Here is a 143,161-nt window from a genome sequence, read left to right as displayed (position 1 = left end):
GAAGGCTCGCCAGCGTCGACCGGCGCTCTTGCCGTTTGTTTTTAAAGTTGAAGACGTTGGAGTCAAAACCTTGCTAGAATCGGGTTTTATATGTTCCAATATGGCCAACTTTACGTCCTCTAACGAATCTATGCTGAAATTATCGCTATCAATCCATTTTTCATTTAAGATCCCTTTAGTAGCTGTTCATCCAAGAAAACAAATACGAAAACAATATGATCATGTTTAGGCTTGGTCACTGAAGATGTTAGACATTTCTAAAAAAATTGGGACACATGGTCAGGGGTGAAGTTAATTGGGACTTGACTAAACAAACACTCCATTGCAAAAACGTAGACACTTGAAAAGCATGATCCATGAACGATGAAACCCAACGGCCTCATGGGAAAGGATCGCAAACTTACATAATCAAAGCTTTAAACTTTTATCAGGAACAATTGAGTAAGATAAAAAATCTAAAAATTTAAGAAATAATTGAGAAAAATATATTTTATAATAAATAATATCCTTTCTGGAAAGAGCGGACAGCTTCGGTCATTCACCACTTGCAACTATGTATAATAAGCAATTATTCGATGAGGTTGAGCATAATATCATAAATTATCAATGTCGAGGTCTTAGTTATCTGCCAAAGCCGAAGGCTGAGATAGATAATACAGTTACTAGGTTTGATAATTCATGATATCATGAAAAAACCAAATTCAACAACTGTTTTATTTCACAGTTTTGACCTTCTAAAAAAATTTAAGAACGCTACAAACTCTCTGAGTTTGCAAAAGTTTGAGAACACTACACGGACGAGGGACTTGGAGACTATGCAGACTTTGAACTCGACATGATAACCCAGTATCTGCAGCAGATATTGGGTTATAACGACAGTATGCTCTCGAACAATCCAAGTTTTCACAGTAAGTTATACATATAATAAATTTGGTTACCATGTACATATGTATCCTTAAACCCATTGGATCTCATCGCTCACTTTTTTGCGATCGAGTGTATAAACTAATGAATGATAATACGATCATCTGATGCTACAGGTATGCAATTGTTATAAAAATGAATATCCTGATGTAAAGATACCTACAATTTGGTAAACATGAGACGTTATAGAATGCATAACAGCTTGGTCCATTTAATACCAACATAAACACCACCTGAAAACAAATATAATTTTCTTTTGACTCTGTTGAATTTTAGCACAAATCCACCAGCGGTCTATCATAAATGCTATAATCTGATCGACAAACAAAATTGAACAATTTAGTAGTATCAACTGAGTCGATAACGTGAATTAGCCATCGTGAAGAGTTTCAAAGCTTACGCTTCGAGCCTTAGAAACATCGGCTTTGAAACTCTTTACGGTGTCAACTCGTTAATGATACTAAATTACCCTGTTATACTTTCCCACCGACGCAGCACCACAGTTTTTTAAGAAACTTACTCCTTTAAACGAAATTGAGCCTGTCTTGTTACTAAGGTTTATACAACTAGACAGTAGATTGATATAAAAATGATCAGATTATTCGCTCTCGATTTCCTTCCGTGATAGTTTATTCGAGCTTGGCCTTTATTAGCTATTCAGCGATCGAAATCTCGAGCATATAATCTAATTGTTAAACAATCATTCTAATATCAATAGAAAGTCAATTTTTAAACTAACACCCAGCAGAAATATTACTTGTTAAATTACTTATAATATCATTGGAAAGGCGAATCACAGCTGCTCGTTGCTTAGTGATGTCTTTCCGATTTTTTGCATAATCATTGTACATATTTTCTCGAAGCTTTTGTAAACAAAGAATTAAAACCGCTGGGATGAAAAACTCTGAAATGTGGTGTGACTTAGAAAATTAAAACTTTTTCAACACCGTCATACTCTATAAAACTGAGATTCATTTTGACTTCCTATCCACCGACTTGTATAAAACTAATACACAAGGTTTGTGTTTCTGCTACGTGGAAGTTTCCTTTTCAGGTATTTAAGAAACGCAAAAAAAGAAAACTTACCAGAATCGCAAGGTCTTTCATGGCATTCCCCCTTCAACACTTTTCAGCTTTTAGATATTAGCGTCCAGCGACTTTTTTTACAAGTCTTGACATATATATTACTACGCTGATACGACGAAGAAAGGAGTTAAAAATTCCAGAATTTGGTTTTTGATTCAAAATATTTAACTGCGCTTGAATTAGAATAATTTGTCCCCTTTCAACTTACTTGTTTTGCTGGCCTAGAACTCAAATGATATTGTTTCAAATCAAATATTGACATCTAGATAATAGGATATCCTCATTGCAACTTCATTTGTCATCCGACTTCACTTAAATATTTATGATTCTGTTATTCCCGCTCTTTGAAAGCACTGTTATGAAAATAGTTTGTTGTTATAGAAAAATTGAGAACAATACAACTTCAACTGTGAAGAAAATTAAAATTTTACAGTCTTCATTGTTTTTCAGTTTTCTTTTAGTACTTTTGTTTGGATCAACAAATTTCTTCAGGGTGTAGCTGACAAATCTTTTTATTTCCTTTTAGTTTTTGCGAAAAAAATTGTTTCAGTTCTAAAACTTATAGAAGCAGAAAGAAACCTAACTTTACTAAACCTGCTGTTAGCCGAAGAAAGATCTTCACGACCCGTGCCAGACCTTTCTGGTGCACTTTCGTCATCTTCGGCTCCAGACTTCCAATGCCCGCATGTTTTAAAATTCAAGATGGCCGCTAAAGAATACATTTCTTTTGTGACAATAATTTCAAGGTAAAATTATATTTCAGACTCCATCTGTCTCTAATTTAATATGTATCTCTTTCGGTGCGGCTTGCCTCGAGTCTCACTTAATTTGTAATTTTATCTTAAGTAAATAAATGCTTGCAGCGGTTGTAAAATCCCACCCGGCGTAATTTGAAATTCTAATTTTACCAGAGGAATCAAGTATTATTTATTTAGTTGTCTCTTTTAATCCTGTCGCCAAATAGAACCTTGACACTTCGTCAAGGTGAAGGTTTCAATAGCTTTAAAACTCGTGTAGTGATAATTACCAACGAAATATTCATCAAGAAGGTTCTGAAAAGGACGAATGCGTATTTTATCTCCCAGTCAGATGTGCATTGTAGCTCATCAGGAGCCTTTTGAGTTCGATAATTAGTTTCTGAATTTTTATCAGTGTGGGTTGTACCATTTCTAGGCAACTGAAATTAATGGATGGCATAAAGCTATATCATATGTAAATACAGTTAATGACTAACACCTCACATTTTGGCGACTTTTTTGGCATTTTTTAAGTGCGCCAAGTTTTAAAAGCTCCTCTCACGTTTCTCGGAAAATATCAATAAAATTAAGAATTTTAAAAAAAGTGGAAAAGTATTTTCAAACCCGAACATGCACCGATAAAATTTTTAAAATGGAGATAAACTACCATTTATTATGAAAGATTGATGGACTCAAATGTCTTATTTCTATTATTCCTCTTTGAACTTCGTGTGGCAAATACTAGGAAAAGAAACAGGAAACATCATACTAATCTTGAATAAAACTACCATCATGGTTTTCATTATGATTAGCGGAAAACACAGGGAAGGTAAATTCATCCAGCAGAAAGCCGAATCCGCTTTTCCAGAGGCGCATACAGAAGTAATTAACACAAAATAAATTTGAACCAATCGTAGCTTCTACAATTGAACAAACAGATTACAGATAGAACTGAAAAACATATATAGCGTTAGTCAATATCTTTGACAAATGAGCTTTTCCTGGGCAGCTTAAAAGGGTTGTCAGCTTTCATTGAAAAAACATCTGCTTCACGTTAATGGGTGTTTTGAACATTTAAAATTCATCCGACAATAACACTTGGCCAGTTTACCGTCGGTTACCATGATGAGAAATCATTGAAAACACTGGGAGCGGTTCTTTTGTAATGGATGATTACATTGCCACAAAAGTTAGCGTTTCTGTAAGAAATGCTATCAGCGTTAATTCTACCAAAAGCCATCAGCTTGAAAAGCAGGTCAGAAACTTAGAGGCCGAAAGAAATATGCGTCTGTTAAATTTGCAAATGAAGAAAGACGAAATGTTTCTTAGCTCCCCGACTTCTCAGCGGAGGAAGATTCTGGTCAAGTCTCCAAGTACTACTGACGGCATAAGGGCTGGAACACCATCTTCACAACAAGAGATTTTAGATCTAAACACAGGTTTAAGCAAAGAAGACGAAGTTACTAGGCTTCAAAAAGCCCACAGTCTTCCACCACTGTATTTAGATCGAGCTGGGATTGTGGCGACGCCACCGCGGATTAGGAAAGCTAGAAATCTTCACCCTGGATCTTCCCTGATCCCTGCTTCTCCCTCCCGTCTCATGGAATCATCGAAACCGGAACACAAACTTTTAACAAGACAGTCGAGTTCTCCGCAAATGCTGTCAGGCTCTAATTCAACAACAAACGTGAACGAAGCACGGCGTGAAGAAAATTTGGAAAGTAAACAACAGTTTTCACCCGGGTTACAGCGAACAAATCTTGTCGATTCATCTGTCCCGTTGAATTCACCTACCAGCCCGAAAGCTTTTAACTTTGATCTACCGAATAATCTTTCTCAGATCCCTCGACGACCTGCTACGGCTGCTTCTGTCAGAGATAGCGCTAGCAACAGCGGCGAAGTTCATCGAGGGTTGATATTGCTGCCTGTTTCTTCATCGAAAGAGCAAACAAAGAATAGAGAACAGAAAAAGGCCAGCGTTTTTCATCGGCTTTATTCCAGCACTAAGAAACGGGATCGAAAACGGATAGGCTCGGATGATACAGCGCCTCAAGCACTCCATCTTCCGAACGGGAAATTGAATGCGAAGTTAGAAACGAGGCGACGGTCGGTATCGCTGTCAGATTTATCCGAAATCTGCGACAAACTGAAAACGTGTCGTTATTTGAGATCGAATAGTCAAAATGAAGACTTCTAATACGTCTGAACTTTCAATATAAGCAATTCATTTCATTAATGCCTGTACCATAATTTCGCTTTCGCAACCCAAGTAGAAGTCACACCTCAAGTTATGTTTTTAAAGAATACAAATTTTTTTAAAACCAAAACGAACTTTTTCAAATATAAAAATCGATTTTGCTATAATTTCGCTTTTTCGGACAAATTGTATAGAACTTGATGAGACAAACACTGGAGTAAAATTTCACCCCTTTGACCTTAGTCCTGTCTTAATCACTACCAGCAAACAAGCCCGTCAAGCTTTGTGTTTTGTTAATTAAACCTTCGAGCACTTCATTTTAATCTATTGTTTATAGATTGTTATCCTTCTATCGAATTCTCTAATTATAAACACTATAATTGAAATGATAGACTATTCATGTAAAAGACAATGAAATATTAAATTCAGTGATAAATACATTGTTAACTTCGAGGAGGTCCGGTTTAAAATCAGCGGCAGAAGGTTTTCCAATTACATTCAGTACCTGTTCTGTATAATTTTTTTTTTCGCGCTTTTCGAGAAATGAGCAGATATGATTGACAGATTACACTCCATATGATTGGTTTCAAAGTGTTTGCATATCAAAGGCATGTTTACACAAGCGGATGCAAGTAGAATCCTTTTGTAATAATATTTGAACAAAATGACCTTTACATCAAAAACATGAAAAGGAAGAAGTTTGTTGGAGTAGATAACTTGACAGGCTCGTGTCGAATAAAATTAGTGAGCACCTATTTCTTAAGAAATTTATATTTACAACTAAAGTTTTGCCGTAAGACTCAATCAACCATGAGCCGAGGTGCGACTCAATCAACCATGATGAAAACCAATTTGAAATACTCCGCTGTAAAGGAGAGAAAAATAAACAATTAGAAATGGAGAACAAAGGAAGTTTAGTGAAACTAGAGCAGTGAGAATTTATTTTGTCTTACCATTGCTGTTCAATACGCCTGAGTTTGCAACCTCGATGTCGCACGGAGAGGGTTGGTGTATTTATTGAGATCACAAGTCAGCCATTCTTCCCTTTTGTGAAATCGTGAATGTTTTCACACGGCAGGCTAATTTAAAATCCTTGTTGAAAATTCAAACTGATCATGTCTGAATCTTCACATGAAAATTTCATCTTTGACGGGGCTTATCAAGTATCCCATATCTTATCTCGAGCCCAGATCCTTCCGTGTAACTGTAACTAAAATCGCTTGGTCGTGATGGACTAAGTCGATAGCTGACACATTGACAAGCTGACTAACTGATTTGCTGACAAGTGGACTTGTGGAATAGTGGACCAGCAGACTTGCAATAATTGTCTTAATGAGTAGACAATCAAAACATCGCTGCTTTTAAACTTTTAACGCGCTCTCATTGATATTTCATGAAAGTTTCCAACACTTATTGGTGAGATTCACTTGTTATTTATCAAACTTCCTATTACAGACCAGGTTAATCATATAACAGTTTGTGCAGTTTCTTAGAAATTAGGGCGTAAAACAACTTCCAGACCTCAAATCGTTCCGCAAACTTCTGCACGATTTACTTATTTATCGGTTTATTCATTTGTTTATTTGCAAGTTATAGATATTCTAGATTGTCCAAAGCTTTCTTTAACAATCGTTTAAGTGTAACCGACTGAATTGCATCGAAGTACAGGTATTACTGAAAATTTTTGTCTATATCTTTATGCAAATTTTGAATTTATGGAATTACAATCGTTTTCTTTACGCTTCATTTCCAGCTTGATCAACAAAACAAACGAACAAAAAGATAATTAACAAGTAGCATTCACATAGTTTTCTTATCACGTAGGGAAGTCCAAAAGGTATTCTATGTAAACAAGGGCTAACTTTGATTATTTTTGTTATTCTGCCGGGGTCTGAGTTTAAAGTCACTACAGCAAAGACGTCATGAAGAATCGACACTAGTTTTATAGCTGCACCCTCGTTCCTTCCGGGCAAGTGGCGCTCGGTATGCTCTTTCCATTTTTCTTGCGGATAGCTTTTATTTTTTCTTTCTGATACATATTTTTACTTAAGTATTATTTTATCTGTTAATATTCTTTCCTTGTCCCCCAATCCCTCAGATTGCTATGGATTCTGGCATGAGTGGCCACTTACCTCAAGAGAGATCTGGTGATGAAGAAGTACCTTTAATATCTTTGAGTCCAGACCTTGATCGCCGCCAGCGAGCCAAAGCACTGAGTCAGCTGTCTCTCCAGTGGCAAGGCAGTAATGTCTATGACATAGGACATGATGAGGTATCCGTAACTATGACAACGACGTCTAAACAGAAGATGTACTTTTCTTTTCTACTTTCGTGTGCATGCACTAAAATGGGAAATAAGATAAATAATTTAAAGTCATGAAGGAGTCATCTCCACGGATCTATTCTACAACCTGAACGAATCTTAAATTAGGGACATCTTGCAGTCAGGACGTCAACGCCAAGGGAGACATTGAATAAATAAATGAATTGATATTTTTAGAATTTCGCGAATGGCTGGACTTGTTAATTTTCTCGAGAGGGAGCAGAGTTGAGTTTCAAATAAAAACTTTCGCTATCATGCTCAGAATACGCAAATTTTGGTGATTTCACATCACCTGGGTTAGCAGATGCCTTCTTTGCAAGTCTTTCCTCGACAATTCTCCAACTTTAAGAACTGCTGTCCGTTTCTGTAAATAAGCCTTGGGAACAGGTCGAGATCAAATTTTTTAACGGAAAGGCCTTTAGCATAAAGCAGCCATAGAATTTCGCGTCCATTTCTTTGTACTAAAGCCTTGGTTTTATTGTTTTTGCTTTGTTTTGTTATTTGTTTATTTATTTGTTTATCTGCTGTGTTGTTCTGAAGATATTAATCTGTTGGATAAGTTAGGAAGAAGTCCACCTCACAATGCCATATTGGGACGTCACGTGAAGATCATGGAGATGCTCTTTGGGGCTGGGGCCAAAATATATCTTCTGGATGAGAGCCAAGATTCACCGCTTCACACCGCAGTTCGAACTGGAGACGAGAACTTTGTCAGAGTACGTCTTGTCACTTTATAAGTCGATCAGTCAAACAAAGCACAATCAAATCAAATCAGTTAATTAAACACAAGGCAGATGGGTTAATTTTAAATTGCTTAATCAGTAAAGCCTACCTCGATTTACGATTAAAATTTCAGACTTTACTCCGAGTTGGTCGATGTGATGCAAACATCAGAGGACATAGTTCAGGAACCGCTCTTCACATCGCTGCTGATATGGACAAAGTGGCCATATGCAGGATATTGGTTAGTATTATTAATTATCTCACACATATCGAACGAACGACTGTGAAAATACATCGTTTGTCCAATCAGAAACACGAGCCATAGTACTTCATAAAAGAGGGCAACAAATGGCCTCCAATCTTTGAAATGTGTCGGTCAGCAGCACGAATGAAATAAAAGCATCATACTATGGAAAGAACATGGACGATTTTTAAATTTTTTTTCATGCGCTGCACTCGTTTGTTTTTAGGTGTATCGCAACTCGTGAATAAAAATCGCTCGGGTGCATTTTTCATGGAATAATCACTATTTCTCCCTTACATTTTTCTTTCATGAAAGCCCTTCTACAATGACGCACACCTTGCGGACCTCAATATCTAAACGTTTTATCCTCTCTGCTTGAGAGGGACTTTAAAGAATCGGTGGCAATGTTTGAGAAGAAGTCAGTCTCCCTGATCTGTTTGTCCAGGCAAGTCAACTTCTCGAAGCGAATAAGATTTTTTTAATATTCGACGAGCTATCTCAAAAAAAACTCACCATCTTTCTTATTGTGCGTATAAAGTTGATGAGGGTATTTTGGACGTCTCGAGCCTGACCCTGACAGTACAAAGTCTTCAATTATGTCCTAAAGTTTAGGTTTTAAAAATTTTAAATCGTCATGCTTCAGGTTGTACAACTTTGTCTGGACAGCGGGGCCATCATTCGGCAACCAAAGGTAGAGTATATGTTATCCCACAATTAGCCATGAAAATCTGAAAAACACTTAGGAACAGGCAGAATCTAGATACTGTTGAAGAAGAGCGAACCGTTGATGTACATCCTAATATGCAGTATAATTTTACTAAAACATGTTTAAACGTAATTAATTGATGCGAATGTGTACTAAAACAACGTCGGGTCGACGGACCGGGCGAACTTATTACGCATTACGCTGACGTCACGGTAAAAGATGTAGATCTACGACCATGTGTAAGAGTGGCTGTTGGACATACATCTACTACGGAGCTGTTACTACAGGTAGCTGAGTCACTATCAGTATGAAAGAATCTTTTCCCGACAGTATATAATTGAAAAAACATGATTTTGACAAAACGACAGGAAACGCGCAGAAGGTTCTCCTTGGAGGGGAACTGTTTAAAAATTGTTCTTAAAACATGCATACTGTTTAAGGTATTTAATGACTATGAAAGACCATATATTAGCCTCCCTCTCAGGCCTATTAGAAACCTAACGTCTCAATGAGAAGGAGGCAAATTAATGGATTTGTGGTAGCATCACAAAGTGGGTGTTCTCAGTGGCAAATCATAAAAATGAAAAAAAATCAACCTGATCCAATCAAACTGAATAAGATGATCAAACATGATGCCTTCAAGTTTGAGAAAACCCGCTGTAGATTCTATTCTATAGAATTCTCAACGGTGGAAACCTACTTATGATCTGCTTGATTCTAAGATGATGTCTCCGTCGTTTTGAGAATTCAACAATATTTTGAAAAGCATGCATAGCGAGTCTTGTTCTTCTTTCAATATAGAAACGAGAGGCTTACCCGCTAGTAACTGAGAAGGACATCGCAGGCTTCACGCCTGTCTATTATGCCGCCAAGTATGGTCACTTTCGGGTAAAGGATATAAATATATAAAATATTACAATAATATGACAGGTAAATTCGAGCGATCAGAGACCTCATGCACATCTCTATTGTACATGCTGATATGTGTGTATTCGCATTGAAGTATCGCGAACAAACTCCTTCTTTTAAAACATCTCAACTACCATAGTGAAATAGAATTAAAACAATTGGTTCTTAAGTTAGCTTGCACTTTGCTTTTTGCAATTGGGAACTTAGTGAAAGTTCTCTCTACTGCGCCTCCAGCAACTTTTAAGCATGTTCATGGTTTCCTTAGAGGTAACGTCAGTCACTATTAATTCGAATGTTTTGAATTCAATAGAACATTTTATTGTTCATGGAACGAAACAAGGCAGCTACTAGTGTGACATCAGATGAAATGGATACAGCTCTCCATGGCGCTGCCAGGCAAAATATCAAATGGGATGCTTGTATCTCAGGTAACTTTCACCCCCAACCCCCCGCCCACGCCCTCCCTCCCTGCTGTATTTCTTCAAGTCAGGTAATTTAGTGTTAACAACTGAGTTGAAAACGTAAATTAGCCACCGCAAAGGGTAAAAAAGCTGACTTTTCGAGCGTTAGTCCTTCGTCAGAGCGTCATTCGTCTATCGCTGTGACGAAGGGCTAACGCTCGAAACGTCAGCTTTTTTACCCTTTACGGTGGCTAATTTACGTTTTCAACTCAGTTGTTAACGCTAAATTACCTGCTATACTCTCCCACCGACGCAGCACCACAGTTTCTTTAGAAACTTACCCCTTTCTTCAAGTCAGCCAGACAGTTTGCTGGTACCCGTTAAAATCCCCAGGTGGAGAGATTCACAGTCAGATTGAATGTTTGATCCAAGTTTGTTTTCATCTTCAGATACGGCTGGAAAGAAATTGTCGAGGTAGTGCTGACAGGTCGCAAAACTCGCTCCACAAACTTGAAAGACAACCAAGGAAAAACATCTCTACAGTTCGCATGCGCAGAAGGCCATGATAGAGTGGTCGAGCTTTTGATTAAGCTTGGCGCTTGTGTGGAAAAAGTAAGGTTTCAGTTCGTCTTTAGAAAAAGCAGAAAGACGGAGGCAGAGAGAGTACAGTTGGCGAAAGACGAGGGTATACTTATGTTTATATATTTGGTAATTTCATGTGATGCATTAACTGGCACAGGAGCGCTGCATCAACAAAAATGGAGCTTTAATTTTAACCCTGCAAAATTCTAGGTTTATCTGTGATACACTTTTAGGGATCACACTGACAGAACAGCTCTACATATTGCAGCCATGAGGGGCTCCAAGCGTTGTGTGCAGTGCATTTTACAAAATCATCCTCAGTGCATTAATCTCTTCGACAAGAATCAGGTACGGTACGTAGCTCTTAGAAGTAACAAAAATTTAACATCCTGAAAGTTTCAACCGATAAAAGGAGCCGAAAAGGTCTTTGCTGCTGGAGCGTAACATCTCTGAAGTCTTGCGCTTGTTCATCCCCGGAAACCATCACACCCTTCCCCCCACCACCACCCTCCACCTAAATGGACATTAAAGAGTTTTTGCCGCAGTGAATGTCTAGTGAGTCCAAGGGAATCTCTATAGTTTTATATTATTCTTAATGCCATCCCCACAGAATGTTACCCTTTCATATTTCTTTCTTATTTCACTTTCCGTGGCAATCCATATAATCTTCTAAATTATATCCTTTCAAAGCGAGTAAGAGATGGGGTAAGTTTTGAGCTCTCTATTTTGAAATAGAGAAAGATGTTTTTTTCTTAGTCCCACATACGTGAAAAGACGAAAAAACATATTTCTCTATATTCTTTAGTTTGTTGTTGACAGAAGAAAGTCTAGATATTCTCATCTTACACAATGGAAAAATAAAACAACGCAAGAATAAACCAAGGAAACTTATTTCCTGTCCATGCCAGACGTGAAGTAGCAGATGTTTTACTCAGGGACTCCGGATCCCATATTATTTCCCCCCACAGAGGCGTCTGAGCTCAATCCTGAAGATAAGAAAAACAAAACGAAAAAGCAAAAATGATGTATTGAAGGAGTATGTTTGTCCTCTATTTAATTCACAGCTCATATTTTGATAGCTTTGCCTCTCTCACAGTACTGTGCTAAAGTATTATAAACAGAAATCGTCAAGTTTCCCATTTTGATCTCTTCCGATCGGTTTACTGATATATTTCAGAGTTTTCCTGCGATATCTCGCTATCTAGTGCCCTCAACAAAAAATTCCACTGCGATTTGTGGTAGATCAAGAAATATGTCATCGTGATATATCGTCCTTAGTAAATATCGCGTCAGTAGTTTATCATCTAATCAAAGATTCATCACTGATCCCCGTCATCAATGAATCATTTAACATAACAGGTGCAAGTGTTACTTGCCATGGCAGTTTTATGGTAAATCTGCACATGTCTAAAAGAACAAAGAGACACATACCATGAAATGGAGCTTTGGCGGATGTCTTTAGATAAAATTTGCCGGTTGGCTTCGTTTTGTCGGCGCCATATCCCATAGACGGGCACTCACCAACGCAAGCCGTGGTCTTTCCGTTCTCACAGTTTTTGTAATCATTGCAAGGATATGCTTCCCAGCTGAGGGGATTTTCCACTGATGTAGTGTAGTATCTCCAAGCCCTCTGATGGTCACACTTCACTGTCTTAGTGAATGCTAAAGATATAAAGCCATTTTCGAATAAGCTCCGAAAAATTTCAGTGGTTTAATCTACCATGTTCTGAGGTTGTCTCAAACAATACGTTCGTCGCCTAAATCTTTCTGACCCTGATGAAATATGCTCATGTTTCCAACTTCGAACAACGTAGTCCAAAGCATTTATATTCCATGTACATATTGCTGCAAGGCTAAGTGTTTCGATTTTAATCACCCTTGTAGTTAAACCTACCTAACATAGCCATATGTCGTAGACAACCAGGCTGATCAATGCCTCCGTTCGGAAAAAAGTCCGCGTGACCGGCCTCATCGCGCATACCAAAACCGACAAAACCGCTGCTCGTGTGCATGTCGGTGTGTATAACGTCAACGTATTCAGCATCACTTGGGTCCAGGCGGAAGCGAGGGTCAGCAATGCCGTCAAAAGCAGGACCAGCTGGGTCCAGTCCTTGAGAGGAAACAATGGTTAAATCTGTACTGGGCCACATCAGCCGGATCTCATTCTAGTTTCTTTTTTTAAGAATGGAGCTAATTCCGCAGCTCGCCCTGGATGGAATGCTGCTAGGCGATTGCTAGGCACTAAGGTGGCAGAAACTCGCTCATCAAAGATCAGAAAAAAAATCTTTCATGATGTGGAAAGCCTTACACCGGATGGCACTAAAATATTTAGGATCGAAATTTGTTCGTCTCCATAACCTGATTGCTTATCATTTAGGAACAAACTAGCTCTTTCTCAACCGAGCACTGCATTTCACAAGCTTCTATGTCTCCTCCATTGTACCCCTTTATACTCCTGGTTGAAGAAAGACTCTGAGAGAAAATTGTCTTTTCCAAAAACACATTCAGAATGGCTAACCCAGGTCTCCAACCCCGGACCTCCAATCTATACTTTATAATTGTGTTTCTTTACCTGTAATACGACCAAGTGTCATTCGAGCTTTCTCCTTTAAATACTTCCCGGCAAACCCTGCGGTTTGTCCACCAAGGCTAAATCCCACAATATAGAACATTTTAGCCGAGTCAGGTGACCCTGAAGCGCTCTTAATCAAGAACCTTATCAGCTCTGCTACCTGAGCCCCAACGAGCTGGGTATTGCCTACAGATTGTCCATAAAGTGTTTTTGCTCCTCCAGACCAGTCCACCAAAATCACATTGCAGTCTTCTCGTCGTAAAAGGGCATCTTTCATTTCAATGACCCAGTCCTTGGTTGATTTTCCTAGATTTTATAAAAAATGTTGAAAAATTTGGTAGTTAAAATCTCATCTGTACATATACTTTATTTTCTCCGTAAAACGCATCAAGGGCCTGTAAACACCCTGTTTCGGACATAAGAGATTTTAAAAAGAGCGTAAGCCAATCATGGCCCCCCTCCTCGGTGCTTGAGCCGCAAACAGGCACTCACCTCTCCAGCCGTGAATCACGAAGATTGTTCGCCGCGCGATATCAAATTTTGGGGCCTTCAATTTATCTGCATCGTAATCATTTACTCTTCCACGCCCGTTCCTGGTGTACATGTCAAATGTTGTGCCAACAACACTTGGCTCTTGTGGCAGACTAGGTTTAATCGGAATCAGGCCCCACCGAACATTGGGTTGTTTATTGAAGCAGCCGTACTTTTCGTAGCAGATTTTCGAAGGGCTATTAAACAGGAAACCTTTAAATCGGAAAAATTTTAAAAGAATTACCTGTAAGTTGTCAATTCATTCCTCTCATTATTTGCTCCAATCTACGAGAGGAAAAAACGATAAAGAAAGAGAACTCTTACGTCTGACTGGGGTTTCCGTCTGATTCTTTGCAGCCCAGGAAAAAACTCTAAACTCGACCACTGTCAGTAAGCCAGCGAAGACACGCAAACTAAGTGCATTCATCCTCACTGGATCTCCCACAAAAAGGAATAATCGTTCTTGGCTTCTACGTCTTCTTAGCCTTAAAACAGTTTTGCGCTGGAAGTTCTTTTATTCACGTCTGATTTGTATGAGCTCATTTATTAGCCGCAGGTGTTGTCTGAACCATTACCTGGTTTTCATTATGATAACACAATACTTTACCAGGGGCGGTCAACAACCTGCAACCCTTCTTTTCTTCTGTTCCAGAACACTGCGCTGCATCTGGCCGCCATTCATGGTCACACACACGTTGTGTTATGTTTGTTGTCGCATTCTGAACAGCAAATCCTCATGAACAAGAAGAATCACAATGTATTGGATTCCACCATAAATGCTGAGAGGAAGAATGTTGCACTTGCGATAGCGAGTCACAACAGGTCAGGATGAAATTAAGAAATTAAGAATTTGCGCCTCGAGCTACCCTTACGCATTTTTCGTGCTCTCCAAACTTCCCGCGTGCATCCATAACTCGATATAAGCACAGCTAAAAGCATGAGCAAGTTCTTTTACAACAGAACGACAACAAGGATCTGCCCGAAGAAGCCTTTAATTGTGCCGGATAGAGTGCAAAATTCTCACAACGCGCAAAAAAAAAGGAAACAAACGTCCCTGTTGGTTGGTCAAAAACACGCCACATTTTATACTTTAAGTTTGCGCAAGAACATTTGATCCAGTTAACCGATAACTGTGAATGAAAAGCTCAAACTTTACGGGGAAAATGGAGAAAATTAAAGCCAAGTGAACTCAAGTTTCACTTAAAAATGTTGTAAAAGTCAAAGACCCGAAGTTATCAAGGGTTTTGATTGTTCAAAATAATGTTTACGCTGCCATGCACGGTGCAATTGGAGAAGACAGACTGCAGGAAACTTGCCAAAAAGTGCTCACGTCATCTTGTTTACGCACGGGCGTGCGTAAATAAAGATTTTGTTGATAGCGGCTCAATAGGACTTATATAGGGCAAGCACGCGCGCTATGTTGTAAGGATATGTTTTTTCTATTTTTTTAATTATTTATTGGAAAGCGTTCTAAAAACAACGAAAATATTAAGCTAAAAGGATTTTCATCTTTCATGTCCCTTGTCATGTAATTCAGTAGGAAACAAAGTAACTGCAACCAAAAATAATACTATCTTTTTCATAGATGGCGTGAAGTGCTCACCTCTTCAGGTCATATCGCACAGATGCAGGAGCTCGTGATAAAAAATGCCAGAGGTCGCAACAGTAAGGAACTCAAATTCGTGTGTCTTTATTTCATATAACTACGTAGTAATCTCAGTGCATCTCTGCTGTAAATATGATCCTTGGGTAACTGAATTGTGTCGGTAATATTGACTCATCAGCTTACCTGTTTATCAACTGAATCACGCCGCCTGAATTGTCTTAAGAATTTTTTTCTATCCCCAATGACGGAAGTTTCAATGCGATCATGGTCCTCATACAATACGTCGCGAAATGCTGCCCTCTGTGTGTCACTACATACCAGATAACTGGCCACCGTGCGGGAAAGAAGCACGCGATCCTCCCGGAAAGGTACAACGACTAGACGCGGAAGAACGGCAAAATCAATCCTCTGTCAAGTCAATAAAATGAAACTCGTTTACTCGTTAATGAGTTTTAAGGCAAAATATTTCAGCAGTTTGCATTAGAGAAATAACTTGCCGAGTTTCACTTAACACGGACTTATAGAAAAAAAAACTTGTTTGTGCTGCATAAGTTGTATTTTCAAAAATTCCATTTCTAGCTCCATGAGAAGCTTTTGGGTTTCAGCTGGCCGGAAGGAGATGATGATGAAGAAAACACACCCCCAGACCTCCCCCCTGCATTTCATCCATTACTGAAGAGAATGGAGGAGCAGAAGAATAGGTACTATATTTAAGTCAGAGATTTTCTCTTAAAATGTAGAAATGAAAAAAGTGTGGATTGAAAGAACTGGGGAACGGGGGAACCTACTTGATTGCATAGTTACAACATTCCTCTTGCTATTTTACAAATTTTAACCACCGAGTTGGAAACAAAATTAGGGAATAGAATGATAGAATATTTGCAACCTCTCCCTTTTCCGGTGTCGTGGAAGTTTTCAGGGATGGAATGAACAGAAAGAAAGATTTTTATTGATACATCTATGAAATAATGTTATGGTGCGTATGATGCGCAATGTGACACAAAACATTTTGATAATGAGCAACCTCTTCTAATATTAAAACTACACAAAAAAATATCACATGTCATAAATACAGCGAATGTAAATCAAGGTGTGAAAGCTTTCTTCCAAAAGTAATGAAAAAAGCCACAACAAGGGCGTGTTTGTGCTTGTGATCCCTTCTTGTACAAAAAAATAAAATGCATAACGAGAAAAAAAATGAAGAAATATGGTGCACTCTTAAATTTCAAAAGAACACCAGTGTAGAACCCACCTGTCCTTTGCCTCTAAAAGACATTGCTGAAAATTATAACACGATTCTCTAACCCTGTGTTCGTCTCACACACTAGGATATGTGGAATCTACGAGCTGTTGCAGGAACAATCAAAGCTTCTCAAATCAATCAATCAACAGAAATAAACGGAGGAGTGGGGAAAAGGAAAATTAGTTTTCTAAAGATAAAGTGTGACCATGTGCGAAGTGTTTTTTTTTCTGACGGGTTATTTTTCTCCTACAACTTGACCAGGTGCCAGTAGTCACATTAAACGCTTCATTATTTCGTTCTAGGATATAACAGGGTAACAAAGCATCTTCGTACACCCTGATTGGTTGACAACCTATCATTTGCATCATTGTTCCATTAAAATCGCAGAAATTGACTCCCTATGGAGTGAATTAAATAGACCACAAGTCTCCCTGTTCACAAGCGTCTTTACGATTCACGCTGAACGACGTGTGGATTCGGCAGTTGGCTTTTAAAAGACATTTAGAATTTATCTGGAAACAAACGTAAACAACAATAAACGCAACATTTTATTTTTAATCTCTGTATCATCACGGTCAGTAATGGGATCCTGATCAAGTACTGAATGGATTGAACAGTCATCTTTATATCTTTTTCTTTTCATCTTTTAACATGTAATAATACATGCGTTTACTTACACAAACAGTTCTTGAAAGTCATTATCCATAACAACGAAGCAGTTTTTTTCTAAACCGAATTTTACTTGCCAGCTTTTAGATGTTAGTAGGGTGGTGTAAAAATGCCCATTTTAAAGAATTTTTTGTTGTCATGGTGACGCGACACGGAGGAAGAAAGAAGTAACATTCTTCTTTAATTTTTTTTTTCATGATAAAGTTAATTTGGTTTTGTGTCAATAAATGAGAGTTTTTTTGAAAGAACTAGTTTCAGGCTTTGAACCAATCTCGACTGGTTCATTCATGTTTGCTCGCGCTTGAATGAATTTATGTTTTAAAAGATCTTTCAGGTCTCATCGGCTGATCGATATTGTTTCTTTACTTTCACAACCTTACTCTCACACCATTTTGCTTTATATGGTATAGAACTGTTCCAGGTCTTTTCACTTAATTTCCAAAAGCTCCATCGGTGCACAGAAGCTCGCATATTTTCCCAATGACTTGAAACGCAACGCAGTCGAAGTATTTAGCGCAATGACGAAAACATTCCAGGGGATCCTGGACGTTCACAAACTGAATTGCATGATTTTCAAAGGTAAAGTTGTCCATTAAAATGCTGTTGATGTAGATCAGCGGTATTTCCATTTGATTGCTCGCCATATTATTTAAAGCCATAAGCAGGAAAGCTGTCGCACAGCTGAGCCATGACAAGGCGAAAAATGAATTCATTTTACTCTGAAAAAGGTATCTTTTTTTCGATGTAGAATCAAGAAGGGTTTCTCTAAACCCACAATTGGCTTTTTTTTATCCCCCGCTTTGAATGACTCAGAAGATTTATAAAAAACAAGAATAAGGCTCACTTTAAGGACGTAAAAAGACGAAAAAACATATTTCTCTGTATTCTTTCATTTGTTATTGACAGAAGAAAGTCTCGATATTCTCATCTTACTCAATGGAAAAATAAAACAACGCAAGAATAAACCAAGGAAACGTATTTCCTATCCATGCCAGACGTGAAGTAGCAGATGTTTTACTCAGGGACTCCGGATCCCATATTATTTCCCTCCACAGAGGCGTCTGAGCTCAATCCTAAAGATAACAAAAACAAAACGAAGAAGCAAAAATGGTGTATTGAAGGAGTATGTTTGTCCTCTATTTAATTCACAGCTCATATTTTGATAGCTTTGCCTCTCTCACAGTACTGTGCTAAAGTATTATAAACGGAAATCGTCAAGTTTCCCATTTTGATCTTCCGATCGGTTTACTGATATATTTCAGAGTTTTCCTGCGATATCTTGCTATATAATGCCCTCAACAAAAACATTCCACAGCGATATGTGGTAGATCAAGAAATATGTCATCGTGATATATCGTCCTTAGTAAATAACGCGTCAGTAGTTTATCATCTAATCAAAGATTCATCACTGATCCCCGTCATTATTGAATCGTTTAATGATAAATCTGCACATGTCTAAAAGAACAAAGAGACACACATACCATGAAATGGAGCTTGGGCGGATGTCCCTAGATAAAATTTGCCGGTTGGTTTTGTTTTGTCGGCGCCATATCCCATAGACGGGCATTCACCAACGCAAGCCGTGGTCTTTCCGTTTTCACAGTTTTTGTAATCCTTGCAAGGACGTGCTTTCCAGCTGCGGGGGTTGTTCACTGATGCAATGTAGTACCTCCAAGCCCTCTGATGGTCACACTTCACTGTCTGAATGAACTCTAAAGAATATAAAGTCGTTTTCAAATGAGCTCTGAAAAAACTTTAATGGTTTCACCTGCCATGTTCTGAGGTTGTCTCATACGATACGTTTGTCGCCTCAATCTTTCTAACCCTGATGAAATATACCCAAGTTTCCAAGTTCGAACAACGTATTCCAAAGCATTTGTATTCCATGTATATGTTACTGCAAGGTTAAGTATTTTGATTTTAATTACCCTTGTAGTTTAACCTACCCAGCTTAACCAAATGTCGTAGACAACCACGCTGATCAATGCCTCCGTTCGGAAAAAAGTCTGCGTGACCGGCCTCATCGCGCATACCGAAACCGACCAAACCGACTCTCTTGTGCATGTCGGTGTGTATAACGTCAACGTATTCAGCATCACTTGGGTCCAACCGGAAGCGAGGGTCAGTATTGCCGTCAAAATATGGACCAGCTGGGTCCAGTCCTTGAGAGGAAAGAATGGTTAAATCTGCATAGCCGGATCTCATTCTAGTTTCTTTTTAAAAATAGAGCTAATGCTGCAGCTCGCCCTCTGATGGAATGCTGCGATTGCTAGGCATTAGGGTGGCAGTAACTCGCTCATCAAAGATAAAGAAAAATCTTTCATGATGCGGAAAGCCTTACACGGGATGGCACTAAAATATTTAAGATCGAAATTTGTTCGTTTCCTAACCTGATTGCTTATCGTTTAGGAACACAGAGAGCAAACTAGCTCTTTCTCAACCGTGCACTGCATTTCACAAGCTTCTCTGTCTCCTCCATTGTACCCCTTTAAACTCCTGGGTGGAGAAAGACTCTTAGAGAAAAATGTCTTTTCCAAAAACACATTAGAATGGCTCAGCCAGGTTCTCTAATTGTGTTCAGTTTCTTTACCTGTAATGCGACCAAGTGTCATTCGGGCTTTCTCCTTTAAATAACTCCCAGCATACCCTGCAGTCTGCCCACCAAGGCTAAATCCCACAATATAGAACATTTTAGCTGAGTCAGGTGATCCTGAAGCACTCTTAATCAAGAACCTTATCAGCTCCGCTGTCTGAGCCCCAACGAGCCGGGTATTGCCCACAGATTGTCCATAAAGTGTTTTCGCTCCTCCAGACCAGTCCACCAAAATCACATTGCAGTCTTCTCGCTGTAAAAGGGCATCTTTCAATTCAATGGTCCAGCCCTTGGTTGCCTTTTCTAGATTTTATGAAAATGTTGGAAAATTTGGTAGTTAAAATCTCATCTGTACATATGCTTTAGTTTCTCCGTAAAAACACCCTGTTTCGGACGAAAAAGATTTTAAAAAGAGCGTAGGCCTATTATGATCTCCCTTCCTCGGTGCTCGAGCCACAAACAGGCACTCACCTCTCCAGCCGTGAATCACAAAGATTGTTCGCCGCGCGATATCAAACTTTGGGGCCTTCAATTTATCTGCATCATAATCATTTACTCTTCCATGCCCGTTCCTAGTGTACATGTCAAATGTTGTGCCAACAACATTTGGATTTTGCGGCAGACTTGGTTGAATCCAAATCAAGCCCCACTGAACTTTAGGTTGTTTATTAAAGCAGCCGTACTTTTCATAGCAGACCTTCGGAGGGCCATTAAAAAGTAAACCTGTAGATAGGAAAAATGTAAGAAGAATTACTTGTAATTTTTCAATTCATTCCTCTCACTATTTGCTCCAATCTACGAGAGGAAAAAACGATAAAGAAAGAGAACTCTTACGTCTGACTGGGGTTTCCGTCTGATTCTTTGCGGCCCAGGAAAAAACTCTAAACTCGACCACTGTTAGCAAGCCAGTGAAGACACGCAAACTAAGTGCATTCATCTTTACTTGATCTCCCACAAAAAGGATTAATCGTTCTTGGATATTTTACTTCTACGTCTTCTTAGCCTTAAAGCAGTTTGCGCTGGAAGTTCTTTTATTCACGTCTGATTTGTATGAGCTCATTTATTAGCCGCAGGTGTTGTCTGAACCATTACGTGGTTTTCATTATAATAATAAAATATTTCACCAGGGGCGGTCAACAACCTGTAACCCTTCTTCTCCTCTGTTCCAGAACACTGCGCTGCATCTGACCGTCATTCATGGTCACACAGACATTGTGTCATGTTTGCTGTCGTATTCTGAACAGCAAATCCTCATGAACAAGAAGAATCACAATGTATTGGATTCCACCATAGATGCTGAGAGGAAGAATGTTGCACTTGCGATAGCGAGTCACAACAGGTCAGGAAGAAAGGAAATGTTTTTTCCTTTTTTAATTATGTATTTGAAAGCGCTCTAAAAACAACGAAAATATTAAACTAAAAGGATTTTCATCTTTCCTGTCCCTTGCCATATAACTCAGTAGGAAACAAAGTAACTGCAACTTCATGGAAATAGCTGCAGGTTTAGAAATAATATTATCTTTTTCATAAATGGCGTGAAGTGCTCACCTCGTCTTCTTCAGGCCATATTGCGCAGATGCAGAAGCCCGTGATAAAACTGCCAGAGGTTGCAACAGTAAGGAAATTTAAATTCTTGTGTCTTTGTTTCATATAACTACGTGGTAACCTCAGTGTAACTCTGCTGTAAATATGATCCTTGGGTGACTGAATGGTGTAGGTAATATTGGGTATCACTGGAGTTATTAACTTCGCAAGTAAGTTACAATGAGTAACCTCAGTGTAACTCTGCTGTAAATATTATCTTTGGGTAACTGAATGGTGTAGGCAATGTTGGGTATCACTGGAGTTATTAACTTCGCCTTAATTGTGATTACTTGTAAAACTTCTTTCTTTCTTCTTAACAAATCACTCACAGAACAAAAATCAGTACCTACTTCATCATTTCCATTTCCCATGCTTCGGACAATTTGACTGTTTTTGACTCTGAAGTCTCAATGGCTATTAAGAAAATTTTCTTGTTTTTTGGTTGGCTGTTTTGTTTCTGTGTTTTGGGTTTATGATATTCAAGTGTTTTTACCCCTTAAATCTTTATTTTCAAAAAAATGTTTAAATTTGCTACGTATAACGTTTTTGTTCCAATTTACAGCGCTTTATGGATCAGTGTATGACAAGGGAAGGAAACCCAGGTACTTTGCACAAGTGTGTACAATGGAAACATCTGAGATCCTCCTGTGGAAACAAACCGCATCCATTTCAGACTATGCAGTCAGATTTATTAGATTACGAGTTACTGCAGGAACAATCAAAGCTTCTCAAATAGATCAATCAACAGAAATAAACAGAGGAGTAGGGAAAGGGAAATGTAGTTTTCTAGAGACGAACTGTGGTAAACCACAGAAGAAAAACGGGCACAAGAATTGTTTTACTTTTTTCTTCTGTTGGGTTATTTTTCTCCAACAACTCGACTAGTTGTCAGTAGTCACATTAAACGCTTCATTGTTTCGTTTTCTGGTATTACAGGATAACAACAAATCTTCGTACGCGTACGCCTGATTGGTCGACAACCTATCATTTGCATTGTTGTTCCAATAAAATTGTAGAAATTGACTCCATATGGAGTGAATTATATAGACCACAAGCCTTCCTGTTCAGGAACGTCACTACGATTCACGCAGATCGGCGTGTGGGCTTAGCAGTTGGCTTTAAGGTATTTAGAATTTATCTGGAAAAAGACGTAAACAAAAAACGTTTACTTTTAATCTCTGAATCATTACGGTCAGTAATGGTCTCTTGATCAAGCGCTGAATGGATTGAAGAACCATTGTTATATCTTTTTCTTCTCATTTTTAACATGAAGTAATGCATGCGTTTATTTACACAAAAAGTTCTTGTCATTATCCATAAGAACGAAGCAGTTTTTTTAAACCGAATTTTAATTGCCAGCTTTTAGATGTTAGAGGGGTGGTGCAAATACCAATGTTAAAGATGACTCCTATTTTGTTGTTGACAAGAGGACGCGACACAGAGGAAGAAAGAAATAACATTCCTCTTTAATTTTTTGTTTACACGATAAAGTTAATGTGGTTTCGTGTCAATTAGTTTTTGAAAGAATTTGTTTCAGGCTTTAATTTGAAGCAATCTCGAATGTTCATTCATGTTTTCTAGCCCTTGAGTGAAGTTTTGTTTTAAAAGATCTTTGAATTCTCATTGGTTCTCTGTAATGATAACCTGACTGATCCATGTGGTTTCTCTGTTTTCATCATTCTTAGTCAAAAACTGCTCAACAAGAACACAACCTTACTCTCACACCACTTTTCTTTATGTGATATAAAACTGTTCCAGATCTTTTCATTTGATTTCTAGTGACTCCATCGGTGTTCAGAACCTCACATATTTTCCTAATGACTTAAACGCAACGTAGTCGAAGTGTTTAGCGCAATGACGAAAACACTCCTCGGAATCCTGTACGTTCACAAACTGAATTGTATGATTTTCTATGATGAAGTTGTCCATAAAAATGTTGATGTAGATCAGCGGTATTTCCATTTGGTTGTTCGCTAGAGTAATTAGAGCGGTTAGCAATAAAGCTGTCGCACAGCTGAGTCACGACAAGGCGAAATATGAATTCATTTTACTCTGAAAGGAAGTAGAGGTATCTTTTTTTTTAATGTAGTATCAAAGACGGTCTCTCTAAACCCATGTTCAGCTTATAAAATCCGCCGTTAATTTTTAAAAAATTCAGAGGATTTGTAAAGCAAGAATATAGTTCACATTAAATATACAATTATACTGACCAATTTCTCTAAGGCGAGTGCGTTTCTCAACAGAGAAAAAACCTTGTATACATGAGAAAAGCAAATCACTAATGACACTTCTTCGTATGTGCACTTTTTTAAAATTTTTGACGAGAAAGAAAAAACTTGCCATTTGCGAAATTATTAGTGTTGTTTTTACCGTCATGAACGAGAAAAAATTTAATGAAAGAGGAAACGAAACCTTAAATGAATTGACTGTTGGCAAATTTAATTCATTTCAAGTGGAATGAAAGCCTATTTAAGGTTCAAAAATCCAAAATTTTGTAGCTTCCGAAATCGACGCCAGAGAAACCATAGACTGAATTTTTAGGGAGCGCGCGAGAAGACACGCGTGTCCCTTGCAACTAACTCTTCCCTTACTCAAAGGTTATGTATTTTGAATAATGATTGTACTTGTGGAGAATTCTTTAATAAAAAATAATTCTGCCCTGGACTGTTTGGGGTAAGTTGTTGCATTCCGGCCGTGTTAACTACAATACTAATCGTCTTTTCCTGATTTCCTATTTCGCTTTTTAATTTTTTCGTTAGGCTTGTTGTTCTAAGAACTTAAAAAAAAAGAAAACATTGAAAAAAAAAGGTTTCCCTTCATTTCTTGAAAAATGTAGTTTAAACTCATCTGCATTATTCGACTGTCAAAGCAAGACAATTACACCTCTCCTTTAAGTCTCACATTTGCGTCAAAATCTATTAAAGGAGTCCTCCTTCAACCCCCGTTCGCCGCTGAGAGCAACGAAACTTTCATTTTAAACAAGCAAATACAATTTAAATGTTCTTGTTCATCTCTAAGATGAACATGAAGCCGCCAACTGATATTAACTTAAACGAATGTGAATATATGAAAGTCATACATTTGAACTGCGGATAAAGACGTGAATATGAAAGCGATCTTCGCAGTAATAAACACTACTTGAGCAGTAGTGCGAAGATCGCTTTCACATTCGAGCTATTAACTTCCTCACCAACTTATTTCTGATGAAGAAGTGTTGTTATTGTTCCTACACTGACATTCAATCGTTTTTCAAACTCCTGACGCAGGTGTACTTAGGATAAAAATGCTATTTGGAAATTATATTATTGAAAGGAAATAAAATTCCACGAATAAGGATATGGAAAATAATCATGATAGATGTGAACGCTTAAACAATTTTGATTTATGTATGGTTCACTCCCGTAGGCTTAAGCATGCTATGATCTTGAGAGCGTGAGAAACCTCCGTATTCGTTACGGAAAAAATATAACAATTAATTGCCTGCAGTTGACAGCGTTTGCTCATGAAGGCAAGCGGAAACCCTATGATTTTCAATAATTAGCAATGTCTTATAATAAGCAGAGCTGAAATTTGAAGGGAAAGAAAACACAACAAACTGGTCTAATTATTGCATACTAGAAATTAGCGTATGATCGACCAGGAGGAAAACTGACAAAGATCCAGATATGGTTTTGCAACATCTTCATTATAATGTGAATATCATGGTGACGATATTAAAAACTTTTACATTTTTACAATTACAGAGAGCATCAAATTGACTCTACTTTGTTCTTAGAAAACACACTGGGAACTCCTTCCTACCATCTTATTCTCTTGACAGCGTTACCGAAGGCATTTTCATCCTCAGGAATACATTAGAGAGTTTATGTACACAAAAGTGGATCTAGAAAAAGGGCCAGCGGCCTCTCTTTGTTAGGTTTTTCTGACGGAAAATCTTTTTTTTCTTTTTTTTCTTTTTTTGTGGAATTTTGCATGACTGATAAATGGTGGAGTAAACCGTGAAAAGTTGTGTCAATCTTATTGGACGTAAAGTCGATTAAGACAATTAAGAACAAAATAATGCTATTGAGAACAAAGGATTGGAGGCGGTAGAGAGCCAACCCCATCAGATGACGGGGTGTGCCTTAAGTTACACCCTTTTTCAATTTAGTAGCAAGGCACGCGCGAATATATGAATTATAAATTCAGTGCGGAAGATATAAAGTTATCGTTTACTTTTACGGCCACCTCGAAAACAGGTGTAAAATCTGAGTGTGCTTAACTTGGAAAATAAGGAAATTCTACTCTTATCGTGAACTAGGGAAAGGAATAACTCAACTTGTGAACTGGAATAATAATAAAAAATTATTAAAAAAACAATTAACTAAGTAAAATGAGATGCATACTCCATGGATAAGCAGATTCACAGGTTTTTAGAACAACTTGCTCGAAAAGGCAATAGTCAAGGCAAAACAACATGTTCCACTCTGAATTCTCAATAAGTGAACGCCTGGCTTATTTTTCATTGTGCGAGGAGGCTTAAAGCGCTCGCATCAGTTTCCGTCGCGCGCGGGCACTAAATAGGCATACTAATGAGCAATTATTACACGAGGCTGAGGCATGATATCAGGAATTATCAAAACAGAAGTCTGAGAAGTTATCTGCCGAGGCCGAGGCTGAGGCGGATAACACAAACACGAGGTTTGATAATCATGACATCATGCGAAAAGTGAATTTTCTCAAGCAATCTGAGACTTTGAACTCAAACTGATAACTGCAATATCTGCTACAGATATTGGGTTATCATGTCAACTTCAAACACTATTGTATTATTGAATGCTCTCGACAAATCATTTTTAATTTTTTATATAGTAAGTCTAACGTATTGGGGTTACCCGCTTGCTCCATTTTTGGTTTAAAGGCCCCAGTAAACGCACGCAAAATTTCAATGCAACATTTTGCAACTTTGTTGCGCGCAACGTGTTGCATACGTTTGGCCACCCTGTAGCACAACGTGCAACATGTCGTATGATTTTGGATCAAGTTTGAAAATTATCAAATTTTTGTTGCAACATTTTGGGATTTCACAAGATATTGCGCGCTGGCTAGCTCCTTCACAAATCTCATCACACTATCCCATAATGTTGCAAGATATTGCGTTGAAATGTTGCATGCGTTTGACTGGACTTTCACACATGAGCGGACCAGTTGGGGCTCAAGTGTGTGGTTTCGGTTGGCAAATTAAACTAGTAACACCGCCATATTTATCAAAATTCAAGATGTTACGACCTTACGCTGGAAGTTAATGTGTACAAAGCTTTACAATGACACAATTACTGAAAACGTTTATCTCCCTCTTTGGGAGATGACTTCAATAACCCTTGAATTAGAGTGGGAATGAAATATTTTCGGAGACACCATAGATTTAAACAAAGCCGTTACCGCGTGTGAGAAGTGCAATGGGGGTTTAACCGTACACCTTCCCCCTGGCCTCATTCACTAACAAACATGTGATCTCCATCGGGTTGGTTGTACATTTGTATCCAAAACTTTTATTAAGTCAACACTCAATAGACCTCAACTCGCGTTAAATCGACAGAAATCTTACAAAAAAGATATTTTATATCCTTATGATTTAAAGTGATACATGTAACAAGGAACTGGAAAGTGAAGCATTGTCGTAACACGCACTAACTAGTAAGCGATTGTTCTTGCCATCAAAAAATTCTAATCTTCTGTGTAAAACTCGGACTGAAATATTTCCTTCTTAAAATTACATTTGGATATTTAAAAATTGATTTTCCTGGAAAGTAAGCCCTTCCCTTTCCTGTTAACCTCTTACTTTCCCTCGTAGTTCCTCCTTATCACCGCCACGGTCTAGAATAAAAAAATTGTCAATAGTCTTTAATCCTCGTTAACAATGATTATTGAAAGGTATTATTTCTTAGTTAAACTGCTTTTATCCCGACACTTCTGCGTATTATCGATGAACTAGTTCGAGAGTGATCTCGTTATTACACTAAGAAAAAAATTAGTACTTTGCAATAGTGCGTAAAAAAACCGTGAACATCAGAGTTAAAATTATAATTATCAACAATGACACTGAAGTTGAAGAAGTCAGAGGGAAGTTTCAAGGCTTGGTATTCCAGTGCTGCAATAACGTTGTAAAACAACTCCTACGGGCTCAATAAATACTTACGGAGCATTTCTGGCAGGAGGTATACGATTCTAGGGAAAAAGATCTTCCGCACAAGGAATAATATGTTTCCGAGGAATTATCAGGCTGTCTTCTCTTGTTTTCTTCAGAGCATTCCCAGAAGGAGGTATGCAATTCAGAGGAAATATCGGGCTGTCTCCTTTTGTTTTCTTCTCTGTTTTCTTCTTCAGCTCAGCTTCAACTAAAAAATCACAGACAGCTTCGACTGAAAAACGCAGTTACGCAGAAGTCACAAGGACACGCTACATAAATTCTCAAACCGAATTCCAAATAATGCATAATATTTATTTATGCTTGACTGAATGTTAAATTTTCCCATAACTGACGGCCGGGTCTACTTGCTGTCATCCTCTCAAAAGTCTTCTATGGTCAGTAGATAATGTCACTAACATCCCATGTTTTGACATGAATATAAATTTGTCTGTTTACTTAAACAATCCATTAATCTGTCTTGAAAGTTAATATTAACAGATGTAAATGCGGTAAAAAAGGCGTACCTGATTGAGGGAGGGGCTGCCCTCAGGTTATTATGGAAGGTAAGAATTTACAAAAATAAAACAAATTCACATACCTCCAACTGTCAGTAAGAGGCTAAGTTAGGACTCTCCCCACCCACTTCTGTTAAAATCACTTGCCTTTACCCGTGACATTAAAACAAAACACATGATAATATACGAGACTAAAAGCTCTTGCAATGTATGAAATGATTTAAAGCTACAAAAATCAATGCTTTCCATCAAACTTACTAAATAAACGGAACATTACGGCAATGCATAATACTTGCATTACTCCAACAACGGTACAGTAGATAATTAACATCCGATGTTCCTCAACAACTGTGAATGACTGAGGACCTTGAAAGCACAAGATGTTAATGTCATTTACCTCAAAGAAGCAGTTACTGATCAAGTCAGCTAAAAACACATTCCATCATGCAAATCAGTTGATTTACCTCTTTGTATTAGATTAAGTGCCATAGCTAGAGCCAGCAACTAAATCTTCGGCTTTCTCTGCCTTAATATATCGCTCTATGAAAATTTGGTGCTGAATTTACACGTGTGTTTATTGACACTAATCGTGTTCCGTGACGTCACTCTTTTGCAGGAAAATATAATGACTTTTTATTTGTTATCCCCTCTTGTCGATTCTTTTGTCGATTCTTTCGTCAATTCTGATTGACGAAAGAATCGTCAAGTTAGTAATTTATTTTCATACCAACGAGCAAGATGGTGAACAAAATAATTACATGGTAAACTTTTCTAAACAAAAGCGATCTACGATGAAGTTTTAGGCAAGTCTACGTGACTTTTAGGATAGAGACATTTCAAAAAGATCAACAGAAAGCCAAAAATATGTTTTTCGAAGGTAACGATGTCTCCGTCTCGTTGCCAACTGGCTACGGAAAATCCATAATATATCAAGCAGCACCCGTGATCGATCGCCTCTCTCTTCTAAAAGAAACCGGTCACTATATTTATTGTGCCGCCAGTTAAAGCTCTCAAAGAAGACCAGGTTCCTCATAGATCTTAATGTATTTGGGCCAAGAGGATTGTCCGCCGTCAACTTTCGGTCTCTTAGCGAACGATGGTGCGAAGCTATTAAGTAAAAGCTTCTTGTTTCTTGCCGCGATTCTTTCGACTGAGGAAAGAGTCGCTCTTACTTCACGCTTACAGCGTAACTATCTCTTAAAGAAACCTGTAAAAACCATGATATTCTGCGGTAAATGATCCAACTTTTTCCGACGACCGTGGCACTGTATACAAATGCAACCAGAAACCGCGTAACGTAAAAATCTAGTTTCGTAAGCGCGATACTAATCGAATATCGTCATCATCTTACTCTATACTAAAGATCGCTCATAACCTTTTCCTATATCCTTAAAGCAAAGTATATATTTGAACTCGGACGCTGAATTGCAAATTTACCCGAAAAAATGGAAAAAGAATTCACTTCAATGTTGTTGTTGATCTCGATAACATTCACGCTAACATATGCCACTTCGCAAAAAATATTATGAAGTGACATTATCTTGCATAAATTAGAGTGACGTCACGAAACAAGATAAGTGTCAGGTTTGCGTAGACGTTCCCTCGCTTCCGTTTTCGCTTCGGGAGGGAGGGTTCGGCTACACGTAGGCTATGCATGGTACCTATTTTAGCTCGACTGGATGTTTAAATTTTCCTTTAACTCCACAGACGGCCGGTTCTACTCGTTCTTGGCCTCTCAGTGGTCTTCTACGGTCTGTTGATGATGTCACTCACTTCTAATGTTTTAACGCAGGAGCCACGTAAATATAAAATAAGTTCGTTTACTTTAACAGTCTAGTAACCCGTCCTGACAGTTCATATTAACAAATGTAAATACCACAGGCGTCCCAAGCTCACGTTTCGACAAAAAGAAAACAATTAATTCATATATGCGTCACGCTTTGTGTGACTCGGTGTTCAGTTGAGAATTTGGTTTTGAATTTGGTCGATTTACAACGATAAATGTATCGAAATATGACCATTTTACACTTTAAATCAATAGCATTTACTAACATCTTCTGTGTACGTTGTGGTTTCCGGCGTTCTCTGACGTTTTAAGCTTGCTTTGCCATCACTATTATTCCATTTATAAGACGAAGTCAAGGCTGCACTCTAAGATTTCGACCTTTGTCCACGCGGAGGCGATTTGCGCCCCGAAAATACTTCCGATCGGCATTTTTCTTCAACAAAGTTAACGATCTAAGAATACTGCAAAATTCATACTTTCAGGTGCCAACAAGAGACTAAGTGAGGATTCTCCCCACCCACTTCTATTAAAATCACTTGCTTTTACCCGTGACATTAAAACAAACACAAAAATGTATAAAATGGTCTTAAGCTACAAAATAAACACTTTCAATTAAACTCACCAGTTAAAATGAATCCCGCAGTTATCATTAAGCACACTAGGAGAATTCCCACGAAAACGAGACAATTAGTATACACCATCAGATATCGCTTACGCTCAATGGATGACGGAAAACCTAGGAAACACAAGATGCTCACGTTATTTACCTCAAAGCAGTTACTGATCAAGTCTGCTACAAAACGCATTCAATGATGCAAATCAATTGATTTACCTCCTTGGATTGGATTAAGTGCCATAGCTAGAGCCAGTAACTAAATCTTCGGCTTTTTTTGCCTTAATACATCGCTGCATCAAAATTTGGTGTTGAATTTACACGTCATTACAACAATGCTGAAAAGAAGCCGCTGTGAGCCTCCTTTTAAAATCATTTTAATTCTTGTGTATTTATTGACGCCTTTTTTACACTGTTACACAGAGGCAATTGTTAGAAAATTGCGATGGAGGGAAATTCGTGATGCAGCAGAGGCCGAAAATTTTTACTAAGTGATAAACTATCGAATATCCCACAAGTAACTTGCATAACTCATTGTGTAACGCTTTCCATTTGCATACCGAGGGAAACCGACATAACGCTCAAATAAAGCCGTACGACGTTTTTCGGCAAGAAGTGAATACGCTAATGAATAAAATCATAGAGGTGAAAAAATTCCTCATCAGTTGGTTTAACATACTGTGACAATAAGAGGAGATATGTTACTCACTGCCCGTACATTGAAAAGCTACGCAAAATAAAAATTGAATACTTCAAAACACAAATTACCCGAGCTTTTTATATGTTACACGTATTTTGTGATATAAACTACGGTCTTATACATTGATTTTTAGCCCTGAGAAAAGCTGTAACAACACACGTCAAAAAATAAGATGTTCTTTTACGTGTGTTTGATATCGCCAATGAGCTGCTGACACTTCATTAGCCATTGGCGCCACTCGGTCTGGTTGTAACTGAACGGCCAGCATTCTCAATCCATGGTTGTTTTCTCGGGATTTTCTCGGATTATTGCTGGTAAAACACTGAATAATCCGTATCGTTTACAGACAGTGACGTTCAAGTCACTAAACAACGCTAGTTGAATTCTCAAGCCTAATTTCAAATAATGCATGATATTTATATGCGCTCGATTGAATGTTTAAATTTTCTCGTAACTGACGGCCGGGTCTACTTGCTGTTGTCCTCTCAAAAGTCTTCTATGGTCTGTAGATAATGTCACTAACTTCCCATTTCTGACATAAATATAAATTCAGAGAGGAACCGTTGAGAATTTGGTCGATTTACAACGATAAATGGCACGAAATACGAACATTTTACACGTAAAATCAATAGAATTTACTGATATCTTGTGTGTACGTTGTGGTTTCCGGCGTTCTCTGCCGTTTTAAGCTTGCTTTGCCACCACTATTATTCCAGTTATAAGACGAAGTCAGGGCTGCACTCTACGATTTCGACCTTTGTCCACGCGGAGGTAGTTTGCGCCTCGAAAATCCTCCCGATCGGAATTTTTCTTAGCCAAAGTTGACGATCTAAAAATACTGCAAAGTTTATCGTGGGAAATTGACCATATTTCGTTCCTCATACTATTCCTATAACGTGTTCAAATTCTCAACGGTTCCTCTCGTTACTTAACGCCAAGTCAAACAACACGTGACATTTTCATGAATTGATCGTTTGCTTTTTCTCGAGACGTGAGCTTAGGACACCTGTGGTAAATACGGTAAACAAGGCGCACCTGATTTGGGAAAGAGCTTCCCTGAGTTTCCAGTGAAAGGTATTGATTAACAAAAATGAAACAAATTGACATACTTCCAGGCGCCAATGAGAGGCTAAGTGAGGATTCTCCTCACCCACTTCTATTAAAATCACTTGCCTTTACCCGTGACATTAAAACAAACACAAAAATGATATATGAGACTAAAAACTATTGCGATGCATGAAATTATCTTAAACTATAAACATTAATGCTTTCTATTAAACTCACCAGATATGATAGATCTCAAGGAATTTGTTGAGTATATTAGCGTTCCTCCAACAGCGAGGCAAAATTGAGCACACACCAACCGAGATTTTTTAAGCAATCCCATGACTACCCCGATGAAAAACAGAAAACCTAGGAAGCACAAGATATTGACGTCTTTTACCTCAAAGAAAAAGTTACTGATCACGTCAGCTACAAAACGCATTCCATCATACAAATTAATTTATTTACTCCCTAGGATTTGATTAAGTGCCATAGCTAGAGCCAGGAACTAAATCTTCGGCTTTTTCTGCCCAAATATATCGCTGCATGAAAATTTAGTGTTGCATTTACGCGTCATTACAACAATGATGAAAAAAAGCCGTTGTGAACCTCCTTTAAAATCATTTCAATTCTCGTGTTTTTATTGACGCCTTTTTACACTGTTACACAGAGGCCTCGCGATGTGTAACAATTATATGGGTATACATACAGTTTTCCACAAAACACTAACCTTTCACAATGAATCCTGCTAATAACCTTGGCAAAATGACAGCACACATCAAGAATGTACCCCAGCTTAGTACACAGTGATGTGTATCATTGCTACCTGGGCCTCTTACTCGGCGATCTGTATTTCAAATGAAATGTTGCAGTAAGTAATTAGACTAGAACAGCAATCAACAGGCCGATTTTAAATACGATACGAGAATAAAAACTTACTTATCAGATGCTTTAACATAATATCACAATAGGAGCGGACATTTTACTTACTGCCCGCATGTTGAAATCAATACGCACAATAGAAATAAAATACCTCGAAACTTACAAAATATCTGAGCTTATTATATGTTACACGTGTTATTTTTTAAGCCTTGGGTGTATGAATACCACTGAATTTGTGCATTTGCTATTTATACCGTGCAATAGAAAACACAGTAGTCAACACAATCGATGCCACCACAGAACATCAATCTCATTAGGAGTGGACCTCCTCATACGGTTCGTACCATCGATAAAACCACAGCCCAAGGACAAAAAGCTCATGCTATTTCGGCAAAGTCTTGTAAAGCCTTTTCAAAGTGTTAACTAAAACAAAGCATGCTTGTCACATGGGGTTATTTTATCATAAAACACTAGAAAGAAACCGGAAATAGAGACGATTACAAAATCTTCCTTTCCGGCGAAATATACAGCTCTTTATGTAGTCCGTTCTCGTTCAGTTTAAAACCGCGTCCCTTCTTCAAAATTCTTGTTCCTCATTGGGACATAAGTGAGTTAGTAAGTAAGTAGGTAATGTTTTATGAGAATCAACTATTAGATTGAAATTCTAAAAATAACAAATATCATACATTCACACTCGACTACAATAAATAATGAATAATTTGTAAATTTTGAGACAGACTTCAAACTTTAATATGATTTAATTTCTTCTGATTTTTTAGTCTGGTTTTTTTAAGAGTATTCCAAGTGGTACTTAGTTTACGAGTCTTTAAAGCAATGCAATTCCATGGTTGTGACTTGAACAGGTTACACTAAAGGTTTTGCTACCTTCCGTCTTCCGTTTGTATGGCGAGCACATGAGGTTTATGCTTGAATATCTTGAATTTTTCTATGAATTCAGAGCTACATTTCTCAAGCCTCAGCTTTAAAAAGGGCTGTGTTCTGTAGCATACAGCAAGTTTAAGCTCTTACATTTATGCATACCCCAACACAGAACACACTTCCCCAACATGCATCGCAAGCATAATATCGTTTCACTCCCCTCAAACGATACAAAAATTGCAGTATACTCACTCAAAGGATTAAACATGTGAAAGCGAGAAAACCCAAAACTCGTCTTTTCCTCGTCCTCTGCTTGGTCAAATTGGGTTGTTTTCTTAGAAGATAGTTCAACTGGGGGATTTAAGGACGGGGATTCCTTTTCTGTTGGCTTTATATCTTTAGTAAAACTTCATGCGTCGAAAAAATTATCGTATCCTTTATGTAGTATACAACAATGCCTGAGATCTTTTGATTTTAGCAGGAAATCAGTGATAGGAAAATGATGACTCTGGGACAGCCTGAAAGACGGCTCGAGACAATTTTAGGGTTCTACCAGTTTTGACGGGATCTGACCAGTACTAAGACAGCGCTACAGCAATCTGCAATCTAGGTGTGTCAAGCTGTCTGTCATGCTGTCCCTGGCGGACTCAAAAATTGTCTCAAGTGTTTCTCTGAATTGCCATTTACTACACCTAGGAACAGTGCCACACACAGCTCGGCACAAAGAGTGCTCATCAGCTAAGGCAGCTTCACACAACCTCAGCAAAGCAATAAAACAGCCCGACAGTCAACTTGAACCACCTTGATTGCGTTTGACAACATCAGTTGTCAATCACTCTCAAGGCATCTCATTTGACCCTGAACCTGGTAATCTGAATTATCAATCTGTTAAAGTGACACTTCTCTGTCAGTGAACCTCTTCTGGTGGTAGCTCAGTTCCAGAAGGAAATAACTTGAGCTCTTCTCGGACGAATCCATGCTTTAGGCCGTCGTTCAGATAGTACTTACTGCGTCATCCTTACAGCATAGATCTGAAAACCTTGTCCTCAGCCATATAAAATAGAAGTTATTGAACAAGAAACACAACTTAAACCCTTGAGTGATTCAGATCACCGAAAGCAGCTCGCTGTTCTCACTCGTTACACGTGGGAAGGCAAAGGAGATAATTGGGCAAGACCTTACTCAACATCAAGTCAAGAGGCAGTCTGAGAAGTAGGTTGAGATGTGTTAGGAGAGGTATGAGGCTTCACTGTCTTCAAATACCTGCAGTGACATTGTCAACACCTTTCTTCAGCTATCTTGCAGAGCACTGTCTGACTTCCTTCCCTTTGATGAGGGCAAGCTCCTGAAGGAGCTGAACGACAAATTCTCGGTCAGGAGAGAGCTGGAGATGGCTGCCAGTCAACTGAATCTTAAGTATAGAGAGTACATGGCAATAGCAAGTGCTGCTTTTATCACAGCGAGGAACATCAACTTTGACCAGACTGTTGTGGAGGAGCCAGATACCTTTGTGCGGAAGCAGACCGAATGGCCGACTGAGTAGCTTGGCGGTTGTCAAGAGGGCGGCAGGCTGAGAGGCTTGGACGTTGTTTCGTTAAAAAGCTGTCAACTTTTTTCTCTCTAAAATGACAGTATGAAAGGACCTGAATTGCTTGCATATGAAAGATGACTCAGACTCAAAGGCTACTTGAGACTCAGGAAGTGGGAGCACCTTGAGTTGATACAAAGAACCCCTATCCTTGACCTTTCAGTTCCAGATATCAACACACCAATACTAAGAATGAGCAGGTATATCAGGCCGTGGATTGAAAGAGGGGAGGGAGATGCGCGAAGGAGAGAGATCAGAGCTATCGAAGAGATTCTTAGTCTGCAAAAGCCTCCCCTGACAGAATCAGAAGCGAAAGACAAGTGGAAGGGCTTCGTAGAGAAGTACAAACCACCTCCTTCTAATCGGGGGCAATCGAGGTACAGCCCCAATGAGTTCAAGGAAGAGGTGAGGCCTGAAGTCTCGAGATCATGAGAGACAACTGTCAGACGAAGGTCAAGATGATACTCTCTTGAATTACGGTAAAAGACAATGAAGACGGATCAACCCAGCTCATAGATTCCCACTTTCATACTGAGGTGGCCAGAAACCTCGAACGACTGACGAAGAGGAAGTCTTCTGTGAACACGATTCTGGAACGACTTCAAACTTATAATAGGGAAGGGAGCAACAGGAGGTTTCAAAGAGTAACTTCACTCAAAATTCATCTCAACAGGTACAAACCACTGGGTGGATTGTCTTACATAAAATTCCTAGTTAGATTGCGAAGGAGAAGGCAGTCCTGAACGTCAAGAACAAGGATGAAGAGTGCTTTCGATGGTAAGTTCTCAGGCATCTCAACCCAGTCAAGTCGCACCCTAAGAGGGTCTAAGGCTTGAGAGAAAAGGCTGTCACTGATAGAGAAGTGTTACTCTCACTCTAACAGATTGAAAATTCAGATCATTAGGTTCGGGTCAAATGAGATGCCTCGAGAGACAGACAACTGCAGCTTTCAAACGCAATCAAGGTGGTTTAAGTTGGCTGTCGGGCTGTTCATAGCTGTGCTGAGGTTGTGTTGAGCTACCCCACCTGATGACCACTCTTTTTGTCAAGCTGTCTGTGGAAATGTTCCCAAGTGTAGTCAATGGCAATTCAGAGACAGTGCTAAAGCCAACTTAAGACAAATTTTGAGTCTGACTGGAACTGTCAGTTAGCATGTTGAAAGGGTTTGCTAGGCAACTTCGCTTCGAGGGCGTTGAGGGGTACAGCCCCAAAGAGTTCATAGAAGAGGTGAGACCTGGAGTCTTAAGGATCATGAGAGACAACCATCAGATGACGATCAAGACAATCCTCTCTTATAAGACGGTGAGCTATTCATTGCTGTGCTGAGGTTAATTTGTGTCGAACTGTTCCAGCTGATGTGTCAAGCGATCTGTGGTACTGTTCCCAGCCCTGTCTCAGAACTGGTCAAAACCAGTCAAAACTGGTAAAACCCAAAAATTGTCTCAAGCCGTCTTTCAGGCTGTCCCAGAATTGTCATTTCCCTACTACTTAATAGATCTCTTGAACAATAAAGTACAAACATGTGAGAGTACAATTTTTACAATTTTTATCATACTTTTGATGAGTTTTGGTATAAAAAGGACAGGTTTAAGTGGGTGAGACCAAACGTTTTAGTATATCTATAATACTCTGTCAATGCGAATGTTACATACCATGACATCATTCTGCAGGTAAACCAGTTTAAAAGCCTGGTTCAACTTTTTGTTTTAGATTTTTACTCTTGCTTCTATATTCTCGAATGAAGCCTAAGCTTAAAGACCAGGGCACAGTTTTTTTTTTTCAGTTTCAGATTCTTATCTTTTGAACCAACTGCTAAGGAACGATAACAGTATTCAACAATTTTATGCACTTTTAAGGAAAACGAGGGTGGGTTATTGAAGCATTATATTACCACTTTTAAGCCCTCTTAAACCTAACTCAAATTCATTCCTCCTTTAAACCATGTTGGTAACACGACTGCAGAGTTACTTCAAGGGGAGAAATGAATATAACCTAAATAAAATAATGCACTTGAGAGACACCAGTTCTTCCTATGTTTCTTCCGTTTTACAGAAGGTTCTATGAATGAGACCAAAAGCTTGTAGGAGTCACCAATTCCAAAGAGAAGCTGATAATCTCATGCAGTAAAAGTACCAAAGATAAAAATAAAGCCTTCGTGTAAAATTGTAAAAGTATCATTCAGCTGAAAGAAGTTGACATATTTACCTTCCGAATCAGACCGATCAGAGTCAACTTCAAAAGGTCCACAAGAGAAAGTGTCCACGTCAGCTAGACGATGTTCTACTACAGAAAAAGTGTTTAGATTTACCGTTAGTATTGGGACAAAAACAGTTAAACGCCCTTTTGACATTCACCCTTCATCCGTCAACAAAGAATCACGATACGTTATATAGGTTAAACAATAAGGGTTTAAATCAACAAAAATCAATTCTAGAAGTATTTCAAGCGGATGAACAACCCTACGACAAATGTGAAACATAAAGTGTATTGCGAATGAGTGTGGTACTACCAAAAGAAGTAGTCACATCAGCCAATGAGAAGAGAGAAAATATAACATGGAGCCAATAACAGCTTACACTACAAACAATCACACTGCTTTAACCCTTTAACTCCCAAGATCTGATTGTTAATTCTCCCCTCTAGCTGCTGCACATTTCCTTGTAAATTAGTTGCAAAAATTTGTTGTTAGATCAAGATAACAACTTCTACCTAATACATTTAAGAACTCTCATTACATGTTTGCTGGATAGTGGATGGATATTTTAGGTAGAAGTTACCAAAAAGTTAGAAGTTACACGTGAATCACTTCTGGGAGTTAAAAGGTTAAGTGAAAGAAATTTCTAGTGACCATGTTGTGATTGGTTTTTAAGTTTTTGCATCTGATTGGCAGAGAGGGTGGATTGAGTTTTCTGGACCAGTAACTAAGCAAACTCACACCATAAGCAAAATGAGCAACATCCATATAACATAATACATTATCCAGCAAACAAGTAACAAGTAATGACTTGATCTATTATCAGACAAAAGGAGTCTTGAGGAGGTACACCTGCAACACCAAATTCTTCTGTCAAATCAACACAGAAAAGTGTACTGTTATGAAACAGATAAAAGAGTTTTACAATCAGATTTTAGGAAATGAAGGGTCACAAACTGAATTCAGTGGAAGTATTGTATCCAGTAACTGAGAGCTCACTTACCATTTTCTACTTGTAAATCGGACCAGTCACCAACAAGTTCATGGGAACCACTAGAAGAAGTTTCAGCATCAGCAAAGTAGTCACTTTGGTTATCATCATCCTTAGGTTGCATTCTTGATGATTCTTCTTCATCATTAGAAACTGTTTTAAAAATTGAAGAATAAATACATTTCATTTATATTTCAACAATTACAATATTGATGGTTTTGTTATGACTGTGAACGCAATTTTTCATAGAATGGAATAATGTAAGGAAGGATGGAGTAAACCATCTCAGTGTCTCACGAAAAATCTAACCCCAAGCCTTCAGATTTGCACTCTGATGCCATACCACTGACTTGCAAAGAACGTGCAGTGAGTTAAGTTTGTAGGTCATTATAAAGTCCTGCATTGTGCTGAGATTGGCATGTTGCAAAATAGATAAAAACGGCTTGAAAACTTCCCACATACTATTGGGATGGTCATGTGACTGAATAGTTGTAACATCTAAATGGTAAATCTAACAAGAACGGCATGTTTTATAAAATGGCATCAAACTCAACCTTTAAGAATAAGATACTCACCAGTCTGTTTCTGGATATTGTCAACTGCTTGGACTAACTCTAACCACTCACTTGTACCCAAAGTGACACTATTACTATCACTTTCTTTGGATAATCTGAAATTAAAAATGAAAAATAATTTTGTAGGTCAAAGCTTACACTCATGATAATATCACCCACCTGTCACATTAATCAAGTTAAGTGACAACATAGCGGTAAAAGTGAAGAACAGTTTCCAAAAGATATTGTCGGCCGTCTGTCGGCCGACTGTCGACCAACTGTCGGCCGACGGTCGACCAACTTTCGGCCGACTGTTGGCCAACTGTCGGCCAACAGTCGGCCGTCTGTTAGTAACCTGTCGGTGACCTGTCGGTAATGTGTCGGTAAGTCGTGTGCTGAAATGATCGCAAACAGTTACTTATTTATCGCTTCAACAACTACGTCGAAACGGGAAAAATTAATTGCAGAGAGATAGTTAGAATGGCTATTGCTTAACTTGCTTGCGTTGGCTAGCGAAACATGCCCATGTTGGTTCGATTTCATGAATCATTTTGAGTTACTTGCTCTTATTCAGAGTTTTCAAAGCGTTTTCACGTTTTTGGCCGATCTCGGCTTGCTAGCATCCTGGCGAGAATGTGCATGTAGCACGCAGATGGTTTTGAAAGGCAAAACACTCCCGATTGAAGTCTGATAAAACGCCAAAAAAAGGTATACTTTAATATTTTAATTGTCACAATACGCCAAAAAGGGCGATGATCGCGACCTGTCTCATGAAAAGAAGATTAATCAGACATACATGAATTATTGTAGACTATGGTTTCGCAATGCATTATAGGGCGATTGAAAAACTTCCTTTTTGCTACCGAGCAAACAAGCCTATTTTAGTGTAAAAATACGAGTTAGGAAGTAGGTAAACACAAAAATTGGTACGTATGGTCTGGTTAACACTGTTGGCTGGCTGTCGGTAATGTGTCGGTATCATGTCGGCCGACAGTTGGCTGACAGGTTACCGACAGCTGAACATGGGAGTTCAGTATTGTTCACTTTTACCAACATAGCAATGCTAACAACAAGACGTAATCATCATTATTATTTTGAATTACCTTTTGTTTACATCTTGTAAGAACTCCATCGATTCGTCATGGCCATTGGCCCTTGCAACATCCTCCGGCTGAGGAGTTCGATCCTTGTAACTGTTGAAGACAATTTTTCCAGCAGAGGTACTGAAGATCACTTCCAAAAACTGTTGAGCACCTACTTGAGCAGCAGTATAAACAAGTAACTGAAGGACTTTAAGACACTGCACCTGTTTAGCATCAGGTAATGAGCCTAGGTGAAAAAAAAGTGAATAATACACAATTGTATTTTAAAATTTGATTTGATTAAAATATTCTCAACTGTGTACAGCAGGTCTCCAAATGGCTTAAGATATATCTTTTTCAAATCCATTTTAAAATTTGATTTGATTAAAATATTCTCAACTGTGTACAGCAGGTCTCCAAATGGCTTAAGATATATCTTTTTCAAATCCATTTACATCATGATCCCATAATGAAAGAGGAACAGATCCCTATACCTGGTTACTTACCTTGGTCTAAACAACTGTGAATAAATGAAAATCATGTAGGTGAACTGCAAATTGAGAAGTGAATATGAAAACAATCTTTGCAGTAATAAACACTACTTGAGCAGTAATGGAAATAAGGCCTAATAAAAATTCAGGCCTGTACTGGATTTCAACCCGTGACCTTTGCCATACCAGTGCACCCATATCACAGAGGCCTGAACATTTCCAGGCCTTATTTTAACTACTGCTCAAGTAGTGTTCATTACTGCCAAGATCGCTTTCATATTCATATACCTTGGTCTGGTAAACTAAACAGACCTGGTGTCTGCGCAACATCGCTACTGCTTCCAATGATTCCATGTTCCTGGGACCACATGGTTAAGAATAACGATATTTGAGCAGGGTCTTTAATCAGCTGTTTTAAGGCCTGGCGCACCTCATCCACATATGTGAAGTAAGTAACTCCCAGCTTTCGACCAGCCTCAGTATAGACTGTTACAAGAACACGACCAGCTTCTTGGGCAGCTGGAATAGAATAAAAACCTTTTTTTTCAGGCCAAACCCCTACTCTCTATATAGAGTAGCAGAATGACGAAGATGCATACAGATTGACACAGAGACAAACTGACCAAATGAAAGACACACAGGCAATCAGAGGGGTGTGGGTCCATTACAGTAAGCTACACCTGTAATCTAAAAGGGGTAAAATTTTCAAACAATTAACTTACCTGGAATAAACCCAGAGAAGGTGTGAGGGCTGGTCTTCTCCAAACTGGCATCACCTACTCTTTCAAAGCGTGCCACACCTTTTGTGTCACTTTCAAGCAATGCCTCTTTTAACACTACAAGGAACTGAATTCCACCCTGAAAGCAAGATATGTATCAATAACGAAGAAAGATAGTAAATTTTTAGTTTGGTAAAGAATGGGTCAACAAGAATTTTTTTGACCTGACACACTCTTGAAAATGAGTATTTCATGAACCTGGTTATTGGCTGGAGATAACCTCCACTCTTCTAACAATACTATCACACAATGCAAGTTTATTATTGGTCTTAGCGACACATTTCAGCCCAGTATTGTTTTACATCCCATCCAGAGAAGAGTTAGTCTCTTCATGCTAAAGATTCAATGAAGATGTGCTCAGACAAGAAGAAACTTGGCCATATGCTAATTTTATCCTTTTTTCAACCTTCAACTCCTGAACTTGGAAAAACAGGTTTGAAAGCCAGATACCTTTCTCCTTTATTCCCCCTTAGGAGAAAATGCTTGAAAGCTTTACAAACATATCAGCTAAATCAACAATCTTTGACACATATCAAACCTCACTACCAGTGCAAAGAACAAAGTTAATTGTGAAGGCACACTGATAGAAAAAGAGAATCTACAGTTCACCATAACAACTTCAATTATGAAATAGCAACATTTTTCCAGATCAAAAATATAAATCAAAGCTCATTAAATGTTTTTTATTCCTCGGGATTCACTAAATTAGACCCAGGCCTCCATGCTGTGCCTGGCTAGCAGTTGACAAACATTTGGTCAATTTGACTTTGATTTGTTTTGTTCATCTGATCGTTTGATTCCAGATGTTCTTCGCCCTTCCTCCCCCCAAGAGGCTTTTCTCATGCCTGATTAAATTTGCAGATCACCATGACAATTTCTAAAATAATAAAATTACCTTCACAGAGCCTGATAGAGGGCAAATACCTTGGACCACTGAAATAGATTGGAAGGAATATTTGTAGAAGTAAATCAAAGAAACAAACTTTTTTATTTTTATCAAAATAATAAATCATTTAAATTAGACCCATTTTTAAAAAAATATACCTCCAGGTTGCTGCACAACATTATCTGAGTCGGTACTGATTTCCTCCAATGCTGAGTGGAAATCTTTAGCAGAAATGCCAAATATCTGGTAGGGCAAGGATTTTTAAATAGCAGTAAACTTTCAAACCTTTTGCTATATATATCAAGACATTCTCAACTAGATGGTGATGAAAAGAACCAAAATGTCAACTAGGGGGTTACTTTTAGATAAAACAACAAATTCTCATAGCTAAAAACATGAGAAATATGAACCACAAAGTACAGAGAATAGATAACTGGATCTATGGGTTTGAAATTGTTGAAATAATTAATAAACTGTGTGTAATCTTTTTAAACTTCATGGTCTTGTATTACCTTCTGTCTAAAACAATATCCAGAGTGTCTGTCTCTAAGTCATGATCACTATAAAAAACACTCTGATTTCACATGCACAGCATGTGTGTGTGGGGAGTGAGGGTGGAGGAGGGTAATTTGTCCCATTGTCATTATCCCCATTTAAATGATCCTGCACGTTTAAATTTACTTCACCTTCGGCTTTTTGCACTAACTCATAGAATCTATCTCATAAATATATGTCTGTAATTCCAATAACAGCTGTGGAAATTTTAATTTACCTGAGATGGACTTTCAATATTTGATGGATCAACATTATCTTCTCTATTGATGTTTTCCTGGAGTGCTGTACTAGTCGCATTCATGGTGTGTAAATCTGAGGAAAAACAGTTGATAGATTAAATAAATACTAAAAATACCATGATATCACATGCAACTGCAAAGTGCAATATCACCTAAATTGTTACATCTAGCAACGATGTTTGTTGCTACTCTTAGCTTCCTTGAGGCTTAATTATACAAGTTTAGAAACAGGACCCACCATTTGTTAAATAAATATTTTAAACTCTTTAACTCATGAGAGTGACATGCATCTAATTTCTCCTCAAAATATTACCACAGAATCAAATTAAAACATTAAGGTTCACAAACTGAGAACGCTCTTGATTGTTAAGAAAATGCTTCTTGTCAGCACCTTAGGAAACTTATAGAGAACACTATGGAGAATATGCATACTGATGGTAGAGTATAAAGGGTTAAACGAATGATCAAATGATAAAGCCCTGATCTAATGATTTCCCAAAACAAGCCCAAATGTGAAATCCCTTTTACCATCAGAGACATCCATAAGTTCCTCAAAGCCTGTGTCGCTTGCATCAGGAGATGTGCCAACATCAGGAGACACTTGCAGATCCCCATCAACCTTAATTACCAGTGTTAAAAAAAAAAGGAGACATTTCAATAAAGGCAAAAAGTGTTCAAATTGATGCCATGACAATATCAAAACATTGTGCCTAGTTGAAGGGTTAACAACAGAGGTTGTAAAGATTTCTTAATTGCTGCTGTCTGGAAATGTTTATAGGCAGACTAATAACAATTCAAAGGGGACTGAACAATTTAAACCAAGGTGTTAAACTTCAAAATAATGTCTGAAATAAACTTAAAACGTGATAATTCACTGGAGGTCCACTACAAATTACCTGATCATCGGGAAGTTCTTCACTTGATCCAAAAAGTGAATGAAACACTTTGGAAGGCATTTGAAACTCTCTCTCTATAACTTTGTTATTTTCACTAAACTTTCGGCATTTTTTGTACTCTTTTGCTCCGTCATCTTGATAGCAACGAAGAAGAAGAGCCTCTCTAAAGCTGTTGCTTGCCCTACTTCGATCGATGCTTGTGTCAAACCCGGGGTTCTTCTTAGCTCTGTACTCAATATATCGTTCTACAGCAGCCTCCCAATTGATACGGAACCGACCCTCCTGATTGACAAACCATGCACACTCCTCTTTTAGGATCAATTCTCGGAGGAAGTGGTACACTTTATTCTTGTTCCCTAGGCGAATATAACGCATTGATCATTAATGTTTTAATTCGAAAAGTTCTTGTTAGAGAGACAGGGGGGTAGACGTAAACACAAGACTGTGTAAAGTTGATGTTTTCATCTTTTGGTACCTTCTTAAGTAAAGTGGGCTTGGATAAGAAAGAAATGAACCGTAGGAAATAAAAATTCCCGTCCTGATTCAATCAAGGTATAGAGGAACAAACACAAGAGAGTCTCCTTTTCTGGGCGACACAAATGTTCGTAGAATTCGATGTCAGTTTGTTAAATTGCTTACCTCCCCCAAAATTCGCTGCTAGTTTCGACATGTCAGTTGTGAAGGTATCTTGCTTGAGTGTTATCCCACCTGCATTAAAAATCAACACCACTACAAATGCATGATACTTCCTTATACTATGTGAGGAAGTGCACTCCGTCCAAGTGGTTTCTAGGTTGTGATTGGTTAAAAAATTTCGATACTCCCTTCTGATTGGCAGAGCGTTTTGGCCCGGTTGGAAAGATCCAACTTGAGCACTGCTCGCATTGGATGCATCCAACGTGGACATTATTTATCTTGGGTGATTAATTATTAACAACTGAGTTGCTAACGTGGAGAGGCCACCGTAAAGAGTTCCAAAGCTGACGTTTCGAGCGTTAGCCATTCGCCCTGACGAAGGGGTGACACTCGAAACGTCAGCTTTTTAACTCCTTACGGTGGTCACTTTACGTTGTCAACTCAGTGTCTTTAGTAACTTAACTCCTTTATTCATTATTCATCTTGACTACTTCCAAGAACTAAAACGTTGTTTTTTGTTTTGTTTTGTTTTTTTCTTTGTTGTTGTTTTTTTTTTAACGCGAACTTATGTGGCAAGAATGATAAGCATTTTTCCCTTTTCAAGGTTGTCTTGCACGAGCGATACGAAGGCCAATTGACGATATCTGTCACGCATTGCGTAACGAGTGATGAAAATACTTTTTTTTTTTTCGCGTGACTCTTGTTCTTCTACGCGCCGCTGATTAAAACACGCCGCTTTCTCCTCGAGCTGGCTTAATTCTGACTGAATTTTTCTGCGAATAAAATTCTAATTTTACACAACCGTGAAGCTTGACTTATTGGTTTTGTATTTTTTCAGGCGGTACTTGGTAAGACAATATTTTAGATACAAAAAACATTTCAATTCCGAAGCAACAATCGATCTTTTAGTCTTATTGACCTAATCTACGGGAGAGGTTTGTTCGTCAACCCTTAAACTCGCAAGATTTGATTTTTAATTCTCCTCTCGAGCTGTTACAAGGATCTGGTGTTAGATCAAGATAACAACTTCCTGATAAGTTTGAATATTCTTATTACCGTTTGTTGGATAATTTGCGGGCATCAGAGAGAGAATTTTCACCTTTTTGTATTTGAAGGGATTAAAAGATGATTGTCATAGACAACGACAGACGTTCCAAAAATAAGAACGGACGTTATACTCTCAATTCTTACCGAATTTTTTCTCTTCAGGTCGGCTACTACCACTCCAGAATTAATGAAAACTCGCCGTAATGAAGAAAAATTGTGATCGTCGTGACTGAGATGACGTGACATCACGTAAACCATCAATAAAACGTTAGAACTTCTCTCGTAATGATGCGTTCACGATTATTGTAATCCACAGAAGAACACCTGGAAATGCAGACGGAACCGTCTGTATGTGACACATTTTTCGTGCTCCTTTTGAAAGCCTCATTTTCCTGTTGTCCACACAAGGAAATGAAGCGTTTTAAAACGAAGCGTCCACAAAAGACCGCGTTTTCTCCTGGCAGTGTTTTTGGGCGTTTGAGTGCGCATGATAGGCAAACACGGTGATACAAACAAACGCGCAAATCTGACTCGAGGATTTCCTTTAATTTTTAACAATTCTGAAAAACAAAGATAACAACAATTTGGTATAATTTGCGACGACATATCGATCATATTTGAGACAAATACTAAATTAAATTCACCAAAATAGAATAGGCACTAAGACAGAAATCGACAGTTTGAAATTGAAAGGAAAGTAAAATACAACTGATAGTAAACTATTGTACCTGAAGAGTAGATCCTCGTGCAGAAAATAGAGTTAAACCTTATGTGTAAGGTAACCGCGTGTCGATTCGAAAAAGTAGAGAACAAGCTCTGTAAGTCAAATGCGAGCGCGTTTGATCTGAAGTCTTGTTAAATCGCTAAACAATTTGTGGAAAAGTATAAATCAGTTGACAAGAAGTCATCCAAAATAAAGGTATCAAAAAATATCTCGCTGTTTTCGAACGAAAACATTTGTTGTGGGCCCTAGTCTTCAAGCTCTCTTTTAGCTCTTTGAATTTCGGGAAAATATTGTTTTAGTTTCATGCTTTTGGTTTCATCAGTCATCGCATCAAGGCAACAAATACCACATTTCAGTTCTCCAAAAATATAAATTTAACTGTCCGTACCTCAATAATTATTCTACATAGTTACCGCCTTATTGTTACATTTGATTCAATCATGTTAAAATATCCGAGAAAGTGCGAGGTTAAACATTGTTTATTCGAATTCATGTAATTCCACCCAGTTCCACTCCATCTGTACTCAATTCGTTGTATTTATGAGTATTTTGCAAGTTGTGGAGTATTTCGACAGTATGAAGAGTATTTCATTCTTCCTCACCCAGAAATGATGAACAGTCAACTTCCCCTTGCAACATCGGTACATTATTCAGCAAACTGGTAACGAGAAAAAAAGATTTTATCAGCTTCAGAGTGTCGTATCGATATAACACCAGGTTTACCAGATTTACCGAGAAATGCGCCTCTAGTCAGTGCTTTGCATCCGCTGCAGCTCAAGCCGTTTTGGAGTTCTGTATGTCACGACAGTTGATTGACAAATGATCCAGGGGTGCCTAAGGCACCTCTCCTTTTATAGCGCGCCCTCGTGTTTAACTGTTTTAGTTCGGAAGAAAGTATGTTTCAGTTGAAATAGCGAATTTTGAGCACTATATGAGTACAATGAAGGAATTTGAGACACATTCAGAGGATTTCTGAAGTCACCTTCTATCCCCTTGTCTTGTGCTTTTCTGAATTTGTCGAAAATTTTTTCAGCTAAATAACGAAAATTATTTCAGTTTACTTTTCTTTTTAGGGATGTTTTATTTATAACAAGATGGCATTCGTTTTTTGTGCTTTTTGATGGGAGAGGTGTTCAAGAAAATCAAATTTAAACACTTCGAACGACACTTCGTGAAGAACTTCGAATAGAGGGAGGAATTCAGCATATTTGGCCGGGCAAAATCAGTCACATTTCCTGTAAAACTCATTTCTGTAAGCTGAGTTAATAATATGATTACGTTGCCTCGCACGTGTATGATTAGTAGCTTTCAGGCTTTTGGTCGTTGAAATACTGACCCGGGTCTGAATCTAAGAAAACCACATATGAAGAGGAACAAGATATTTACATCTCTTAATAAAAGCTGATGCATGGGCAGGTGCAGATTAGGAATTTTGCTTCGAGTGTTCATTGCGATATCTCCGCAAGTGAGCCGACATGTGAGATATCAAGTTGAACATGAGAAGAGAAATTCCATATCTAAAAGCCACTAATTATCATTTTGTTTAACATCTAAACGCCACAGGCTTTTGCTGAAATGAAAAAGTCGATTACGTTAATGAATGAAATGCGTGAAAGTTGAGTGACGTGTCAGTAGTTGTTTGGCTATATCAAACACGCGTAAACAGTGATCGTCATTTTTCAAATTTTTTTTTGGTATATATTTTTTCCTCCATTTCAACAGATTAGAGTCTAATGAATAATTACAAGTAAAATAAGAGGATGGAGAAGGGCATAATATGACAAGCTAATTAGATGCCCTTTTCCTTAAATTACACTTTTTCATACAGTAAAAAGAAGCGATACAGTAAGGTATAGGATGTAAGATACAGATATAAGATACAAATATAAGACAGGGAATAGGAATCACACCTTAAACAACAAATATTTAAATAAGACATTGTCAGAGGAAGACATTAATCAGTACTGGAAAAGGTAATATGAGATAAGTGCTCTTTTAAAAAGTTTTTTAGTGGGCTTCTCCCGTATAAACATAGGAATATCATTCCAATAGTAGTACCCTATAACTGTTGGAAAGAATTTCCTTATATTTATTCTGAAGGGGCTAGGGTTCAGGTGTTACAAAGATGTATTTCTAGTGGCATACAATCATGGATCTCAGATACAAAAGAAAGTGCAAAATTAGAAGATTTTTTTGTCTACAATATGATTGTAGAATAGTTGACACGTACTCAATTTAATTATGTCAGGAAGCTTAATTAGGCCAAGGCCTACATAATGGTGAATAACATGGTCACGAACTGGTACATTGTTGATGATTCTTATAGCTTTGTTTTGTAGCTTTACCAACTGACCATCAAATTGCGTGAGAGGTTAGGCCTGAATTGTCATAAGAATTTTTTTAATTCAAAATGACGGAAGTTTTAGTGCGATCGTCGTCCTCGTGCAAGACGTCGCGAAATGTTGCTTTCTGTGTCCCATCACATACTAATGGTGATAATTGGTGGCCACCGTGCGGGAAACGAGCCCGCGATCCTCGCGGAAAGGTTTGACCATTAGACGCGGAAGAACTGCAAAATTAATCCTCTGTCAAGCCAGTGAAATGAAACTCGTTCACTCGTTCATGAGTTTAAGGCAAAATGTAAAATTGAACTTTTCGTGGCCTACTTTCAGCAGTTTGCAATAACTTGCGGAGTTTCACTTAACACGGACTTTCAGAAGATAAAAACAAAACAAAAAGCAAAAAAAAAACTTGTCTATGCTCCGTAAGTTGTATTTCAAAAATTTCATTTCCAGCTCTATGAGAAGCTTTTGGGTTTCAGCCGGCCGGAAGGAGATGATGATGAAGGAAACACATCCCTAGACCTCCCCCCTGCATTATATCCATTACTGAAAAGAATGGAGGAGCAGGAGAATAGGTACCATCTTTAAGTCAGAGACTTTTTCTTAAATGTAGGAATTAAAAAGTCTGGAACGAGAGAACTGGGGAACAGGTGAACCTACCTGACTGCACAATTACAACTTTCCTCTTTCTATTTTACAAACTTCAACTATCTAGTTGGAAACAAAATTTGTGAATAGAATGATGGAATATTTGCAACTTCTCCCTTTTCGAGTGTCGTGGAAGTTTTCTGGGAAATATACCCGAAGGAATGAACAGAAAGAAATATTTTTTTATATCGATGCATCTATGAAATAATGTTATGATGCGTATGATGCGCAATGTGGCATAAAGCATGGAACCCACCTGTCTTTTGCCTCTAAAAAAAACATTGCTGAAAATTATAATGTTATAAATATCTAAACCTGTTTTTGTCTCGCACGCTAGGATCAGTGGAATCTACGAGCTGTTGCAGGAACAATCAAAGCTTCTCAAATCGATCAATCAACAGAAAGAAAAGGAGGAGAGGGGAAAAGGAAATATAGTTTTCTTAAGATGAACCGTAGTAGACAACGGAAGGAAAACTGGCACACGAAGTGCTTTATTTTCCGATGGGTTATTTATCTCCTACAACTCGACAAGGTGTCAGTAGTCGCATTAAACGCTTCATTATTTCGTTTTATGGTGAAGTAGGAAAACAACGAATCTTCGCACGCCCTGATTGGTCGACAACCTGCCATTTGCATTATTGTTTCAAGAAAATTGCAGAAATTGACTCTACATGGAGTTAATTATATAGACAACAAGTCGTCCTGTTCAGAAGCGTCAATACAATTCACGCCGCTGAACGGCGTGTGGGCTCAGCAGCTGGCATAAAGACATTTAGAATTTATCTGGAAACAAACATAAACAACAGTAAAAGCAAGTTTATTTTTAATCATTGTATCATTACCATTAGTAATGGACTCCTGAACAAGTACTGAATGGATTAAAGAGTCATCATGTTTTTTAATTTCATTTTTTACGTGTAAAATGCCTGTGTTTACTTACACAAAGTAATGATAAAGTTGATAAGGTGTTTTGTCAATAAATGAGTTTTGAAAGAATTTTTTTCAGGTTTTGAAGCAATCTCGACTGGCTCATTCATATTTTCAAGCCCTTGCGTGAATTTAAACTTTTGGTGTAAAGGCTATACTAGACGCACACGTTTGGTCACCCTGTAGCACAATGTTGCAAGATGTTAGATCAAGTTTGAAGTTGAAAGTTGACCGGGCTTTAACACGTAAGCCAACCTGTTGAGGCTCAAATGTGTGGTTTCCATTAGCAAACAAACTAGTAACTCTGCCACTTTTATCAAAATTCAAGATGTTACGACCTTATGCTGAAGGTTAATGTCTACAAAGCTTTACAATGACACGATTACTGGAAACTTTTGTCTCCCTCTTTGGTAAATGACTTCAATAAAACTTCAATTAGAGTGGGAACGAAATATTTTCACAGACACCGTAAATTTAAACAGAGCCATTACAGCCTGTGAGTGCTTTAGTGAGGATTTAACGTTACATCTTCTTCTTGACCTCATTCAGCAACAAACATGTGATCTCCATCAGGTTGGTTGTACATTTATACCTACAACTTTTACTATGGCAACACTCTTGTGTTGTGACGATAAAATACTTTCGTTTCACTTGACAGTAATCCTAGATATTATTATTAATAGATATTTCATATCCTCGTTTTTCAAAGTGATACGTATAACCGAGAACTGGCAAGTGAAACTCTGCCGTACCACTAACCAACTAGTAGGCGATTGTTCTTGCTACCAAAAATTATAATCTTCTGTGTAAAAATCGGACTGAAACATGTCCTACTAAAGATTACATTTGGATATTTATAGATTTATTTTCGTGGGAAGCAAGTTCTTCCATTTCCTGTTAACTTCTTACTTTCCCTCGTAGTTCCTCCTTATTGTCACCACCTGCAATAAAAAAAAATTGTTAATACTCTTTAATCCTCGTTAACATTGATTATTGAAAAGTATTATTTCTTGATGAAACCGCTTTTATCCCGACACTCCTGCGTATTATCGATGAAGTAGTTATCAGGCTGTCTTCTTCTATTTTCTTCGGAGCATTTCCAGAAGGAGGGACACAATTCAGAGTCAATATCAAGCTCATAATCAAGAAAGCATCGGTTGCTGCTTGCATCGTCAATCTCCTGAAGCAAACCTGGACGAGATTCTACCTCTGAACGGCATCCTTTCAAACAGAGATCAATAGTTAAGACTTAACTGAATAATCACGGACAGCTATAACTAAAAAACCTGAACACATTCGTGCACGAATTAGCCATGAAGAACGACAAAGAAGGAGTTACACGGCTCTAGTGGGTGGTACCGTATCATTGACACAACTTTCCACAACCCCAAAACTTTTCCTAACAATGATCATATCAGCTTGCATGCATTACAGCTCCCCAAAGTTGTAAAAAAGTCACAAGGAAAACGTTGCTTAGATTCTCACACCGACTTCCAAAGAATGGATGATATTTATTTATCCTCGACTGAATGTTTAAATTTTCCCATAACTGACGGCCGGGTATACTTGCTTTAGGCCTCCCAGAGGTCTTCTATAGTCTGTAGATGATGTCATTAACACTTTCCATGTTTTGACATGAATACAAAATTAGTCTGTTTACTTTAACAAAACAATGAACCTGTCTTGACAGTTCATATTGACAAATTTAAATACGGTAAACAAAACGTACCTGATTGGGGAGGGGCTGCCCTCAGGTTATTATGAAAGGTAAGAATTTACAAAAATAAAACAAATTCACATACCTCCAACTGTCAGTAAGAGGCTTAGTTAGGACTCTCCCCACCCACTTCTGTTAAAATCACTTGCCTTTACCCATGACATTAAAACAAAACATGATGATATACAAGACTAAAAGCTCTTGCAATGTATGAAATGATCTAAAGCTAAAAAAATCAATGCTTTCCGTTAAACTCATCAGATAAATAGATTATCACGACAAGGGATAATTCTAGCATAACTCCAACAGCAAGACAGAGGCAACACATCAGACATAGCTCAACCGCAGTGGATGACTGAAAACCTAGGAAACACAAGATGTTGACGTCATTTATTTCAAAGAAGCAGTTACTGATCAAGTCTGCTACAAAACACATTCCATCATGCAAATCAATTGATTTACCTCCTTGGATTGGATTAAGTGCCATAGCTAGAGCCAGTAACTAAATCTTCGGCTTTTTCTGCCCTATTATATCGCTGCATCAAAATTTGGTGTTGAATTTAAACGTCATTACAGCACTACTGAAAAGAAGCCGTTGTGAGCCTCTTTGTAAATAATTTCAATTCTTGTGTGCTTATTGACGCTTTTTTATTAAGGCATGATTGCATGCGGGATGTGTACGTTCTGTAACGCTCTTCATTTGCATACCGAGGAAAACCGACACGACGCTCAAATAAAGCCGTGTACGGAGTATTTCGAAAACAAGAAGTGAAAACGCTAATAAATCAAATCATAGAAGAAAAACATTCCTCGTCAGTTGGTTTAACATACTATCACAATAGGAGGGGACATTTTACTCACTGCCCGCATATTGAAAAGCTACGCAAAATAAAAATTGAATACTTCGAAACACACAAAATACTCAAGCTTTTTCTATCTTACGCATTTATCACAGAAACTACGGTGTTATACAAGGATTTCCAGCCCTGAGAAAAGCCGTAACAACACACGTGAAAAAAGACGATGTTCTTTTACGTGTGTTTGATATCGCCAATCAGTTACTGACAAGTTATTAGCCATACGTACCGCTCGGTCAGGTTGATGAATGAACGGCCACTCTCTTATCCATAATTCTCCTGTCGGAATTTTCTCGGATCATGGCTGCTAAAACGCTGAAAAATCCGTATCGTTTGCAGACAGTAAGGTTCAAGGCACCGAAAAAAGCTAATTGAATTCTCAAACCGAATTGGTATTTATTTTATGCTCAACTGGATGTTTAAATTTCTATAACTTCCCCGACAGCCGGTTCTACTCGCTGTTGGCCTCTCAGAGGTCGTCTATGGTCTGTTAATGTTGTCACTCACTTCCCATATTTTAACGTGAATAAAAAATAAGTCTGTTTACTTTAACAATCCATTAACCCGTCTTGACAGTATGGCGTAATATACGCCATATGACAGTTCATATTAACAAATGTAAATACTACAGGCGTCTCAAGCTCACGTTTCTACGAAAAGCAAACAATTAATCCATATATGCGTCACGCTTTGTGTGATTAGGCGTTAAGTTGCGACAGGAACTGTTGAGAATTTGGTTTTGAATTTGGTCGATTTACAACGATAAATATATCGAAATATGAACATTTTACACGTAAAGTCAATTGAATTTACTAACATATTGTGTGTCCGTTGTGGTTTCCGGCGTTCTCTGCCATTTTAAGCTTGCTTTGCCATTACCATTACTCCAGTTATAAGACGAAGTCAAGGCTGCGCACTACGATTTCGACCATTGTCCACGCGGAGGCGGTTTCCGCCCCCCAAAAATCCTGCCGATCGGCATTTTTTCTGAACCAAAGTTTACGATCTGAGATCACTTCATCATGGGACATATCTCAATACCAAAACTCAGACTAACTGAGCAAGGCCCCGGAAGAGACTTGGGTACGAGGTCGATTTTCTTTCTACCAAGAATGGTACGGTGAATTAATGTTCAACACTTACCCTTCAACGTGGTATGCAAGACCTCACATACAACGTCGGCACCAATTACGGTCAATGAAATCGTAGGTTATTCATCTTGTGGGGATAGGGTAAGTATACCACTCTTGTTAGAAAGAAAATTGACTCCCTACCCAAGTCTCTTCCGCGGCCGTGCCCAGCGTGGTCATCAAGAACATAGCCTGAGAGGAGAACTTGGAAATGCTAGAAATGGTAGAAAACGCTGGTTTTTTCGCGTAATGCGCAGCGAGTTTTACAAAAACCAATTAAGTTCTGCATGCAATGCTTGGGCAGTCTGTTTGATTTTATAATTATATCGTGCGTTTAATCGTTAAATTTACAGAGCGAGGACATTACTGGATAGCCTCAGCTTGGGGACTAGTAGGTTTTCAAACAATGAGAATGTGTAGATTCATTAAGTTAAAGTGAAAAAACTAATTATCTAGATCAATTTAAAGAAAGTTCAATTTAGGAAAAAGGGAAGGATAAAGTTAGCATTGGTTACAATTTACATAAAAGGGTATTAAAGAAAACAATCAAAATTAATTTGGTTTATGATCAGCAATGACTAAACGCTGCAATGAAAGGCCATGAAGGGCCTTAACTGACCTTGGCGCCAGGGGGGATGTGGAAGGGAGGCGGGGGGTGGCGGTGAAGAGCTTCAGTTGCCCTGTTCAGGTCATTGTGCTCTGATTTTTCATGGGAGACACGTTTCTCTCATGAAGTATTGTTTATCCAGGAGTATGAATGATTAACCGCGGATAGAAGGGAAATCTGAAGAAATGGAATAGGAAAAATGTACAACTACATCTTTCACTTTCTTCCAGCGAACTAAGATCTAATAATTTTTTTCATTCAATCACTTGGTGAGCTAAAACACACACGATTTTATTTTGGCTTTACATTAGCATACATAAAGGTCATGCAGAAGATAAGATATGCTGCAACAGTAGTTACACTCAAAACTAATTCATGCACAACCGATGATAGAATGTATTTCAGTGTGCATTTCTATCTAGAACAAATCATTATTTCTTCATTAGTGCACTTCACTCTCAAAATTTCTTTCGCTACCCAAGGGTATAACTGGGTAACTGCAATCTGAAGGGTTAATCTGATGTTCAACTGAATGTACATGTGTTACTAACTACGAAATCATTCTTATTAGTCAAGAAAATATGAAAACTGAATACCAATACAGAGATGTTACATGTGCAAGGAAACCTTGTCACTTCATTCGTGCTCCGCGCTTCAAGAAAGTTCGTCGATGCTGAATAAGAAGGAAACACTTAATGCTTACGACTAGATTTCAAACCAATCTTGCATGTTAATTATTTGAATTCTTTAACGGAAGATCCCAACCCTTCCCTGCACCGTAAAATCCTTGCTACAATGTTGTAATAATATTCCGATATAATGAAAATTTTTTGTTCTTGTTCCGTTAATTGTTTGCACGAAACACTTAGAAGGAAAGAAGTTAATTAACACCAAAACCATAGCCATGTAGACATAAAAGTACTGCAAAACTGTATTATTTCAGCATGTCCTCACCATGTTAAATTTTGTTGCTCGCTAGAAATGACAAATTAGATTTACTGGTGCGTTTAAAAATTTCATTTAACTGGCTAGAAAACGAGGAAAATACAATTTTTTGAAACTGGATTAGAGGCCATGACTCCAATGTGTGGAAGACTATCTCATGCTATTTACCAGGCCCTAACCAACGCTACCGCTGTTAGTGGAAATAAATCAACCCGGCTTAGTCCTTCGCCGTAGTTCTTCCGTTTCAAATACAATTAATAATTGCTCTAAATCAAACCATACTGGCTTCATGTTTATAAAAGTATACCGCACACTTTCTTTCTCGATTAAAAGTTCAGGAAATACATTATTCCTTGTATGTTTTGCTAATAAGTCGTCGGTGACCACCTTGCTTTTCGCTTCTCCTTCTTGCTGTGTCGTTTACCTTCGTCCGCTGCTCATATTATAATTAAATTACATTAGATCTGCGATAGCTGGTAGCTCGCAGTCGACTAATGTGTCATAGATTTCTCCAACACTCAGGTGGCGATGCTTTGCCACAGCGCTGAGGACAACTTCCGAGGGATTCATAACTCTGTTTTCTAAAAAGCGAATCTCCATTTGGGAGAAACAAAGCCTTTCTGCCAACAGTTTCCACTCGTCTCCACCTGCATATAAAATCATATTATCACATAAACTGCGGTGTTATACAGGGATATCCGGCCCTGAGAAAAGCCATAACAACACACGTGAAAAATATCGTATTTTTTCACGTGTTTTGATAAAGCCAATCACTTGCTGACACTTCACACGCCTTTAGCGCCACTCGATCAGGTTGATGAATGAGCGGCAAACCCTCCACCATTCTCAGTACAAGTAAGTATGTCGGAGCTTTCTCGAATTATGGCGGCCAAAACACTAAAAAATCCGTATCGCCGACAAACAGTGAGTTTCAAACTTTGCTAGAATGGGAAGAAAACCAATATACAAAAGGAAAAACCGAAAGTTACGTATTGAGTGGCTTTGGTGTTGACATTTCTCTCGACTGAGAATGAAAATCTACAACTGGAAGATTTGCCACTGGCCGATTTTGGCCGTTTATCTGAAAGACTTCTTCTGTCGGTAAGGACAAAGTCAGTAAATGAGACTTTTGTAAATTGAAAATTACGACCATTGTTGCTTCTGTAATCATGATTTAACGCATTTTTCCATCTCAAGAGTTAGCGCCAACGCACCATACGATTGTTATCCTGGGATTGTATATTCATTTATTTTCATTCATTAATGAAGTCGGCTTTTATCTCAGTAAAGGGCTATTGTGTTTATATGATAAACAAAATAATACATGGTTGCTTGTAGATATGGAATTTCTCTTCTCGTGTTCAAGAGATATTCCATATCTACGCGCGCCCATGTATTATTCTCTATTTATGCTCTTTTATAAATTGTTACAATTGAAAAACAGATTTTGACCTTAACCCAAACTCTACCGCATATCATATGGTTAAATGGTATTAATTACTAACATTTTCTTGGCGCCCGATATTCTTCAAATTTCGTCTAATTTATCGTCATCTCATCCTTCTGGAAAGCTTATGACGAAAGCTGACGAAATTTAGCTTGCTATGAACTCGTCTAGTCGGAATATGATCTGAAAACGCATCTACAAAATTGAATTTTGTTAAGGCCCGAGTTTATTCGAGAGTCCTTTTCAAAGTCGAGAGACGACAATCTGTTGGTTCAACCAAGGGTTACAACTAGTTTATTAATAAATGGGTGTGCGGTCGCCAACCTAATTCCTTACCCGAGAGGCTGAACGTCAAATCCCTGAATTGTTTATGTGGCATGCAATCAACTGACATATCCTCATTCAACAACGGTCCTGTAAAGACAAACAAACAGAAAAGAAGATAAATATAGCTGAATTTATTTTAGAATACTTAAAACAAAAACAAAAAATATATATATTTAAGCAGATCAAGAGGGCATTAACAGCAAATACAACTTCACAATAAAATCAAGCTCATGTTGACATAATTTTTTTTAGAGGACGCTTGTGTGAGTACTTCTTTATATCTTAGAAACCTATTCCCCCTCCCCCGTGCGAAAAAAAAAAACTCATCTTCTTAAACTCACCAGTAGTACCAGCAGGTGTAATCTCTCGTAAGTGTCTCACCAAATCATCCCGTTTCTCAGATTTAGCTATCAATGCTAGGTAACGAATCATACTTTTCGTCTCAGGCTCTGGACTGGTCAAAGATGCTGGTACCAACTTCAGAGCTTCTTGAAACTGAATCACAATATCCTTAACATCACTTTCTGAGTTGAGTGGAATGGACTGGATGGAAGTTTTGATATTCTCGGGCAGCGCAAGACCTTTCTCTGTCTTTCCTTGAAAATGATTTAGAACGAATTGAAACAACGAAATTAAATGCAATAAGAGAGAGTTAAGTAGACGAAATGTATTTTACTGACGCCCAAATATTTTGAGTTGGTTAAAAGTCTGTTCCAGGAGAAACAATAGTACGCAAATTGCTCCTAAAATTATACGAGAAGGGATCTTGTTAGCTGTTTCTTTAAGTACGACATTGTTATTATGATATAATGACATGAAAAATAGAGACCTTTACCTTCTATGGAAAATATTCCTTTCGCACCGAGGGAGCCTCCATGACTTGTTGTATGAATGGCTTGCAGCGGCTAAAAAACAAATTAAATCCACTTTTAAAAAAGTGTCATTGAACTTAAATAGTATTAGCGTCTTATCAACCCAAGGAAGAGGATAGGACTGGCAACGTACCTGATTCGTTGACATTCCAGCACCCTCCTCTCCTTCTCCGATTAAGAACCAACATTCAAACTGCTTGACCCAAATCCTGCGATCCCCAAGAGGGCTGCGTCCTAGTCTGTTACAATGTTGACGCTGTCTTAAATCAGATTCTGACAAGAAGTGTAGACACTCACATCCACGCACGTCATGATCGCGGCATTTTCCCGAGCCTGGTCGAGAACAGACTGGGCAGCAGACACACATATCATACTTCATGTTGTTGAGCCAGTGAAACTCTTTCCGCATGCATTCGAGTGAAAACCTCAATTTCCAGTGAACAGCACGGAATATATCGGTTCTTTTCTCGTCATTGTCTCCACTGTAAACGGCGACTTCAATAGCTATGGAATGGCAACAAAAAATAAGGGAGATACCTTGGTCTGGAAGAATGTGAAACATGGCAAAATTATGAAACAGCTGTGGGCTCACTTTGCTCTTCCATTCTCCACCACACCACGGGAGGAAATGTAGGATAAGTCGGGAGAATAGACTAGGTGGCACTCGACCTGATGCAAATGTTACAAAAAGAGATGGAACGTGTACAGAGTCGAGAAGCTGTACGACGTCATCTGTTGGGGGTAACATCAACATGGACGGTACAAGATACTGCTTGCTATCTTTAGATGACGGCCAAGGGGAAATCAAGCTTAATCTCTCCATGATGGCAATGAGGCTCTTGTGACTTTCTTGGTTGTCGAGCAAGTCTCTCCAAGCATGGTCAATGACCTTTTCATCCAAGATTCCGGTTTCTTCAAATTGTATCCACAGGTCTTTGACAGGATGCTCCATGTGTTTAAAACGCCTTGCAGTGATTACGTTTTTGAGGACATCAACAAGCCTCTGAGGATCTAGTATCACTATCTTTTCCAACTCTGGAGAGCCACTAAAGTGAATCACAATTCCCTGATCATGCAAAAAGTTCAACAAAGTGGAAAACTCATCATCTTCTTGAATTTCACAAGCTTGAAATGCAACCCACTTGGCTTCTTCAAGTGTTATCCACTTATCACGTTTTTTGCGAAGCTCGTTTTCATACCTTAACCACTTCAACGGAATTTCTTCTTTCGTCAGTTGCAGTTCCTTTGCAACAGCAAGTACCTCTTCTCTCAGTCGCCTAACTTCAACACATTCTTCTTCACCCCCAAACTTTGTATTATCCACGACGAAAACATCTTTGTACAGATGTTCCCTGTACCTTTTGCACAACAGAGTGCCATACATCTCTAGAGCAAGGTCTCTGGCGTTAGATCCATCAGACGGCTTGTCAGCATGGGTGCATACCAGGAATACTGGGGGAAGCCTCCGTGGCAAAACATGACTAGCATTCGGAGTGGTCTCTTGAGAGCTTAGTACATCTGGACTTACCAAGGAATAAATTGCTGACATCCAAAAGTCCAGATAATCAAGGTTCGTTTTATTGCAGTCGATGTCCACTTTGCCCTCGAAAAGTCCTGTTTTGACAGGCAGGATGGCTCTCTCCCCTGGATCACGACTCAAGTCAGATACCAAAATATAGATGGCTTTCTCTTTTAGGAAAATTGAATGGGTTTCGTAGTACACTGACTGTCCACCAAAATCCCACAGTACTGAATAGATGTTGTCTTCGTGGTTTGCATTTTCCTCCTCTTGAAGCATTTTTTCAACCAGCCTGGCTACTTCCTCCGGAAATCTTCCCTGTAAAGATTCGGTATTTCTCAAGGGCTTAGTTGAGCCATGACGAGAACTTTTTGCGCTTGATTTACCCGGAGGCACTAACACTGACTCTGACTTTGTGTCTGAGACAGAATCCAACTCTGGCGAAAGCCACGCTACATTTTCCATGTCTTCCCTTAAAATTTTACGGAGCAGTTCCGCTGTTGCAAGGTGTCCAAATTGATCTTCTGGATCAAATTGTACCTCTTCCTTCACTTTTCCACTTTTCCAAATCTCTGTTGATGCTTTAAGGTACAAAGAGTCAGTCTCTATTCCGACTGTGCTTTCTTCTTTTTCGTTGAAATTTTCTCCTTTTAAGGACTTTTTCAGACTAGTTTTTCCTGCCTGATCCTGTCCGATCAAAATTAATGATATTCTCTTGTGGCAGGCCTTTCCCTTGGTTAAGGCTTTGCCAAATGCCTTAACAGCTTCAGGACCTAAATAGGTCAGGGCATAAATATCCAAAGGGACTGAAGAAGCAATTTTAAAATAATGCATTAGCGAGTATAATAACCTGTGGGTGTCTTATGCAAGGTGAAGAGGCATGGGTTGTCTTTAAAATATATTGCTACTCTCTCTTCTAGTGTTCTTTGTTCTCTGTCTCCAGAGAGTCATGTAATGAGATACTTTTCATACACATGTAGATTTGATCATCACACTAGTGAATTAATTAGCTACTTATCTAATTTGTATATAAGGAGGTATGTTCTTCATTGAATAAAGTTCTGTCTGACGAGCGCTTAGGCGCGAAACTCAGGGTCACAGAGAATCGATGCGTCCTCTTTAATTCTTTAACTTATGTATATATATATATATACATACATACATACATACATGCATGCATACACACATACATCCATACATACATACACACACACACACACACACACACACACACACACACACACACACACACACATACATACATACATACATACATACATACATACATACATATATATACATTCATATATAAAATTAACAGAAACAAATGCAACAGCTATTTATCGCAGAAATGTCTGATAAAACTGTAGCTTATCTTCCCTGCCACAACAAAACTACACACACACACACACACACACACACACACATACATACATACATACATATATAAAATTAACAGAAACAAATGCAACAGCTATTTATCGCAGAAATGTCTGATAAAACTGTAGCTTATCTTCCCTGCCACAACAAAACTAAAACATTTTACAGTAAATGAAAATCTGGGACCAATTATAGCTCACATAGACACACAACGAGACAGTTTACATTAACACGCCTTAGAGACCAGGCAAATGGACGATTCAATTGAGGCCTTGAGCAACTTCATTTCTTTTTTCATTCCAGGCTTTCGCTAATCTACGATATACTGAGTCAGGAAATGTAAAGAAAATAGAAAATTCTTTACATTTCTGAAAGATGCCGTACATCCGCGAAAGCTTGGAATAAAAAAGAAATATAACAGCTCAAGGCCTGCTAAACATTTATACAAGAATACTCAAATCAGTTGAACACAATCGAATGTACTCTGAGAAAATGAAGTAAACAAATACTTAGTTCAAAACTAAGTATTTAAATAAAATTCCAAGTGTGTATTCTATACATACATAAAAGTTTACTGAAACTATAAGAATACAGCATACAGCAAGTTTAAGCTCTTACATTTATGCATATCCCAGCACAAAACACACTTTCCCCACATGCACTGCAAGCATAATATCGTTTAACTCCCCTAAAACGATACAAAAAATGAAGTATACTCACCCCTAAACGTAAAACAATCAGACCAGAAACTCGTCTTTTCCTCGTCCTCTGCTTGGTCAAATTGAGTTGTTTCCTCAGAAGATGGTTCAACTGTGGGATTTAAGGACGGCAATTCATTTTCTGTTGGCAATATATATTTGATAACCCTTCCAGCAACGAGAAAATTATCGTATCCTTTATGTAGTACACAACAATGCCTGAGATCTTCTGATTTTAGCAGGAAATGAGCAATAGAAAAATGATAATTCTGGGACAGCTGGTAAGACAGCTCGAGACAATTTTTGGGTTCTACCAGCTTTGACCTGTTTTGACCGGTGCTGACCAGTTCTAAGACAGAGCTAAAGCAAACTGCAATCTAGGTGTGTCAAGCTGTCTGGTATTCTGGTATTCTCTTGATGTAGGCCTTTCCCCCCATTAAGGCTTTGTCATATGCCTTAACAGCTTCAAGACCTCGAGCATAAATTTCCAAAGGGACTGAAGATGCAATTTTAAAATCATGCGTTAGCGGGTAAAATAACCTAGATAGAAATAGAAAATTCTTTACATTCCTGAACGATGCCGTGCATCTGCAAAGTCTCGGAATAAAAGAGAAATACTACAGCTCAAGGCCTGTTAAACATTTATACAAGAATACTCAAATCAGTTGAACACAATCGAATGTACTCTGAGAAAATGAAGTAAATAAATACTTAGTTCAAAACTAAGTATTTAAATAAAATTCCAAGTGTGTATTCTATACATACATAAAAGTTTACTGAAACTATAAGCATACAGCATACAGCAAGTTTAAGCTCTTACATTTATGCATATCCCAGCACAATACACTTTCCCCACATGCACTGCAAGCATAATATCGTTTAACTCCCCTAAAACGATACAAAAAATGAAGTATACTCACCCCTAAACGTAAAACAATCAGACCAGAAACTCGTCTTTTCCTCGTCCTCTGCTTGGTCAAATTGAGTTGTTTCCTCAGAAGATGGTTCAACTGTGGGATTTAAGGACGGCAATTCATTTTCTGTTGGCAATATATATTTGATAACCCTTCCAGCAACGAGAAAATTATCGTATCCTTTATGTAGCACACAACAATGCCTGAGATCTTCTGATTTTAGCAGGAAATGAGCAATAGAAAAATGATAATTCTGGGACAGCTGGTAAGACAGCTCGAGACAATTTTTGGGTTCTACCAGCTTTGACCTGTTTTGACCGGTGCTGACCAGTTCTAAGACAGAGCTAAAGCAAACTGCAATCTAGGTGTGTCAAGCTGTCTGGTATTCTGGTATTCTCTTGATGTAGGCCTTTCCCCCCATTAAGGCTTTGTCATATGCCTTAACAGCTTCAAGACCTCGAGCATAAATTTCCAAAGGGACTGAAGATGCAATTTTAAAATCATGCGTTAGCGGGTAAAATAACCTAGATAGAAATAGAAAATTCTTTACATTCCTGAACGATGCCGTGCATCTGCAAAGTCTCGGAATAAAAGAGAAATACTACAGCTCAAGGCCTGTTAAACATTTATACTAGAATCCTCAAATCAGTTGAACACAATCAAATGTGCTCTAAGAAAATGAAGTAAATAAATACGTAGTTCAAAACTAAGTATATTTGCATATATCAAACATCAATACATATCCAAGTAAAGTGCAAAGAGTAAATATTGAAACACTGTCAAAATAAAAGTTACTAAGGTTCGTTGTCATAAGTAACTAATTACCTTTTCGCTTCAAGGCCTCCACTGAAATGAAAACAAAATGATTAATTACAATAGAGTTTGCAAAGTGATCTCAATCACTAAGTGAAATGACATAGCTGGTGGCTGAAGGATGCATAATTTTTTCGGAGCATTGATCCCCGCTTGGTGTTGTTATAATGAAAGACTAATTTACCTAAAGACAAACGTATTCTCCTAACTCCAAGTGTGTATTCTATACATACATAAAAGTTTACTAAAACTATAATTGAGGCCTTCAGCAACTGTATTCTATACATACATAAAATTCCATACATAAAATTCATATATATAGGTTCGTTTTCATAACTAACTAATTACCAATTTGCTTCCACGACTCCTCTGAAATGAAAACAAAAAGATTAATTACAATAAGATTTGCAAAATTATCTCAATCACTAAGTGAAATGACATAGCTGGTGGCTGAAGGATGCATAATTTTTTCGGAGCATTGATCCCCGCTTGGTATTGTTATAATGAAAGACTAATTTACCTAAAGACAAACGTATTCTCCTAACTCCAAGTGTGTATTCTATACATACATAAAAGTTTACTGAAACTATAATTGAGGCCTTCAGCAACTGTATTCTATACATACATAAAATTCCATACATAAAATTCATATATATAGGTTCGTTTTCATAACTAACTAATTACCAGTTTGCTTCAACCACTCCTCTGAAATGAAAACAAAAAGATTAATTACAATAAGATTTGCAAAATAATCTCAATCACTTAATGAAATGACATAGATGGTGGCTGAGGGATGCATATTTTTTCCGAGCATTGATCCCCGCTTGGTGTTGTTATAATGAAAGACTAATTTACCTAAAGACAAACGTATTCTCCTAACTCCAAGTGTGTATTCTATACATACATAAAAGTTTACTGAAACTATAATTGAGGCCTTCAGCAACTGTATTTCTCTTTTATTTCAAGCTTTCGTAAATTTACGGTATCATCAGGCAATGTTAAGAAAATTCTTTGCATTCCTGAATGATGCCTTACATCTGCGAAAGCTTGGAATAAAAAAAGAAATACAATAACTCAAGGCCTGTTATACATTTATATTGAGATGCTTAAAACATTCTAACACAGTAGCATGTAAGAAAATTAATTAAAACTATGCTGAGCGTATAACCGAGCGTATTTGCTTTGATGGTTGTGAACAGGTAACAGTAAAAGTTCCGCCATCTTCCGTCTTATGTTTGTATGGCGGGCACATGAGGTTTATGCTTGAATATCTTGAATTTTTCCATGAACTCAGTGCTACATTTCCTGCAGGTTCTTCACCTTTTTCTCAAACCTCAGCTTGAAAAAGAGATTTGTTTTTTGAAGCATACAGCAAGTTTAAGCTCTTACATTTATGCATATCCCAGCACAAAACACACTTTCCCCACATGCACCGCAAGCATAATATCGTTTAACTCCCCTAAAACGATACAAAAAATGAAGTATACTCACCCCTACACTTATAAAAATCAGACAAGAGACTCGTCTTTTCCTCGTCCTCTGCTTGGTCAAACTGAGTTGTTTCCTCAGAAGATGGTTCAACTGTGGGATTTAAGGACGGCAATTCATTTTCTGTTGGCAATATATATTTGATAACCCTTCCTGCAACGAGAAAATTATCGTATCCTTTATGTAGCACACAACAATGCCTGAGATCTTCTGATTTTAGCAGGAAATGAGCAATAGAAAAATGATAATTCTGGGACAGCTGGTAAGACAGCTCGAGTTCTACCAGCTTTGACCTGTTTTGACCGGTGCTGACCAGTTCTAAGACAGAGCTAAAGCAAACTGCAATCTAGGTGTGTCAAGCTGTCTGTCATGCAGTCCCAGGCGGACTCAAAAATTGTATCAAGTGTTTCTCTGAATTGCCATTGACTACACTTAGGAACAATGCCAGAAAACTTGATACAAAGAGTACTAATCAGCTGAGGCAGCTGCACACTACCTCAGCACAGCAATGAACAGCCTGACAACCAACTTGAGCCACCTTGATTGCGTTTGACAGCAGCAGTTGTCTGTCACTCTCAAGGCATCTCATTTGACCCTGAACCTGATGTCTGAATTATCAATCTATTAGAGTGAAACTTCTCTATCAGTAAACCTCTTCTGGAGTTAGCTCAGCTCCAGGAGGAATTAACTTAAGCTCTTCTCGGACGCTTAGTCTTGGCTCTCATCATAGACAATCCTCTCATACTCTTAAGTGGATCTCCTTGTCTTTCTGAGTCGAGGATTGGTTTGAATCTCTTAATAAAACTTGCAAGCAAAGCTGTTCCTTTTCGTTTGAAGATCTTCACAGGCTCTTCTCTCTGCCCAACATCTTTTGCCATGACCACTCTTTTATCCTCATTGAACGAAAATTGTATACCAGATTCCTTCATGTTCGAGAATTGGTTCCTCAACTCATCCTTGGCATGGGCGATTTTAATGCTATTTCTTAACGTCTTCAGATCAATCCCCTCCATGACGGATGTCTGAACCATCTTCGCCCCATCCTCTCTAAACTCTGTGTACATGGTCCTCATTTCAAGCTGTTCACCTAATGGTCCTGGAGTTGAATTACAATAAGGTTGAAAAGGCCTTGTTGAATCTCCATCGTCTTCATCATTGTTGTCATCACTGTGTCCCAAAAGAGGATCAGTATCTCCAAAGTGAGCCATTTTGGGACTGCAGAAATAAAGTATTCACCAAGGAAAATGGAAACCGGGATCAAATCAGTCTCGATTTCGAGAGGAAGAGGTGAAATCCTCTCAAAGGAGATCGCTGGTCCACAGAGTCATATTCAACTAGAACAGTGCATCTCCAGGTGATGTCTTGATGGTTCAGGTTCTAAAGCTTCACGAAGGAGTAGTCCTTGTGCCGAGGTCTCTTGCACTCATCTTCAACCTCACTGTGAGTGCGCATAAAAACAACTCACTCCTGAACACCATGATGGTAAGAGCTCTGGTCGACACATTGACCATCAAGTTCGCAAGGGAGAGCCTGCAGGAGACAGACGGCTACGATCTATTCAAGCTCTATAAAGACTTTTTCTTGACTGAGAACAAGACAGCAAGCATGATGAGAGAGGGAATCCAGTCTGTTGATCTAACGAGGTAGAGGTGCAATGCAGGAGGTAAGAAGAATACAGTTGTTGACAAGGAGAAGCTCAATAAAGTATACAGAAGCAAGTACAGGATTCCGATCGATCATGGCATTCTGAGCAATCACAGAGCCTTCTACCCAAAGGGACTTTCAAATGAGCTCGTCTTCGAGCTCAGTCTCGCACCAGCTAGCGACGTTGTAAAGGGATCGGATCCAACAAAGATTACCTATGAATTGACTAACATCGAGCTTGAGTAAGAGATGATTAACAACATAGACCTTGCCAAGGCCGTGATATCAAATTACAGTAATGGAAAGAGATTTATGCATGAGCATGTGAACCATCCTAAGACAATCACAGTCAATAGAGCAACTGATTCAATCATCCAAGAAAGCAGAAACCTTGCAAGTAGATCAATCTTACTCCTATGCCCGACCTTCATCACAACAGAACATATAGGCGTTTACAGATGCTGAAAAGGGGTTCTTCGCCATAGTCCCCCAACAAGACCAGCTCAATGATTGACTTTAATTAGTTAGTTACGCTTTCGAGAGCACTGATCATACTCGATGACTGCCCTGCTTCAAGGGATGTGAAGCAGAAGGCAATCTTGTGAACTGCTCATATCGTGCAAGAGCTTTAAACAAAGACTTGGACAGAAATTGGACATAAGGATTAAAAACTAGGGAATATCCGTGGGGCACACGAGATAAACATCGACACTTTGTGCAATTACTTTTACTAGCTATAATATTTTGCAAAACCACAATTTCAATTAATTAAGTTTCATTCATTAAATAAGGTTAATTTATCTTATGAAAATACCGTTTCAAATGACAAGGAACATGAGTGAATCATGTAACAGTTTCAGGAACACTTACCTGAAGTAGTTGACTTGATGGTTAGGGGACTGATCCTATCCCAATCTACATGTTCTTGGCTTTTCTTTGTTTTTCAATTAGTTTAAATTTATATAAAAAGAAATGGGAATCAATTAACAACTACGTAATAATAATAATGACTACAATAACATTGGAGCAAGGACGAGAACCAACAACAAACTCAAGCCACAAGTGACACTGGGTCCTGGAATCGAACCTGGACCACAGTGGTGGAGGGTGAGTGCATCATCCCTACTAACCATAGGGCATGTAGAAAATTAGTAATTCTAGAACCTGGTTACTGGAGATAATCTCCACTCTTTTAACAATACTATCGCACAATGCAAGTTCATTATTCCTAGGGATTAAAGAAGCCCCAGGCCTCCATGCTCAGCCGTGCCTAGCTAGCAGTTGACAAACATTTGGTTTTCAGATGACCACAGACTTTGTTTTGTTTTGTTCATCTGATCATTCCAGTAACTCTTTGCCATCCCCCCCTTCCAAGAGGCTTTCCTCATGCCTGATTAAATTTGCAGATCACCATGACAATTTCTAAAATAATATAACTACCTTCACAGAGCTTGATGAGGGAGAAATATCTTGAACCACTGAAATAGATTAGAAGGAAAATTTGTAAAAGTAAATCAAAGAAATGAACTTTTCATTTTTTCAAAAGAAAAAAACCTTTAAATTAGACCCATTTAAAAATATACCTCCAGGTTGGTCCATGTCATTATCTGAATTAGTAGAGATTTCCTCCCGTGCCAAGTGCAAATCTTTGGTTGAAATGTCAGATATCTGTTGAGGCAAGGATTATTTAATAGAAGTAAACTTTTAAGCCTTTCACTATAAATATAAATACATTCTCAATCAGATGGTGACAAGAAGACATTGCAAATTCATGAAAATAAAGGGTTTCCACTGGCCACCATGTGGAGAAGCTGCCAACTGCACAGACATCCCAAGCTCACGTCTCAAGAAAAGCAAACAACATTAATTCATGAGAGTGTCACACATTTTGTGACCTGGTATCAAGTTTTCCAAGGAATTAATCGTTTGCTTTTCCTGGAGACGCGAGCTGGAGATGTGAGCTTGAGACATCTTTGCCAACTGCAGCCAGTTAATTGTCGTATTTTCTAAAAAAGATATGGAGCTTTTATGTTTTGAACTCAAAGTATACTAAAGCCTACTGGAGTAAACCATACTTCAGAATTGTTTCATTTAGCTTTTATTTCCATCATGATTTATTTTTTCTACCCTTGTTCATTTAATTTTGATTTTCTTTCAAGAATATAATTCTCAAATAGTGTATTTATTCTGCTCCAATTGCTGAAATATTTTCAACAATTGGGGCAGAAGTAAGCATTATCCATAAAGTCTTAGCCTCAAGATTAGCCTCCTAAAGATTTGCCTCAGCAAGCAAACAAATGTAGTGCAGTCTGGATATTGTTTTGTTTTTCAACCACTTATGGATTATCTCTTGGACATCCTTCATGCTATCCAGAGCCTCCTTCAAGTCACTATTGGCCTCCTTAGAGATGTACCAGCTCTGACGAGGCTCAGCCCTGCTAGTAAAAGTGGTGAGGCAGCCCCTGCTATCATTACTGTTACAATTACTGCAAGGAGGCTTGTAACACCTCTCAATATGCTAGTACCTTGTCTTCCATCTTGACATCGTCAAGTTTATCTGCCATAGTAGGGAGACATTGGATGGCTTCCTGCATTTTGGGAAACAAAACTTCCTCCTTTTCTCGAAATTTTTCAGCATCTTCTGTATCCTGAAGTGACTGGACATCATGTACATCAATAGCTTCAAAGTCCATCATTCTTGCTAAATTTTCATCCCCATACACTTAGTTTGAGCAAAGAGAAAAAAAACATTCATGACTTTATCGCATCTCAAATTTTCAGAGTAGCTACAGTTGTAAGTTGCTACCATCTTCTAGAAAAGTAAATAGTACATTTAAAATGTGGAAAATTGTGCAAATATAGCAGATACAACAAATAATTTTATAAAAAAAGACAACATAATTCCCTTTACTAATTGGGCACATGAAATTCTTTAAAGCAAAGGCCAAATTATTGACTTCCCTTACAAAGCAATTGAATAAAAAAAAGTGGAAGGAACTCAAGCTTATGAAAAAAAAATCATTTAATTGATGAAATTATCAGATTGGTATCCCCATAATATTAATCTGTTGTGGCCTAAATCTATAGAATGGGTATGAAAGAACAGCTAAACCTAAAAAAAAATTAACAAAACTATTACCATAGCCCTGTTTGAGAGTAAGTTTCTATTTCTTAAAAAAAAAATCCATACAACATCAACTCAAACCCAAGGTCAAACAGCACAATTATGTGAAGTCAGTGAGCTGTAGCATAATTTGTCAAGAACATTCACCTATTTTTGTAAAAAAATTATCATTACAGCTGTCAAAAGTATTTCAGAGTAGTTGTGTCACAATTTAAAAAGATCAACCGCCAAATATTAATGCATGCAGTAAAGAACTTCAATTATTTTTTAAATGTGAACAGCCTCTTGATGAAAGATGCTAAGGAATGTGTTGGTTAGGGAGTAAAATGGTCTAAAATGAAAAGGGAAATACCATTATTTGACGTAATGTAAATGTCATCCTCAGAATCTGAACTTTGGGGCTCATTAGATGATGTCTCTAAATCTCCTAAGTACCCTGCATCCTTTGACAGATCACTTGTGAGGTCACTGCTTTCATTCTCAGTGTTACATTCTGCTTAGTCAAAGGGAGCCAAAAACCATTATCAGAGAATTGTCATGTAAAATAAGAAAATGATAAGGTTCTATTAGGCCTGTGTTGAGATAAAAAGACGCTTCTCACTTCTTCATTCTTCATAGCTCTGCTTGAAAGTAAGTTTCTATTTCATTATTATAACCATTATTGCTTTTGTTGTCACACAATGCTAGGAGAAGATTAAAGTTGTGATATTCTTAAAAATCCATAAAAAAAATCTGAAATCCTTGTGAGGATAATAACGCATGCCTTTCGGTGGACAGACTTCATCATTATGCCACACTTGTAACAAATCGATATTTTCATCTATCTTAATATCTATCTTTGTGATGGTTACACTTTAACACATTTTGTTTATTTTAACTCAAGGCAGTGTATGTCGTTTCTGTGGTGTAGAAGCAGCAAGAATTGCATGTGAACCCAGAAATGAAATTTGAGCATAAAGATCAACATTTAAAAAGTGATTGAGTGTTGTTTAGTTACCATGCTTCCTTTGTGCCTCCTCAGCAGCTTTTGCAAGTTCTGACCAATCAATTGCCTTGGGATATTCTTCTGCAGCAAAACTCTCCTCTGAAAATCTGCCCATTTAAAAATAGATTAAATTGAACAAACACAATATGCATTTGTTCATTACAACAATTAAAAAATGTATCTATGATCTCTGGAGACAGTCAATATGAAAGAGGTTCCTTTGCTTCCTGGCCATATCCCCAGCTCCCTCTCTTACCTCAATGTCTAAAATGAATACCACTGCCACTGAAGGTTGTTTTAATGCATACAGTTAGAATTAGTACACTCCTTGTTAATATAATATCAAAATAAAATTTTAAACTCTAAATTGTCCAGAACATGTACCTCTTGGTCACACCTTCCAGGTAACAAGCAGTCTTGTTATGACCATGATCCTTTGCAACCACTTCAGGCAATGGTTGACTGTTTTTGTAAGCATCAAAGACCAGCCTTCCTGCTGAGGAGGAGAAGATAATCTCAATAAACTGCTGAGCACCCTCTCTTGCAGCAGTAAAAACCAGGAGGCATAACAACTGGACTTGTTGTGCATTTCCTAGAAAAAAAAAATTAAAATAATTGTTACATTCAACAGAGGGAAATATAGACTTTTCAATCCCATACAACATAATAATCACATGCTTGCATATCTCATAATGTGACCAAAGAATGCACTGGACAAGTATATGTCACAACACAGTCAATGTAACATTTACCCCCTTACCCAGCCTAATTGTCAGTGTTAGTGATGGAAACATTGGACTGCCTGATATAAACTTGACATTGAGAAAGGAGTGATCATGATAATTCAGCAGTTTGTCATTTTGATAAAATCTTTGTCTTAGATTTCAAGAGTCACAGAAAGACATACAAGATGAAAATCATCATCAACATCAATATTTATTGGTTTACTGATAGTAGAGTTAAAAATTACACAGTCACACTATTTCCCAATTTTATAGAACATGCAAAACAATTCAACTACCTCTCACATTTATCATATAATTTTCCTCAAGGAAGCCTGAAACTTAATTTGCTTTTCATACCAAATGAATATTAAATAAACTCACCGAAAGATTCCGATCTTTGTGTTCCTTCATCACTGCAGTTATAAGAACTTTTGGCTGTGTGACAGCTCATGTCCTTGCAAAGAGTTTCAAATAGGCTGGGGTTTTTTACCATGATAACAACTTCCCTTTCATCAGGATAGTAAAAAATTTTTGTTGACCCCAGACAGTAACCATGATGAGCTTTAAATATCACATCGCCCCAACCAGACGATGATGCACCTGCAGTAAAAGAATAAAAGTCGACGATATAGAGAGGTTGAAGCTCAAGGAAATTGCTACAGGCTTGTTAACACTTTTTAACCCTTTAAACTCTGAGAGTGACCAGCATCTAATTTCTCCTAACAGTAATATGGCTAAATCATTTGTTGAGATCATAAGAATAAAGGAAATGATCGCCACCCAAGGAAGCTATGATTGTAAAACCAATTCTCCATGTCATTACTAAACGAAACGTATAACAAAGAGAATGGAGAATATGGATACTGATGTTGGGGTGTAAAGGGTTAATCCCTGAAAACCTTTTTACATCCACTGTTTAACATCATGCGGTACAACCTTAATTTATAAGTAAAAAAAAAAAGGATGATCAATGCAATTAATGGATAGTTAAAGAAATGCACATCTTATAAATGTGTTGATTCTAACATGGCTATATCTAGTTGAATGTTAACAAACCAGGAATTTTGCGTCCAAGTAGACAATCAGGTAAAATGACCATTTCCACATTGCCTAAAACAATGCCTGACTTAACAAAGACTGCATGGACAGAGGTAACATGTGCATCTAGACTTGGACTAAATGTGACAGAGAAGGGATCTCCACCCTACAGAGAAGAAGGAAGTGTCAGTCATCATAAAAAAACTCCAAAATTCCTTCCTGTCCACTTTTATACCCTGCAGACCAAGCCAAGTGGGGCTTATGATATGATGTGAAAGAACAGTTTCACAAATTTAACAGTTGACTATAGTCTATTCTAATTAAGAACATAGATGTTGCATTGTTCCTTTACACTTAAATCAGTTTGAAAGGAAAACATTTATTTGTGATTTTCAGCTCCTATGAAATCTGATAATAAAACAAAGCAAAATAATACATTAAAACTTATACATTAATAAAACCTAAAGATTCTGAGAATTTCATTTTTCTAACACATGGTATGAGAGTATATTAGGCCCACATAATTGGGAATATAATTTGTTTGGAGCTACAAGGAGCTGTAAATGGTTCAGTCTCTAAAGAAGACTGCTTATAGGTTTTTTCAAAATTAACTTCCTCATGCTGACAGGTCTTTTGAATTAACATGTGCTGCACTGTATGTCATGTAACAATCAAACTAAAATAAGGAACAAAATTGCTAACTTTTGTAAATACTGTAAAGGCTTGTGTATGAGCTGCACCTTTTTGCTTAAGTTTTGAGCTAAAAATCTTAGGTGCCGCTTATAAACAAGATCATCATTTGTCCTTAGTGTCCAGACCTTCTACATGGTTACCAAGAAAACATTTTGCATCATTCTCCTGCACTTTCTTTTTTCATTCAAATTCCATTGTTTTCATTTGAGGTGCGGGCTTTAACAAGAAAACTGTTGTCAGTCACAGAGAATAGGGAAATTGATTAAAGGAAAGCTTTTAAGGGGTATTTTCAGAGTTGATTAACTTATTAATGTTTTTGCAAATACACAAAATTAGATTTTGTCAAGTTTATTGTGAACATCTGCAAACAAACGACCAACACTTTTTTTTACAAAATCATGCTTGAAAGTTGGGGGTATACAGCTTATACATGAGAGCAGCTTATACAAAAGTTTTTACAATACTAATACATCTGATCTGTGAGCACTTTTATGGAAAACTTTACCTGCAATGGACTCCGTTTTGGTGTCATATCGACATTATATTTGAGGTTTTCATGCAACCACTCCGACAAAGATTGATCCTCTAGAATGTGATTAAAAGACCAACAAAACATCAGTTATTTTTACAATTTGAACACGTAGAGGTTTTTACATGCATTGCAATATGGCCAAGCTACCCAAAGTATGGACCAGTTTTTGGATCATGAATCAAAGTAACTACACTCATAGTAATCAAAAACACCATAACAATATTTTTATGTGATAATTACCTTCCATTAATTCAGTATCACTTCCTGATATCCCACTAGTGTCAGACTGCAAAAGAAATCCATCATTCTGTAAATAACTGGTAATGGCACTTGTATATATAAAAATACTTTTAATTAAGGTTTCATTTATAGAACTCCGATTCAAACTGAAAAAAGAAGCTGTGAATGAGTTGGGTTGGGTCATAACTTTGAGGTCAGCCATGGTACAGTTTTAGCTAAATTTTGTATGTAAGACAGGTTTGTACTAATTTTGCAGACTCTTTCTCATATCTCTAGGAGACTAATATGATCTGGTCCTTTCAATTTGAGTCAGATGGAAAACTAAAACTGTCATTTGACTCCTTTATATAAACAAAATTTAACCCTTTAACTCCTGGTAGTGATGAACATGTAATTTCTCCCTTTAATATCCATACATCCTCTAGTAAAAAGGTAATGAAAATACTAAAACTTGTCAGTTAGAAGTTGTTATCTTGAACTAACACCAAATTCTCATAACTACTTAACCAGGAAATGACTAGCAGCTAGAGGGGAGAATCAACAATCAGATCTTAGGAGTTAAAGGGTTAACCCTTTACTCTTGCATCATAAGACATAATCTCCATATTGTTCTTTGTACATTACCTAGGTTCTAACAAGGAGAATTTGTAAAACCATCAAGAGCTTTGTTAGTTTCTGATCATTTCCTTTATTCTTGTGACTTAAACATTAGATTCAGGGATGATATTGTAAGGAGAAATTAGAACCTTGTCACTCTTAGGAATTAAAGGGTTAAGAGACAGAAAATTCCAGAGAATGTCCAAACCAGAACACAAGTAGCATCTTGGAATATTCTGGAAGGCCTGAGTTGGCAATTTACAGATAATATGGAAGAGAATTAACCCAAAAAACATATGCTTCAAAATACAGGACCTTATCAAGATAATGGCTGAATTAACAGCAAACACTGGCCTGAAAGTGGTGAGCAAGAATTCTTCTGACATGCAAAACAGAGAAAATTAATACTGATTGGAAATGTTTGGCAAACAAACAGAATTCAGAGATCAAAGTTGAAGAAGTTTTTTATGAAAATTTCAAAAGGGAAAGGGGACTAATAATTATCAAATTCTGGGGAAGGTTGGGGTTAAACCCCTCTGGGGTTAGCGTAGTCTCATAAATTGCCTCAAAATATACTTTTCACATGTTAGATTTCACCAACTGGTGTTATCCTTGATTATAATGTATATTAAAATTAGATTAAAGCATAATAATTAAATGGCAGTCCATTTCAAATTACCTGATCACCTGAGGCATGTTGACGGTTATCTGGAAGTTCAACACTTAATCCAAAAAGGGATTGGAACACACTGGAGGGCATTTGGAACTGTCTCTCAATAACTTTGGTCTTTCCACCCAACTTTCTGCTTTCTGCGAACTCTTTCGCTCCATCCTTTTCATAGTGATGAAGGAGAGCTGCTCTCAAGGCATTGCTGGCCTTTCTTCGGTTCGTGTTCTTTTTAAACTTGGGGTTCTTCGTCGCTCTGTACTCCATATAAAGCTCTACGGCTTTGTCCCATTTGATAAGAAACCGACCCTCCTCAGTAACAAACCATGCATACTTTCCCTCTTGAATCAATTCTCGTATGAAAAGGTACACTGAATCCTTTTTTCCTAGATAACAAAAAATATCGAACATTAATCATTCAGTTCAATAAATTTCTATCAGGTGCAGTATTCATGTAACTCCAGTCCGCGCACATGTGTAACCTTCTGTTGAGCTGTGATTCAAAGGTGTCCTTGGAAAATGAGAATACATTTTGTCACTTCGATCCAATCACGGTATAGAGGACCAAGCATTAGAGAGTATTCTTCCTTAGTGACACAGAAAACAAATTGTAGAATGTTCGGAGAATTCGTTGTCAACACGCGAGACTACTTACTTCCTCCTAAATTCGCCGCCGTAGCTGGTCTCGGCATGTCGGACTAACCCAAGAATTTTCAAAGTGCCCAGAATCTTTCTCCTTGATCAAGAAATCAAGAAATTATCAAGAAAAGTAACGAACGAACCGCGTTAACGAACCTAACTCCACAATTTCTGATCCCTATACGATTGTGATACTAACAATTTGTCCAAGCTAGCTTTGCTCTGTCCAAGTAGTGTTCTAGATTATGATTGGTTTGAATTTTTGACACTTTGTTCTGATTGGCTCCAGTGAGGTGGTCTCCACTTGGACACTGCTAACTATTTCGTTTTCACTCAACTTGGACACCGCTAACTATTAAGTATTCATCTTGACTACAGAGCGGAACAGCGAACAACACGCGAGACTACTTACCTCCTCCTAAATTCGCCGCTGGTCTCGGCATGTCGGACAAGCCTTAGAAGTTAAAAAACTTCACGGAATCTTTCTCCCGGATCAAGAGATCTGGAAATTATTAAAGAAAGTAATGGACGAATTGCGTTTGCAGTCAGCTCCCTAATGTCTGCTCCTAATTCGGTTTTGATATTATCTACTTGGGATGTGCAAACTAACCCTGTCCAAGTAGTTTTCTAGATTATGATTGGTTTAAATTTTTGACACTTTTTTCTGATTGGCTCCTGTGAGGTGGTCTTGCCAACCTGCTGCTATTTCGTTTTCACTCAACTTGGACACCGCTAACCAGTACATGTTCATCTTGACTACAGAGCGGAAGAGCGAATAACAGCGAACGTTATGAACAGTATGTGGCAGGACTGACAGCGTTTTCTTTCTTCTTAGAATGCCTACCCAATCACGTGCAATGCTTCAGCAAAAGCGTAGGAAACCCTTTTTTGAAGCTGTCACGCATTGCGTGAGGAGTAAGGAAAAGACTTTTTTGCGTGACTCTTGTTCTCACGCGCGCCGCTTCGATCAAAACACCTGTCTGACTCAAAACACCTGACTCTCAGCGCTTTCCCCTGTGTATTTTTTCTTGACTAAAACTTCTAATTTTATACACTAGTGAAGCTTGAATTGATAATTTTGAAGTTTTTGTAAAGATACACGATGAGACAAAATTTTAGATACAACAAGTTGTCCAAATCTGGAAGCAACGATCGATCTACTTGTTTGAGTCTTCGGGAGGGGTTGGGTTGCGAAGAGAACTGTAAGCACTGGCGGTGACTGACGGCTAAAAAACAAGAACGGACATAATATCTTCATTCTTTGCTTAGAATCATTTTCGTCTCCTTTTTAATTCGTCTGCTATCATTCCACAATTACATATTTTGCGTTATTGTGCAAACTTATTCCATTTAACAAATGAATAAAACTGTTCCTCTTATTTTTTTCTCAGAGGTCACGGTAACGAATCCTGCAATCTGATTGGTTTTAGAGCGGTTCGTATTTTTCTATCTCTGCCAGGGGTACGGTAACGCTTTCGTTAGTCGCTGATTGAAAACAGCGCTAAGTACAATGATTCGCTATGTAAACTGATCTATTGGATCAGCTATGCATATTTGCCATCGACATTAAAATGTTTGAGTTTACTATATATTTCAATGAGATTTCTCTGCTCATCGATTATTGTTTTCTTCACCTTCAGATGATATACTTTTTTCCTTTTCCCCCAATACCCTTCAACTTAAATGGACCTCTACTAGCTCGGTAATAAATTACTTTACTTAGGAATAGTTATCCGCGGAACTATCATCACGACCACAAGGTAATCAGATAGTTTCTATATTATAATTGATTCAAAATGTTCACTCTATCTTTTGATTGGTATAAAGTACACTTGAGGGAACGAAAGGAAACGATGACACAATTTTGATGTTTTTTTATTGATTGTTTCAGTTGTGTCGTCTAGACTCAGTCAAGTTACTCCTTTCATTGCTATTGCTCAACTGAATTTTATCAAAGAATCAACAAGCTATATTCACAATACAATACTAGGAAACAGTAATACTACTTTTACATAGGAATGTACTTTTACAATCATGTACCGATCGTGTCTTACAGGATATAGCGTGACTATAGTAACGCTTAGGTAACGCAATACACTACAGTTTCAAATTTCCACACTCAAGGAAATAATTTTGAAAAGTTTTAACCCTACGAAATGTTTATATGTATATATACAAATGATCTCATTTTTTAAAATGCTACAAACGCTATGCGGTCATTTCTTCCTCTCTCTTCCCGATTTTTTTCAGAGGAGAACTGAGATTTTTCTAGACATTCCTTTGTCTTGTTCTCCCAATTGCTCAAAACATTTTTTTACCAAATTCATTCACAATTGCATCGTTTTGTAGCAACATTCTAACCTCGAAACATCATGTCAGTTCTTCATAACTCACGCGAGGTTATAATTTAGCTCAAGGGCTTCAAACTAAGGTACTGTCTTCTCGACAGTACCTTTCTTTTCTTCTTTAAGGCTTTGAGAGCTATGGAGCTCGGTTATATAAAAAAAGGGGGGGGGGTTCTCCTTAGACTGCAATCCATTAATTATCTGCAGAGAAATCTAGCTCTTTGGAATCAACCGTCCTAATAGCATGTCAAACTTCCCTCTAGAAATGTCTGTAGTTCTGAAACAATAATTAAAAAAGAATTAAAATCTTATTCCTGTAAGGAAATTATGCTTATTCGCCTCACCTACCGATATAGAATCGTTGAAAACAAGAATTAGGACCTCACTTCAGGCAATGGTTGACTGTCCTTGCAAGCATCAAAGACCAGCTTTCCTGCTGAGGAGGGGAAGGTATTCTTAATAAACTGCTGAGCATCCTCTCTTGCAGCGGCAAAAACCAGGAGGCCTAAAAACTGGACTTGTTGTGCATTTCCTAGGAATAACAAATGAAATCATTGTGAAATTAAACTAAGGGAAATATATATATGCATTGATGTTTCAGTCCCAATCCCAACACAACAATCATGTGCTTGCATGTCTCATATTTTTAGCACAGAATGCACTGGACAAATAATTATTCCACAACACAGTCAATGTAACATTCATCCCTTACCCAACCTAACTGTCGAAGTTATAGTAATGGAAACATTGGACTGCTTCAAAATAAACTTGACATTGAGAAAGGAGTGATCATAACAATTGATCATGATTGACAAATTCATGTCTATTTCTTAATTTTATAGAAAGTGCAAAACATTTCAACTTCCTCTTGCATTATCATATAGTTTTCCTCAAGAGAGCCCGAACCTTCACTTTTTATGAAAAAAAATATTACATAAACTCACCAAAAGATTCAAATCTTTGTCGTTCTTCACTGCAGGTAGAACTGTTGGCTTTGTGACACCTGATGTCCTTGCAAAGGATTTCAAACAGGTTGGGGGTTTTTACCATGACAACTACTTCCTTGTCATCAGGATAGTAAAAAAGTATTCTTGACCCCAAATGGATATCATGATGAGCCTTAAATATCACATTGCCCCAACCACATGAAGATGCACCTGCAGTAAAAATAATTGAAAGTTGATGTTACAGAGAGGCTGAAGCTTAAGGAAATTACATCAGGCTAGTCAACACTATTTACTCGCTGAAAACCTTTATACATCTACCATTTAACAGTATAACCTTGATTCATAAGTACAAAAATAGGATGATCAATGCAATTTATAAATATATAAAGGAATGAAAACTAAAAATATAAAACTAATTGTGGCTACAACAAATATTATTATCACCAACATTATGGGATATCTAGTTGGATGTTACAAACCGGGAATTTTGCATCCATAAAGATAAACAGAGGAAAAGACCATTTCCACATTGCCTAAAACAATGTCTGACTTAACAAAGATTGCATAGACAGAGGTAACATGTACATCTTGACTTGGACTAGATGCAACACAGAAAGGAACTTCACCCTACAGAGAAGAAGGAATTATTGTTAATCATGATGAAACTCCAAAATTCCTTCCAGACCAAGTCAGGTGGGGCTTATGATATAATGTCACAGAACAGTTCCACAAAATTAACAGTCGACTTCTAATTATAAGACCATGAATGTTGCATAATGTTCGTTACCACTTAAATTAGTTGTTAAAAGAAACATTTATTTGTTATTTTCAATTCCTCTGAAATCTGATAAAACAAAGTTAAATCATAATATTAAAACTCATACATTTATCAGCCTTAAAAATTCTGAGAATTTCCTTTTTCTAACACACAGTAGAAAATGCTTATATAATTGTGGATATAATTTGTTTGCAACTACAGAGAGCTGTAAATTGTTTAGTCTCTAATTAGTACACTGTATATGGGGTTTTCCAAGATTATAAGTTCCTCATGCTGACAGGTCTTTTGGATTTACATGCACTAAGCTGTATATGTCATATTGTAAAAATCAAACTAAAATAAGGAACAAAATGGCTAACTTTCATAAATACTTAGTCAGCTAATACATGATTGATCTGTGAGCACTTTAGTGGAGACCTTTACCTGCATTGATCTCTGTTTTGGTGTCATATTAAAATCAGAATTAAGGTTTCCATGCAGCCACTGCAACAAAGGTTGATCCTCTAGAATGGGATTAAAACACACACACAAAATGAGTGATTTTTACAATAAGAACTCATGGAGTTTCTTACAAGCATTGTAATCTGTCCAAAACACATCATTAATCAAAGTGACTACACTCAGATTAATCACAAACACCTCAATAATATTTTTTTATGTGTAACTACCTTGCATTAATTCAGTATCACTTCCCGATATCCCACTAGTGTCAGACTGCAAACAAAATCCATCTGTAAATAACTGATATTGGCACTTAAAAAATTCCTTCTAATTAAGGATTCATTTACAGAACTCCTATTCAAAACTGAAAAAAGAAGTTAATTGTGAATGTGTTGGGTTGGGTCATAACCTTGAGGTCAGCCATGGTACATTTTTCTCTAAATTTTGCATTGTATAAGACAGCATCATGATCTGGTTCTTTCAATTTGAGTCACATGGAAAACTAAAACTGTCATTTGACCCCTTTAGATAAAAAAAATTTAACCCTTTAACTCCTGATAGTGATAAACATGTAATTTCTCCCTTAATATCCTTACATTATTCTTGTAAGCATCAAAGACCAGCCTTCCAGCTGAGGAGAAGATGTTCTTAACAAACTGCTGAGTGCCAACTCTCACAACAGCAAAAACCAGGAGGCCTAAAAACTGGACTTGCTGTGCATTTCCTAGCAAAAAAAATTGAAATCATTGTGAAATTAAACAGAGCAAAATATATGCATGACTGTTTTAGTCTCATAAATTAATCCCACACACAACAATCATGTGCTAGCATATTTCATATTGTTAGCACAGAATGCACTGAACGTACTACTTCAAAAACGAGTGTGAGGGTTTCATTGGTGTTTCCAAACACGGGACTTGCTGTGCATTTCCTAGCAAAAAAAATTGAAATCATTGTGAAATTAAACAGAGCAAAATATACATAACTGAACAAACACGGGAAAATTAAGTGATTAAAGCACGTGCATGACCATGCACAGGCTGTCAGCTCAAGTGCTTTTATTGTTTTCGAGTGTTTGGAAACCCCGATGAAATGTGATGCGTGAGTTTTTGAAATGGCTCCAGCTCAATCACATCTAAGGAATGAAAGAAAATGGCAACATTCATATTTTTCTCATGTTGTCAGCAAGTTTAATTTGTTAATTAATGTTACAAAAAATTGTAATGTTATGGTGATTTGTCTTTTCAGAAAGGGTATGAGCAATGTTATCACAATGCTGTGGATGATTATAAAATCAAGGTTTAATTTTTAATACTCCATTCTTTCATCCATTTCAAAGAAAATGTAGGGAAAGCTTTTCATGGGGGTTTCACCAATTTGAAACACGAGACATGCATAGTAAAGCATATTTGTCACCCTTTAAATGAGAAACACAAATTGTATTGTTGAAATATATCATATGTATCTTGGTTTAGTGCAAGCTTCTTATATGAAGTAACAGGGTTTTACTTTAGGCCAAATTCTTAGCATTTTGCTTTTGATAAACAACCTGTGTGAATTAACACGATTAATAACATACTACCCTCGCTGTACAAACAAGCAGGCTTTAAGTGGAAGACTGGCCACTGCATGTGTTAGAAAAACATGTGCATCCAGCTTATTTAGCGCAGTTGTGAAAGAGAAGCTAACTAGGGACTGGACTGGTCACTGGTCATTTAAGTATGAAAAGATTAGTGAAGTTAAGTCTGCTGCAGTTTCTGAGGTGTTGACTGTGACCTAGCTAAGTACAGTACTAGCAATGAAGAAATGACTAAGGACACAGAAGGTACTGTTGAAATTGGTAATTCAAAGAGATCTTGTGATCAGGTTATAGTGAATCTACCTACTTAAAAAATTAATGCTAATGTAAAAAAGTGAACAAACGTGATAATGTTTTCTTTGGAAAATGTCTTGTTACTTCTTATTAGAGAGGGTGTTAACAAAGGTTGTTTGTTCATGTTGGTGTCTTTGTTTTATCATTCAAATATGTGTGAATCAAGGAATGAGTTCATTAGAGTTTGATGCTCATATAGTTTCAAACTCAAGGATTTGATATTATATCAAACTCATAGATAGAGCGTCATAATCCAGCATTTCACCAGGGTTTCAAACCACATGCATGTGATGAAATTGGCCTGTCTTGGTTAGATGATCACCTTACAAATAATTAATGACTTTGAGAAAAATATATTCCACAACCACAATCATTGAAACATTTCCTCCATTATCCAGCCTAACTGTCAGTGTTAGTAATGGAAACACTGGACTGCTTGAAAATAAAAATGACATTGAGAAAGGAGTGATCATGACAATAGATCTTTTTACAGTTCCTGGCACCATATTGGATTAGTAACTGCATGTGCACACACAATAACGAGGCTGGGGTTAATTGACCCAGCGGTTCTTTCAAACAGCTGATCTGCTGACATTTCATGTTCTAATGCACTTTTCAATGCGATTTCTCCCTTCAAAATGGTTCTTTAATACAACAATATGGAAAATTTGTCATTAGATGACATCCAGAAACTCGAAGCAAAAGATCTCAGGGATATTTTAAAATCTAATTCAAAATCAATGGGCGAAATTAGAGCCGAATTAGTGATGAAAGTTTATGCTTTGTTGATGTGATATGTCCTTCCATCAAGTAGTGGAGAAAACTGAGAACTTCTTACAGATGTCCAGGACCTAGAACAAAACCTGAGTGACTTCAGATACAAAGCAACTATGGTGAGGATTTCAGCCCTTGGGTGGTCATGCAATCTCTCTAATTCACCTGAGATGAATTTCATTCAGCTTTACAATTACCCCCTTGTTTCATGAGCATATCACCACATCCTGTTGAGGGGAGCGCATTACAGGAAGTACCACAGAAGTTGTTCAGTATAGCTTAGAAAGCGAGGCAAAGGCTGTAGCCCTCTAGGTAGAGGAGACTTGTTATTGCTGCTGTTGTTGATGTGGTACTTGTTGTTGTACCATATTCTTCAGTTAAAGTTGTTCCCATTTTGTTTACCAAGATGTATGTTAGTTTGCCATTTGTACATTGTATCTTATGGGAAACTATAGAATATATATCCCAGGTAAAATGTCAGGCGGGATATAGGCGGGATCCCGGCAATCCCACCCAGGATCCCAGGTGGGAATGGCGGGATCCCGCCTTAGGTGGTGGGATCCCACCTTTCCCACCTGGGATGAAAATTTGATCCCACCTGGGATCCCGCATTTAATGCGGGATTCCTGCATCCCACCCGGGATCCTAGGTGGGACTTATGCATTCTACCCGGGATCCTGGTCGGGATTTACATATCCCACCTGGGATTCTTTATCCCAGCTACGAAAATATTGTTTTAATTGCTGTTTTTATTCTTACAAAACGTTTTTGTGAGAGTTCCAATACTTATGGATCATCCACACACTCCGCAAATATTTGGCATGCAGACAAGACAGGTGGTCACTGTTCCCTTTGAGAAAATACACCTTTTAAATGACTTCTTCAATTTGCTTTATTTGAAACTCTGATCTGAAAATATTTTTAAAACAAGACTTGTTAGTAGTGAGAAGTACAAACCGAGTTTCTTTTCATAACTTAATTTCTTAAATGTCCCAATCACTGGACCTCCTAAAAAATATTACTTCTTTATATTTTTGGTGCAAAATACAATTCCTTCTTTACATACAAATGAAAAGTACAAGTCACAGTTCAATAATAACAGCTCTAAAGTTTACTTGTTGTTCTTCTCTGAGTCAGAGATCAACAAAATTTTTCTATACCTTGTAGGTCTGGTATAAAATTGTACTTGTAGTATAAAATGACAACCTTGTATCTTCGTTCTCTCCACCCTTTCCAAGCTCGGTAACACTTCGGACTGTGCATAACCATTTGCAGACGAGAATTCCAATGCACCTCTGTAATCGCATGTAGTTGCTTCTGTCTCTCGTGCAAATGTTTTCTCCGTTATGAGACGCACTTGACTCTGTTGGCACCACTGCTAGTTCACTGGAAAGACCGACTGAGGAATCGAGATGGCTAGCTGCTGAACGCTTGTTGTGGTCAAGCCTTGTTGATTTGGGTACTGGTACACTGGGATCATCTAGGTATCTCTTATACTTCCTAATGTTATTGGCTTGTGTTGTTTCTCACCTTCGCCGTGAACATAACTCAAGTGGGTTTCGAGTCTTTCTTTCCTCGAAAACTTTCGGCCACAAATCGTGCATTCTTGTTCGATTCTTGTCGATTATTTCTACATAGAGTGAATTCACATCATTACTTATGTCATCATCAAAACATGAATCCAAGGTATCCACCATCTAAGAGAGGAGAACCGGTCAGAAGAGACAGAATAATGTTGCGCGCTTCTCTTGAGACTGCAATGGGTCAAGCCAGCGGATTCTCTTTGCTAAAAGGTCCACGTGATCATGCCCGTAATCGGAAACAAAGAAAACTCCATTTGGCGCTCATCTTTGAATGTACTTTTCATCGGTTAACCGCTCCTGCTTCAAGTTGTTTCTTTTCCCAACTGTTTTGCCTAATATAACACTTCTAAAGATTGGTTTTTTATTGTGGTTTTATGGGAAAACGAGAACAGCGTGAGTGTTTTAAATGAAAAGAAAGTCGTTGGCGCCGTGAACTTAAAAGAAGGGACAATTAACAGTTGACATATCGACTGGTTCAAACAACGATCGAGTGGCCATTTAAAGCTAGGATTTTTAGAAGGTTGTGGTGAGTACAAATTGCCATATTCGTTACGTGATCAAAATCTTATCAAAGAATAGAAATAACGGCTTGAATTAAGCTTACCTAACACTCAGCGCAACTGAAACTCAAATAATTCTGAGAATCGAATTGGTCGCTTGCATACTGCAGTTTCCTAAGCTTACACTTAACAATGAAATAAATCTATGAGTAAGGTTTCAAGATTACTTTAGTCACATTTGGGAACATTCTGACCTTGCTTTGCTTTGAAAAATTCGACTGAAGAGAGAGCAGACTTTCAATCAGTACCTTTGTCAAAATTTTGATAACATGAATTATTGAGGTTTTGTCTTTCTTTTATTCTTTGATACACAACAGCCAATTTTTTTAAGCGTTGAGCCTTATTACACTGTAGATGGTCTGCTTAAATGATGAAGAAAAAGTAATATGCTGAGTTGTGCTGTTATTCTTTAAGAATGTTCGGTTAAGAAATTTGTTAATGAAACAAGTCAAACACATGCTGGTTCATTGCAAATAAATTATGAGATCTTTATCACATATAGTCTGTGTATTCATGTACTGTTTGAATCATTTATGATCAACAGCTTGGTAAGACAATGGGATCCCATTGGAGGTGTCAGTATGTTCTATAGCTAGTTGGAAAGTTTTGGACCCTCAGTGGATTGATGGGGTCTATAGCTCACCTAGAAAATTTTATCCTCTTAATTTTAAGATATCCTATCTAGTACATTTCATAAATCTGTGGTCTCCAGTGATAAACAGGATCCCTCAAAGGATTTTTCTGAAAGTGGGAAGCCATCTGTAATTTTATGCAGGGTCTAAACTGGGATTGGCAGGATCCCAGATGCAATCCCGCCTGGGATATGATTTCCCAGGTGGGAAACTATCTGAAATTTGAGGCAGGATCCTAAGAGGGATTGGTGGGATTCTAGGTTTAATCCTGCCCGGGATGTGCTTTCCCAGGTGGGATGCTATTAGGAATTTAAGGCGGGATCCCATGTGGGATCCCATGCGGGATGTTCCATAATCCCAGGTGGGATCCCATGTGGGATGTTCCATAATCCCAGGTGGGATCCCATGCGGGATGTTCCATAATCCCAGGTGGGATCCCATGCGGGATGTTCCATAATCCCACCCGGGATGTTCCATAATCCCACCCGGGATGTTCCATAATCCCACCCGGGATGTTCCATAATCCCACCCGGGATGTTCCATAATCCCACCCGGGATGTTCCATAATCCCACCCGGGATCCCATGCGGGATGTTCCATAATCCCAGGTGGGATCCCATGTGGGATGTTCCATAATCCCACCCGGGATCCCATGCGGGATGTTCCATAATCCCACCCGGGATCCCACCTGAAAAAGGCGGGATCCCACCTGGGACACACATGGGATCCCAGGTGGGATTGGTGGGATCCCACCTTATATTTTTACCTGGGAGAGCCTGTAGAAACACTTGATTATAACCCTTCTTTCTATCAACCCATGAGAGAAACTGTTACTAACAGATGTCATGATATTTTGAAACCCATCTGGCCCAGGACAACTTATATTAATTATGCTTGTGATACATTGAAAACCATTTCAGTTCGGGACTCTTGGTAATCTATTAGGTGGCAAGACAGCATTGAAAGAACCAGACCAAAATATTAGACAATTTAAAAAGTCCCAAAAGTGATTAATTCATGTCACTTCTCCTTATAATATCCAAACACTATCCAGCAAACAGATAATGATGATACTAAAACTTATCAGGCAGAAGTTATCCTGATCTTACATCAAATTCTCATAACTTATTTACAAGTAAATGTGTATAGTAACTAAAAGGGATCAGAATTAACAATCAGATCTTGGGTATCTAAGGCTTAAAGGAAGAGAACAGAAATGATTCCTCTCAGCTACTGATCTCAACAATGCTAGTCCTTTACACACATTTAAGTTTCTGTCAGTGATAAACATTCAGTGAATTGATATTCCCATTCTTAGCCCTCAGAGGCCTTTGATCTGACACAAAGGTTTGCTATATATATACTAGTTCATATTGCATTGTGTTAACTAATGTTATGATAATGTAATTTTGAGATGTAAAGAAGATACTTAAAAGATTGAGACATATATCCAAATCTATATTAGAGATATTTATTTTCACTGTTACAGTTACCATACAATTTGTTTGAAAGAGAATCTTTCAGACCATCAAGTTGTATGAGAAATTATTTTTTGTGAGACTTCTATCAAACTTTTTATTATGAGGACAATTTTGTGAATTATAAAATTTATTTTCATCTTTGTGTCAAGAACTCTTTTAGTTGGTGAAACTCACTTTTTTCTTTTTTTCCAATTTGAAGCATCAAATTGATTGATACATAAAGTACGCAAAATATTTTTTGAGAGTTCCATGTGGCATATCCATAGTGGATTACTATGCTATCATGAAAAACAAAAACAACTACTACTGAAAACTGCTTTTGTCACAATTTCTACCAAATTTGTGTCAGTTTTCTAGGTCTGCCATAATAAGTGAAAACTCTGAAGATATAGTGTCTTGGTTATTTTATTTAAAGCAATTTCTTTCTGAGAGTTTCTCTGCTAGGAGTGTTTTAGGCAAGCCATGTAGTAAGCAGGTGAGCAGTACTGAACTTATTGACTTTTACTGCCAGAATAAAAAAACTTCAATTGAACTTAAAACAATTCAAGTACCTTATAGAAAATTTGTACTAATTTTGCAACAATAGTTACCCTCATCCATAATTCAAAGAGAATAAGATAAGTATAGAATGATAAATACTTAATTAGCAAAATTACATGCCTTCGTGCATAAACTTGAAGAAGTGAAAGCTCGTATATGGGCAAACCATTGGGGCCATAAAATGTATTTGAACAACCAAAAGCAGCACACTGCTTTCCTTTCTTTTTGGGAGAAAATTAGCTTTATCGGGATTTCGGCTAGGACCATCCATTTTCCTTAAAAATCAAACAATTTTACTGCTCACATACGAAATTTCACCAAAAGTGCTCACAGAGATTTAACACAAGTCAACCCCAGCCTTGTCCTGACATGTGCATGGTTGCAAGTCCAATATGGTGCTGGGAACTATAAAAAGGTCTATTGAGCAGTTTTGATGTTGATATAAACAATGATGTGAATTCACTCTATGTAGGAATATAATAGACAAGAATCGAACAAGAATGCACAATTTGTGGCCAAAAGTTTTTGAGGAAAGAAAGATTCGAAACCCACTTCAGTTATGTTCACAGCAAAGGTGAGAAACAACACAAGCCAATCACACCAGTACCCAAATCAACGAGGCTTGACTGTAACAAGCGTTCAGCAACACGTTCCAACACAGCTAGCCATCTCAATTCCTCAGTCAGTCTTTCCACTGAACTAGCAGTGGTGCCAACAGAGTCAATTGCGTCTCTTAATGGAGAAACATTTGCACGAGAGACAGAAGCAACTATAGCGGTCAAATAAAGGTGCATTGGAATTCTTGTCTACAAATGGTTATGCACAGTCTGAAGCGTTCCCCAACTTGGAAAGGGGTGGAGAGAACAAAGATACAAGGTTGTCATTTTATACTACAAGTAAAAATTTTATACCAGACCTACAAGGTATAAAACAATTTTGTTGATCGCTGACCCAGAGAAGAACAACAAGTAAACTTAAGAGCTGTTATTATTGAACTGTGACTTGCAGGAATAAAAACAGCAAAACAATATTTTTGTAGGTGGGATTAAGAATCCCAGGTGGGATTTGTAAATCCCAACTAGGATCCCGGGTAGAATGCATAAGTCCCGCCTAAACTTCCCGATGGGATGCAGAAATCCCACCTAAGATCCCAGGTGGAATGCAGGAATCCCACATTAAATGCAGGATCCCAGGTGGGATCAAGTTTTCATCCCAGGTGGGAAAGGTGGGATCCCACCACCTATGGTGGGATCCTGCCATTCCCACTTGGGATCCTGGGTGGGATTGCCAGGATCTCGCCTATATCCTGCCTGACGTTTTACGTGGGTTAACTCACCAAAAGATTCAAATCTTTGTAGTTCTTCATCATTGCAGGTAGAACTGTTGGCTTTGTGACAGCTCATGTCCTTGCAAAGGGTTTCCAATAGGCTGGGAGTTTTTACCATGACAGCTACTTCCCTGTCATCAGGATAGTTAAAAAGTTTTCTTGACCACAAATGAATACCATGATGAACTTTAAATATCACATTGCCCCAATCAGATGAAGATGCACCTGCAGTAAAAATAAATAGAAGTTGGTGATACAGAGAGGCTGATCAGCTTAAGGAAATTGCATCAGGCTAGTTAACACTATTTACTCCCTCAAAACCTTTATACATCTACCATCTACTGTAACATCATGCAGTATAATCTTAATTCATAAGTACAAAAGAGAATGATTGATGCAATTGATAGATAGTGAAAGGAATGCACTACTTAAAATACGTTCATTTTAACATGTGGCTACAACAAATATTATTATCACTAACATGATATCTAGTTGTTACAAACCAGGAATTTTGTGTCCATATAGACAAATGGATGAAAAGACCATTTCCACAGTGCCCAAAACAATGTCTGACTTAACAAAGACTGCATAGACAGAGGTACCATGTGCATCTTGACTTGTTCTAAATGTGACACAGAAGGAAACTTCACCCTACAGAAAAGACAGAAGTATTATTAATCATGATGAAACTCCAAAATTCCTTCCTGTCCATTTTTAGACCCTACAGACCAAGTCAGGTAGGGCTTATAATATAATGTGAGAGAATAGTTCCACAAAATTAACAGTTCACCAGTTCCTTCTAATTAAGAACATGAATATTTACACTTAAACTAGTTGTTAAAAGAAACATTTATTTAAAATTTTCAGCTCCTCTGAAATCTGATAAAACAAAGTTAAATCATATATTAAAATTTATATATTAATCAGCCCTAACAACTCTGAGAATTTCCTTTTTCTAACCCACAATATGAGAAGGCCTACATAGTTTTGAATATAATTTGTTTGGAGCCAGCTACAGGGAGCTGTAAATTGTTCAGTCTCTAAAGTACACTGTATAATAAGGTTTTGCCAAAATTAACTTCCTCATGTTGACAGGTCTTTTGGATTTACATGCACTAAGCTGTATGTCATATTGTAAAAATCAAACTAAAATAAGGAACAAAATGGCTAACTTTCATAAATACTTAGTCTGAGCTAATACATGATTGATCTGTGAGCACCTGAGTGGAAACCTTTACCTGCATTGATCTCTGTTTTGGTACCATATCAACATCAGAATTAAGGTTGATTAAAGATTGATCCTCTAGAATGTGATTAAAAGACACACAAAAGATTAGTTAATTTTACAGTTAGAACACACGGAGGTTTTTACATGCATCACAATCTGTCCAAGCTACCCAAAGTATGAACTAGTTTATAGATTATGGATCAAAGTGACTACACTCATATTTATCAAAAATACCCAAACAATACCTTTTATGTGATAACTACCTTGCATTAATTCAGTATCACTTCCTGATATCCCACTAGGGTCAGACTACAAAAGAAATCCATCTGTAAATAACTGATATTGGCACTTAAAAAGTCCTTCTAATTGAGGTTTCATTTATGGAACTCCTACTCAAAACTGAAAAAAGAAGCTATGAATGAGTTGGGTTGGGTCATAACTTTGAGGTCAGCCATGGTACAGTTTTAGCTAAATTTTGCATGTTAGACACTTTTCGTACTAATTTTGTAGACTCATCATCATATCCCTATGAGACTAACATGATCTGGTTCTTTCAATTTGAGTCACATGGAAAACTAAAACCATCATTTGACATTTCAGATGACCAAAATTTAACCCATTAACTCCCGATCATGATGAACATGTAATTTCTCCCTTTAATATTCATACATTATTCTTGTAAACATCAAAGACCAGTCTTCCTGCCAAGGAGGAGAAAATATTCTTAATAAACTGTTGAGTTCCCTCTCTTGCAGTGGTCAAAACCAGTCGGCCTAAAACCTGGACTTGATGTGCATTTCCTAGGAATAAAAATGAAATCATTATTAAATTAAACAGATGGAAATATAGGCATAGGCATTTCAGTCCCATATATTAATCCCAAGAACAGAACAATCATGTGTTTGTATATCTCACACTCACAGCTAGCACAGAATGTATTTGACAAATATATTCCACAACACAATCATTGAAACATTTTCCCCATTACCGAGCCTAACTGTCAGTGTTAGTAATGGAAACATTGGACTGCTTGAAAACAAACTTGACATTGAGAAAGGGGTGATCATAACAATTGAGCAGTTGGTCATTTTGATGAAATTTTCATCTTGGGCTTCAAGAGTCACAGAGAGACATATGAGAGGAAGAGCAACATCAATATCAATATTCATTGGTTTTCTGCTTGTTCTACTTCCTCTTGCATTTGTCATATAATTTTCACTCAAGGAAGCCTTCACTTTTTGTAAAAAAAATGAATATTTAATAAACTTACCAAAAGATTTAAATATTTGCAGTTCTTTATCACTGCAGGTAGAACTTTTGGCTTTGTGACAACTCATGTCCTTGCAAAGGGTTTCCAATGGGCTAGGGTTTTTTTACCATGACAACTGCTTCCCTGTCATCCGAATAGTAAAAAAGCCTTGTTGACCCCAGATGGATATCATGATTAGCTTTAAATATCACATCACCCCAACCAGATGATGATGCACCTGCAGTAAAAAGAAAAAAAGTTGATGATACAGACAGACTGAAGCTTAAAGAAATTTCTACAAGCTAGGTAACACTATTTTATCCCTGAAAACCATTTTTTACATCCACCATTTAACATCATGCAGTACAACCTTAATTCATAAGTAAAAAAAGAAAAAGATTATCAATGCAATTGATAAATAGCTAAAGGAATGCACAACTAAAAAATATGTTAATTCTAACAATTTTGGCTGCAACAAATACTAGCTATTATTACTAACATTATGGGATATCTAGTTGAATGTTAACAAACCAGGAATTTTGCGTCCAAGTAGACAATCAGGTAAAATGACCATTTCTACATTGCCTAAAACAATGTCTGACTTGACAAAGACTGCATAGACAGAGGTAATATGTGCATCTAGACTTGGATTAAATGTGACACTAAATGGAATTCCACCCTACAGAGAAGAATAGAAACTGTCATTAATCATAACAAAACTCCACAATTCCTTCCTGTCCATTTTTAGTCACCCTGCAGACCAATTCGGGAGGGGCATTAATGATATAATGTAAAAGAACAGTTTCAAAAAATTAACAGTTGACTACAGAAGCTGGTTCTAATTAAGAACAATGGATGTTGCATTGTTCCTTTACACTTTAATTATTTGTTAAAAAACATTTCTTTGCGATTTTCAGCTCCTCTGAGATCTGATGAAACAAAGTTAAATCATATTAATATTAACATTTATATATTAATCAGCCCTAACAATTCTGAGAATTTCCTTTATATGAGAATTAAGGCCTAATTAGTACATAACTATGAATATAATTTGTTTGGAGCTAGCTACAGGGAGCTGTAAATTGTTCAGTCTCTAAAGTACACTGTATATAGGTTTTGCCAAAATTAACTTCCCTATGCTAACAGGTCTTTTAAATTTACATGTATAACTAAGCTGTATGTCATGTAACAATCAAACTAAAATATTAGGAACAAAAAGAACTTTAATGCTTAGTCTAACACATGATTGATCTGTGAGCACCTAAGTGGAAACCTTTACCTGCATTGGACTCTGTTTTGGTGTCATATCAACAACGTAATTAAGGTTTTCATAAAGCCACCGCCACCAAGATTGATCATCTAGAATGTGATTAAAAAACACATAAAAGGTTAGTCATTTTTACAGTTAGAACACATGGAAGTTTTTACATGCATTACAATCTGTCCAGGCTACCCGAAGTATGGACTAGTTTCTAGATCATGAATCAAAGTGACTACACTCATATCAATCACAAACACCTTAACAATATTTTTATGTGATAATTACCTCGCATTAATTCAGTATCACTTCCTGATATCCCACTAGTGTCAGACTGCAAAAGAAATCCGTCCATAAATAACTGATAATGGCACTTATACATACATATATATATATATATATATATATATATGTGTATATATATATATATATATGTATATAGATATATATATATATACATATAATGGCACTTATACATACACATATATACATATATACTTTTAATTAAGGTTTCATATTTTATAGAACTCTGATTCAAACTGAAAAAAGAAGCTGTGAATGTGTTGGGTTGAGTCGTAACGTTGAGGTCAGCCATGGTACAGTTTTAATTGGCTCAATTTTCCTAAGACAGGTTTGCACTAATTTTGCAGACTCATTATCATCTCTCTAGGAGACTAACTGATCTGATCCTTTCAATTCGAGTCAGATGGAAAACTGTAACTGTCACTGGACCCCTTTAGATAAACAAATTTTAACCCTTTGACCCCTGGTAGTGGTGAACATGTAATTTCTCCCTTTAATATCCATACATTATCCAGTAAATGAGAATACTGAAACTTGTCAGGTAGAAGTTGTTATCTTGAACTAACATCAAATTCTCATAACTACTTAACCAGGAAATGTCTAGCAGCTAAAGGGGAGAATCAACAATCAGATCTAGGGAGTTAAAGGTTTAATTAAGCAACAGAAAATTGCAGAGAATGTCCACAACATAATCAACACAAGTGACATCTTGGAATATTCTGGAAGGCCTGAGTTGGCAATTTACAGATAACATGGTAGTGAATTAACCCAAAAAAACATATATGCTTCAAAATACAGAACCTTATTAAGAGATGATGACTGAATTAACAGCAAATGCTAGCCTGAAAATGGTGAGCAAATTAATACTGATTGGAAATGTTTAGGCAAACAAACAGAATTCAGAAGTCAAGGTAAAAGAATTTTGATATGGAAACTTCAAAAGGGAAAGGGGACTAATAATTATTGAATTCTGAGGGAAGGTGGGGGTTAATTGACCCTTCAGGGGTTTGTGCACAAACTCAGCTAGAAAGACTTGAAATCTCAACATCAAATTTAGAATGTCGTAATGGTTTCAAGTCTTTTTGCTGTCTGGTTCCAGAATATCTAATTGCAACCCGGAAAGAAGTAAAATATGGTTTAAAAAAAGATGCAACGGAATTCATTGTATGTACCAGATTTTTGAAAAGCAAAATAAGTCAAACTATTCCCTTAAGGACTCAGAAAACAAACTTGTTGTCCCCTTTCCAGGAACTATAGCCACATGAAAAATAGTCTTAGTTATAGTGGTGCAACCCAATTTAGAACAGCTTACCCTGTAACATTAGAGAGTCTAGTTTATTAAACCAATTTAAACACCTATCAAAATTTTTAAACGCAGCATTATAATGCAAATCAGGTTTTTCAGTGGCACATTGTTGTACGTTAGTTAATATAAAGTTAGAATTAGAATTTTTATATTCTTAGGATATTAGTCATTGTATTGGAATTTTTTGTAACTGATGAATGTTTTTACCACATATAAATAATGATTAAATAAATTAATTAATAAAAATAAATAGTCTCAAAAATTGTCTCAAAATATACTTTTCACAGTTTGGATTCCTTAATTATAATATATTTGAAATTAGATTAAATCCTATTAATTAAATGGCAGTCCATTTCAAATTACCTGATCACCTAAGGCATGTTGACGGTTATCTGGAAGTTCAACACTTGATCCAAAAAGGGATTGGAACACACTGGAGGGCATTTGGAACTGTCTCTCAATAACTTTGGTCTTTCTACCCAACTTTCTGCTTTCTGCGAACTCTTTCGCTCCATCCTTTTCATAGTGATGAAGGAGAGCTGCTCTCAAGGCATTGCTGGCCTTTCTTCGGTTCGTGTTCTTTTTAAACTTGGGGTTCTTCGTCGCTCTGTACTCCATATAAAGCTCTACGGCTTTGTCCCATTTGATAAGAAACCGACCCTCCTCAGTAACAAACCATGCATACTTTCCTTCTTGAATCAATTCTCGTATGAAAAGGTACACTGAATCCTTTTTTCCTAGATAACAAAAAATATCGAACATTAATTATTCAGTTCAATACATTTCTGTCAGGTGCAGTATTCATGTAACTCCAGTCCGCGCACATGTGTAACCTTCTGCTGAGCTGTGATTCAAAGGTGTCCTTGGAAAATGAGAATACATTTTGCCACTTCGATCCAATAACGGTATAGAGGACCAAGCATTAGAGAGTATTCTTCTTCAGTGACACAGAAAACAAATTTGCAGAATGTTCGGAGAATTCGTTGTCAACACGCGAGACTACTTACTTCCTCCTAAATTCGCCGCTGTAGCTGGTCTTGGCATGTCGGACTAGCCCTAGAACTTTCAAAGTGCCCAGAATCTTTCTCCCACATGAAGAAATCAGGAAATTATCAAGTAAAGTAATAAACGAACCCAACTCCTCAATGTCTGAGCCCTATTCGATTGTGATGCTTACAACTTGTCTAAGCTAGCTGGGCTCTGTCTAAGTAGTGTTCTAGATTATGATTGGTTTAAATTTTTGTCACTTTGCTCCGATTGGCTCCAGTGAGGTGGTCTCCACTTGGACACTGCTAACTGTTTCGATTTTACTCAACTTGGACACCACTAACCATTACGTATTCATCTTGACTACAGAGCGGAACAGCAAACAACACGCGAGACTACTTACCTCCTCCTAAATTCGCCGCTGTTCTCGGCATGTCGGACAAGCCCCAGAACTTTGAAAGCGCCCAGAATCTTTCTCCCAGATCAAGAAATCAGTAAATTATCAATAAAAGTAATGAACGAACCGCCTTAACGAACTCAACTCCGCAATTTCTGATCCTTTTTCGATTGAGGCTAACTTGGGTAGTGCAAGCTAGCTTTGCCCTGTCTAAGTAGTTTTCTAGATTATGATTGGTTTAAATTTTTGACACTTTGCTCTGATTGGCTCTAGTGAGGTGGTCAGCACTTGGACACTGCAAACTCGGGCTGCCGCCAACTAGATCGTTTTCACTCAACTTGGACACCGCTAACCATTCTGTATTCATCTTGACTTCAGAGCGGAACAGCCAATAAAAGCGAACGTTATGAACAGTATGTGACAGGACTGACAGCGTTTTTTTTTCTTCTTGGGAATGCCCATCCATTCACATGTAATGCTTTACCAAACGCGGAAACCTTTTTCGAAGCTGTCACGCATTGCGTGAGGAGTAAGGAAAATACTTTTTTGCGTGACTCTTGTTCTCACGCGCACCTCTTCGATAAAAACACCTGCGTCTGATAACTCTCAGCGCTTTCTCCTGTGTATTTTTCGTCGACTTCAAATTCTAATTTGATACAGCTGTGAATTTGAATTGATAATTCTGAATTTGTTACGGAGGTACATGATATGATGCAGTTTAAGACACAAAAATTGTCAAAACCCGGAAGCAACGATCGATCTTCTTGTCGAGTTAATCTTCTTGTTAGAGAGGTTGGGTTGCAAAGAGAACTGTTGGCATAGACGATGCCTCACGTCTCAAAAACAAGAACGTATACAATATCTTCATTCTTTATTTAGAATCATTTTCGTTTCCTTTTTAATTCGTCTCTTATCATTCCACAATTACCCATTTTGCGTTATTAAACAAAGTTATTCCATTCAACAACTGAATAAAATTATTCCTCTTATTTTTCTTAGAGGGCACGGTAACGAATCCTGCAATCTGATTGGTTTTAGAGCGGTCTCTACCCACGGGCACGGTAACGCTTTCGTGAGTCGCCAATTGAAAACTGCTCTATTTACTGTGATTCTTTTTTTTTTTTATGTAAACTGATCCACTAGATAAACTGTGCATGTTTGCCATCGATATTGAAATGTTTGAGTTTACTACATATTTCAATGAAATTCTTCTGCTGATCGAATATTTTTCTTCACCTTCAGATAATATACTTTTTCCCTTTTCCCCCCAATACCCTTCAACCTAAAAGGACCTCTACTAGCTCGCTAAAAAATCACTTTCCTTTGGAATAGTTATCCGCGAAACTTTTAGTCATTATAACCACAGGGAGACCAGATAGAAACTAAACAATGATTGGTTGAAAATGTTAACTCTCTTCTGATTGGTCCAAGGTACATCGAGGAAATGAAAAGAAACAATAACATAATTTTGATATTTTTATTGATTATTTCAAATTTCCTCATTCAAGAAAGAATTTTAAAACGTGTTAACCCTACAAAGTGTTTATATTTACAAATGTTCTCACTTTTAGGAATATTACCAACGCTATGCGGACATTTCTCCTTTCCCTTTCTGATTTTCCCAAGAGGAGATATGATTTTTTTTTCAGACATTCCTTTGTCCAATTGCTCAACACAGTTTTTTTTTTTACAAATTCATTCCCAATTACATCGTTTTTGAAGAAAAATTCTTTGTATATACAAAAGGTTCTCACTACGCGGACATTTTCTCCTCTCTCTTCCCAATTTTTTTCAGGAGGAGAAATGAGTTTTCTTTCCAGACATTACTTTGTCTTGTTCTCCTAATTGCTCACCACAGTTTTTCTACAAATTCATTTACAATTGCATCGTTTTTGAAACAAAATCTAACCTCGAAACATCATCTTCATTACGCACGCGAGGTTATAATTAAGCCCGAGTACTTCAACTTGAAACATATGAAAATATTCATTTAGTTGTTGTCTTCTCGACAGTAAATTTGTTTTCTTCTTTAAGGCTTTGAGAACTATCGAGCTTGGATTTAAAATAAAAAATAGATTCTCCTTAGACTGCAATCCATTATCTGCTGGATAATTCGGGCTCTTTGGAATCAACTGTCTTAATAACTTGTGTGTAGTTCTGAAACAGTAATTAAAAAAGAATTAAAATAATCTCATTCTTGTGAGGACAGTATGCTTATTCGCCTCACCTACCGATATAGATTCGTTGAAAACAAGAATTTGGAAAACCCGATTACTTAAACTTTAAAACGAAACCACCCTATTAACAAAAATGTTGAACATTTTGTCTCAAGCGTGGCAGAAAGACACAACTGTGGGGGGAGGGGAGGGGGGAGTGGGGGTGGGGTGAGGGGGAAGGAGGAAGAAAAAAAATAGATAAGCTTGCCGAATTATAACATCAGTTTCTATGGCTATAGAGTCGTTTGCTGTTTCCTTGGTAGAGTCTGATGTTCACCAAATATAACCAGCAATTTTGAGTTTTCAAGTTATTTTTCTCCTTTATCTTGCTCACACACTGTATGAAAAGACACCACACCCGCTACTGAGTAACAGGTCACTCGGATCAATCACTTCCACGACGACAATATGACTGGTAAGCAACGATCAACTATTCCTTGACCACAGAATCTTCAGTGTCTCATAGTGAACGTACCATACCTCTCTCATATATCATGTTTCCTGTTTTCCTTTAGTTAAGTGGTTCTTGCATTGTTTGCTGGTTTCCTCTTTTGCTTTGCTTGTGTTCATCAAGTGGAACGTTTTTCCTTCGTATCCAACTGATCTCTGCAATGGAAAAAAAAATTTCGTAAGATGTTTACAATACAACTCAGTCTACATTCCAAGATTTAGTTGTAAACGAGACTTACTCAACTTTGTCAGTTATGCATGATACGATCGCAAGGATTAAATTAATGCGTGAGCTTGATAGCAAATCGCTCATCAGGAAGTCGAAAAAAAATAAAGAAGAGAAATTGGGACATGAATGTTCTACAGTAATTTGCTCTGTTTTGTATGTCTTAATCCATAATTTTTCATCCAGCGTTTCATCTCATCATGCAAAGGACCCACTGGAACATTGTGGTAGACCCAATTTTCGCAAACATTTGCGGATTTCTACAGAAACTTACGAAAATGCAAACATTAGGCCGTAAAACGCCAGAGGTAAAAAAAAAATTAGACCCTCTTTCATTTGGCCTGTCTCGTCAGTGTAACTACCAAAGGTTATTAACGTTTCAACTCTCCCTACAGTAACAATACATTTTACTACAAACGGTGTTGAGATTAGAAGAACATATCAGTAACAGCATTGTTACTCTGATACATCTGTCAATTCTTTAAAAGTATTCACAAAGAAATGCGTTAAAAGGAAGAATTTCAAATCAAATCTTAAGGGAAGTGTCCAGTAGCCCGGTCAACCAAAGTAGCTGCATATCTACGACCTAAAAGCTTAACAGTCGAGGCACGTACATGTAATCTCACTACTTTCTTTAACAGGTATATGCATTCAAATGCACGTTCATGGTTATTCAAAGTCAATTTCTGATCTCATACACTTCTTTTGGTGTAAAATGGTCTTACATTTGACGAATTGGTTGACGCAGGGGGTTTTGAGGACAGTGGGAATAAAATCGTAGTCGAAGAAGTCTTGAGGCAAGCATTTTGACGTGTATGTATAACATATAAAATTCATGATAAAATTCAATATAGAAAACACCATCTGAAAAAGAATGAAAAATTGCAAATGTTCCACTCTGTTTCTTTCCTGGCAAGTAGCTTGCGGTGAAGATACGAATATAGGCAATCCTCGCAGCGATGAACACTACTGAACTAGTCGTTGAAATAAGCCCTGAAAAAAAATTCAGGCCCGGAGTGCACATATATGATTTTCATATATTTATAGTCATTATTCACCACTTGGAAGGTTTATTTGGATCCAACACAATGACCAGCTCCTAGTTGGCGTAGTACCTTAGTTGGTACAGTGCTGCACCGGTATCGCAAAGGTCATAGGTTCAAATCCCAAACGGGTCCGACTTTTTTTCTTATTTCAACTACTAGTTCAGTTGTGATCGCCGCTACGAGGATCGGTAATATTCATTTCTTCACCGCAGTGCACATATATGATTTTCATATATTTACAGTCATTACTCTTAAGATATTCACCATTCCTCTGTCAGCAAAGAATTGTGATACGTTATATAAACAATGAGGGTTTAAATGAACAAAAATCAATTCTAGAAGTATTTCAAGCGGATGAACAACCCTACAACAAATCACAGCTTATCATTTGAAATTATCTCAAACAATATCATTCTCATAAGCATTACATCCATTGTCACTTCCACATCAGTCATTGTCAATATCACTGTAATCATCATTATCATCCTTGTCCTTGTCACTGTTAGTGTAGTTATTGTCATTATCATCATAGTTATAACCCACTAATTTCACATGATCTTAAATATCTTGTCAAGCGATGAGATGACCCTTGCGAAATGGCTTTTGGAATTCCTAGGAATTCCTAGGATTTTCCTAGGAATTCCTAGGAATTTATTCCTAGGAATAAAGGTGTGAATTTTCACGGTAAATTCGGACTGGGAATTCCTAGGAATTCCTAGGAATTCCTAACCATAACAACTCTGGTTCTAAAAACCTAGAAATTCCTAGAAATTCCCAGAAATTCCCAGAAATTCCAAGTTTATAGCCAACAGGACTTGGAATTCCTAAGAATTCCTAGGAATTCCAACTCAGAGAACCAATGACTTTCCCTGAAAAGCTGTAAATCTAAAAAATTTCTAGGAATTTCTGGGAATTTCTGGGAATTTCTGGGAATTTTTGGGAATGTTTAAGAATTACTGGGAATTTTAAGCAAAAATTTGAGGCTAATGATATAAAATAAATACTTTAAATTAAAAAAAACCCAGCTAAAATTCAAGTATTCAATGAAATTTATTTAGAAGCTTAATTAAGGCTTACATGTAAAATATTTTTGATTAATTAACATAAATGTGTGGTAATATTAGGATGGAATTTGATTTATTTTTCTTTTCTTGAAAACTTCATACGGATTAATCCTCAATTACAGCTATTCATATAAAATAGTTCTAATCAATCATTAAATTTGGTTTGACACAAATTGTGAATAAAATCTGTTGATTCTTTTCCATAAAATACAATATCTTAAGTTATATTTGAAAACCAAGCACTCTTGGGAGTGAAGGGGCTAATTACAGACAAATAAAATTGATTTTTTGATTAAAATCTTGTTGTAACTGTAACAATAAATTAGAATGAAGTTATCCTAAACTGCAAACTTAGCTGCTGTTTGTACTGTTTGTATTTTTTTTGCTGGGCTCACAATGAGTTGGCCTTGAATGAGGTTGTCAACAAGAACCTTGACCATTTTGTATCTGGATTCCTTGACATCTGAATTTGAAAAAAAATGATATATTAAAATATGTATATTTAAAGCTCAGACCAGGCTTTTAAGATGGCTATGAGGAAAAGGGCATTCATTGGATTCTCAAATTGAGAAATCTCTGTTATATTGAGTGACTTTTATATTGGAGTTAGTACATCTCTCTCATGGATTTTACTAAAAAAAGGGCTGAATACATTATTTTGTTTTTACCAAGGAGGGCTTCTTTATGTACTAAGGTTTGTTTAATAACAGTTCCTATTATGAATCTTGAATGTTCCCAAACGTGACTAGAGGAATCTTGAAACCTTACTGATAGGTTTATTTCATTGTAAAGCATAAGCTTAAGAAACTGCGGCATGCAAGTGACCGATTCGATTCTCAGAATTATTCTAATTTCAGTTGCGCCGAGCGTTACGTAAGCTTAATTCAACCCGCTACATCTATTCTTTTATAAGATTTTGATCACGTAACGAATATCGCAATTTTTACTCACCACAAACTTTCAAAATCGTAGCTTTACAGATGGCCACTCGACCCTTGTTTGTACCAGTCAATATGTCAACTGTTGTCCCTTCTTTTAACTCCACGGCGCCAACGACTTTCTTTTCTTTTACAACACTCACGCTATTCTCGTTTTCCCATTGAACCACAATAAAAGCTATCTTTAGAAATGTTATATTAAGCAAAACAGTTGAGAAAAGCGATCAACCGATCCAAAGTACATTCAAAGATGAGCGCCAAATGGAGTCTTCTTTGTTTCCGATCACGGGCATGATCACGTGGATCTTTTAGGACTTGTAATTGGCTAGCAAAGTGAATCCGCTGGCTTGCCGATTGCAGTGTTAAGAGAAGCGCCTAACTTTATTCTGACTTCTCCGACCGGTTCTCTGCTTCTAGAAGATGGATAGCTTGGTGATACAAATAAAGATGTGAGCTCACTCTATGTAGAAATAATCGAAAAGAATCGATCGTATTACAAATGCACGATTTGTGGCCGAAAGTTGTCGAGGAAACAAAGACTCGAAACTCACTTGAGTTGTGTTAATGGCCAAGGTGAGAAATAACACAAGCCAATCACAGTTTTGAATGCGACTACAAATCGTCTTTTACCCTCATACTTATAAAAGAAGGATACCACATTCGGAAGTATAAGAGATACATAGATGATCCCAGTGTACCAGTACCTAAATCTACAAAGCTTGACCGTAGCAAGCGTTCAGCAACACGTTCCAACACCGCCATCTCGATTCCTCAGTCAGTCGTTTCCAATGAACTTAAAGCAGTATTGACAACAGAGTAGAGTGCGTCTTACAAAGGAGAAACATTTGTACAAGAGACAGGAGTAGCTATATGCGATTACAGAGGTGCGTAGGAACTCTGGTCCACAAATAGTTATGCACTGCCCGAAGTATAAAACAATCTTGTTGATAGCTGACAGACAGAGAAGAACAACAAGTAAACTTAAGAGCTGTTATTATTGAAGTGTGACTATCACTTTTCATTTTTATATAACGAAGGACTTGTAATTTGCACCAAAAATAAAAAGATGTACTATTTTTTTGGGAGATCCAGTGATTGGGACATTTAAGAAATTAAGTTATGAAAGGAAACTTGGTTGGTACTTCTCACTACTAACAAGTCCTGTTGACAAATATTTTCAGATCAGAGTTTCAAATAAAGTAAATTGAAGACGTGATATAAAAGGTGTTTTTCCTCTAAGGGAACATTGACTACCTCTGTCTTGTCTGCATGCCAAATGTTTGCAAAGTGTGTGGATGATCCACAAGTATTGGAACATATACAAAACATTTTTGTAAGAGTTCCAATACTTGTGGATCATCCACACACTTTGCAAACATTTGGCATGCAGACAAGACAGAGGTAGTCAATGTTCCCCTTTTCTTACAAAAATGTTTTGTAAGAATAAAAACAGCAAAACAAATTACAGCAATTAGTCATGAAAATAGAGCAAAAAAATTTAAAAAAAAGCAGCAACAACAATCATGAAACAAGAAAGATTAATTAGGTGTTGAATTTGTTTGTCTAAGGCATGAAATTTCTACTAAAAGTATTGTCAACAAAAAGTCTCTGACAGCGTTTGAGGCAACTGAGCTTGACTGTTCCAAGGTTTTCTAACAAAGGCAACCAGTAATGTAGGTTAGGGAAGTAAGATAACAATGTAATTATTGTTAATTATTGTGGAAGTTGGCAATTTCCATTTAACATAACTGACAGCTGGTTCATGAGAAAATCCATATTAATGTCAAGATTTACTGAAACTTAGTTTGAGTAATAAATTTCATGATCTTTAAGTTATAAACATGTACATGTATGTATATCTCTTGGTAAGTTTTGTATAGCATACCTTTTATTGAGCCAAAGTTTTAAGCCTCTGAAATTACTCTTTTTCTTAAAACCTTCACATTCAAGGTATTGAGAATTTCTTAGAATTTATGTCAGCCTCAGACCTCAGGGTATTAAAATTGCCTCAAATTCAATTCCCAGAAATTCCCAAGAGTTCCACACTTCTTAAATTATAGGTAGTTTGTAAAGCTGAGAATTCCTAGGAATTCCTAGGGATTCCAAGTCCTCACAAAACTGGAGTCTTCCTTTCCCAGAAATTCCCAGTAATTCCAAGCTTTTTAAATCAGAGTTAATCTGCATAGTTGGGAATTTTTGAGAATTCCTAGGAATTCCTAGGAATTCCTAGGAATTTTTAGGAATTCCTAGGAATTCCCAGAAATTCCCAGAAAACTGGGAATTCGGTTTGCAAGGGTCATTTGCATAATTGGGAATTTTTGAGAATTCCTAGGAATTCCTAGGAATTCCTAGGAATTCCTAGGAATTCCCAGAAAACTGGGAATTCAGTTCGCAAGGGGAAAGGGAAATCTTACTTTTGCCGTGGTCGTTTTCTCCTGATGTGAGAATTCTGTTGTATATTCTTCCCTGGAACCAATGTCATCTCTCCTCTTAGTTCCCTTCTTCAGGCTCTCTGATCCCATTTCTTCTTTAAAAGGTGAGGACTTACCCAACAAGAATCCAGGATAGCGTTTTACAAGTCTCCTGATAACTACCTTTTCCAAGGAAAACAACTCTCGCATGTCTTTCAAACGTGAGGACTCTCCACAGATGCCAAGTCTCTCAAAGTTGTCCTGACCATTACCCAACTGGGTTTCATCCACAAAAGATTCCTTGGTGGCTGCATTTTCCATGGTAAATTCTACAGAATTCCCGAGAAGTTCCTCTTGGGGATAATGAGGCATTGACGCACAATTATCAATACCAGTTTCAATTGTTGCATTCTCACAGTCTTCATCTTTTGTACAAGCCCCTGTGAACATAATAAAGTGTATTGCAATTGAGTGTGGTACCACCAAAAGAAGTATTCACAACAGCCAATCAGACGAAAGGAAATATTACATAGAGATCTTACAATACAAACAAGCACACTACTTTAAGTGAAAGGAATTGCCAGTGATTGGCTGAGAGGGTGGATTGCCTTTACTGGAACGGTCACAGAGCAAACTGGCACCATAAGCAAATGAGCAACATCCATGTAATGTTAATACATTTTCCAGCAAAATAGTAATGAGTAATAACTTCCTTATCAGACAGAAGGAGTCTTGTGGAGGTACACCTGCAACACCAAATTCTTCTGAAAGATTTACACAGAAAAGTTTACAATCATGAAACAGATAAAAGAGTTTTATAGTCAGATTTTAAGAGTTAAAGGGTTACAAACGGAATTCAGTGGAAGTATTGTATCCAGTAACAGAAAGCTCACTTACCATTCTCTTCTTCTAAATCGGACCAGCCGCCAACAAGGTCAAGGGAACCACAAGAAGAAGTTTCAGCTACTTTTTCTTCCAAAGATCTTCTTCTTACGCCACTCCTGAGAGTTACCTTTTTCAAGGAAAACGGCTCTCGCATGTCTTTCAAACGTGAGGACTCTCCACAGATGCCAAGTCTCTCAAAGTTGTCCTGACCATTACCCAACTGGGTTTCATCCACAAAAGATTCCTTGGTGGCTGCATTTTCCATGGTAAATTCTACAGAATTCCCGAGAAGTTCCTCTTGGGGATAATGAGGCATTGACGCACAATTATCAATACCAGTTTCAATTGTTGCATTCTCACAGTCTTCATCTTTTGTACAAGCCCCTGTGAACATAATAAAGTGTATTGCAATTGAGTGTGGTACCACCAAAAGAAGTATTCACAACAGCCAATCAGACGAAAGGAAATATTACATAGAGATCTTACAATACAAACAAGCACACTACTTTAAGTGAAAGGAATTGCCAGTGATTGGCTGAGAGGGTGGATTGCCTTTACTGGAACGGTCACAGAGCAAACTGGCACCATAAGCAAATGAGCAACATCCATGTAATGTTAATACATTTTCCAGCAAAATAGTAATGAGTAATAACTTCCTTATCAGACAGAAGGAGTCTTGTGGAGGTACACCTGCAACACCAAATTCTTCTGAAAGATTTACACAGAAAAGTTTACAATCATGAAACAGATAAAAGAGTTTTATAGTCAGATTTTAAGAGTTAAAGGGTTACAAACGGAATTCAGTGGAAGTATTGTATCCAGTAACAGAAAGCTCACTTACCATTCTCTTCTTCTAAATCGGACCAGCCGCCAACAAGGTCAAGGGAACCACAAGAAGAAGTTTCAGCTACTTTTTCTTCCAAAGATCTTCTTCTTACGCCACTCCTGAGAGTTACCTTTTTCAAGGAAAACGGCTCTCGCATGTCTTTCAAACGTGAGGACTCTCCACAGATGCCAAGTCTCTCAAAGTTGTCCTGACCATTACCCAACTGGGTTTCATCCTCAAAAGATTCCTTGGTGGCTGCATTTTCCATGGTAAATTCTACAGAATTCCCGAGAAGTTCCTCTTGGGGATAATGAGGCATTGACGCACAATTATCAATACCAGTTTCAATTTTTGCATTCTCACAGTCTTCATCTTTTGTGCAAGCCCCTGTGAACATAATAAAGTGTATTGCAATTGAGTGTGGTACCACCAAAAGAAGTATTCACAACAGCCAATCAGACCAAAGGAAATATTACATAGAGATCTCACAATACAAACAAGCACACTACTTTAAGTGAAAGGAATTGCCAGTGATTGGCTGAGAGGGTGGATTGCCTTTACTGGAACAGTCACAGAGCAAACTCGCACCATAAGCAAATGAGCAACATCCATGTAATGTTAATACATTATCCAGCAAAATAGTAATGAGTAATAACTTCCTTATCAGACAGAAGGAGTCTTGTGGAAGTACACCTGCAACACCAAATTCTTCTGAAAGATTTACACAGAAAAGTTTACAATCATGAAACAGATAAAAGAGTTTTGCAGTCAGATTTTAAGAGTTAAAGGGTTACAAACAGAATTCAGCGGAAGTATTGTATCCAGTAACAGAAAGCTCACTTACCATTCTCTTCTTCTAAATCAGACCAGTCGCCAACAAGGTCAAGGGAACCACAAGAAGAAGTTTCAGCATCAGCAAAGTAGCCACTTTGGTTATCATCATCCTTAGGTTGCATTCTTGATGATTCTTGTTCATCAATAGATACTGTTGTAAAATTAAGGAATAAATACATTTTACACATATTTCAACAATTTTGATTGATTAGTTTGTCACTTTTTCAAAGAATAGAGGAATGTAAGGAACAATGGGGTTAAAATTAGCGTATCAAGACAAATATAACCCCAAACCTTCAAATTTGCACTCCAACACCATTCCACTGACTTGCAGAGAACTTGCAGTGAGTTGAGTTATATTCACATACCTTGGTCTGATAAACCAAACAGACCCAGAATCTGCACAACATTGCTATTGATTCCAATGGTTCTATTTTCCTGGGACCACATGTTTGTGTATTCTCGTAGTTGAGCAGGGTCCTCAATGAACTGTTTAAAGACCTCATACTTCACATCCACATACGTGAATAATGTTACACCCAGCTTTCGACCAGCCCCAGTGTAGACTGTTATAGGAACAGAACCAGCTTCTTTTGCAGCTGGAATGGAATGAAAACCATTTTTTTTCAGTCTAGCCCCTACTCTCTTTATAGAGGAGCAGAATGATGAAAATGTATACAGATTGACACACAGACAAACTGACCATATGAAAGACAGACAGACAGATAATCAAAGGGGTGTGGGTTCATTACAGAGAGCTACAGCTGTAATCTACAGGTGGTAAAACCAACATCCTACAAATTAACAAATTATTCATTGATGAGCAATTGACTTACCTGGAACTGCATCCCCAGAAAAGGTGTAGGAGTTGATCCTATTCAAAATGACTTCACCTATTCCAAAAAAGTATGCCACACCTGTTTTGTCACTATCAGGCAGCGCCTTTTCCAATATTATATGGAACTGAATTCCACCCTAAAAGCAAGACATGTATTAATAATTAAGAAAGATGGTAAATTTTCAGCTTGTTAAAGAATGGGGAAGGAAGATTTTTCTTCTTGTCACACTCATGAAAAGGTGTATTTCTTGAACCTGGTAATTGGGGGATAATCTCCACTCTTCAAGCAATACTACATGTAAAACACAATGTAAGTTCAGAATTGGTCTTACTGATGCATTTCAGTCCAGTATTGTTTCACATCCCATCCAGGGAAAAGTTGAAATTCTGTTAGTCTCTTCATGCTAAAGACTAACTGGGGACATGCTAAAGATTCAATGGGGAGGATTAAATGTGCTCAGACATGAATAGACTTGGCCCATATGCTAATTTTATCCTTTTATCCTTTAACTCCTGAACTTGGAAAACAAGTTTGAAAGCCAGATACCTTTCTCCTTTATTCTCCCTAAAGGTCAAATGCATGAAAGCTTTACAAGCATATCTGCTAAATCAACAATGTTTGAAATATATCAAACCTCATAGTATCAGTGCAAAGAACAAGTATTGAATATAGGCACATATTTGCTAGAAAGAGAAAATCTACAGCTCACCACAACAACTTTAACTTTGAAATAGCAATATTTTTCCAGATCAAAACTATTAATCAAAGCTCATTAAACTGAATGTTTCATATTTCTAGGTATTAACTTAATAAATCCCAAGCCTTAATTCTGCTGGCCACCTGGCTAACAGTTGACAAACACTTGGTTGTCAGATGACCACAGACTTTGTTTTGTTTTGTTCATCTGATCATTCCAGTCATTCTTTGCCCTTCCTCCTCCCAAGAGGCTTTCCTAATGCCTGATTAAATTTGCAGATCACCATAACAATTTCTTAAAATAATAAAAATTACCTTCACAGAGTCTGATGGTGGGGAAATAGTGAGAATATCTGCAATACATTGGAAGGAAAATTTGTAGAAGGAAATCAAATTTTTATTTTTTAAAATAATAACTAAAAGCATATAAATAAGACCCATGTAAATAATATACCTTCAGGTTGGTTCACATCACTATCTGAGTTGGTTAAAATTTCCTCCAGTGCTGAGTGTAATAAATCTTTATCAGAAATGTGAAGTATCTGTTAAGGCAAAGATGATTTCACAGTAGTAAACTATAAAACCTTACATTATAAACATCAACACATTCTCAACCAGATGGTGATGAAGAACCAAAATGTACTCTAAGGGTTACTTTTGGATTAAAGAAAAAAATTCTCAGAGGTAAAATTCTGAGAAGTACAAGCCACAAAGTACAGAGAATTCATATTTGGATCTTTGGGCTTGAAATGGTTCATGACAAATAATTAATAAACCATTTTTTTTTTTAAACTGGAAAAAATTTCTTTTCTTGTGAAACTTTTCTCTAAAACAATATCCGCTGAGTGTCTGTCTCTAAGTCTTGATCACTATAAAAAAACATTTTGATCTCACATGTACAGCATGAATGTGAGGGGGTGGGGGGGTGAATTTTTTCCCACTGTCATCATAATCCCCATTGTAAAGATCCAACATTTAGATTTGCGGATCAATATCAGTATTTGGGCAACTTCCCACCTACCCCTCCCCTAACTCAACAACAGTCAATTGATAACAAGTTAGGGTTAATGTTGGGTTAGGGGAGGGGTAGGTGGGCAGTTGCCCAGATACTGATATTGATCCAGATTTGCTTCACCTTTGACTTTCCTAGAATTTATCTCATAAAATATAATTTCTGACAGTTGAGTGACAGAAATTAATATTCTGATGGCACATTGAGGAGGTTCACGTAGAAGTTTCAGCTTGTTTAAACGCTTCACGATAAAAATTTAGTCATTAGTTGATCAATCTTATGTTTGACCACTTTCTTTTTAACTCTTGAATTGCGCAAATGCACAAAAGCGAGTTGTAGATATGATGTGGGGAATGGCGCTCGCTCGCTCGGTCAATTCCTGTAAACTTCTTTTCGATTTTAGGCTTTTGAGTGCATTTGATAGTTTTTGGCAAGCAATAAACAAACAGAATGGTGACCTTTATTGTTGCTAAGAATAGTGGTGGGGTGGAAAAGAAGCCAATGATAATCTTAAAAGAGTTTTTTTTTTTTCGTTTTAGTTTCAATAAGTGGCACCAGCGACTGGCAGGCATGCAAGGATTCACACTGAAATAACAGAACAACCTTCACTTTTCATAAAATTGTAATTTACAATCCTTGAACTTGAAAACAATCCGAAGATTCATTGAAAATATCACTTACTGCGAAGCGCTCACAGTTTACAGATGTTCAAAAGCTTTTGATAACATGATCGTGTTCACAAGCATTTCAATCTAGTTGAAGTTATTATGTAAATAAATGTATATGTTTTGCCGTTGGATCATGTGAAGGCGAAATGTCTTATCAGTATCAATTAGTATACCTTTTATATCAGTGTTTCTCACTTATAACTGTTGTGCGAAATTACCACTAAGAATTGTGCGAACGTTCCAAAACTTGTGCTAAAAGACTTGTGCAAAAAGTCTTTTGTGTGAAATGTCCTGTATTCTTTAAAACACATGACATCATCCACCCTTGTCAAATGTAATAGCATGATCATTTCAATTGTAATGCCTTCTTATCCCAACGTTACTTTGTTTCTTTGCTACATTAACGAACACTAAACTACTGCTCCTACTCTAGATATGACAATCAACCACAAAATTCCCTAAACCAGATAACATTAAACATAATCTAAAAAAATCATGTGACAATTCACGAGTTTGCTCACAGAGCACTTTGATTAGTGTTTGGTGTAATTTTGGTATTCCAAATGCCTGTAAAATATCATTACAATCATTGATTTTTCTTTGTGATTAGTGCAATCAGGTTAGTTTACCCTTTCCTCAGGATATTGTGCTGAGCATTAGGTGAGGAATACATTTCCACACATTTTTTGGACACATCTGAAAGGTGATTTCTAAGTGGTTTTTTGTATCTGGCATAGCACAGATTCTTTTTGTAGAGCCCCTCGCTTCAGGGTGCAAATGTTAAAGTTGTAACAGGATGTGAATACTAGACTCATCCGAAATAAACTTTTCACATTGAATGTCTCATGTAAGTGTAGTCAGAATGTACTGTCTGTAATTTCATGAACATGTTAATTAATTACAGCTGTTGCAATTTTTATTTACCTGACATGGAGTTGCAACATTTGTTAGATCAACAGGATCCTCTCTCTTGTTGCCCTGGGGTGCTGTACCAGTTGCATTCATGTCGAATGAATCTGAGGAAAAATTAGTTGATAAATAAATACTGACAGTACCATGATGTCATATGTAACTGCAAAGTGCAATATCAGCTAATTTGTTACATCTGGCAACAGCATATGTTGCTGCTAATAGCTTTCTTGAGGCTAAACTCTACAAGTTTAGAAACAGGAACCACTATTCGATAAATAAATGTTTCAAATTATTTAACCCATAAGAGTGAAAAGCATCTAATTGTTTTTTAAAAGATCACCACAGAATCAAATCAAAACATTATAAGGTCACAAGAACAGATGAAATTATCTCAAACTAAGAATGCACTTGATTGTTAAGAAGATTCTCCTTGTCAGCACCTTAGGAAACTTGAGAGAGCAGTATGGAGAATATGCATACTGATGGTTGAGTGTAAAAGGTTAAAAGAATGATCAAATGATATAGCTCTGATCAAATAATTTCCCAAAACAGGCCCAAAATTTAAGTCACAATTACCATCAGAGACATCCATAGCTTCCTCAAAACCTGTGTCGCTTGCATCAGATATGTCTGAATCAGGAAACACTTGCAGTTTCTCATCAACCTTAATTACCAGTATTTGAAAAAAAAAGAGACATTAAATTAAAGGCAAAAAGTGTTCAAACTGATGCCATAACAATATTGAAACATTGCACCTTTTCTATTCTGTTTTTCACTTTTTTTCCTTTTCCAAGAACTCTATGCATAATGAAGTAGTCAGGGCTTGCCAGGAATTTTTCCTGAAACTTATCTAGGGCAGTAAGATAAATGATAGTTGCAGTAATTTATAGACACAAGTATCAATTTCAGGAGATATCCTTTATCTCAACGCAGAACATAAGTTTTGAGAAAACTTGGTAGCATACACCTGCCCTAAATATACTTAAGTTCTCCAGGGGTTTGTATCATATACCTCTGAGGATGTGCTGGCACAACTGCTTGTCTCATGATTGCTATCAACTGGAAGTTCCACTTTAGATCCAAATGGTGACTGAAACACTTTAGGTGACATCTGGAACATATGCATCATAATACAGAATCTTATTAAGATAATTACTGAATTAACAACAAATGCTGGCCTGAAAATGGTGATTGAGCAAGAATTTTCTTGGCATGTAAAACATTGCCAATTAATGCTGATTGGAAATGTTAGGTAAACAACTAGAATTCAGAACAGGTTGAAGAATTTTGATATGAAAACTTCAAAAGGGAAAGAGGACTAATAATTACTGAATTATGAGGGTAGGTGGGGGATGGAGTTTGTGTATTGAACATTATACACCCAGAGGACAGAAGTTGAAAAACTAAACACCATTGTTCCCCATGGATACTTTGTACAGTTGTCATCCACAACACCTGTTCATATGATAAGGATTTAAAAACCCAGTCAGCAGTTTTTAACAGAGGGCACTGAAAAACTCTCATGTAAATATGAACTGTACTCGATTAGACCACAAAAAATATTCATTTTGACAGTACCCAATATACAGATAATCTTAGGAGGATTTACTTAAGACATAAACATATACTACATAACAACAGAGATTGTACAGATTTTTAATTGCTGATGTCTGGAAATGTTTATAGGCAAACAAATAGCAATTCAAAAGGGACTGAACAATTTTAACCAAAGAATTCCAAAATCAAAAGAGAAGGCGGGCCAACGAGGGCGTGCGGGGGATTAACGTTATGGATATTACACTAAGGTGTTAAACTTCAAAATAATGTCTGAAATATACTTAAAACGTGATAATTCAGTAGAAGTCCACTTCAAATTACCTGATCACCAGGAAGTTCTTCACTTGTTCCAAAAAGTGAATGAAACACTTTGGAGGGCATTTGAAACTCTCTCTCGACAATTTTTTTGTTTTCCCCAACCTTTTGGCAATCTTCGTACTCTTTTGCGCCGTCTGCATCAACACAATAGCGACGAAGAAGACCCTCTCTAAAGCTGTTGCTGGCCGTCTTCCAATCGATGTTTAAGTCCTTGGTAGGGTTCTTCTTTGCTCTGTACTCAATATAACGTTCTACAGCATCCTCCCATTTGATACGGAACCGGCCCTCCCGATTGACAAACCATGCATACTCCCCTTCTCGGATTAGTTCTCGGATGAAGTGGTACAGTGTATTCTTTTTCCCTTGCAAATACAACACAGTGATTATTAATTTTTTAATTCGAAAAGTTCTTGTCACAGAGGCAGGGGGTTAGTGTTGAGTAAAGTGGGCTTGGATAGGAAAACAATTAACGGCAGGAAATAAAAATTCCCGCTCTGATTCAGTCAAGGTAGAGAGGACCAAACACAGGAGAGTCTCCTTTTCTCGGTGACTCACAAAAAAACAAATTAAATTTGGTGGATGTTCGTCGAATTCGACGTCAGTTCGTCACACTGTTTACCTCCTAGTTTCGACATGTCAGATGCGGTCTAATACAGTGAAAGTCCCCAGAAGTTTTCTTCTGGATCAAGACTGTTTGGAAGTTGCCTTGCTCAAATGTTGAGCAACTGTATTCAAACCCAACACAACTACACAAGAAGTTCGTTTCCTTGTACTCGTTCGGTGGACTCTGTTCAAGTGGTTTCTAGATTATGATTTGTAAGAATTTCGATACTCCCCTCTGATTGGCAGAGCGTTTTTCTGACGTTTTGGTCCAAGTTGGACCTAGATACGTTACGTCCAACCGGAAGTTGAGATCCAACTTGGACACTGCTGACATTGAATTCATTCAACTTGGACCTTATTAATTCATCTTTAGTATTAACGCAGAACGTTTTGGTCCAAGTTGGACCAAGATACGTTACGTCCGACCGGAAGTTGAGATTCAACTTGGACACTGCTGACATTGAATCATCCAACTTGGACCTTATTAATTCATCTTTAATATTATCAACTGAGTTAATAACGTAAATAGGCCACCGTGAAGGGTTTCAAAACTGACGTTTCGAGCGTTAGCCAGTCGCTCTAACGAAAGGGTAAGGCTCGAAACGTCAGCTTTGACACTATTTACGGTACCTAATTTACGTTTCCAACTCAGATGATAATAATTAATTCCCCAACTACGCCCTCTGACACAAATAAAACACAATTCGCTTTTTGGCACAGAGAGAAGTTTATTAAGAATACGAACCAACAATAAACAAAAGCCAATCATATGCCTAATAAACCTCTCTGCCGCCCTATGACATCACATAAAATCACCCAGGGGGGGAGGGTGGGTGGAAAGAAAAACGAAACAGTATACAATCTCTGGTGAACGCTCAAGTGATAAACGGTTTAGTTGCTCATGTCGAGTTGGAACATGAAATTGTGAAATGGACTAGCTCAATTGCGAATAGCCTAGTACTCATTTGCAATACAGTACACAAACGGTGTAGGGGAATATATATGTAACGGCGTAATATGCGACTAACACAGTCTATGTACTGTAAGATTTTACGCCACTAACCCAGTCGGTAGATTAATTATAATAAATTAATATATAATGAAATTATATTACTGGCGTTAAATTTACATCATATATGTCACCGACTGGAAGAAATTACGCCGTTAGTTACTGGCGTAAAATCTTACATATATATACATCACCGACTGGAAGAAATTACGCCGTTAGTTACTGGCGTAAAATCTTACACATATATATCACCGACTGAAAGAAATTACGCCGTTAGTTAATGGCGTAAAATCTTCCATATAAGACAACCGACTGGAAGAAACTACGCCGTTAGTTACTGGCGTAAAATCTTCCATATAAGACACCCGACTGGAAGAAATTACGCCGTTAGTTACTGGCGTAAAATCTTCCATATAAGACAACTGACTGGAAGAAATTACACCGTTAGTTACTGGCGTAAAATCTTACATATAAAGACTACCGACTGGAAGAAATCATGGCGTTAGTTACTGGCGTAAAATCTTCCATATCAGACAACCGACTGGAAGAAATTACGCCGTTAGTTACTGGCGTAAAATCTTCCATATAAGACACCCGACTGGAAGAAATTACGCCGTTAGTCACTGGCGTAAAATCTTCCATATAAGACAACTGACTGGAAGAAATTACGCCGTTAGTTACTGGCGTAAAATCTTACACATATATATATCACCGACTGGAAGAAATTACGCCATTAGTTACTGGCGTAAAATAGTACATATAAACACAACCGACTGAGAGTAAGTACGTCGTTAGTTACTGGCGCAAAATCTTCCATATAAACACTACCGACTGGAAGAAATTACGCCGTTAGTTACTAGCGTAAAATCGTACATAGAAACACAACCGACTGGAAGAAATTACGCCGTTTGCTGCTGGCGTGAAAATTAATTAGCGGAGTGTTTATTCCTTTTTTCTATCATGTTTTAGCGAGGCCACCTTAGTACGTGGTGCGCCAAATTTTTAGCTAAGCTTGAAAAGTGACAAGGTATGGAATGGACAGCTTCTACGGGCATTTCGTTTGTTACAACTTTCTCACTGTAGAGTCGTATATGTGCTCCTAACATAAACTTTAAAAAATGATTACAGTCTAGTTTGAATTCGAATGTCTTGTATTGCTTTTTTTGTGTGCGTGTGCGTGTGTTAGGATGTGAGACCACCGAAAGTTATACTTTACAAATTCAGGTTTTGTTTGTTTATCACGTCCCCGAGTCCCCGCGCGTCCCCGAGTCCCCGCGTCCCACGTCCCTGAGTCCCAGTCCCACGTCCCCGTCCTACTTTTAGTTACAGCCCGTAATTTCTTCCAGTCGGTGGACTTATGGAAGATTTTACGCCAGAAACTAACGGCGTAATTTCTTCCAGTCGGTTGTGTTTATATGTAAGATTTTACGCCAGTAACTAACGGCGTAATTTCTTCCAGTCGGTTATGTTTATACGTACGATTTTACGCCAGTAACTAACGGCGTAATTTCTTCCAGTCGGTATATTATATACTGTAAGATTTTACGCCAGTAACTAACGGCGTTATTTCTTCCAGTCGGTGATATATATATATATATGTAAGATTTTACGCCAGTAACTAACGTTGTAATTTCTTCCAGTCGGTAAATTATATACTGTAAGATTTTACGCCGTTAGTTAGCGGCTTAACTGAAATCTTACATATATATACACCGACGCACATAGTGGCGTAAAATCTTACAGTCTATAGACTGTGTTAGTCACATATTACGCCGTTATCTAACTACCGACGGTGTAGCGTTGCGTGAAATGGCTCAGGGTAATGTCGAGTAGCACAGCGTAAGTACAAACGGTGTATTTGGCAGAATATGAGACGCTCTAGCTGAACAATAAATCGCTCAGCATTTCATGAAATATTTCGATGTTGTGGCGAACTGTCGAGCTTGTCTGTGGCGTGACGTGACGTGAGGGCTATCTCGCCGAAACCACCAAAAACAGAAACCCCCAAAAATAGAAACCCCCAAAAATAGAAACCGCAAATGGAACAGCGATCTGCTGGGGTGCATGACGTCATCGAGTGAAGACTGCCGTAAAAACCATCACATAGTGTAGTGCTGTGTTGAAGAGGCTTCACTTCGCCTTGCCGTAAAGCAGAGCCAATTCGCTAAGTTTCTCCTCTCTTTTTTACTGCCGCTATTGTTCGTATTTGTTGTCGTTCATGAAAATGTTGATTAAAATAGCAACGAGACTGGATTCTACCATGGTTTGCCGGCCTCCCGGTTCACCACAGTTTGCACGCGTTGGTGAGCCTGAACGTTTATAATATTAAGTAGTATTATGACGTGCATTAAATGTCGATTGTCGAGCTCTTTTTTCTCTTCTGACTCAAGCTTACTTTTCAATGAGAGTACAACTTCAACGGCTCTTTGAACATTGCAGGAGTACGTGAGAGGTTGGATTTTGTGTGTGCCCTGGACGCCATAGCAAGAAAACTGTTATCCTTGATCTGTTTTGACATTTTTCAATCAAAGGGAGATCGGAATCTTTTGTACCTTACTTTGTTTATTTATTTTTCCCGGGTGCATTGATTGTAAAAGTAAATTCAATTTTTATTTTCTCGATCAAACGTAGATTACAAGTCTGGACCGGAAACAGTTAAAAGTTTTTTTCGCGTTCCAAAAATAGTGTTTGCTAAAGCAATATTTTTTCCGAGTTGGTTTAGCGCGCTTACATACCCATCTTCCCTGCAAGTTGCGACCGTAACAGATCGAACGGCAAAGCTCGACCTAGAGCTGGACAATTACGTACAACTACGCGCATTACGATGTCCGCACTAGCCTTCCTTAATAAGTGATGACTACGGAATGGAAAAGAGCATAGGGAAGATAGGGCCTAATCTGATGGACCTAATCTTCGGGAGAGGTTTGGTCGTTAACCCTCTAACTCCCAAGATCTGATTTTTAATTCTCCCCTCTAGCTGCTACACGTCTCTTTGTAAATTAGTGACGAGAGTTTGGTGTTAGATCAAGATAACTTCTCCCTGATAAGTTTGAATAATCTAATAACCCTTTGCTTGATAAAGTGTGGGACATCAAAAACAAGAATGGACACCATACTCTCAATTCTTACCGAATTTTTTTCTTTTGAATGCGGCTCCTACCACTCCAGAATTAATCAAATTTCGCCGTACTGAAGAAAAATTGTGATCGTCGTGACTGTGATGACGTGACAACACTTAAACCATCGATGAGACCTCAATCCTTGTAATGATGCATTTTCGACTAGTATAATCCACAAAAGAACGCCCGGAAATGCAGACGGGACCGACTGTATGTGACACATTTTTTGTGCTCGCTTTTGAAAGCCTCCGTTTTCAATTGTCCACACAAGATAACGAAGAATTTTTAAACGAAGCGTTGACAAATTACTCTTTTCTCTTGGCAGAGTTTTCGGGCGTTTTAGTGTGGATGATAGGCAAACATGCTGATACACGCAAACGCGCAAATCTGACACGAGGATTTCCTTTAATTTTTAAGAATTCTCAAAACAAAGATAACAATTTGGTATGATTTGCGACGACATATCGATCATATTCGTGGCGTTACTATATGAAATTCACAAAAATGGAATAGGAACTACACTAAGGCATAACTCGACAGTTTGAAATTGAAAGGAAAGTTAAATACAAATGATAGAAAACTATTGTACCTGAAGAGTAGATCCTCGTGTCGCCCCATGTAAGGTAATCCGGATTCCGGAATCCAGGAAATTTTTGCTTGTGGAATCCGGAATACTGGGCTCTGGAATCCAGAATCCAGCTTTTGGAATCCAGGATCCCGCTAAAAAGGGAATCCAGTATCCACTTGCTGAAAATCCATTTCAAATCGTATTAGCGGCTTTCACCCGCATCCATGCAACCACTGTAGAGTGCAGTTCACTCACGTTATCAATCGGTGCTCAAAGTGAGCTTTCAAATTCCACAGGATTTGCTTGGAACATCAATATGGCCGCTATTTGATTGTTTTGGAACACCTCTAAATAATGATATGGCCGCTAGGACGTCCTGTGAGATTAACTTACCTTGTAAAAGATACGCTTTAGTTTTGCTTTGAATCGAGGAATTTGTAAATTTCTGTGAAAATAATCTAACTGTTGACAACTTTGCTTTTGCCCGCTTTCCCCGCCGGTTTTTTAAGCAAATTGGACGCACGGCAAGCTTTTGCACCGGAAACTGCGCTACTTTTATCTGGCACCTAGGGTCGAGGTATCGACCTTAATACTTAATACTCTTTTCTTTTTCGACTCTTTCGAATTTTCTGGCACTTCTGACTCGCGACTGACCAAATTCAAAAATAAATATTCATTTTCCATAAATCATAACGAGAGCATCAAAAAGTAATATTCTCCCGATGGCCGTGGAGGCATAGTTGTAGTTAGAAGCCAGACGAAAGCCAGGAACTGTCAAAACTGCACCAGTCACTCAGAGCACGTGGAGGGACACAAGCCGCAGTATTACAGAAAATTTGCAGTGTCTTTTTCAATATTGATGTATCATTTATTTATTTGATTTGCTTTTTCTCTAAATCTCGATACTTCAATCATAATCTATAGGGAAGCACAAGAAAAAGCAAAAGGCGGAGAGGGAAAACTTACGAGCGAAAATTACAAAAAATTACTGAAAATGCATCTTCAGGAGCTCAAGAAACCGAAGAAAGGAAGACAAAAAAGAAAAATACACGAGTTCAAGATCATCGAGGTTTGAGGATTTTTGTGTATTATGAAACACTTTTGAATTTTTTTCGGGGTTGCAACGAACAAACAGGAACGGCAGAGGTTTTAATTACAAACTATGGTCAGTAATAATTTTTTCTAGGTTAGAGCGTAAATCGTCAATATCGTAAAATTCGGAAGTTTAAAAGAAGTCGAAAGACTTGAAAAAACGCTTTGCTAAACTTGAGGATACCCAGCCAATTGTTTGCATCTCATGGAACAACAATGTATTATGCCTCGTTAAATGATGAAACGCAACAAACGCATAGCATGACTCGCTTGTTAGCAGTGCTTTAGGCCTTTTGTCGTTTTGAGAAATCGTTTTGAAAATCGCTTACTCTGCGCAAAATTTCGCCCGAATCGTGATTCACTCTTAAACACACACTTTTTCAACTTGAGAATACCTGGCCAATTGTTTGCATCTCATTGAACAACAGTGTATTATGCCTCGTTAAATGCTGGAACGCAGCGAACGCACAGCATGACTCGTGTAAATGAAAATCTTTCGCGATTTTTCAAAGGTGTAAGTATAGTTGAATTGGTTTAACACCGTTTAATGTGCAATCTCGCCGAACATCATCGCCAATTACATCTAGGAAAACAAGCTTTTCTGTCCGCGATTTACTCGGGATGTTATTTAAATTTTTGCCTCAATACCATGGTTTTTGTTTAAAAGGAAAGTTTAAAAAGTAATTTGAGATGATAGGGAAATATTTTCGAGCTGTTTTCTTGGCAGTTCTAAGTCAATTTTATATTTAAAAAAATTGGCCATCTTTTCCAAGTCGGAACAATGTTATGCTGTACCAGAAAAACTTTTTAGTCCAACAGTTATTTACAAATTAAAAATGATAAGCAATGATTTGAACTATTAGTTCTTTGTTACTATTAAATCACTTGAAGAACCTCGAGGAACCTGTATGAAAGAAATGCGGCCTGGCCTCTTCAGAGTTGCTAAAAGATGTGGAATGAATGGACATTGGACTTAAGAGAGGGACAGTCTCAACAGGTATTCCTGCAACAAAAATTTATCCCTTAATTTGCTGTTATACATTTCAAATGTCATAATTTCAAGTCTCATAATTATCAAATGTTGTTATGGAAATATAAATAGACAAACATGCATTCACAAACATGTCCCTCAATAGCGAAATCCGCCATTGAAGTCATTCCTAGAAAACGAAATGTGAAAATTAGGGCTGGGCAAACCAGAAACTAAAATCTGGAATATTTTGTGTTTTGGAATCCGGAATCCAGCACCTGGAATCCGGAATCCAGCACCTGGTATCCGGAATCCACAACGTGGAATCCAGAATCTAATACTGTCCTGGATTACCTTACATGGGGCGACTCCTGCAGAAAATAGAGTTAAACCTTAAGTGTAAGCTAACCGCGTGGCGATTCGAAAATGTAGGAAACAAGCTATGGAAGTGAAATGCGAGCGCGTTTGATCTGAAATCTTGTTGAATCACTAAATAATTTGTGGGAAAAAATAAATCAATAATTTTAATTATTAACAAAAAATAATCCAAAACAAAGGTATCAAAAAATATCTCGCTGTTTTCGAACGAAAACATTTGTTCAGGGCCATAGTCTACAAGCTCTCGTTTAGCTCTTTGAATTTCGGGAAAGTTATCGATTCAATTTCTTGCTTTTGGTTTCATCGATCATTGCATCAAAACAACAAATACCACATGTTCATTTCTCTAAAAATGTAAATTAAACGGTCCATACCTCAGTTATAATTCTACATAGCCCACATAGCTCAGGCTACTGCCTATCTGTTACATTTCCTCAGTAAAATGTGTGATTTGTTTCATTCATGTAAAAATGTCCGAGAAAGCGTGAGGTTAAACATTGTTTATTCGAATTTATATAATTCCGCCCAGTCCTTCCGTCTGTACCTCAATTTGCTGTATTTACGAGTATTTTGTAAGTTGTGCTATATTTCGACGAGTACGTAGAGTATTTCAGCCTTCCTCACCCAGAAATGATAAATAGTCAACTTCCCCTTGCAACATCAGTACATTATACAGCAAACTGAGAAAAAAAGACCTTATAATCTTCAGGGTGTCGTATTGATATAACACCAAATTCTCCTAACTATTTCAGTTTGGAAGAAATTTTCGTCTATATGTAATTATAAAGAGCAGCTTAAGTTATGCATTGAATGTCGGGTAATTTTCCTTTTACAATTTCTGAAATAAATATTTCTCAAAAATACGGTATGAGGAAATAATCATAACTGGAAAGGAAAGAATAATGGACTCGAGAAAGAAATTTACAATGTCTTATAAAAACAATTGATGAGAAAAGTTCGAAAAAAATTATTTTCCTTTTTCAAGTATCCTTGCTTTCAGGCATTCAAGAAACAGCCTTTATGGGCAATCGAACAGAAACCGTTTATGAGACTATCAGTGTGGGTCTCGCTGTTGCCAGTTTCCTTCAGTTTACACACTAAACGTGATCAACATGTAATAGAGTTCTGCAAGCAACACTTAGTTTTTCCAAAACAACTCGGTACTGGGGCCTGTTTACATGGATGTGGGGGAGGTAACCCGCTTAGCCGTGGTCGCAAAATAGCTCGCGTTCACATACAATCTCACAACCTCGGGATGCCAGGGTGAAGTTTCTCGAGTCTAAGTGGCTTTGGCATTCTACTCAGTCAGAAATGTGATGATCGATCTTTGAGTGAAACTATGCCGATATCACTTCATGATGAAGGTGAAGTAGAGCTGCGAGGTGCAGAAACTCCAGAAAAAGATCATTTTTCCAATGGCCAATCTACTCACCGAGCCTGAAATCATCATTGTTCCTGAACGTAGCTTGTATCGAGTCCCATTTGCAACCTTGCGTGACCAGCCAGGCGGAAAGTCTTTATCAGAGACTTTCAGGATCGACATCGTCCCTTCTCTGACGACTCTGAAGCTCATTCCAGGATGCCCAAAGGATTATCACAGTCAGACTGGTGCGCTAAAGTTGTGGGTGATCCCAAAGGTGGGCAAGGTGCGTTACAAGGGAGAAAACCTCGACTGTTACAGATTTACCCGGTGCGAGAGAGGAAGCAGTTCGCTTGGTACTAATTAGAGTCTAACAGATTCATTGAGGTTAATGTTGGTTAACCCTTAAACCCGTGAGGGTGACTGGCATCTAATTTCTCCTTATCATATCACCTCTGAATTGAACCTGAAGGTCAGGAGAATAAAGGAGCTGATCACCCACCAAACTAGATCTTGATTGTGAGACAAATTCTCCGTGTTGGCATCTTAGGAAATGTTTAGAGAACAGTATGGAGAATATGCATACTGATTTTAGGGCGTAAAGGGTTAAGGTGTAAGGTCCTCTTTTCGTACATTTGTCGGTTTTACCATGTGATAGAAGAGAGGAAAACATTGTTAGACTTCAACCCGTTGCTTGTAAATCAGACGACCCATGATAGTTGTTAAATAAGACTAGGAAGAATTTTTGGGTGTAAGTTTTAACCGGAGTCAAGAATTTTAAGCTAATCAACAGGTAATAACTTTTCCCTTTTCTTTGTGCCATTTGTTGAAGCAAGCCCTTTCAGCAAGTAATGGTTACATTTGAAATTTGAATGATTGGTTTTTCTAAAAAACCACGGAACTCATACCTTGATTTGTATTGATTTTTTTCCCTACCTAATTAGTGTTAGGACTATACTTTAAGACTTTCTTCGGTTAGATGCGAAATAGTTCAAAGGGAAACTTTTTAAGTGCAAGTTTCAACCGGGGTTATAATGCATAAAAGAAGAGGAACGATTCATAATAAGGGTAATTTTCAGGGTTCCTTTGGATTGGCTTTATTTCGGTCTGTGATAGAGAAAATTCGTGTTCTAAACCAATCAGACGCAAAACGGAAACCAATTATGAGTGAGTTACTAACGTTTTCTCGTCCGCGCTTGCCTGTTTTTACCTGGAGTCCTCATAGGCTAATGATGACACCAACCTTTGTTGTGATTAAATGATGTGATTACTTCCGCTTTGGTATTGCGACAGTTTATCGAATACTGCTCTGTTTACAATTTATTCTTTGGGTAAACCGAGTCATTGGATCAACTTAATCATTTATTGTGAATGATTCTCATCTATGTGAAAATATTTGAATTCACCAAATTACTAGGTGAGATTCTAGTGCAAATTGTATCTTCTTTTCTTCCCCATAAAATAATGGAGGATTTTCCCCCACCCCCTATAACTTTCAACCTGTAAGAACCTCTCCAAGCTTGGTAGTAAATAACTTTCCTTAAAAATAATTATCCGTGAAACTTTTAGTCATTATGACCACAGGGACACCAGATGAGAAATAAACAATGATTGGTTGAAAATTTTAACTCTCTCTTGCGATTGACTGGGCGTAAGGGCGTAGTTCCGTAGTGGTACAAGATATACGAAGGGAACGAAAGTAAACAATGTCATAATTCTGGTATATTTTAATTTACTGTTGCAAATTTTTTTTTATTCAAAGAAAGAATTTGAAAACGTTTTAACCTTCTGAGGTGTTCATATGTACAAATGTTCTCACTTTTATCAATTTCTCCTTTTCTTTACAAACTATTACAAGAGAAGAAGGAAGCTTTTTTTCCAGACATTCCTTTGTCTTGCTCTATTAATTGCTGAACACAGTTTTTGTTTTTTTAAAAATCCACATGTACAACTGCATCGTCTCTAAATAAAATGCTGAGCTAGGTATATCGTGAAAGTTCTTCAAACTAATACAAATGTAAGCATCCATATAGTTGCCTTTTCGACAACTTATTTACGGCTTTGAGAACTATTGTGCTTAATAATAAAATAAAAAATAGGTTTATCTCAGGCTGCTGACAAATCTGGCTCTATGGAATGAACCGTCTGAGCGCCATGTCAAATTTCACTCCTGAAATGTGTGTTGTTCTGAAAAAATAATCCAAAAATAATCACAAATAATAAACTTCAAAACTATTACAGTACATCGACAAAGATGTTGAAAATTTTGTTCTGATCGTGGGACAAACAAAAAACTCTGTAACCCATGAAACTTCAAGCCCCGCCCTTCCGATTTGGTGGAGATGTTTTAATAACAGAAACCTCGTTGGTTCGTTGGTGTGATAGACTATAAACTAGTTTCATGTGTGACAAGTGTCTCTTGCTAGGATTACGGGGGAAAAAAAAAAGAAAACAGATACGTTTGCCGGATTACAGCAACAGTTTCTATGGTTATCGAATATTTTGCTGAATACTTGGTAGAGACTAGTGTACAGCAAATAGAACCAGCATTCTTGAGTTTCAAGATAGCATTCCCCTTTATCATGTTCACATACTGCAAGACGAGACACCGCAACCACTACTGAGTAACTTGGAAATTTCAGGTCACTCTGGTCGGTCACTTTCAAGACTACAATAAGACTTGTATTTGATGCAAGGTGCTGGGAAATTGAATGGTAAGCAACGATCAGCTAGTCTTCGACCACAGAATCTTTAGTGTCTCATGGTGAAGGTACCATACCTCTTTCATATCTTGTGTTTTTTTGGTTTTCCTTTTCGTTCTGACGTTGTCTGCTGGTTTCTTCTCTTGCTTTGTTTGTGTCCATCAAGTGGATCGTTTTTCCTACGTAACCAATTGACATCTGCAATGGAATAAAATTTTCATAAGATGCTGAAAATAAAACTCAGTCTACATTCAGAAATTTAGTTGTAAAAGACTGACTTAATTTTGTCAGTTAGGTACTATGCATGATACGATCGCAAGGATTAAATTATGCATGCGACTGATAGCAAATCGTTCATCAAGAGGTCGAAAACAAAAGAATAGAAATTGGAAAATGAATGTTTTACAGTAATTTGCTCTGTTTCGGATGTCTTAACCCATAATTTGTCATCCAGCGTTTCATCTTATCATACAAAGGACCCATTGGCACAATGTGGTAAACCAAATTTGCACTGCTCCATCAATACAGGGTGATCTTAACTTATTTCCCAAACATTTGCGGGTTTTCTACAAAAGCTTATGAAAATAAAAGCATACGGCTGTAAAACGCCATAAGTAAAAAAATCCTAGACCCTCTTTCATTTGGCCTGTCTCGTCAGTTTAACTCCCAAAGGTGATTAACACATCAACTCTCCCTACAGTAACAAGACATTTTACTACAAACGGTGTTGAGATTAGAAGAACATATCAGTAACAGCATTGTTACTCTGATACATCTGTCAATTCTCTAAAAGTATTTACCAAGAAATGTGTAACAGTTAAAAGTAAGAATTTCAAATCTTAAGGGAAGTGTCCAGCAGCCCGGTCAACCAAAGTAGCTGTACATCTACAACCTAAAAGTTTAAGGCACGTACATGTAACCTCGCTACTTTCTATAACAGGTGAATGCATTAAAAAGCACGTTCATGGTTATTCAACGTAAATTTCTGATTTCATTGACTTCTTTTGGAATAAAATGATCTTACCATTTGACGAGTTGGTGGATCCTGGTTGTTTTGAGGTAGGTAGAATAAAAAACGTAGCTGAAGAGGGCATGAAACTTGTAAATTTTGGGGACATATTGGCGACTCTATACCATACATAAGTCGTGCAAAACACGAGAACAAAGATCAGCGCAAATTGAATTGTGACTAGCAGAGGAGACACTCTGTTTAACTTGTGGAGAGTAGCTTGTCGTTCTCCGCCGGCATTCTCAGTCTTTAAAGCGGTAAATGTCACACCAATCTGCGAGCGTTTCACTCTTTTAGTGTTGATGTAAATGGCTAGTCTTTCTCTGGTGGCATTCTCAGTCTTACAAGTAAGTGTCCACTCTTTACAGCCATTTCCCTTGCAAGCTGGTTGTCGCGAACCATCGATTCCGCATTGTTCAGACGGATGAAGTGTTTCAAATCTATCCACTATTGCTATACAAGTATGTGTCCACTCTGTACAGCATTTTCCCTTGCAAGCTGGCTGTCGCGAACCATCGATTCTGCATTGTTCAGACGGATGAAGTGTTTCAAAGCTATCACACCAGAGCTGGTAAGGACGCAGAAATGAGAAATTTTTCAAACGTTGGAGAACTCGAATCATGACGCATCGACATACGAAATCCGCTGGTAGCTCTTTGTATAAATTAACTTGTTTTACGAGAAATTCGTGGGTATTTGTCGAACATTCAAGATCATGTTCTGCATAACGTATGTTGTCGTCTTGTTCCATAACCCTTTTTGGCCTGCCTCTCGCTTCATCTGCAACAAAGCAACCAGAGCATTTGTGGCCTCGCCGAAAGTCGTGGCAGCTCAGATTGAAGACATTTGGTCCAAAATGTTCGAGAAAGCTTGGCCCACAACTTAAATTAAAATACAAACGAGAATATTTTGGGCAGTCATGAGGAACACATACATAGCTGTCGTTCGAGCTACTTGTGATAGAGTCTGACGGTATCGTTGTATGGAAAGAGGGCGATAAACTTGAGGCATTAATGGTACTTCGATGCTTGTTTCCATTAAACTCGTTGCTTCCATTCTTCGGTATACCAACTTGGAGAGGACCTTGTCTGATTTGCAGTGGTGTCTGTTTAGAAATATAATTCATGTTAACATCGCGTTGAACTCTCGTCAAAGATCCCAAAGAGCGACTTTTACCGCGTCTTGAAGAGAGATCAAGAAATTCCACGATCTCTTGATGGCCACTTTCAACAGCGCAATCCAAAGCAGTCTTGCGTGAGTTATCTAAAGCTGATACTTGGCTTTTATGTTGTACAAGGACCTCTACGATGCGTTTATGTCCTTTTCGAGAGGCCAAATGAAGTGCGGTTTGTCCAAATATATTTGCAGCATTGACATCACTGCCATGCTGTATCAACTCCTTCAAAATGTCTTTGTATCCGTTCTCTCCACTCTCTGCAGCCAAGTGAAGAGGGGTTTGCTTAAACACATTTACTGCACCAACAATGCTTCCAAGTTCTAGAAGTAATTTCACAACGTTTTTGCGCCCAGTCTGAGCAGCCAAATGGAGAGGTGTCTGGCCAAAGAGATCTCTGTCCTGGATATCACCTCCATGCATTATCAAGGAGTGTACAATGGTATCCTGTCCACTCTCTGCAGCCAAGTGAAGCGCAGTTTTCTGGGAGTTATCTCGAGCACTTAAATCGCTCCCATGTCGGATTAAGAGTTCCACCAATCTCTCAATTCCTTTAACCGAAGCTAAATGAAGGGGAGTCCGTCCAAAGTTGTCTCTAGCCTTCAAAGCACTGCCACGTTGAGTTAATATTAACATTTTAAGCATTTGTTCTTGTCCTTGTATTGCAGCCAGATGAGCTGGAGTACGTCCAAACACATCTCCTCGTTGGGAATCGCTTCCACGTTGTAATAGCATTGCTGCAATTTGTTGGTGACCATTCCATACGGCCAAGTGAAGGGGTGTCTGCTGTTGGTAACTCTTAGCGTTGACGTTACCTCCTAGTTTGGTCAAAACATCTGTGAGACCTATGAAACCAAATTTTGCTGCTATATGAAGAGGAGTTTCCATGCGGGAATTTGGAGCATCCACATTCAGCCCACACTTCAGTAGAAGTTTGGAAAACTGAGTGTATCCATTACCAACGGCCCAATGAAGAATTTGATTCTCTATTAGTAAACAAACAAGGTAACAATTAAGCGCATGTTAAACTTGTATCTCAGAAAGAGAAAATTTCCCTTAACCTCGATTGTATCCAAGTTACTGACTAAGCACGCACAGTGTAAGGGTATTTTGACACGTTGCTATAGTTAAAGTACCTTGCAAATTCATGAGAATAGTCGTACCATGCTCAACAAAACTTGGAAATGTCTTTGATAAAAACGTAGCTGTGATTTAATATGGGATAGTAACAATGATTCATCGAGAGAAGATTGTTGAAAATGTTTCAGAGAATCGCCCCTCGTATTCTTGAAGCATGTTTGATTCAAGAGGCCGAGCCCTACAATCTGAAAGTAATTTAACATTCTAAGTTTATGAAGTTTGGAAACACACGTACCTCCAAGCTTGATTCCTGCTAATACTGTCACCAAAGCAGCGGTTAACAGAATATATCTCACACGAGAGGCTGTCTCAAACTTTATCCAGTGGCCGCGTTGTCGATGTTCTGTTACGAAAAAAGTGTTTGTATTTACTGTTAGTACTAGGACAAAAACGGACAAACACCCTCATGATATTCACCATTCCTCTGTCAACAAAGAATCGTGATACGTTATGTAGGTTAAACAATAGGGTTTAAATCAACAAAACTCCCAGAAGTATTTCAAGCGGATGAACAACCTTACGATAAATCACAACTCATCATTTGAAATTATCTTAAACGATACAATTCTCATAAGCATTATTTTCATTGTCACTTCCACATCACAATCATTGTCAATACCATTGTCATCATCATTATCATCTTGTCCTTGTCACTGATAGTGTAGTTATTGTCGTTATCACCATAATTGTAATTCACTTATTCACTTTACACATCTTGTTAAGAAATAAGATGAAGTGGAAATCTTACTTTTTGACTTAGTCGTTTTCTCCTGACGTGAGGATTCTGCGGCATATTTTTGCCTCGAACTACCGTCATCTCTCCTTTTAGTTCCCTTATTCTGGCTCACTGAACCCATTCTTTCAGCTTGGAGGGAACACACATCTTGCTGCTCTGCAGATGAATCATCTTCTCTTCTGGACAGCCATTGAAAGAAGCTACGCAGTAGAGGTAGCCTTTTGTAAGCTGGGAAGTTCACAACGGAAGACTCCTCACAGATGCTAGGACTCTCAATGTCGTCCGGACAGTTACCAAACACGGCTTCATCTCCAAAAGATTCTTCGGTAGCGGCATTTTCTTCAGAAAATCGTGACGAATTTTTGGGAAATTTCTCTCGGGATATGTAAAGCTCGGTCTTTTTCTCCTGACGTAAGGATTCTGTTGCATGTTTACGCTCTGAATCGCTGTCATCTCTCCTTTCAGTTCCCTTCTTTTGGCTCACTGATCCCATTTCTTCAGCTTGGAGGAAACAAGTCTCTTGATGCCTTGAAAATATAGCGGGTCTACCGATGGGCAATAACAAGAAGCGACTCCTTCGACGCAACTTTGTTTTAGCTGGGAAGTTCACAACGGAGGACTCCTCACAGATGCTAGGACTCTCAATGTTGTCCTTACCATTACCCAATTGGGTTTCATCCTCAAAAGATTCCTCAGTAGTTTCATTTTCTTCCGAAAATCCTAAGGAAATCCTGAGATGTTCCTCTTGGGGATAGCGAAGCAATGACGCACAATTATCAATACCAGTTTCAATTGTTGCATTCTCACAGTCTTCATCTTTTGTGCAAGCCCCTGTGAACATAATAAAGTGTATTGTGACTGAGTGTGGTACCACCAAAATAAGTATTCACAACAGCCAATCAGAAGAAAGGAAATATCACATGGAGCCAATAAGAGTTTACAATACAAATAAGCACACTGCTTTGAGTGAAAGAAATTGCCAGTGGCCATGTTGTGATTGGTTTTTAAGTTTTGCATCTGATTGGCTAAGAGGGTGGATTGAGCTTTCTGGACCAGTCACAGAGCAAACTCACACCATAGGCAAAATGAGCAACATCCATGTTATGTTGGTACATTATCCAGCAAAAAAGTACTGGGTAATGACTCCCTTATCAGTCAAAAGGAGTCTTATGGAAGTACACCTGCAACACCAAATTCTAATGAAAGATTTACACAGAAAAGTGTACAGTCCTTATGAAACAGACAAAAGAGTTTTACAAGCAGATTTTAGCGGTTAAAGGGCTACAAAAGGAATTCAGTGGAAGTATTGTATCCAGTAACAGAAAGTTCACTTACCATTCTCTTCTTCTAAATCAGACCAGTCACCAATAAGTTCAAGGGAACCACAAGAAGAAGTTTCAGCATCAGCAAAGTAGTCACTTTGGTTATCATCATCCTTAGGTTGCATTCTTGATGATTCTCGTTCATCATTAGAAACTGTTGTAAAAATTAAGGAATAAATACATTTTACATATATTTCAACAATATTAATACTGATTAGTTTGTCACTTTTTCAAAGAATGGAGGAATGTAAGGAACAATGGGGTATAAAATTAGTGTATCAAGACAAATATAACCCCAAGCCTTCAAATTTGCAATCTGAAACCATTCCACTGACTTGCCGAGAACTTGCAGTGAGTTAAGTGTGTAGGCCTTTAAAGTCCTGCACTCTATTGGGATAATCATGTGCCTGAATAAATAGTTACAACTTCCTCTTGGCAAACTCAGCCTTCAAGAATAAGATACTCACCAGTCTGTTTCTGAATATTGTCAACTGCTTGGACTAACTCTAACCAGTCACTTGTACCCAAAGCAACACTATTACTGTCATGTTCTTTCGACAATCTGAAAATAAAAATCAAAAATACTTTTGTAAGTCAAAGCATACAGTCATGTCACATTAATCAAATCATATGACTACATTGCCAGACAAACAACAAGATGTGATCATCATTATTATTTTAAATTACCTCTTGTTTACATCTTGTAAGAATTCTGCCAACTCGTCATGGCCATTGGCTCTTGCAACATCCTCTGGCAGAGGCGTTCGATCCTTGTAACTGTCGAAGACAATTTTTCCAGCAGAGGTACTGAAGATCACTTGTAAAAACTGTTGAGCATCTTCCTGAGCAGCAGTATAAACAAGTAGCTGAAGGACTTTAAGAGACTGCCCCTGTTTAGCATCAGGCAATGGGCCTGTGTGAAAGAAAAAAGTGAATAACACATAATTTTATTTTAAAATTTGATTTAGATAAATTGTAACTATTTCACTGTGTACAGCAAGTCTCCAAATGGCCTAGGATCAGTCTTTTCCAAATCCATGATATCAAGATGAAGATCAAAGAGGAACAGACTCTTACCCTCTGTTACTTACTTTAGTCTAAATGACTGTGAATATATGAAATTCATTTAAGTGAACTGCGGATTAATAAATGAATATGAAAGCAATTTTTGCAGAAATGAACACCACTTGAACAGTAGTGAAAATAAGGCCTGACAAAAATTCAGGCCAATACGGGATTTACAACCATGACCCTTGCAATGCCACTGTACCCGTATCACCAAAGCCTAAATACTTTTCCAGGCCCTATTTTCACTAGTGATCAAATAGTGTTCATTGCTGCTAAGACTGCTTTTAAATTCACTTCTTAATCCACAGTTCACTAACATGATTTTCATATTCACATACCTTGGTCTGGTAAACCAAACAGATCCAGAGTCTGTGCAACATCACTATTGCTTCCAATGATTCCATGTGCCTGGGACCACATGGTTAGGAATAATGATAGTTGAGCAGGGTCCTTAATGAGCTGTTTTAAGGTCTCCCGCATCTCATCCACATACATAAAGTATGTAATTCCCAGCTTTCGACCAGCCTCAGTGTAGACTGTAATAAGAACAGGTCCAGCTTCTTGGGCAGCTGAAATGGAATAAAAACTTTTTTTTTTCCAAGCCAGACCCTTACTTTATTTATAGAGTAACAGAATTATGAAAATGCATATAGATTGATAGATGGACAAACTGACCAGATGAAAGAATAACAGGGGTAAGTTTCTAAAGAAACTGTGGTCCAGCATCGGTAGGAGAGTATAACAGAGTAATTTAGTGTTATTAACTGAATTGACAATGTATACTGGGCACTGTAAATAGTTTAAAGGCTGACATTTCAAGCATTAGACCTTCATCACACTGACAATTTATGTTATCAACTCAGTTGATAACACTAAATTGACCAGATGAAAGACAGACAGACAGACAGATAATCAGAGGGATGTGGGTTCCTTACAGTGAGCTAAAGCTATCATCTACAGGAGTTTAAACCAACATCCTACAAAATAACTAACTATTCATTGACAAACAATGAACTAACCTGGAACAAACCCAGAGAAGGTGTAGGGGTTGGTCTTCTCCAAAAAGACATCACCTACTCCATCAAAGTGTGCCACACCTCTTGTGTCACTTTCAAGCAGTGCCTCTGTCAACATTATATGGAACTGAATTCCACCCTGAAAGCAAGACATGTATCAATAATGAAGAGAGATGGTAAATTTTCAGCTTGGTAAAGAATGGGGAAAGAAGAACTTTTCATCTTTTATCATAGAAATGATTATTTCTTGAACATGGTTATTGGAGATAATCTCCACTCTTCTAACAATACTATCACACAATGCATCAGTCCAGTATTATTTCACATCCCATCCAGAGAAGAGTAGAAATACCTTTAATCTCTACATGCTAAAGATTCAATGGGGACATGCTCAGACAGAGGAGACTTGGCCCATATATAATGTTAATTTTATCCTGTTTTGACCTTCAACCTGAATTTATTAATATAAGTTTAAAAGCCAGACACCTTTCTCCTTTATTCTCCCTTGAACTAAAATGCATGAAAGCTTAACACACATATCAGCCAAACATATCAAACCTCGCTACCATTGCAAAGAACAAAGTACTAAGTAGGAAGTAACACATTGACAGAAAAAGATAATCTACAGATTTGCAGATCACCAGGACAATTTCTAAAATTAATAAAATTACCTTCACAGAGCCTGATGATGGGGAAATATCTTGAACCACTGCAATAGATTAGAAGGAAAATTTGTAGAAGGAAATAAAAGAAATCAACTTTTTATTTTTTTCAAAATAATAAATAATAAACCATATAAAAAATATACCTCCAGGTTGGTCCACATCATTATCTGAGTTGGTACAGATTTCCTCCAGTGCTGAGTCTAAATCTTCAGCAGAAATGCCAAATATCTGTTAAGGCAAGGATTATTTAATAGTTACTGTAGTAAACTTTCAAACCTTTCCCTATAAATATCAAGACATTCTCAACCAGATGGTGATGAGAAGAACCAAAATTTCAACTAGGGGTTACTTTTGGATTGAAAAACAAATTCCCAGAGCTAAAAATATCACAAATATGAAAAACAAAGTACAGAGAATCGAAATTTGGATCTTTGGGTTTGAAATGATTCATGACAAATAATTGATAAACCATGTGTACTTTTTTTAAACTGAGAGGAGAAAAACAAAACAAAACAGTTCCCACTGAGTGCCTGTCTCTAAGACTTGATCACTATAAAAATATTCTGATCTCACATGCACAATAAACATGCACAGCATATGTGTGATGGGGTGATATGGGGGGGGAGAGGGAGAGGCAGGAGTTTGTCCCATTATCATTGTAATCGTAATTTCATGAACATATCAATTACAGCTGTTGTGATTTTTATTTACCTGAGATGGAGTTTCGATATTTGTTAGATCAACAGGATCCTCTCTCTTGATGTTGTCCTGGAGTGCTGTACCAGTTGCATTCATGTTGAGCAAATCTAAGGAAACATCAGTCAATAAATTTTAATACTGACAATACCATGATGTCATTCATGTAACTGCAAAGTGCAATATAAACTGACCTTTTACATCTAGCAACAACATCTGTTGCTGCTCTTAGCTTCCTTAAGGCTAAATTCTACAAGTTTAGAAACATGACCCTCTATTTGTTAAATAAATATTTTAAACTCTTTAACCCATACATGTAAGAGTGACAAATATCTAATATCTCCTTAAAATATCAGCACAGAGTCAAATTAAAACATTAAGGTCACAAGAACAAATGAAATGATTACGAACTGTGAATGCTCATGATAGTTGAGAAAATTCTCCTTGTCAGCATCTTAGAAAATTTATGGAAATAGTATGGAGAATATACACACTGATGGAAGAGTGTAAAGGGTTATTTTAAATGAATGATCAAATGATAAAACCCTGATCCAACAATTTTCCAAAACAGGCCCAAAATATAAAGTCACTATTACCATCAGAGACATCCATGGCTTCCTCAAAACCTGTGTCACTTGTGTCAGGAGACCCGCCTACATCAGGTGACGCTTGCAGTTTCTCATCAGCCTTAATTAGTGGTGTTTGGAAAAAAAAAAAAGGGGCATTAAATTAAAGGCAAAAAGTGTTTGAACTGATGCCATAACAATATTAAAACATTGCCCCTTTTCTATGCGCTATTGGAAGATTTCAGTATTGTCATATACTTTTTTTATTCTAAAACAAAGCCATAGACCCAAAGGCAAACTCTTGTTTCTCCCATTTTTACATTTTCCAAGAACTGTATGAATAATGAAGTAGGTGGTTGTGCAAAAATCTTGCCCAAAACACATTAATTAAAACAAACAAACTGCTCCATGTCTGTCTAAGGCAGTAAGATAAATAATAGTTGTGATCATTTATAGACACAGGAATACTCTTCGAATAATATCCTTTATCTAAAAACAGAGCACAAGTTTTGAAAATACTTGGTTGCATACACCCGCCCTAAATATACTTGAGTTCTACTGGGGTTTGTATCATATACCTCTGAAGATGTGCTGCTTGTCTCGTGATCACTGTCATCTGAAAGTTCCACTTTAGATCCAAACAGTGACTGAAACACTTTAGGTGGCATCTGGAACTGTCTCTCTATGACTTCATCCTTGTCATTGATCTTTTTGCTTTCTTTGTACTCTTTTGCTCCATCTTTTTTGTAAATGTTGAGCAAGGCTGCCCTCAGACCATTGCTAGCCTTCCTCCTGTTAATGTTCTTGCTTTTAAACTGAGGATTTTTCTTGGATTTGTAGATGGCATAGCGCTCCAAGGTACTGGACCAGTTTAGGACATAGCGCCCCTTTTTGTTCACAAATTTGGCATCTTTTCCTTCGCGAATCAAATCTCCGATGAAACCATACACACCATGGCCACTTGAATCCTCGTTTCCTAAAAAATATGTGTATTAAATATTTTTGTGAGAAATAATCATATAAACATGAAGTTAAGTTGATATGTAAGTACCTAATATCCCACTGTAGTTTAATTTTCTTGTTAGTGTCAGACTGTTCCCAGCTTCACAAGTAAACTCTCCCCAAGGATTACCCAAATTCCCTGTTTTAAAAAGGTTTTGGGCATTTGAAACCCTCAACAAACATTTGCAGAAAAAATTCATATGATCCAGAACAATTTACGCTACAAATCTCGTGAAGGCCAGCTCTCACTGACTTTTTAAAATACTCTACCAGCTGTATTGTCTAAACATAAGCAAATCTAGGAATCTGCCCAAGAATCCTTCTTAGAGGTAAAATAGACCTGTCATAAAATTAATAAGGAAGAAAAAGGGCAAACTGTCTGAAAAATTGCCTTTTAACCCGAACTGTTTATGAGTAAGCACAAGTAATGATCAGATTCGCACGAGTTACGAATTGGCTACCAAAGCGGCAATCGGCCGTCACTCGTACACATCCAGCTCAGCAAATGGTAAGCAACAAACAGCCCAAAGCTTCCTCATTCGACAAATTAAAAGAACTCATAGGAAATTGCATCATTTCAGTTATTCCTCGTGAAATCTTTAGTTAGCTTATTTTTGCGCTGAGGTAGCACAATTCGAACCAGTTTGGGAAAAGTTCAGTGTCGGCAGAAGAAAAAAGCGCATGAAAATTACTCACCCACTCTGGCTTCAGCCCCACGCTTAGGCATACCAGATCAGGTTTTAAGCTAGACAAATGGCCAAAAGTTTTCATCAAAATCAAAAGAATTCCGCGCTGGACCATCGATCAACCACTCTGAAGTACTAAAAGCTTTTAGATGAAATTATTCTTTCGATCTCTTATTTAAATCAAACATGGTGTCCAAGGTATTTTCTCGGGTCGTGATTGGTTGATATTACACAAACTGTCTTCTGATTGGTCGTTCGCTTTTTGTACCCCTCCAAAACGGAAGTACTTTTTCTCCAAGCGAGGATAAATTTGGTAACATTACATCATGGCCTCTTAGAAGCAGAGAAGTAAAAAATTGTTGCAGCTTTCGAATGGTTCCCTTCATCGAAAGCACGCGCTATTACACCGTTGAATGCTTACTACTTCAGGAGTGAAGTCCCTTTTATAAGATAAATGACTTGAAATAGTGAAAGTTCTAATCGAAAATTATTTTGGACCGGTACAAGCCGGAAATAAGGATGAAAGCCTTCTAAAAAGACCACTAGTAAGAGGAATTTTTGATTGGAACCAGGGTTTCGGGAATCCCGGAACATAATGTAGATTATATGCAAAACGGGCAAATTCACAAGAGAAGTTTCGTGGCATTGCATTGTTTATCCAGAGTATCTGCGAATAACTGTGCCCTATAACTAACTGCACAAAGTAGAGTAAATATAACGTGCGAGTAGACTACAAATATCCTACGATATTGTACGGTTTTTTGGACAGTTGATGATTTTGCACTGTAAAAAAAAAACTTGTTTATTAACCCGTCGGCTGCGCGCGCTATCCTTTTCTACCTGCTTTGCTTTTCCCGCCTTATGAGAAATGAGCAGAAAGACTTAGCAGAAATAAAAGCAGTTTGATAATAAATAACTTATTAGACGTTTCGGGAGCTCCTGACGTTTTGGTTTGTGCTATCACTGAGTTCACTCGTTGTTTGTATTTTGACTCACCCTCCGCGCTCGTCAAAATTCGGCACAGCTCGTAAAGATACTCAGCGATCCTACACACCAAAACTTCTAATAAACTTAAAATCGTTTAATTTCTTCTAAGTGAAAGCTGTAATCGAAAATTATTTTGGACCGGTACAACTCGAAAATAAGGATAGAAGTCTTCTAGAAAGACAACCAGTGAGAGGAATTTTGGATTGGAACCAGGGTTTCGGGAATCCCGGAACATAACGTGGATTATATGCAAAACGAGCAAATTCACAAGAGAAGTTTCGTGGCATTGCATTGTTTATCCAGAGTATCTGCGAATAACTGTGCCCTATTATCCAACTGCACAAAGAAAGTAAATATAACGCGCGAGTAGAGTACAAATATCCTACGATATTGTACGGTTTTTTGGACAGTTGATGATTTTGCACTATAAAAAAAAAACTTGTTTATTAACCCGTCGGCTGCGCGCGCTATCCTTTTCTACCTGCTTTGCTTTTCCCGCCTTATGAGAAATGAGCAGAAAGACTTAGCAGAAAAAAAGCAGTTTGATAATAAATAACTTATTAGACGTTTTTGGGAGCTCCTGACGTTTCGGTTTGTAGTATCACTGAGTTCATTCGTTGTTTGTATTTTGACTAGCCTTCCGCGCTTGTCAAAATTCGGCGCAACTCGTAAAGATACTCAGCGATACTACTCACCAAAACGTCAAATTAACTTGAAATAGTTTAATTTCTTTTGAGTGAAAGTTGTAATCGAAAATTATTTTGGACCGGTACAAGTCGAAAAATAAGGATAGAAGCCTTCTAGAAAGACAACCAGTGAGAGGAATTTTTGATTGGAACCAGGGTTTCGGGAATCCCGGAACACAGTGTGGATTATACGCAAAACGGGCAAATTCACATGAGAAATTTCGTGGCATTGCATTGTTTATCCAGAGTACCTGTGAATAACGGCGCCCTATTATCCAACTGCACAAAGTAGAGTAAGAATAACGCATAAGTAGAGTACAAAGAAAAAAAGCAGTCGGATAATAAATAACTTATTGTACGTTTCAGGAGCTCCTGACGCTTTGGTGTGCAGTATCACCCAGTATTTTTACTCGTTGTTTGTATTTTGACTCGCCTTACGGGCTCCTCAAAATTCGGCGCAACTCGTAAAGATACTCAGCGATACTACACACCAAAACGTCTCATAAACTTGAAATAGTTTAATTTCTTCTGAGTGAAAGTTCTGACCGAAAATTATTTGGGACCGGCACAAGCAGGAAATAAGGATGAAATTCTTCTAGAAAGACTAGCAGTGAGAGGAATTTTTGTATGGAACCAGGGTTTTGGGAATCCCGGAACATAATGTGGATTATATGCAGAACGGGCAAATTCACATGGGAAGTTTAAATTTCGTGGCATTGTATTTTTTATCCAGAGTACCTGCGAATAACTGTGCCCTATTATCCAATTATCCAACTGTACAAAGTATAGTAAAATAACACACGAGTAGAGTACAAATATCCTACGATATTGCACGGTTGTTTGGACAATTGATTATTTTGTACTTTAAGGGCCTATTTACACGGTACGACTTTGTCGCATGCGACAAGCTTACGACAGGCTTACGACAGGCTTACGACACGAATTGTTTCGTGTAAATCAAACCTACAACTCGCTTACGACTCTTAAGTCATGTCGTAGGCCTGTCGTAAGCTTGTAGCATGCGACAAAGTCGTGCCGTGTAAATAGGCCTTAAAAAAACCTGTTTATTAACCAATCGGCTGTGCATGCTACGCTTTTCTATCTGCTTTGCTTTTCCCGCCTTATGAGAAATGAGCAGAAAGATGACTGGAAATGTGTGAAAATCATATATCTGCACTGCGGTGAGTAAATAAAATGTAAGCGATCCTCGCAGCTATGAACACTACTGAAGTAGTAGCTGAAATGAGACCTGAAAAAAATTCGCAGAGAAAAAAGCAGTTGGATAATGAATAACTTATAAGACGTTTGGGCGTGTAGTATCACTGAGCATTTTAACTCGTTTGTATTTTGACTTGCCTTACGGACTCGTCAAAATTCGGCGAAACTCGTAAAGATACTCAGTGATACTACACACCAAAACGTCTGGTAAGAAGCTGTTGGTCAGAGCTTGTCAGTATCGCGAGTTGAGCAATGAAGTCCTTCTTGCTTCTGGCGGCTTGGTTCCACCAGTCCCCATGGTTACTCTAAGCAAATTTTGATTTTATTTTTCTGTTTAACCCTTTAACCCCTAGGAGTGATTTGCATCTAATTTCTCCTTACCATATCAGCCCTGAATCAAACATTAAGGTCAGGAGAATAAAGGAGCTGATCACCGACTAAAGAAGCTCTTGATTGTTAGACAAATTCTCCAAGTCGGCATCTTAGGATATGTTTGGAGAAGATGCGTACTGATGTTAGGGTGTACAGGGTTGAGAAAATTTATAGTTGGGGCATGAAAGAGGAATATTAAGGTTGTCGCCGCTATTACTGTTGTTTTGTCAAGTTCCAGTGCACAGCCTGGGGGAAGGGGGGAGGGGAGGAGGGGAAACTAAATGACCCATGTCTGCGAGGCGTACAAAACACGGTGAGGGGGGGGAAGAATTTTTGAGAGAGGGGTCACACTTTGCCAACCTAGACATCACACCAAGAAATTTACAAATGGGAACCGTAGTAAAAGAAAAAAAAGAGGCTGGCTAAAAAAAAAAAAAATTTTCACCCAGTGGTGATCGATAATTATGCTATAGCCTATGTGTAGCCGTACCCTCCCTCTGCCAAGGCGAAACGGAGGCGAGCGGGGGAGGGTACGGCTACACGTAGGCTACATATGCTGCCAAAATGTGATGTGGGGTGGTGGTCGGATGAAAGCGGGCAGCGCGAAAAACTCTCCAAAAAAGGAGAGACTATGTGCGCTGTTATTAGTCAACAGATATTGGATCAATATCAGTATCTGGGCAACTGCCCACCTACCCCTCCCCTAACTCAATAAAAGTCAATTGACAACAAGTTGAGGTTAATGTTGGGTTAGGGGAGAGGTAGGTGGGCAGTTGCCCAGATACTGATATTGATCCCACATATTTTTACTAGAGAGTAAGTACTGAACTAGGCTTGTCACGCTTTAGATTCGCGCATATTTTTGAGAAGTATTTTAACACCGCATTGGAGTAGGATCAATTCTTTTTAACTGAATTTTATTTGACTCGCGTGACGGTCTTCGCCGAAAAAGAAGGACTGCTGGTAGTCTATTGTTACCCTATCTACTAAAACAAACGGCAGCATGCTGAAAAACAATTCGTGCTGTTCACAGAAAAATAACTTTAATATCTCACTTGATATATATGTTATTTGCCGGCTGGTCGGTCCCTATGGTGAAAAACTGTGACCGAGGTCTTGAAAATGCTGCCCGAGGCCGTAGGCCTCGGGCAGCATTTTCAAGACCTCGGTCACAGTTTTTCACCATACGGACCGACCCTTTTTACAAGTATCTGTCACAATCTGACACCTGTCAATTAGAGAGCGCGCAAGAAAAAGAAAAGCGAAGGAACATTTGAAAACCAACAGAACTAATTTGGCAAGGACTGTCACGACAATGTTTTCTTCAAAATCAGTTAATGATCTAACGGAAAGTATTATTCACTCTCATCGACCATTCATTCATGTACGAAGATTTACCTCTGTTCATTAAGTAAACGGCGAGGAAATTAATTGTGAGTAAATTCAATCTTTTTATTTTTAAGTTGTGAGAGTTTGCTCGTTTGTTTGCTGTAATGGCGTGTTTAACTCTGATGTTTCCTTCACAAAAACTAAATTCGAACGGCACACTCCAACGAGACACAAGGGAATGTAATGCGGCCTTTTCTCAAAAAATTCCTTCAATTTCTGTTGTGCAATTTAAGGTACAAATGTCCAAATTGAACGGAATTGGAAAGACTCACCAGGAGCGTATATTTGTTGTAGAACTTAAATTAAAACTTCGCTCGCTCTTTCACTATGAACAAACTGCTCGAGAAAATTCAGATATTAAATGAATGAAAGTTCCATCGTTCAGTTTAACTGTAACCAAATACCTCGCGTTCCAACTTTCTGGGTACTTTTTGTGAACGATTAAAATTAATTGCAGAAGGTTTTTAGGCCGCTTGTCAACCAACGTAATGACACTATTGTTTATACAAATTCATTCTGAAACCAATATTTTTCTGTCAACCAAAGTGATTTTTCTGTTTCAGATCCTGGTATATGAAAGATCAGCCCTGCTGCTGAGGTGATGATCAGTCGCGTTTCCCATTTCGGCTTTTCTCTTAACTTCGTCCCGTCTTGTCTGTGGACGGATGCTGATCAACATTCAAGCTTTCGCCAACAGATGGCGCGTCTTGCTGCGGATCATCTGGCCCTATCTCCGGTCCGTCACATGTATCACCAGGCTCCTGTTCGTTTACGCGGCACAAAGCTGAATAGAAATTAAAACACAAAGTTTCGTTTAGTTTTTTATGCACAGGTAGACTAAATTCGAGCAATAAGCGTCGATCCCTAAATGTGACTGTTACACACCAACAGACGACGTGAAAGGATTTGTATGAGATGAAAGGTAATAACCTTAACCCAAAAATATGGATGCATATTAGTACTTATTTTGCCTTACCCATTAGAGAAAACTTAAAACCACATGTAATCAGTTTGGAAAATTCACAAGAAACAGAAGGATGCCTTGATTTCATCCAATTCTTGTTCATATCTTTAGGTCAAAGATGCGACCTTTCACTCTCAGGCAAGGCCTTTTAATTTGCCTGATAGTAAAATCAGTCATATCTCTGCGGAGTTTGCTCACTTCAATTTTCAACGAGGGGTATACTCGGATTACATCCGATCACTCTGAAATTCCGGCTGTAGCATGTAAATATTCTAAGCCAATCACATGGCGAGTTTTAGCTCCGAACTATCAAACGTGACCTCGGGAGCCCGATCCGAAAATCATATGCGTACGATTTCAATCTGCGATAATGGCGTCCGATGCGAAACGCTAGAGATACAGCGTAGCTAAGGCCTTAGAGGTGATTTTTGACGATGGAAGTGAGCATGGTGGTATCTCTAGTGATGAGGAATCCGAATTAGATAGAAAACTGGAAAATCCTAGCGAAGAATCGAGGTAAGTAATCTGTAAACATTCTTGCGGTATTTAAATGCGTGACGCATGTGGTGTTGAAACATTTACTTTAACTTTTCGCGCACGAATCCTTGTTTTTTGCCTTGAGACAAACCTGTAAATGTGTACTCGTGAATGAAAAACAGGAAGGAAGAGCCTGGCGGAATGCAAATTCCAACTGAGAGCGTACAGAAGAAAAGAGGCCCTCCTATCGGCTGGAGGGTAATCTTGTGATAACACAAAATTCGTCTCAAAAGTTTACTGTTTACTAACAGGCTGAAGAGCTCGCCAGAATCAACATCATTACAATTAAAATAGAACATCATAACAACATACCAGGAGTAGCATCGTCATATAGAACTCGTAATGATTCAACATTTTGGACGCAGATCTCATGTAAAACACTCTGCAAGGGGGCCTCGTGCCTCAGTCGCTCCAATGTTTCTGAAGTATTGTCCCAACAGCTAAAGAAAGCTATTCCAAGGAATGAGCCATCTGAGGATGTTACTCTAACCCTGAATTCTCCAGGTGTTAAGGAAGCTGAAGCACAAAATAGGACAAATATCGTGTCACACATAATGTAAACGGATATGTTTCAGAGGAGTGAAAATTATTTGAATGTGAAGATTTTAGATATATGAAAATTCACATATTTGCACTGCGGTGGAGAGATGAAATTATAAGATCCTCGCAGCTAAGAACACTACTGAAACGAGTAGTTGTAAATAGGACCTGAAATTTTCAGGCCCGTACGGGATTTGAACCCATGACCTCTGCGATACCGGTGCAGCGCTCTACCAATTGAGCTAACAAGCCAACTGGGAGCTGGACAATTTATTTGAATGTCTTA

The 143,161-nt window shown here is 37.8% G+C and overlaps 10 protein-coding genes across 14 annotated transcripts in view; 2 read left to right on the top strand and 8 right to left on the bottom strand.

Annotated features, from left to right (window-relative positions):
- The first annotated feature begins 3,774 nt into the window (after positions 1–3,774).
- On the top strand, positions 3,775–5,624 carry LOC131788912 (uncharacterized). The gene has a single exon (XM_059106003.2). The coding sequence runs from the start codon at positions 3,913–3,915 to the stop codon at positions 4,942–4,944; it is 1,032 nt and encodes a 343-aa protein (XP_058961986.2). The 5' UTR covers positions 3,775–3,912; the 3' UTR covers positions 4,945–5,624.
- Positions 5,625–7,048: 1,424 nt separating this feature from the next.
- Positions 7,049–16,255, top strand: LOC131770522 (transient receptor potential cation channel subfamily A member 1-like). The gene is made up of 12 exons (XM_066159398.1): positions 7,049–7,187; positions 7,808–7,983; positions 8,124–8,231; positions 8,878–8,925; positions 9,102–9,227; positions 9,742–9,828; positions 10,160–10,245; positions 10,700–10,867; positions 11,066–11,180; positions 14,588–14,757; positions 15,521–15,617; positions 16,121–16,255. The coding sequence occupies exons 1-12, from the start codon at positions 7,049–7,051 to the stop codon at positions 16,253–16,255; spliced, it is 1,455 nt and encodes a 484-aa protein (XP_066015495.1).
- On the bottom strand, positions 11,113–14,391 carry LOC131770519 (pancreatic triacylglycerol lipase). Its single transcript, XM_059086234.2, has 6 exons — positions 14,260–14,391; positions 13,897–14,148; positions 13,405–13,710; positions 12,727–12,942; positions 12,264–12,494; positions 11,113–11,818 (listed from the first exon to the last, which is right to left on the bottom strand). The coding sequence occupies exons 1-6, from the start codon at positions 14,360–14,362 to the stop codon at positions 11,760–11,762; spliced, it is 1,167 nt and encodes a 388-aa protein (XP_058942217.2). The 5' UTR covers positions 14,363–14,391; the 3' UTR covers positions 11,113–11,759.
- A 1,656-nt stretch (positions 16,256–17,911) lies between the features above and the next one.
- LOC131788908 (pancreatic triacylglycerol lipase-like) lies at positions 17,912–21,060 on the bottom strand. Its single transcript, XM_059106000.2, has 6 exons — positions 20,881–21,060; positions 20,518–20,769; positions 20,044–20,349; positions 19,400–19,615; positions 18,935–19,165; positions 17,912–18,526 (listed from the first exon to the last, which is right to left on the bottom strand). Exons 1-6 carry the CDS (start codon positions 20,981–20,983, stop codon positions 18,468–18,470), a joined length of 1,167 nt encoding a protein of 388 aa, XP_058961983.2. The 5' UTR covers positions 20,984–21,060; the 3' UTR covers positions 17,912–18,467.
- A 5,452-nt stretch (positions 21,061–26,512) lies between these two features.
- Positions 26,513–45,241, bottom strand: LOC131788904 (uncharacterized). Of its 4 annotated transcripts, none has more exons than XM_066159326.1 (18): positions 45,113–45,241; positions 44,474–44,829; positions 44,106–44,196; positions 43,556–43,650; positions 42,942–43,026; positions 42,793–42,830; positions 41,841–41,976; positions 41,407–41,637; positions 40,649–40,874; positions 39,567–39,661; positions 39,004–39,144; positions 38,012–38,089; positions 33,188–33,304; positions 32,698–32,826; positions 30,723–30,836; positions 28,573–28,680; positions 27,809–28,007; positions 26,513–27,486 (listed from the first exon to the last, which is right to left on the bottom strand). In XM_066159326.1, exons 1-17 carry the CDS (start codon positions 45,141–45,143, stop codon positions 27,838–27,840), a joined length of 2,241 nt encoding a protein of 746 aa, XP_066015423.1. In that variant the 5' UTR covers positions 45,144–45,241; the 3' UTR covers positions 26,513–27,486; positions 27,809–27,837. The 4 variants fall into 4 exon arrangements, with proteins under 4 accessions (XP_066015423.1, XP_066015424.1, XP_066015425.1 ...); XM_066159327.1 differs by having other exon boundaries at positions 38,012–38,086; XM_066159328.1 differs by having other exon boundaries at positions 41,431–41,637.
- A 10,137-nt stretch (positions 45,242–55,378) lies between these two features.
- On the bottom strand, positions 55,379–76,940 carry LOC131788598 (uncharacterized). 2 transcript variants are annotated; one of them, XM_066159306.1, is made up of 24 exons: positions 76,808–76,940; positions 75,769–76,142; positions 74,493–74,538; positions 74,226–74,305; positions 73,046–73,193; positions 72,371–72,589; positions 71,649–71,856; positions 71,277–71,371; positions 70,632–70,775; positions 69,681–69,877; positions 68,739–68,823; positions 68,596–68,633; positions 68,026–68,089; positions 65,515–65,664; positions 64,708–64,728; positions 64,372–64,392; positions 64,036–64,056; positions 63,217–63,306; positions 62,319–62,408; positions 58,833–61,024; positions 58,663–58,732; positions 58,169–58,423; positions 57,837–57,914; positions 55,379–56,700 (listed from the first exon to the last, which is right to left on the bottom strand). In XM_066159306.1, exons 1-24 carry the CDS (start codon positions 76,836–76,838, stop codon positions 56,507–56,509), a joined length of 4,911 nt encoding a protein of 1,636 aa, XP_066015403.1. In that variant the 5' UTR covers positions 76,839–76,940; the 3' UTR covers positions 55,379–56,506. The 2 variants fall into 2 exon arrangements, with proteins under 2 accessions (XP_066015403.1, XP_066015402.1); XM_066159305.1 differs by lacking the exon at positions 76,808–76,940 and adding an exon at positions 76,412–76,588 and having other exon boundaries at positions 70,632–70,772.
- Positions 76,941–78,254: 1,314 nt separating this feature from the next.
- Positions 78,255–92,375, bottom strand: LOC136277526 (uncharacterized). The gene is made up of 13 exons (XM_066159851.1): positions 92,174–92,375; positions 91,573–91,703; positions 91,167–91,212; positions 90,914–90,978; positions 90,179–90,326; positions 89,685–89,900; positions 81,503–81,630; positions 81,134–81,179; positions 80,889–80,968; positions 80,167–80,314; positions 79,685–79,897; positions 79,089–79,272; positions 78,255–79,017 (listed from the first exon to the last, which is right to left on the bottom strand). The coding sequence occupies exons 1-12, from the start codon at positions 92,238–92,240 to the stop codon at positions 79,115–79,117; spliced, it is 1,446 nt and encodes a 481-aa protein (XP_066015948.1). The 5' UTR covers positions 92,241–92,375; the 3' UTR covers positions 78,255–79,017; positions 79,089–79,114.
- A 5,491-nt stretch (positions 92,376–97,866) lies between these two features.
- Positions 97,867–114,091, bottom strand: LOC136277313 (uncharacterized). Its single transcript, XM_066159276.1, has 15 exons — positions 113,921–114,091; positions 113,305–113,663; positions 112,439–112,537; positions 112,003–112,090; positions 111,439–111,530; positions 109,289–109,376; positions 109,150–109,187; positions 108,136–108,274; positions 107,668–107,898; positions 107,310–107,450; positions 106,481–106,852; positions 105,652–106,023; positions 104,758–105,194; positions 99,100–99,225; positions 97,867–98,560 (listed from the first exon to the last, which is right to left on the bottom strand). Exons 1-14 carry the CDS (start codon positions 113,934–113,936, stop codon positions 99,112–99,114), a joined length of 2,586 nt encoding a protein of 861 aa, XP_066015373.1. The 5' UTR covers positions 113,937–114,091; the 3' UTR covers positions 97,867–98,560; positions 99,100–99,111.
- A 10,020-nt stretch (positions 114,092–124,111) lies between these two features.
- LOC131772890 (uncharacterized) lies at positions 124,112–136,326 on the bottom strand. Its single transcript, XM_066159000.1, has 16 exons — positions 136,193–136,326; positions 135,073–135,470; positions 134,525–134,615; positions 133,944–134,038; positions 133,376–133,460; positions 133,239–133,276; positions 132,571–132,706; positions 131,890–132,120; positions 131,171–131,396; positions 130,951–131,045; positions 130,497–130,637; positions 129,174–129,992; positions 128,661–128,768; positions 126,127–128,271; positions 125,180–125,300; positions 124,112–124,587 (listed from the first exon to the last, which is right to left on the bottom strand). The coding sequence occupies exons 1-15, from the start codon at positions 136,221–136,223 to the stop codon at positions 125,185–125,187; spliced, it is 4,755 nt and encodes a 1,584-aa protein (XP_066015097.1). The 5' UTR covers positions 136,224–136,326; the 3' UTR covers positions 124,112–124,587; positions 125,180–125,184.
- Positions 136,327–141,100: 4,774 nt separating this feature from the next.
- The window catches only part of LOC136277247 (uncharacterized), a 5,975-nt gene continuing 3,914 nt past the window's right edge, over positions 141,101–143,161 (bottom strand). The window contains exons 5-6 of the mRNA XM_066159009.1: positions 142,648–142,851; positions 141,101–141,618 (exon numbers count right to left, since the gene is read on the bottom strand). Coding sequence (XP_066015106.1) covers positions 141,470–141,618; positions 142,648–142,851 — 353 coding nt within the window. The 3' untranslated portion in view covers positions 141,101–141,469. The remainder of the gene's footprint in view (positions 141,619–142,647; positions 142,852–143,161) is intronic.

The sequence above is a fragment of the Pocillopora verrucosa genome, chromosome 12, assembly GCF_036669915.1.
Source record: "Pocillopora verrucosa isolate sample1 chromosome 12, ASM3666991v2, whole genome shotgun sequence".
NCBI lineage: Eukaryota > Metazoa > Cnidaria > Anthozoa > Scleractinia > Pocilloporidae > Pocillopora > Pocillopora verrucosa.
The sequence above is the reverse complement of the archived record's forward strand: the minus strand, read 5'-3'. Positions and strand labels throughout refer to the sequence as shown.

What these genes read in the sequence shown, in the direction of transcription:
- LOC131788912 (XM_059106003.2), top strand. Translation starts at nt 3,913, where the DNA reads ATGGATGATTACATTGCCACAAAAGTTAGCGTTTCTGTAAGAAATGCT.
- LOC131770522 (XM_066159398.1), top strand. Translation starts at nt 7,049, where the DNA reads ATGGATTCTGGCATGAGTGGCCACTTACCTCAAGAGAGATCTGGTGAT. An exon ending in CCAAGTATGGTCACTTTCGG is followed by an intron (nt 9,829 to 10,159) that starts GTAAAGGATATA and finishes TGAATTCAATAG; the next exon opens with AACATTTTATTGTTCATGGA. An exon ending in GCTTGTGTGGAAAAAGTAAG is followed by an intron (nt 10,868 to 11,065) that starts GTTTCAGTTCGT and finishes ATACACTTTTAG; the next exon opens with GGATCACACTGACAGAACAG.
- LOC131770519 (XM_059086234.2), bottom strand. Translation starts at nt 14,362, where the DNA reads ATGAATGCACTTAGTTTGCGTGTCTTCGCTGGCTTACTGACAGTGGTC. An exon ending in GACGGAAACCCCAGTCAGAC is followed by an intron (nt 14,149 to 14,259) that starts GTAAGAGTTCTC and finishes TCCGATTTAAAG; the next exon opens with GTTTCCTGTTTAATAGCCCT. An exon ending in ACGACATATGGCTATGTTAG is followed by an intron (nt 12,495 to 12,726) that starts GTAGGTTTAACT and finishes TTATATCTTTAG; the next exon opens with CATTCACTAAGACAGTGAAG.
- LOC131788908 (XM_059106000.2), bottom strand. Translation starts at nt 20,983, where the DNA reads ATGAATGCACTTAGTTTGCGTGTCTTCACTGGCTTGCTAACAGTGGTC. An exon ending in TGTGATTCACGGCTGGAGAG is followed by an intron (nt 20,350 to 20,517) that starts GTGAGTGCCTGT and finishes CATAAAATCTAG; the next exon opens with AAAAGGCAACCAAGGGCTGG. An exon ending in ACGACATTTGGTTAAGCTGG is followed by an intron (nt 19,166 to 19,399) that starts GTAGGTTAAACT and finishes TATATTCTTTAG; the next exon opens with AGTTCATTCAGACAGTGAAG.
- LOC131788904 (XM_066159326.1), bottom strand. Translation starts at nt 45,143, where the DNA reads ATGTCGAAACTAGCAGCGAATTTTGGGGGAG. An exon ending in ATATTGAAAGTCCATCTCAG is followed by an intron (nt 43,027 to 43,555) that starts GTAAATTAAAAT and finishes TTGCCCTACCAG; the next exon opens with ATATTTGGCATTTCTGCTAA. An exon ending in TGCGGGATTCATTTTAACTG is followed by an intron (nt 28,681 to 30,722) that starts GTGAGTTTAATT and finishes TGTGCTTTCAAG; the next exon opens with GTCCTCAGTCATTCACAGTT.
- LOC131788598 (XM_066159305.1), bottom strand. Translation starts at nt 76,448, where the DNA reads ATGCCGAGACCAGCTACGGCGGCGAATTTAGGAGGAA. An exon ending in TGACATGGACCAACCTGGAG is followed by an intron (nt 68,634 to 68,738) that starts GTATATTTTTAA and finishes AATCTATTTCAG; the next exon opens with TGGTTCAAGATATTTCTCCC. An exon ending in CCTCATCAAGCTCTGTGAAG is followed by an intron (nt 68,090 to 68,595) that starts GTAGTTATATTA and finishes TGAAAAACAAAG; the next exon opens with AAAAGCCAAGAACATGTAGA.
- LOC136277526 (XM_066159851.1), bottom strand. Translation starts at nt 92,240, where the DNA reads ATGAGTTGTCACAAAGCCAAAAGTTCTACCTGCAGTGATAAAGAACTG. An exon ending in TTATGGATGCAAAATTCCCG is followed by an intron (nt 79,898 to 80,166) that starts GTTTGTAACATC and finishes TTTTTACTGCAG; the next exon opens with GTGCATCTTCATGTGGTTGG. An exon ending in ACAAAGATTTGAATCTTTTG is followed by an intron (nt 79,273 to 79,684) that starts GTGAGTTTATGT and finishes TGTTATTCCTAG; the next exon opens with GAAATGCACAACAAGTCCAG.
- LOC136277313 (XM_066159276.1), bottom strand. An exon ending in CACCATCAGACTCTGTGAAG is followed by an intron (nt 108,275 to 109,149) that starts GTAATTTTTATT and finishes TCTTGCTTTTAG; the next exon opens with GGTGGAATTCAGTTCCATAT. An exon ending in TTCTGGGGATGCAGTTCCAG is followed by an intron (nt 107,899 to 108,135) that starts GTAAGTCAATTG and finishes ATTCCATTCCAG; the next exon opens with CTGCAAAAGAAGCTGGTTCT.
- LOC131772890 (XM_066159000.1), bottom strand. Translation starts at nt 136,223, where the DNA reads ATGCCTAAGCGTGGGGCTGAAGCCAGAGTGG. An exon ending in ATATCGAAACTCCATCTCAG is followed by an intron (nt 133,461 to 133,943) that starts GTAAATAAAAAT and finishes TTGCCTTAACAG; the next exon opens with ATATTTGGCATTTCTGCTGA. An exon ending in CATCATCAGGCTCTGTGAAG is followed by an intron (nt 132,707 to 133,238) that starts GTAATTTTATTA and finishes TCTTGCTTTCAG; the next exon opens with GGTGGAATTCAGTTCCATAT.